At 48.0% G+C, this 127,466-nt stretch overlaps 1 protein-coding gene, 1 long non-coding RNA gene and 6 other non-coding genes across 8 annotated transcripts; 5 read left to right on the top strand and 3 right to left on the bottom strand.

The window, feature by feature from the left end:
- The first annotated feature begins 2,029 nt into the window (after positions 1-2,029).
- Positions 2,030-2,112, top strand: trnal-caa (transfer RNA leucine (anticodon CAA)). Its single transcript has one exon. It is a non-coding gene; the product is annotated as a tRNA-Leu (tRNA).
- Positions 2,113-12,804: 10,692 nt separating this feature from the next.
- On the bottom strand, positions 12,805-12,886 carry trnas-gcu (transfer RNA serine (anticodon GCU)). The gene has a single exon. It is a non-coding gene; the product is annotated as a tRNA-Ser (tRNA).
- A 7,343-nt stretch (positions 12,887-20,229) lies between these two features.
- Positions 20,230-20,302, top strand: trnak-cuu (transfer RNA lysine (anticodon CUU)). Its single transcript has one exon. It is a non-coding gene; the product is annotated as a tRNA-Lys (tRNA).
- An 8,861-nt stretch (positions 20,303-29,163) lies between these two features.
- On the top strand, positions 29,164-29,245 carry trnas-uga (transfer RNA serine (anticodon UGA)). The gene has a single exon. It is a non-coding gene; the product is annotated as a tRNA-Ser (tRNA).
- Positions 29,246-33,853: 4,608 nt separating this feature from the next.
- Positions 33,854-33,944, top strand: trnap-agg (transfer RNA proline (anticodon AGG)). The gene is given in 2 exon segments: positions 33,854-33,889; positions 33,909-33,944. It is a non-coding gene; the product is annotated as a tRNA-Pro (tRNA).
- A 5,961-nt stretch (positions 33,945-39,905) lies between these two features.
- trnag-ucc (transfer RNA glycine (anticodon UCC)) lies at positions 39,906-39,977 on the bottom strand. Its single transcript has one exon. It is a non-coding gene; the product is annotated as a tRNA-Gly (tRNA).
- A 3,272-nt stretch (positions 39,978-43,249) lies between these two features.
- LOC140400017 (histone H2B-like) lies at positions 43,250-103,804 on the bottom strand. Its single transcript, XM_072489510.1, has 4 exons — positions 103,738-103,804; positions 103,322-103,406; positions 65,067-65,141; positions 43,250-44,481 (listed from the first exon to the last, which is right to left on the bottom strand). The coding sequence occupies exon 4, from the start codon at positions 44,407-44,409 to the stop codon at positions 44,023-44,025; it is 387 nt and encodes a 128-aa protein (XP_072345611.1). The 5' UTR covers positions 44,410-44,481; positions 65,067-65,141; positions 103,322-103,406; positions 103,738-103,804; the 3' UTR covers positions 43,250-44,022.
- On the top strand, positions 44,680-65,111 carry LOC140400018 (uncharacterized). The gene is made up of 2 exons (XR_011937973.1): positions 44,680-44,753; positions 64,840-65,111. It is a non-coding gene; the product is annotated as an uncharacterized lncRNA (long non-coding RNA).
- Positions 103,805-127,466: the final 23,662 nt, after the last annotated feature.

Below are 127,466 nucleotides of genomic sequence, written 5' to 3'. Positions count from 1 at the left end.
CTGTCCCCCTCGAGGGCAGTGTATGGCCGGTCCGACTTCCAGGTGGGGAGCTGTAGGAAGCAGCCATCCGGTGAAATGGAAAACACCAGCCTCCTCCGCAGCTCCGCATCTCCGGCAACCTTGGCGCCAATTGGAAAATCTTCAAGCAAAAGTTCCTCCTGTACATCGAGGCATCCGACCTCGAAGCAGCATCGGATGCCAGGAAGATCACATTATTTGTCTCCACTGCGGGGGACCATGTCATCCACATCTACAACTCCCTTACGTTCGCTGCCGGCGAAGACAAAACAAAATTCAAAACAGTCCTGCTGAAGTTTGACAGCCACTGCGACACTGAGGTGAATGAGAGCTTTGAATGGTACTTTTTCCAGCAGAGGCTTCAGGGTAAGAATGAACCTTTTCAGTCCTTCGTGACCCATCTCTGCATCCTAGCGCAGTCATGTAACTATGACTCGACGGTTGATTCCATGATCCGGGATCAGATCGTTTTCGGGGTCCACTCCGATTCCATTCGGCAGCAGCTCCTGAAAGTCAAACAGTTGACCCTCTCAGTTGCTATCGAGACATGCGTTATCCATGAGCATGCTAAGAATCGTTACTCCCACATCAGGGCAGCAGAAACTGCAAAACTGGCCTCCCACGAGGCGGAACGGGTGCAGGCCATTGTTCAAATGCAGGGCCTGAGCATCGAGGAGAGTGGTCACTTTGTGCGCTTTTCCCAGGTCCCTGCGCAGGTGCGCCATGACCGAGTGGACGACGAGGCCGAAAACACGACTGCACAGGTGCGTACGTCGACCGACCGTACTGCGCATGCGCGATGGCGCACGGAATGCCCTGCCATCGGCGTCATGACATCTCCGAATTGTGGCTCCACCCACTTAAAGCGGAAATGTCCGGCAAAAGGACGCCGGTGTCTACAGTGTGGCAAGCTTGGCCACTATGCAGCCCTTTGCAGATCTGCTCCACCGCTCAGCAGCCAGCGATCCCAGCTGCGGCGCCGAAGTGTCCGCTGGATACAACAAGGCATGCCAGATTCCGATCCCGACAGCCCAACAGACCCTGATGCTGAGTGTGTCAGGTCCCCATACCGGGTGGGCATCATAACTACACATGCGCTGCCTTCCACCACAACGAGAAACGCCTCTCGATCCTCAGTGTGGATCGACGAGTGGTGTGCTGTCCACACAATTAATGAAATGAAAACGAAATGAAATGAAATGAGACAAGGCTTGCATCCGATTCAAACTTCACACCGGCGCATCAGCGAACCTCATCTCAAAATCCGGCCTCGACACCATGCGTGCCAGACCAAGCATTCTTCCACCGGCCTGCCAGTTCCTTGACTACAATAGCAATGGCATAGCTGCCACTGGTTCCTGTCAACTAGGGTATCCAACAAGGCGATCAAGGCAACACTGTGGTTTGAAATCGTCGGGCCTGAGAGAGCGTCCCTGCTCGGTGCTCGAGCTCCTGAACCTGGTTCAGCGAGTCCACGCCACGTCATCATCACCGGCGACGGCCTCGCCAGCAAGTTACAAGCCTATTTATATTCTCACTCACACCAAACGGAAACAAGTCGCTATTTGTCAGCAGCACACCTGCCTTCTTCTTTATTAGTAGCAAAGTTTTGCTTTCTGTCTGATCCGCTCCTTGTTTTTCAGCTAACCACAGTACAGTCAGTGAACTTGTCTGTGAAAGCAGCACGGGAAGCAACTGTGGAGAGAGATTGCAGTCGCCAGAATGCAACTCTCCAAATGGACACATCACGCCGTTCAGATCTTAGACTTTCAATACCTTCGTCTGAGGAACAGGTGGAGCGGGAAATCGGACCTTGTTGATTAGAGCAAACTGATCAATGCAGCAATGAGAAGCTCCTGAACCACCAGCGGTTTGGACAAAGATGGCACTCAGATACAGGACTCTGGCTGGGTTTCAAAAGTAGGAAGAGCATATCTTGTTTGAAATGAAATAACGATGAAGATAGACTTTAAGTCGATTTGTGCACGGATCTTAGATTCGACGACGACGCATCAGGATGGCCGAGCGGTCTAAGGCGCTGCGTTCAAAACGCAGTCTTTTCTGGAGGCGTGGGTTCGAATCTCACTCCTGATGTTGCCTTTTACTCCACGAGGTTAAATTTCTCCAGCCAGATTTTCAACCTCAGGAAGATCCAATACCTCCCTATCAATGGAAAAGCGTTGGTCTCAGGACATGAGATTTCTGCTTAAATATGCACAGCAAGACCCCACCGGCAAAAGCCCAGTTCATGACTCGATAATCTGCTTCAGTGACTCTGGTTGAGGAATTAATATTGATGCCAAGAGAAGGGTAAAATTCAACAAAGAACAAAGAAATGTACAGCACAGGAACAGGCCTTTCGGCCCTCCAAGCCCGTGCCGACCATGCTGCCCGACTAAACTACAATCTTCTACACTTCCTGGGTCCGTATCCTTCTATTCCCATCCTATTCATATATTTGTCAAGATGCTCCGTAAATGTCCCTATCGTCCCTGCTTCCACCACCTCCTCCGGTAGCGAGTTCCAGGCACCCACTACCCTCTGCGTAAAAAACTTGCCTCGTACATCTACTCTAAACCTTGCCCCTCTCACCGTAAACCTATGCCCCCTAGTAATTGACCCCTCTACCCTGGAGAAAAGCCTCTGACTATCCACTCTGTCTATGCCCCTCATAATTTTGTATACCTCTATCAGGTCGCCCCTCAACCTCCTTCGTTCCAGTGAGAACAAACCAAGTTTATTCAATCGCTCCTCATAGCTAATGCCCTCCATACCAGGCAACATTCTGGTAAACCTCTTCTGCACCCTCTCTAAAGCCTCCACATCCTTCTGGTAGTGTGGCGACCAGAATTGAACACTATACTCCAAGTGTGGCCTAACTAAGGTTCTATACAGCTGCAACATGACTTGCCAATTCTTATACTCAATGCACCGGCCAATGAAGGCAAGCATGCCGTATGCCTTCTTGACTACCTTCTCCACCTGTGTTGCCCCTTTCAATGACCTGTGGACCTGTACTCCTAGATCTCTTTGACTTTCAATACTCTTGAGGGTTCTACCATTCACTGTATATTCCCTACCTGCATTAGACCTTCCAAAATGCATTACCTCACATTTGTCCGGATTAAACTCCATCTGCCATCTCTCCGCCCAAGTCTCCAGACAATCTAAATCCTGCTGTATCCTCAGACAGTCCTCATCGCTATCCGCAATTCCACCAACCTTTGTGTCGTCTGCAAACTTACTAATCAGACCAGTCACATTTTCCTCCAAATCATTTATATATACTACAAAGAGCAAAGGTACCAGCAGTGATCCCTGTGGAACACCACTGGTCACAGCCCTCCAATTAGAAAAGAATCCCTCCATTGCTACTCTCTGCCTTCTATGGCCTAGCCAGTTCTGTGTCCACCTTGCCAGCTCACCCCTGATCCTGTGTGACTTCACCTTTTGTACTAGTCTACCATGAGGGACCTTGTCAAAGGCCTTACTGAAGTCCATATAGACAACATCTACTGCCCTACCTGCATCAATCATCTTAGTGACCTCCTCGAAAACCTCTATCAAGTTAGTGAGACACGACCTCCCCTTCACAAAACCGTGCTGCCTCTCACTAATACGTCCATTTGCTTCCAAATGGGAGTAGATCCTGTCTCGAAGAATTCTCTCCAGTAATTTCCCTACCACTGAAGTAAGGCTCACCGGCCTGTAGTTCCCGGGATTATCCTTGCTACCCTTCTTAAACAGAGGAACAACATTGGCTATTCTCCAGTCCTCCGGGACATCCCCTGAAGACAGCGAGGATCCAAAGATTTCTGTCAAGGCCTCAGCAATTTCCTCTCCAGCCTCCTTCAGCATTCTGGGGTAGATCCCATCTAGCCCTGGGGACTTATCTACCTTAATATTTTTTAAGACACCCAACACCTCGTCTTTTTGGATCACAATGTGACCCAGGCTATCTACACCCCCTTCTCCAGACTCAACATCTACCAATTCCTTCTCTTTGGTGAATACTGATGCAAAGTATTCATTTAGTAGCTCGCCCATTTCCTCTGGCTCCACAGATAGATTCCCTTGCCTATCCTTCAGTGGGCCAACCCTTTCCCTGGCTACCCTCTTGCTTTTTATGTACGTGTAAAAAGCCTTGGGATTTTCCTTAACCCTATTTGCCAATGACTTTTCGTGGCCCCTTCTAGCCCTCCTGACTCCTTGCTTAAGTTCCTTCCTACTTTCCTTATATGCCACATAGAAGATAATTCGTCTTCTCTTGTAAATAGTCTGGCAGGTTGGATTGTTCACATCCGTCCAAGTGGGGAAGTTGGGGACTCGGTTTCTATTGTGATTCATTGCTCGATAAAGCTTTATTTCCTTATTGGCCCCCTGTGAGTTATTACTGGATATCGTTCTATATCTATATTGCCCCTCTATGGGGTACTGCTGGATAACGTTTCCCGAGCAGCTTTGACTAAGGGTCATCTGGACTCGAAACGTTAGCTCATTTCTCTCCCTCCAGGTGCTGTCAGATATGCTGAGACTTTAAAGCATTTTCTCTATGGTTCCTATGTGTGAGCTTTACAATGTTGTAATGTGTCATGCTGTCTCTTTCATTCTTGGGACTAATGTCGGGATGAGACTGCAAGAAGGTTTCTGATAGGTATTTGCTGCAAAGCAAACAGGAACGTGTGTTATGTTTATTTTTGGCGTGAGGGAGAATGTAAATAGCAGAGAATACCCTCGATTCCTCGACCTCGGTCTAATGGCCCAGCAGGCTCCCGCTGCGGCACTCTGCTCCTTAAACCAGGAGCTACAACATTACTGCCCTGCGGTAACCACACAACTATTCACTGCCTCATTTTTTTCTTTCAACAAGAACACACGTTTGAGCACACTGATTCTGGTCAGCATAGTTCAGATAATTCAGTTTCGTGCTGAATGGTTGTTCTGTGAAGGTGATGTGATTTCTTCTGTGACGTAGTTCTGATGGGAAAGTGGGGAGTGACTGGAATCACCTTTATAAAATGAAGTTCGGGGCGGCAGTTTCATCTCTCTGGGAACATTGATCACGCAGTTACAGACTTCCTCAAACTTTGCCTCAAATCCGACCACAAAAATGATGAGCACCGAGCAGAGTGGCGCAGCGGAAGCGTGCTGGGCCGAGAACGCAGATGTCGATGGATCGAAACCATTCTCTGCTATTCATATTCTCAATCACAACAAACGGAAACAAGTTGCTATTTGGCAGCAGCACATCTGCCTTTTTCTTTATTGGTACCAAAGTTTTGCTTTCAGTCTGATCCGCTCTTTGACACCTGTTCTTCAGCTAACCACAGTACAGTCGAGGTGACTGAGTTGAATTCTCCCAGAACACTCTTCTGCCGCCTCGACTGGATGAACGTTCACCTGATTGGACACTGGAGGGGTTCTTCGGCTCCTTGTCTGTGAAAGCAGCACCGGAAGCAGCTGTGGAAAGAGATTACAGTTTCCAGAACGCAACTCTCCAATTGGGTACTTCACGTCCTCAGATCTTAGACTTTCAATACCTTCGTCTGAGGAACAGGGAGAGCGGAAAATCGGACCTTGTTGATTAGAGAAAACTGATCAATGCAGCAATGAGAAGCTCCTTAAACACCAGCGGTTTGGACAAGAATGGCACTCAGATACAGGACTCTGGCTGGGGTTCAAAAGTAGGAAAAGCATATCTTGTTTGAAATGAAATAAAGATGAAGACAGACTTTATTCGATTTGTGCACGGATCTTAATTCCTGCGTCAATGCATCTGGATGGCCGAGCGGTCTGTGGCGCTGCGTTCAGGTCGCAGTCTCTTCTGGAAGCGTGGGTTTAAATCCCACTCCTGATATTGCCTTTTACTCCACGAGGTTAAATTTCTCCAGCAAGATTTTCAACCTCAGGAAGATCCAATACCTCCCTTTCAATGGAAAAGCGTTGGTCTCAGGACATGAGGTTCCCGCTTAAATACGCACAGCAAGACCCCACCGGCAATTTCATGTCTCGATAATCTGCTTCAGTGACTCAGGTTGAGGAATTAATATTGATCCCAAGAGAAGGGTAAAATTCGTCTTCTCTTCTAAATAGTCTGGCAGGTTGGATTGTTCACATCCGTCCAAGAGGGGAAGTTGGGGACTCGGTTTCTATTGTGATTCATTGCTCGATAAAGCTTTATTTCCTTATTGGCCCCCTGTGAGTTATTACTGGATATCGTTCTATATCTATATTGCCCCTCTGTGGGGTACTACTGGATAACGTTTCCCGAGCAACTTTGACTAAAGGTCACCTGGACACGAAACGTTAGCTCATTTCTCTCCCTCCAGATGCTGTCAGATCTGCTGAGACTTTAAAGCATTTTCTCTGTGGTTCCCTATGTGTGAGCTTTACAATGTTGTAATGTGTCATGCTGTCTCTTTCATTCTTGGGACTAATGTCGGGATGAGACTGCAAGAAATTTTCTGATAGCTATTTGCTGCAAAGCAAACAGGAACGTGTGTTATGTTTACTTTTGGCGTGAGGGAGAATGTAAATAGCAGAGAATACCCTCGATTCCTCGACCTCGGGCGAATGGTCCAGCACGCTTCCGCTGCGGCCCTCTGCTCCTTAAACCAGGAGCTACAACATTACTGCCCCGCGGTAGCCACACAACTATTCACTTCCTCATTTTTTTGTTTCAACAAGAACACACGTTTGAGCACACTGATACTGGTCAGCATCGTTCAGATAATTTACTTTCGTGCTGAATGGTTGTTCTGTGAAGGTGATGTGATTTCTTCTGTGCCGTTGTTCTGTTGGGAAAGTGGGGAGTGACTGGGATCACCTTTATAAAATGAAGTTCGGGGCGGCAGTTTCATCTCTCTGGGAACATTGATCACGCAGTTACAGACTTCCTCAAACTTTGCCTCAATACCGACCACAAGAATAACGAGCACCGAGCAGAGTGGCGCAGCGGAAGCGTGCTGGGCCCATAACCCAGAGGTCGATGGATCGAAAACATCCTCTGTTTTTCATGTTCTCCTTCCTCAGGTGAATGCAGAGGTCTGTTCCAGAAACACAGATATAGACAAATTCAAAGATACCAAACTTTTGTCTATATATGTGTTTCTGGAACAGACCTCTTCATTCACCCGAGGAAGGAGCAGCGCTCCGAAAGCTAGTGACATCGAAACAAACCCGTTGGACTTTAACCTGGAGTTGTAAGACTTCGTACTGTGCTCACCCCAGTCCAACGCCGGCATCTCCACATCATTCATATTCTCAATCACACCAAACGGAAACAAGTTGCTATTTGTCAGCAGCACATCTGCCTTTTTCTTTATTGGTACCAAAGTATTGCTTTCAATCTGATCCACTCTTTGACACCTGTTCTTCAGCTAACCACAGTACAGTCGAGGTGACTGAGTTGAATTCTCCCAGAACACTCTTCTGCCGCCTCCACTGGATGAACGTTCACCTGATTGGACACTGGAGGGGTTCTTCGGCTACTTGTCTGTGAAAGCAGCACCGGAAGCAGCTGTGGAAAGAGATTGCAGTTTCCAGAACGCAACTCTCCAATTGGGTACTTCACGTCCTCAGATCTTAGACTTTCAATACCTTCGTCTGAGGAACAGGGAGAGCGGAAAATCGGACCTTGTTGATTAGAGAAAACTGATCAATGCAGCAATGAGAAGCTCCTTAAACACCAGCGGTTTGGACAAGAATGGCACTCAGATACAGGACTCTGGCTGGGGTTCAAAAGTAGGAAAAGCATATCTTGTTTGAAATGAAATAAAGATGAAGACAGACTTTATTCGATTTGTGCACGGATCTTAATTCCTGCGTCAATGCATCTGGATGGCCGAGCGGTCTGTGGCGCTGCGTTCAGGTCGCAGTCTCTTCTGGAGGCGTGGGTTCGAATCCCACTCCTGATATTGCCTTTTCCTCCACGAGGTTAAATTTCTCCAGCAAGATTTTCAAACTCAGGAAGATCCAATACCTCCCTTTCAGTGGAAAAGCGTTGGTCTCAGGACATGAGATTCCCGCTTAAATACGCACAGCAAGACCCCACCGGCAATTTCATGTCTCGATAATCTGCTTCAGTGACTCAGGTTGAGGAATTAATATTGATCCCAAGAGAAGGGTAAAATTCGTCTTCTCTTCTAAATAGTCTGGCAGGTTGGATTGTTCACATCCGTCCAAGAGGGGAAGTTGGGGACTCGGTTTCTATTGTGATTCATTGCTCGATAAAGCTTTATTTCCTTATTGGCCCCCTGTGAGTTATTACTGGATATCGTTCTATATCTATATTGCCCCTCTGTGGGGTACTACTGGATAACGTTTCCCGAGCAGCTTTGACTAAAGGTCATCTGGATACGAAACGTTAGCTCATTTCTCTCCCTCCAGATGCTGTCAGATCTGCTGAGACTTTAAAGCATTTTCTCTGTGGTTCCCTATGTGTGAGCTTTACAATGTTGTAATGTCTCATGCTGTCTCCTTCATTCTTGGGACTAATGTCGGGATGAGACTGCAAGAAAGTTTCTGATAGGTATTTGCTGCAAAGCAAACAGGAACGTGTGTTATGTTTACTTTTGGTGTGAGGGAGAATGCAAATAGCAGAGAATACCCTCGATTCCTCGACCTCTGGCTAATAGCCCAGCACGCTTCCGCTGCGGCACTCTGCTCCTGAAACCAGGAGCTACAACATTACTGCCCTGCGGTAGCCACTCAACTATTCACTGCCTCATTTTTTTCTTTCAACAAGAACACACGTTTGAGCACACTGATTCTGGTCAGCATCGTTCAGATACTTTACTTTCGTGCGGAATGGTTGTTCTGTGAAGGTGATGTGATTTCTTCTGCGACGTTGTTCTGATGGGGCAGTGGGGAGTGACTGGAATCATCTTCATAAAATGAAGTTCGGGGCGGCAGTTTCATCTCTCTGGAAACATTGATCACGCTGTTACAGACTTCTTCATACTTTGCCTCAAATCCGACCACGGAACTAATGAGCACCGAGCAGAGTGGCGCAGCGGAAGCGTGCTGGGCCCATAACACAGAGGTCGATGGATCGAAACCATCCTCTGCTATTCATATTCTCAATCACACCAAACGGAAACAAGTTGCTGTTTGTCAGCAGCACATCTGCCTTTTTCTTTATTAGTATCAAAGTTTTGCTTTCAGTCTGATCCGCTCTTTCACACCTGTTCTTCAGCTAACCACAGTACAGTCGCGGTGACTAAGTTGACTTCTCCCAGAACACTCTTCTGCCGCCTCTACTGGATTAACGTTCACCTGATTGGACACAGGAGGGATTCTTCGGCTGCCTGTCTGTGAGAGCAGCACCGGAAGCAGCTGTGGAGAGTTATTGCAGTCGCCAGAATGCAACTCTCCAATTAGATACTTCACGTCGCTCAGATCGTAGACTTTCAATACCTTCGTGTGAGGAACAGGTAGAGCGGGAATTCGGACCATGTTGATTAGAGCAAACTGATCAATGCAGCAATGAGAAGCTCCTTAAACACCAGCGGTTTGGACAAGGATGGCACTCAGACACAGGACTCTGGAAGGGGTTCAAAAGTAGGAAAAGCATATCTTGTTTGAAATGAAATAACGATGAAGATAGTCTTTAAGTCGATTTGTGCACGGATCTTAGTTTCGGCGACAACGCATCAGGATGGCCGAGCGGCCTGAGGCGCTGCGTTCAGGTCGCAGTTTCTTCTGGAGGCGATGGTTCGAATCCGACTCCTGATATTGCCTTTTCCTCCACGAGGTTAAATTTCTCCAGCAAGATTTTCAACCTCAGGAAGATCCATTACCTCCCTTTCAATAGAAAAGCGTTGGTCTCAGGACATGAAATTCCAGCTTAAATACGCACAGCAAGACCCCACCGGCAAACGCCCAGCTCATGACTCGATAATCTGCTTCGGTGAGTCTGGTTGAGGAATTAATATTGATCCCAAGAGAAGGGTAAAATTCGTCTTCTCTTGTAAATAGTCTGGCAGGTTGGATTGTTCACATCCGTCCAAGAGGGGAAATTGGGGACTCGGTTTCTATTGTGATTCATTGCTCGATAAAGCTTTATTTCCTTATTGGCCCCCTGTGAGTCGATTCCTCGACCTCGACCGCGAATAGCTCAACCACGTGCGGAGTGGCGCAGCAGAAGCGTGGTGGGCCCATAGCCCAGCAGTCGATGGACCAAAACCATCGTCTGCTATTTGTATTCTCACTCACACCAAAAGCAAACAAGTCGCTATCACCCAGCAGCACATCTGCCTTTTTCTTTATTAGTATCAACATTTTCCTTTCAGTATGATCTGCTCCTTGACACCTGTTCTTCAGCTACCCACAGTATAGTCGAGGTGACGAAGTTGCCTTCTCCCAGAACTCCCTTCTGCCGCCTCTACTGGATGAACTTTCACCTGTTTGGACACTGGAGGGGTTCGTCGGCTGTGAAAGCAGCACCGGAAGCAGCTGTGGAAAGAGATTCCAGTCGCCATGATGCATCTCTCCAATTGGATACTTCACGTCGCTCAGATCTTCGTCTCTCAATACCTTCGTGTGAGGAACAGGTTATAATGAAAAAATATATCATTTGAACCATGAATGTGAACCTGGAAAAGACAGAGATTTTAAATGAAAGGGAAAGGTCCCACAAAGGGTTAACAGCCGCAGGTTGTTTAAAATACAGATAGCTTCGCAGGCGTTAAAGAAAACAGATATGGACAACTCAACATGGTTTTAAAGTTAAAAAGACATTCAATCAATTTAAAATCTTAAGTTATATAAACGGGAACAGTATTTCACACTTCCCGAGAAGTGCATTATTTTACTGAACAATTAAAAAAGGAACAACCAGGATCTTAGGTTTAAATTGGGGGAGAAGGTTAAGCGGGAAACCTTGCTGACGCCACTTAAATATGAGACAACTGCTTTCCAGCTAAGAAACACATGAGGTGGCACGTTTATCCCATAATTTACACATTTTTGACGTTAAAAATCTTTTAGCAAATAATCAGGTCATAGGGTATAGGTCCAAGCCAGATAAGGTTAGAAATATAGGGGGCGACCTGCCGTTGACACCAGCTGACCAGTGGAAGTGCAGAGGCGAACTGCTTCGTTGGACACGAGTTCATATCCAGTATTTAGACTGAGAAAAAACATCACTAAAGACAGATATCAGGAAAGTTGCTGACGAAGCAACAAATAAATGTATTACCTGCCAAACAAAAGTATTACATGTCAAGCAGAATAAGCTAGTTCAACGACAGGGAGCTTGCATTAGCTACAGTCGGCAAGCAACAGTTACATTTCAATAAATGCCATGTAGAAACTAAGGCTGCGCAAAGGGCTATATAATACCTAATAATTCAGCAGCCAGCTCTCATAGCTGCCCTCGGTCATGGGAAGGACTGAACACGGAAGCCGAGCAGAACAGCGAATCCATCAGGAAAAAACCAAAAGTTACAGGAGATAATTGTCAAGGCAGACTTGAAGGTCGAACAACTGACCAGGAAGATGCAAAGAAAAGATCTTATTACTTTTCTGTAAAAACAGTGATTACATCTTTTAATTTGAAATTAAAACGAACTTAAATTGATAACCTGAAAGAGTGTTTATTAGAAAGTTTACTTTACTCTACTTAGAAAAGCCGGACCCGTGAGTGAAGCACCTGAGTGGAAAGTAAACAGAATCTTCTCTGAAGACATGGGTTATGCCGTGGGATAACATGAAACACTGGTTTGACCCGAATAGCGCCCACCTAAGTCTGCATAGGAGTCAGGGAGTGAGAATCCCTGTTCATCATTTAGAATATCTTGACCCTTTTCTGGTACAGGGGGAATTCTAAGAATAGTGGTGAGGTTTTAACTTCATGGCGCGCAACGTGGAGGGCTAGAATATTAGAAGTTTCTGGGTAAAGCGATGCTAGAATATTAGAAGTTTCTAGTTAAGCAGGTGGAGGTTTGAATATTAGAAGTTTCTAACCTACACAGGGAATGGAATATTAGACGATTCTAGTTCCCAAATAATTGTTAGAATATTAGAAGTTTCTAACTGGCACAATCAACCGCGATAGAATGGCGGGGCAGACTCGATGGGTCTAATGGCTTAATTCTGCTCCTATATTTTATGAACTTACGTTTTGCGCGACTTCGCGAGTTTCAAACTGAGGGGAAGGAACAGTTTCCAACTCAGAATTTATGCGCAATTAGGGCAGGGAGTGAAAAGTAACTTTCTCAGCTTTTTATTATTTGGTTTCACCATGGACAGCGTTCGTCTATTCACCGCCCGCCAAGCCCTTAATCAAAAGCTAAAACTCACAGCCTTTTTTCTATATCCTCATGAAGTGGACAAAACAGAGACACAACAGACACGTTACAGACAAGAATGGGATTTGAATCAACGTGTGCAGAGTACAATGGATTATTGTGCATCACCTTAACCATGTGGAACAACCCCTTTAGTTCATGGAACTTTAATATCTGATCTTGTCACAGACAAGTAGCCGAAGCACCCCACCAATGTACAATCAGGAGGACGTTCATCCACGAGAGGTGGCAGAAGGTAATAATGGAAGAAGTGAACCCGGTAACCTCGACTGCACAGTTGGTAGCCGAAGAAGAATTGTGGCAATGTGGAGTTAAGCCCCAAACACGTCTGCCGCCGTTCGTGCCTCCGTTCGTCCCTCCTCTAACGCAACTCGATGCAAGTGGCCTGACAACTTGGAATAGTTTGTCACATCAGTGATTGCAGATCCATCGTGTAAAAATGAATTCCACTTCCGAGAAACAATGGGCGAAAAATCGACGAACATGGGATTCGAACCCACGTGTGCAGAGCACAATGGATTAGCAGTCCATCGCCTTAACCACTCGGCCACCTCGTCGCACAACTTGGCGCGTCAATACGTCTTAATTCGTTTTGCATCCATGAACTGATGGCAATTATTTGCCTCTTTCTATTCAACCAGGTATTCGACGGGGGAAATGCAGTGGTGGTGGTATAGTGGTGAGCATCGCTGCTTTTGAAACCATTGACTCCGGTTCGATTCCTGGCCATCGCAGTAATAGTTGAATCGAATGTTTTTGCGCGACATCCTGAGTTTCAAACTGAGGAAGACTGGTCAACTGTTTCTCATTCAGAATTCATGCGGATTATCTAAGTGAGGTGTTTAAGATGCGAAAAGGTGTAGATATTGTAGACGTGGAGTTGATGTTACCTGTTGTGCGGTAGTCTAAAACGACAGGTCATCATCTTAGAATATGAGGCTGCAAATTTACAAAAGAAAAACTACTTCTCCCAAAGGGTTGTAATTCTGTGGAATTCACTTCCTCAGAGTGTGGTGGATGCAGGGACAGTGAGAAAGTTAAGGAGGACTTACAGAGACTTTTATTGGTAATGAGTTGAAGGGTTCTGGAGAACGGGCAGGACGGTGGTGTTGAGGCCATTATGTTTGATCAGGCAAGATCACATGGAAGGTTTTACGCCCAAGAGGCTAAATTGCATATCCCAGCTCCAATGTTATGTGTTCTCGGGAGGAGGTGTTCTGGCTGATATCTCAATCCATCTCTTGTTCCGTAACATTTCAGGTAGCAGATGATGAACATTTCAGTCATGATCGAATGGCGGGCAGACTCGATGGGTCGAATGGCGTAATACTGCTCATCTATCTGATGAATCTATCGTTTGCGCCGCTTCATGACTTTCAAACTGAGGGAAAGAAATAGTTTCCAACTCAGAATGTGTGCGCAATTATGGGGGGGGGGGGGTGAATTAAGTAACTTTCTCGTCATTTTCTAAAGTGGTTTCAATATGGAAAGTGTTCGATTATTCACAACTCCAAGCCCCAAACACTAAAAATCACAGCATTTTTCCATCACCCTCATGAAGTGGATCAAACAGAGACACAACAGATACGTTACAGACGAGGATTGGATTCGAACGCAAGTGCGCAGAGCACAAAGGTTTCTTGTGCATCCTCTTAACCACGTGGTACAACTCCTTTACTTCATGGAACTTTAATATCTGACCTTCTCACAGGCAAGTGACCGAAGCAACCCTCCAGTGCACGAACAGGAGGATGTTCATCCAGGAGAGGTGGCAGAAGGTAATTATGGGAGAAGTCAACCCGGTATCCTCGACTGTACTGTGGGTAGCCGAAGAAGAACTGGTGTCAAAGAGCGGTTAAGCCCCAAACACGTCTGCCTCCGTTCCACCGTCCTCTAACCCAACTCGATGCAATCTGGCCTGATAACTTGCAATAGATTGTCACATCAGTGATTGCATATCCATCTTGGAAAAAGGAGGCCTACTTCCGAGAAAAGTGGATTTAAAATCAACGAGCATGGAACTCGAACACACGTGTGTAGGGCACAATGGATTGTAGTCCATCGCCTTAACCACTCGGCCACTTCGTCCCACAAGTACGCACGGCAATATGCCTTAATTCGTTTTGCATCCATGAACTGATTGAATGTATCTGCCTCCTTCTATTCCACCTGGTGTTCAAAATTGGAAATGCAGCGACGGTGGGAGAGTGGTGAGCAAAGTTTTCTTCCAAGCAGTTGTCCCTGTTCGATTCCCGGCCATTGAATCGGATGTTATCGTGCAACATCGTGAGTTTCAAACTGAGGAAGACTGGCCAACAGTTTCACACTCAGAATGTATGCGTCATTATCTAATTGAGGTGTATCAGATGCCAAAAGGTATGGAAAAAGTTGACGTGGAGCTGTTGCTTCCTCTTGTGGGGCATTCTAAAAGAGGAGGTCATGATCTTAGAATAAGAGATTGCAATGTGAAAAAAGATTTGAGGGAAAAATACTTATTCCAAAGGGTTTATGATTCTGTGGAATTCGGTACCCCAGATTGCGTTGGATGCAGGGAGAGTGAGTAAATTTAAGGAGGTTGTAGAGAGAGTTTTATTGGTAAGGAGTTGAAGGGATACGGAGAACGGGAAGACGGTGGAGTTGAGGCCAGGATGGGATCAGCCAACATCACAAGGAAGGTGTTAGGCTCAGGAGGCTAAATTGCCTACTCCCGCTCCGAGATCATGCGTTCTAGGGAGAAGGTGTTCCTGCTGATATCGCAATCGACCTCTTCATCTGTAACATTGTAGGTCGCAGATGGGGAAGATATCAGCCACGATAGAATGGCTGGGCAGACTCGATGGGTCTAATGGCTGAAGTCTGCTTCTTTATTTTATGAACTTACCTTTTGCGCGACTTTGTGAGTTTCAAACTGAGATGAAGAAACAGTTTCCAACTCAGAATGTATGCGCAATTAAGTCAGGGAGTGAAATAAGTAACTTTCTCACCTTTTTATAATGTGCTTTCAACACAGACAGTGTTCGCCGAATTCACCACCCGCCAAGCCCGTGAACCAAAGCAAAAAATCACAGCATTTGTACTTCATGCTCATGAAGTGGACCAGAGACACAACAGACACATGACAGACGAGGATGGGATTTGAACCCACGTGTGCAGAGTACAATGGGTTATTGTGCGTCTCCTTAACCACATGATACAACTCATTTACTTCAATGGAATTTTTATATGCGATCTTATTACAGGCAAGTAGCCAAAGAACCCCTCCAGTCTACAAACAGGAGGAGGTTCATCCTGGAGAGGTGGCTGAAGAGAATTATGGGAGACGTCATCCCGGTAACCTCAACTGTACTGTGGGTAGCCGAAGAACTTGTGTCACGGTGCGGTTCCACTGACAACGTATCCAGAGGCACATATAGTGACGAAGACTGACAGGTTCAGAATGTCTCTTACACTCTCACACATTACCCGAGAGTGACAGGAATCCCCCATTTACAAACGGGACCAGAGAAGTGCAGAGAGAATGCACCTCACTCCCACATACAACATGTTGACGGCTTCAACACAACCAAAATATAAGGATAGATCATCACCACATATTATCTTCTTCGAAATCCCGCCGTCCCAACTTTAATATAATAAAACAATTTTTATCAGTTGTGTCTCACTCTAACCTGTGAACTACGCTCTACCAGAGTGTGTTGACATCTACTGGCCACGACACAGAACCGCAACAGAGCGCGGGAGATTCACATGAACTGTCGGTGATAGAATGTGACCGGGTGGACGGAGAGGTGTTAGAAGTATGTAAAATTTAAACAATCGATATTCATGCATTTCCCAATGGAATTGGTGGAATTTGGAAGTGTTTATCTTGAGGATCAATTGAGCAGAGACTTTAAAGCATTTTATCTGTGCTTCCCTCTGTGTGAGCTTTGCAACGTTGTACTGTGTCATGCTGTCTCCTTCATTCCTGGGACGAGACTGCAAGAAGGATTCTGAAAGGTATTTGCTGCAAAACAAACAGGAACGTGAGTTATGTTTTCTTTTCGTGTCAGGGAGAATGTAAATAGCAGAGAATAGCCAGGATTCCCTGACGTCGGGCTAATGGCCCAGCACGCTTCCGCTGCGACACTCTGCTCCTTAAACCAGGAGCTACGATTTTACTGCCCTGCGGCAGCCACACAGCTATTCACTTCCTCATTTTTTTGTTTCAACTAGAACAAACGTTTGAGCTCACTGATTCTGGTCAGCAAATTTCAGATAATTTACTTTCGTGCTGAATGGTTGTTCTGTGAAGGGGATGTGATTTATTATGTGACGTTGTTCTGATGAGAAAGTGGGGAATGACTGGAATCACCTTCATAGAATGAAGTTCGGGACGGCAGTTTCACCTCTCTGGGAAGATTGATCACGCTCTTACTGATTTCTTCAAGCTTTGCTTCAAGTCCGACCCCAGAGAAAATCAACTACGAGCAAAGTGGCGCAGCGGACGTATGCTGGACCCCTAACACAGAAGTCGATGGATCGAAACCATTCTCTGCTATTAATATTCTCACTCACACCAAACGGAAACAAGTCGCTGTTTGTCAGCAGCACATCTACCTTTTTCTTTATCAGTATCAACGTTTAGCTTACAATCTGATCCGCTCTTTGACACCTGTTCTTCAGCTACCCACAGTATAGTCGAGGTGACTAAGTTGACTTCTCCCAGAACACTCTTCTGGCGCCTCTCCTGGACGAACGTTCTCCTGTTTGGACACAGGAGGCATTCTTCGGCTACTTGTCGGCGAAAACAGCACCGGAAGCAGCTGTGGAGAGAGATTCCATTCGCCGGAATGCAACTCTCCAATTGGATACTTCACGTCGCTCAGGACTTAGGCTCTCAATATCTTCGAGTGAGGAACAGGTAGAGCGGGAATTCGGTCCTGGTTGATTGGAGCAAACTGATCAGTGCAGCAATGAGAAGCTCCTTAACCCCCAGCGGCTTGGACAAGGATGGCACTCAGATACAGGATTATGGCTGGTGTTCAAAAGTAGGATAAGCATATCTTGTTTGAAATGAAATGATGATGAACATAGAATTTGAGTCGATTTGTGCACGGATCTTAGTTTCGGCGACAACGCATCAGGGTGACCGAGCGGTCAAAGGCGCTGAAGTTCAGGTCGCAGTCTCTTATGGAAGCGTGGATACGAATCCCACTCCTGATATTGACCTTTCCCCCACGAGGTTAAATTTCTCCAAGGAGATTTTCAACCTCACGATTGTCCAATACCTTCCTTTCAATGGAAAAGCGTTGGTCTCAGGACATGAGATTCCTGCTCAGATACGCACAGCGAGACCACACAGGCAAAAGCGCAGTTAATGACTCGATAATCTGCTTCAGTGACTTTGGTTGAGGAATTAATATTGATCCCAGGACTCCGGGTAAAATTCGTCTTCTCTTGTAAATAGTCCGGCAGGTTCGATTGTTCACATCCGTCCGAGAGGGGAAGATGGGAACTTGGTTTCTATTGTGATTTGTTGCTCGATAAAGCTTTATTTCCTTAGATGCCCCCTGTGAGTTATTACTGGATATCGTTATATATCTATATTGCCCCTTTGTGGGGTACTACTGGATAACGTGTCCGGTCCAGCTTTGACAAAGTGTCATCTGGACTCGAAACGTTAGCTCTTTCTCTCCCTACAGATCTGGTCAGACCTGCTGAGACTTTAAAGCATTTTCTCTGTGGTTCCCTCTGTGTGAGCTTTACAATGTTGTAATGTGTCATGCTGTCTGCTTCATTCCTGGATTTAATGTCGGGATGAGACTGCAAGAAATTTTCTGATAGGTATTTGCTGCAAAGCAAACAGGAACGTGCGTTATGTTTACTTTTCGTGTCAGGGAGGATGTAAATAGCAGAGAATAGCCTCGATTCCTCGACCTCGGGCTAATGGCCCAGCACGCTTCCGCTGCGGCACTCTGCTCCTTAAACCAGGAGCTACAACATTACTGCCCTGCGGTAGCCACACAGCTATTCACTTCCTCATTTTTTCTTTCAACAAGAACACATGTTTGAGCACACTGATTCTGGTCAGCATAGTTCAGATAATTTACTTTCGTGCTGAATGATTGTTCTGTGAAGCTGGTGTGATTTCTTCTGTGACGTAGTTCTGATGGGAAAGTGGGGAGTGACTGGAATCACCTTTATAGAAGGAAGTTCGGGGCGGCAGTTTCACCTCTCCGGGTACATTGATCAACCTGTTACTGAGTTCTTCAGACTTTGCCTCCATATATAAAACGAATACACAAACAATGAAGCGAGAGAATGTATTAAATCAGAGATTGGATATTCTTGTAACCAATATGGCTGGAATGGGAATCCTTCATTTTCCGATAAATCGGGATGAACTGGTCGCTCAGTCAAAAATCAGATATCTGGGGATTTAAATGTGATTACTACAATGATAATATTTAACCATGTTAATGTTATTTTGCTCCAATTGAAACGTGTCACGAATACATCGTTACCTTGTTGCACAACTTGCTTTCAGCCAGGAGATGGCAGCCGTGCGCAATAGTTTGGATCTCCTGATTGTGTCCACAGATCTGGATAGGAATGGAGCTGCTGCTTCCTGGGGAGCTGCCAAGCAAGAGGCACAGATACTGACCAACTGCACCCGCTCCAAATAGATTTCCAAATTACTGAACAAAACAAAAACAAGCACAAATCATATTTTAAGAAACTATGACAGTGACTCTGAAAACAACACACCAACACCTCTGAAAGAATCGATTTGCTGTAACTAATTAAAGATGAACTGTCTCAATGTCAGCCGTAATTCCTTACCAGTTCTCAGACAGGCACCGACTGGTTAGAAGTTTGCTTCACTTTTCAAGGTCCGGCTCAATAAAATCAATCACAGACCCATGATCTGCTTTCCTCCTGTTCTCAGACACATCCACTTTCTACAAGGGCGCTGTACAAAGCTGGTTTTCAGAGTAAGAGCCAGACTGCAGTCACCTCGTTCTCTCTCGATCCCTTTATCTCAGAGCCACCTCACAACCAGGGGTGGAACTTCTCACAGAGCCAAGAATGGAATAGTTTGTCGATTCTTCCACTGATTCAGGACCGTCCATCACCAGGACGTATTCGTCCAAAAGAGTTGGGGTGAGATGGGGCTGAGTTTCACTGTGAATCCAATCAGTCCCCGGAGAAGCACAAAAACAGTGAGTGAGGGAGAGAGAAATAAACAAAGAAACAGATAGAGAGATAAAATATGTTCCATTTCTGCCACGATCTTTTTACACAGAAATACATTCAGCTGTCATTCATTAGTAATTTGGTCGATGGAATACATTCTAAAACCAGCCTGGAATCACTCCAGGAAGTTATTGCATTCAAACGATCAACGGGGCCCCGGTGTTTATGTGAGGAGGGGTTGAATCTTCGTGGAAAATGACCATTGGATTTGGAGAGAGGCCTTGAGAGACTCGAAAACCTCAGCTCCCTAAACGCACAATTCCACCGATTAAATAGATTGTGGAACAACATCAGTTACATTGGAAATATATTAGAAATTCAAATGGAACAGGACCACACTTTACAGTCTGGAGGAAAATTTAAATGATGAAATTTAGAAATTACAGCACAGAGGGAGACCTGTGCAGGCCGAACGGTCACCTGATGACGCAACTAAAATGGTCACGTGTCGGGATTCCGGCAGTTCCCCGGATCGCGGTCAGAGCACAAGCCAGGAGGAGCTGCTCAATTATTCAGTCAGTTATTTTTTATTACATGTCATTGGTCGCCAGCCATTGAGAGACGAGCATTTCTACATGGTGTCAGGAGTGGGAAGTATGGCAGAAGGACTTCACCGCATCAGCTCTCTTCAAGAAGACGCTTAATAAATAGTGCACCAGCAGCCCGGCTAGCTCAGTCGGTAGAGCATTGGACTCTTAATCCCAGGGTCGTGGGTTCGAGCCCCACGTTGGGCGCTTCTGTGTTATTATCTGAAAATATTGATGCAGAATGAACTTTCTTCGTAACAAGAACGCAAGGTTATGACTGGGAATCCAGAGGTCTAAACGAACATTTCGTGACAAAATTTAATAAATATGGAATTAAAATGTCGTCTCAGTAACGGTTCCGCTTCCGATGGATCTTATTTCCACAACTGGACCACATTACACAACAAGTAATGATTTGGCACAAACACAGTACAGATCTGTCACCGGCAGTGTCACGGTTACAGAGAGCTCAGTTACACAGCAAGATATAATTTTACAAACAGGGCCCCTCTGTGTGCAGCAGAAAACAACATTTTCCGAAAAAAACAGTTTCTCCATCTCGGCACCTTTTCTGTGTGTCATTGTGTGTGTCCTGATCGTCTCTTTCTGATTTTTTGTGTCTCTTTCTCTGTCTGTTACAGCAGTGCTGCTGTTGTGTATTAATCTCACTTTTCCCAAACGGTAATTGTGATTGATAGATACAGGAAGATTCCACACTGACATTCAGTACCAATGTCTGATAGAGACTGAAACCCACCCTCACATACAGTCCCAGACATTGACTCATAATGAAGAAATCCTGCTCTCACAAACTGTTCCAGAGACTGAGGTGCAGAGTGTTCCCTCCACTCGCGAATACTACCTGTGATTTACAGATACAGAACAAATCTCAGTCAGGTGAGTAGCAGAGTTTGATGGGTACGACATGTATTCCACAATCACCGCGCCAGATAATCAGATGCAGACGACATGCGGCGCCTGTGTTGGTTTAACAAGAGTTTTGCCCAAGAACAGGAACAGATTTACACAATATCAGGGTATAAGACGTAGGAGCAGAAGCAGGCCATTCAGCCCATCGAATATGCTCCGTATTGCAATGAGATCATGCTTGATCTGATATTTGACGTGTTATGACCTCATACGGTGGCACGTTGTCACAGTGGCTACCTCACAGCGCCAGCGATCCGGGTTCATTTCCAGCCTTTAGCCACGGACTGTGTGGAGTTTGCACTTTCTCTCCGTGTCTGTGTGGGTTCCCTCCGGATGCTGCGATTTCCTCGCACAGTCCAAATGTGTGCGGGTTAGGTGGACTGTCCATGCTAAATTGCCCCTTAGTGTTCAGAAAGTTGGGTGGTGTTACAGGGATGTGGTGGGGACACAGAAACTCTTTCAGAATATCGTTGCAGAGTCCATTGGCAGAATGGCCTCCTTTTACATTTTAATGATCTCATGATAATCCTCATGTCCACTTTCCCGGCTTTTTATCTCTAGATTTCATGATGAACCTTTAAAACCAGCAATCCCACCAAGCCTCAGGTAGCGGTAACTCCTCAATGGTCGTTAATGTCCCGGCTGTCAGTCATTTGGCCAGTCTTGAGTGAAGTCACATCCTGGAAATGTCATACATTGATCCAGTTCTAAAGTAAATTAAGTCACTCTAGTCCCTGATGACCATAGGCCCTTTGAGGGTAAGATCTGACTGGTGGTGATTTAACCTGAGGATCACCATACCTCAGGCGAGGAGCAATAATAATAATAATAATAATCGCTTATTGTCACAAGTAGGCTTCAATCGAGGTTCTGTGAAAAGCCCCGAGTCGCCACATCCCGGCTCCGGTTCGGGGAGGCTGGAACGGGAATTGTGAGATGGCGGGGTTTTCATGTTTCAGGTCGAGTATAACCGTGTGATCTGAATCTAATTAATTTGGTTTTCCTTCTGCTAATCTTGTCTCACAGTGAGGCAAACCTCACTGATTGGATAGACGAGTGATCGTTCTTCAGTCTTATCATGGACGGACCCGCTGAATATGGAGGCATATCCTGTGTGGCAGGATTTAGCTCCAACTCAATCTATAAGTTTGTGGATGATACCACTGCGGTAGGTCGTATCGCAAACAATGACGAATCAGATACAGGACGTAGATAAATCACATGGTTGCATAGTGCACTGTCATGTGATTGTACCTTTAAGACCTAGCTGTTTAAGCAATGTACATTTAAGAAAACAGTGAGGTCAGAGAGTGGGTGGAGCTCGGCTTTAGGTCAGCCATTTTGCAGATTTTTACTTTCAGTTTAAAAAGCACCTTGTGTGTGTCTGTGTGTTTCCAGAGAGCTGCAAGTTTGAAAAGAGATTGGGAGTGTCTTCGTTTGCAGGGAGCTGGATCTCTGGCATAAAAGACCAGCTCTGGATCATTTGGGTGATTTAAACTGATAATTATAAAACCTTTAACCTGATGTGATTCTGTTTAAAGGTGTTAAGTCTCTTGGAAGTTTGAAGGAACATTTTAAGGAATTATTTACTGTTGCAATATTTTCTGAGTTATCTTTGAAGTAAGGGGTGTTAAGAGATCCTATGTTTATTTAAGATGTGAAGTTGAGTTCATGGAATAAACAGTGTTTTGTGTTTAAAAGCCCACGTGTCCATAATTGTACAATAACAATACACCGAGGGAAAAAGCCGTGTGCTAGGAAAAGCAACAAATCCATTAAAGGGAGAGGTTGGTTGAACTCCATGATACATTTTGGGGTTCTGAAAACGCCTCACCCATAAAAATTGGGGGCTCATCCGGGATAAAAGTCTATCTATTGGATTGGCTTTTGTGAACTTAAAGACAGTGAAGGATTGTTGCTTTTCCGGTGTGGTATTTTAGTTTACGTGGGGAGAGTGTTGTGAACAATGTCTCTTTCAGAGGCTCAGAAGTTTTTGGTGGTGGAGAATGTCACACGTAGTACTTTACGGGCAGAAACGAAAAGCAGACTGTTAGATTTGGCAAGAACATTGCAGTTAACCTTACCTGACAAAATGCGAAAAGATAAAGTAATTATGGCGGTGGTTAAGCATTTAAAGTTGCATGCGATAGAGTTTGACTCATTGGAAATGGCAAAAATTCAGTTGCAAATTAAACAAATGGAACATGAGAAAGAATGAAAGCGGCTTGAATACGAGAGGGAGAGAGAGGAAAAAGAAAGAGAAAGAGAGAGAGAGGAAAAAGAAAAGGAGAGAGCAGAAAGGAGAAAAGAAAGAATAGTCCTAGGAGAAAAAAAGAAAAAGAAAGGGAAACACAGATTAGGGAAAAAGATAAAGAGAGCGAGTTTGAACTTCAGAAAATGGCCATGAAACATGACAATCAGTTAAAATTGGCAGACGTAAAGGGAAATGTACAGTTGGATGATAGTGACGAGGATAGTGAGAAAGCGCGTCCTAGTCGAAGGCTTGGTGGGAATCTATTTAAATATGTCCAAGCATTGCCACGGTTTGACGAGAAGGAAGTGGAAGCCTTTTTCATTTCATTTCAGAAGGTAGCTAAACAAATGAAATGGCCACAGGACTTGTGGGCGTTACTGATTCAAACAAAGCTGGTAGGTAGAGCTAGTGAAGTGTTTGCATCACGACCGGAGGTGGTATCTGGAACGTATGAGCAGGTGAAGAAACCCATCTTAAGTGCATCTGAGCGAGTGCCTGAAGCTTACAGACTAAGGTTTAGACATTTAAGGAAAGAATTTGGTCAAATATACATGGAGTTTGAAAGGCTGAAACAGAGTAATTTTGATCGGTGGATAAGGGCTTTGAAAATAGACCAAATGTATTAAGTTCTCAGAAAATTATACTTTTGGAGGAGTTTAAAAATTCATTTCCTGATGTAGTGTGAACTCATAGAATCATAGAATCATAGAAGTTTACAGCATGGAAACAGGCCCTTCGGCCCAACCAGTCCATGCCGCCCAGTTTTTACCATTAAGCTAGTCCCAGTTGCCCGCACTTGGCCCATAACCCTCTATACCCATCTTACCCATGTAACTATCAAAATGCTTTTTAAAAGACACAATTGTACCCGCCTCTACTACTACCTCTGGCAGCCCATTCCAGACATTCACTACCCTCTGAGTGAAGAAATTGCCCCTCTGGGCCCTTCTGAATCTCTCCCCTCTCTCCTTAAACCTATGCCCTCTAGTTTTAGACTCCCCTACCTTTGGGAAAAGATGTTGACTATCTACCTTATCTATGCCCCTCATTATTTTATATACCTCTATAAGATCACCCCTAAGCCTCCTACGCTCCAGGGAAAAAAGTCCCAGTCTATCCAGCCTCTCCTTATAACTCAAACCATCAAGTCCCGGCAACATCCTCGTAAATCTTTTCTGCACTCTTTCTAGTTTAATAATATCCTTTCTATAATTTGGTGACCAGAACTGCACACAGTATTCCAAGTGTGGCCGTACCAATGTCTTGTACAACTTCAACAAGGCGTCCCAACTCCTGTATTCAATGTTCTGACCAATGAAACCAAGCATGCCGAATGCCTTCTTCACCACCCTGTCCACCTGCGACTCCACCTTCAAGGAGCTATGAACCTGTACTCCTAGATCTCTTTGTTCTATAACTCTCCCCAACGCCATACCATTAACTGAGTAGGTCCTGGCCTGATTCGATCTGCCAAAAGGCCATTCGTCGGCCCACTGGCCTAATTGATCAAGATCCCGTTGCAATCCTAGATAACCTTCTTCACTATCCACTGTGCCACCAATCTTGGTGTCATCTGCAAACTTGCTAACCATGCCTCCTAAATTCTCATCCAAATCATTAATATAAATCACAAATAACAGTGGACCCAGCACCGATCCCTGAGGCACACCACTGGTCACAGGCCTCCAGTTTGAAAAACAACCCTCTACAACCACCCTCTGCCTTCTGTCGTCCAGCCAATTTTGAATCCAATTGGCAACCTTACCCTGGATCCCGTGAGCTTTAACCTTCTGCAACAACCTACCATGCGGTACCTTGTCAAAGGCTTTGCTAAAGTCCATGTAGACAACGTCTACTGCACTGCCCTCATCTACCTTCTTGGTCACCCCCTCAAAAAACTCAATCAAATTTGTGAGACATGATTTTCCACCCATAAAGCCATGCTGACTGCCCCGAATCAGTCCTTGCCTCTCTAAATGCGTGTAGATCCTGTCTCTCAGAATACCTTCTAGCAACTTCCCTACTACAGACGTTAGGCTCACCGGTCTGCAGTTCCCAGGCTTTTCCCTGCTGCCCTTCTTAAACAAGGGCACAACATTCGCCACTCTCCAGTCTTCAGGCACCTCACCTGTGGCTGCCGATGATTCAAATATCTCTGTTAGGGGACCCGCAATTTCCTCCCTAGCCTCCCACAACATCCTGGGATACATTTCATCAGGTCCCGGGGATTTATCTACCTTGATGTGCTTTAAGACGTCCAGCACCTCCTCCTCTGTAATATGCACACTTCTCAAGACATCACTATTTATTTCCCTTAGTTTCCTAACATCCATGCCTTTCTCCACCGTGAATACCGATGAGAAATATTCATTCAAGATCTCACCCAACTCTTGTGGCTCTGCACATAGATGTCCTTGTTGATCCTTAAGATGTCCTTGTTGATCCTTAAGAGGCCCTAGTCTGTCCCTAGTTACTCTTTTCCCCTTTATGTATCTGTAGAATCTCTTTGGATTCTCCCTTGCATTATTTGCCAAAGCAATTTCATGTCCCCTTTTTGCCCTCCTGATTTCCCTCTTAACTCTATTTCGACAATCTCTATACTCTTCAAGGGATCCACTTGATCCCAGTTGCTTATGTACGTCATATGCCTCCTTCTTCTTTTTGACCAGAGACTCAATATCTCGAGTCATCCAGGGTTCCCTACTTCTACCAGCGTTGCACTTCACTCTAAAGGGAATGTGCTTACCCTGCACCCTGGTTAACACATTTTTAAAAGCCTCCCATTTACCAGCCGTCCCTTTGCCTGCCAACAGTCTCCCCCAATCTACCTCTGCAAGTTCCTGTCTGATACCATCAAAATTGGCCTTGCCCCAATTAAGAATTTTAACTCTTGGGCCAGACCTATCATTCTCCATAGCTATCTTAAAACTAATGGAGTTATGGTCACTTGTCCCAAAGTGATCCCTCACTAGCACTTCTGTCACTTGCCCTTCCTTATTTCCCAAGACGAGCTCAAGTTTTGCCCCCTCTCTAGTCGGTCCATCCACATACTGAATGAGAAATTCCTCCTGAATACACTCAACAAATTTCCCTCCATCCAAGCCCCTAATGCTATGGCTGTCCCAGTCAATGTTGGGAAAGTTAAAGTCCCCTACTACTACCACCCTATTATTCTTGCAGATATCTGTAATCTCCTTACATATTTGCTCCTCAATTTCCCGCTGACTATTTGGGGGCCTGTAGTACAGTCCTACCAAGGTGATCTCTCCCTTCTTATTTTTCAGTTCCACCCATATAGACTCAGTGGGCAAACCCTCGGATATATCCCCTCTAAGTACTGCCGTGATGTTCTCCCTAATCAAAAACGCCACTCCCCCTCCTCTCTTACCTCCTGTTCTATCCTTGCTATAGCATCTGTACCCCGGAACATTGAGCTGCCAGTCCTGCCCCTCCCTTAGCCATGTTTCAGTCATAGCTATAATATCCCAGTCCCATGTGCCCGTCCATGCCCTGAGTTCATCTGCTTTGCCCATCAGGCCCGTTGCATTGAAATAAATGCAGTTTAATGTAAACCTTCCTTGCTCTCTGCCCTGCTTTCTCTGGTCATGCTTGACACACTCTCCCTTCCTGCCTTTTGTTTCTGTCCCCACTGACTTCCTACATCGGTTCCCATCCCCCTGCCACATTAGCTTAAACCCTCCCCAACCGCACTAGCAAACACACCCCCGAGAACATTGGTTCCAGTCCCACCCAGATGCAGACCGTCCGATTTGTACAGGTCCCACCTCCCCCAGAACCGGTCCCAATGTCCCAGGAATTTGAAACCCTCCCTCTTGCACCATCTCTCAAGCCACGTATTCATCCTAGCTATCCTGTCATTCCTACTCTGACTACCACGTGGCACTGGTAGCAATCCTGAGATTACTACCTTTGAGGTCCTACTTTTTAGTTTAACTCCTAACTCCCTAAATTCAGCTTGTAGGACCTCATCCCGTTTTGTACCTATATCGTTGGTGCCTATATACACCACGACAGCTGGCTGTTCACCCTCCCCCTCCAGAATGCCCTGCAGCCGCTCCGAGACATCCTTGACCCTTGCACCAGGGAGGCAACATACCAACCTGGATTCTTGTTTACGTCCACAGAAACGCCTGTCTATTCCCCTTACAATTGAATCCCCTATCACTATAGCTCTGCCACTCTTTTTACCGCCCTTCTGTGCAGCAGAGCCAGCCACGGTGCCATGAACCTGGCTGCTGCCACCTTCCCCTGGTGAGCCATCTCCCCCAACAGTTTCCAAAACGGTAAATCTGTTTTGGAGGGAGATGACCGCAGGGGATCCCTGCACTGCCTTCCTACTCTTCCTCTGTCTGTTGGTCACCCATTCCCTATCTGCCTCAGTAATTTTAATCTGCGGTGTGACCAACTCACTGAATGTGCTATCCACAACTTCCTCAGCATCACGGTTGCTCCAAAGTGAGTCCATCCGCAGCTCCAGAGCCGTCAAGCGGTCTAACAGGAGCTGCAGTTGGACACACTTCTTGCAGATGAAGGAGTCAGGGACACCAGAAGGGTCCCTGACTTGCCACATCTCACAAGAGGAGCATGACACGGGTCTGAGCTCTCCTGCCATGACTTAAACCTGAAGTTAAATTTGAACTACACTACACAGCTAAGAGAAAGTCAAAGAGAGAGAAATCACTTACCAGCTACAAGCCATCACACCTGCTGGCTGTGATGTAATTGCTCCCGAGACTCCCTCACAGGTCTGCTTCTCTGCACCTCCTTAAGATGAGCACCAAATTCCCTTAACTAGTTAATTAATTTACTTAATTAATTGGATTTTTTTTTTGGGGGGGGGGGGGGAAAACTCAACCCCAAACACCAAACTCCAAAAATAAAACACAGCCCTCACTCACCTCTTACCCGAACTCAGTCTTACCCAAACTCAGATACACTCTGTTTGCCTCCAGCACTCTGTTTCTAAAGGCACTTCAGCCACACCCTTTGTATCCTTCCTGATATACAGTCGGCCAATAGGCCTGCTCCCGAAACTGATCTCCCGAAACTAACAGCTGACCTGCAAGGTCTGGAAGTTGTTAAGCAGTACTTACCTCACCCACGCCGCGACCTTTTAAACTCTCCGCTCTGACTCGCAGCTCCCGCGCTTTTTCAAACTCCCGCGCTGTTTCCAAGGTCCCGGCTCTCTCTCTCTCCCGAACAGCTGACCTGCAAGGTAAGGAAGTGGTTAAGCAGTCCACGTTGGGCCGAATGGCCTCCTTCTGCGCTGGATATTCTACGATTCTATGATCCAAGGAGGTTGATGCGGTGGAGACCTTCTGCCATACTGCCCACTCCTGACACCATGTAGAAATGCTGCTCTCTCAATGACTGGCGACCAAGGAGTTGGAATAAAAATAACTGATTTAATAGTTGAGCAGCGGCTCCTGGCTTGTGCTCTGACCGCGATCCGGGGAACTGCCGGAATCCCGACACGTGATCATGTTAGTTGCGTCATCACGTGACCTTTCGGTCTGCACAGGTCTCCCTCTGTAATTTCTTGATTCATCATTTTAATTTTCTTCCAGACTCGGAAGTGTAGTGCTGCTGCATTTGAATTTCTAATATATTTCCAATGTAACTGATGTTGTTCCACAAACTATTTAATCAGTGGAATTGTGCGTTTAGGGAGCTGAGGTTTTCGAGTCTCTCAAGGCTTCTCTCCAAATCCAATGGTCATTTTCCACGAAGATTCAACCCCTCCTCACATAAACCCCGGGGCCCCGTTGATCGTTTGAATGCAATAACTTCCTGGAGTTATTCCAGGCTGGTTTTAGAATGTATTCTATCGACCAAATTACTAATGAATGGCATACCAGACACAGCTGCGATGGCCAAGTGGTTAAGGCGTTGGGATTGAAATCCAATGGGCGTTCCCCGCGCAGGTTCGAGTTTTGTTCGCAGCGACTGTGATTCGAAATGTTTGTTCAACTCGGCGGACAAGCCGCTGACTCCGGAATGAATCGGAATTCTGATTGGCTGCAAATAAACGGTTGGAACCTTCATCGAGTTCAGTCCGATATTTAACATTTTTGGGGGGAAACTGAACGAAATATAAAGATGGAAACGTGGTTTGCTTTCATTCAGCTGCATGTATATCTCTGTAAAAAGATCGTGGCAGAAATAGAACATATTTTATCTCTCTATCTGTTTCGTTGTTTCTTTCTCTCTCCCTCACTCATTGTTTTTGTGCTTCTCCGGGGACTGATTGGATACACAGTGAAACTCAGCCCCATCTCATCCCAACTCTTTTGGACAAACACGTCCTGGTGATGGACGGTCCTGAATCAGTGGAAGAATCGACAAACTATTCCATTCTTGGCTCTGTGAGAAGTTCCATTCCTGGTTGTGAGGTGGCTCTGGGATAAAGGGATCGAGAGAGAACGAGGTGACTGCAGTCTGACTCTCACTCTGAAAACCAGTTAGTGCGCCCTTGTACAAAGTGGATGTGTCTGAGAACAGGAGGAAAGCAGATCATGGGCCTGTGATTGATTTTATTGAGCCGGACCTAGAAAAGTGAAGCAGACTTTTAACCAGTCAGCGCCTGTCTGAGAGCTGGGAAGGAATGACGGTTGACATTGAGACAGTTCAGAGTGAATTGTGACAGCAAATCAAATCTTCAAGAGGTGTTGGTATATTGTTTTCAGAGAAAATGTCATAATTTCTTAAAAGATCAGTTGCGCGTGTTTTTGTTTTGTTCGGTAATTTGGGGAATCTGTTTGCAGCGGGTGCAGTTTGGAAGGAAAAGCCCATCCCATCAGGGCAGGAAATGTTGGGAATGGACCGGAGTGAAACATTCCCAGACCATGTCCAACATGTTTCTCCTCAGCATGAAAACTCCCCGCGGAAAGACTGAAACAGACACACATTTGATCGCATCATGATTAACATCACTCACACCTTAACCATGAGGCCACTGATGAAGTCATGATGGCTTCGAATTTCTCCTAAAATGCCAACTGAACCCACTGACTGGCAGAATTACATTACCCACGTGATTGGCGAGGCGCATCCACAGGCCGACTTGTCGAGTGGTGAAATCTGACATCACTGCTTCTGATCAGCTCCAGAACAGAGAGATAAATGTCACATTGTTCATTCATATTTCTGATTTATAATTGTGGGGAAACTGATGGGCTTTGGGACGCAATTAAAAGTTGTTTTAAGTGAGATCAAATCAGCGGCTGGCTCGTTGGTCTGGGGAGACCTGAGCCACACACAACAGCAGAGACTGCAGACAGAGAATGACTCGAATATTCACATGTCACACCGGAGAACACATCGGAGAACACTTCAGCAGTCAAGGGCATCCAGCCTCTGATCTCGGGGAAAGCGTTCTCCAAGGCGGCCTTCGGGACGCGCGACAACAGAATCGCCGAGCAGAAACTTATAGCCAAGTTCCGCACACATGGGTACGGCCTCAACCGGGACCTTGGATTCATGTCGCATTACATTCGCCCCGCACCATCTGGCCTGGGATTGCAGAATCCTACCAACTGTCCCGACTTGAGACACTTCCCACCTCTTTAACCTGGGGTTACCCCTATCTACGGATCTGTAAAGATTTAATTACCTGCAAATGCTGGCATTCAAAGCATTCTCTTACATCTTTGACTTCGTCTATATACATGTTTCCGGAACATATCTCTTCATACACCTGAGGAAGGAGCAGCGCTCCGAAAGCTAGTGTTTGAAACACACCTGTTGGACTTTAACCTGGTGTTGTCAGACTTCTTACTGCGCACATCAGAGACTGACAGATAAAGATTCATTCACCACCCAAATGCCTATATGCCCCTCCCCCAACGGACACACAAGCGCAACGCCACTGAAAGTTTTGTCATGATTCTGATATGCAGACGTTTTAACGGAAACTGGCAAACAACAGAATGATTTTATCCACTCAATAACAATATCAGAGATTGATCATTACAGATTTAGTTCCACCTTCACACAGATTTTCAGAGAATGAAAGATACTGAATGAATGACAGACTCTCATACAGTCCCAGAGACACTCACAACGCGATTTAACTGAATCCCAAAGACAGAGTGTTACAGTAGATGTGCAACAATCCTAGGAATTACCGGAATATTACAAATATGGAATAAATCTGACTCTGTCATACAGTGTCAGAGACTGAAATATACATGAATTATATTTCAAAATTGATTGCATTTAGTAGGGTGGTAGTGTCAAATAACCCAATGGAGCGAATCCTCAATGTGAAGATGGGGCCTTGTCTCCACAAGGACTGTGCAATGGTCACTCTGAACATATAGTGTATGGGACACAGAGTTCCACAGACTGAATCCTACTTTCCACACAACACCACTGACTGGATTGGATTGGATTGGATTTGTTTATTGTCACGTGTACCGAGGTACAGTGAAAAGTATTTTTCTGCGAGCATCTCAACAGATCAAAATCGTGCATGAGAAGAAAAGGGAATTTTTAAAAATACATAATAGGGCAACACAACATATACAATGTAACTACAAAAGCACTGGCATCGGATGAAGCATACAGGGTGTAGTGTTAATGAGGTCAATCCATAAGAGGGTTATTTAGGAGTCTGGTGACAGTGGGGAAGAAGCTGTTTTTGTGTCTGTTCGTGCGTGTTCTCAGACTTCTGTATCTCCTGCTCGATGGAAGAAGTTGGAAGAGTGAGTAAGCTGGTGGGAGGGATCTTTGATTATGCTGCCTGCTTTCCCCAGGCAGCGGGAGGTGTAGATGGAGTCAATGGATGGGAGGCAGGTTTGTGTGATGGACTGGGCGGTGTTCACGACTCTCTGAAGTTTCTTGCGGTCCTGGGCCGAGCAGTTGCCATACCAGGCTGTGATGCAGCCCGATAGGATGCTTTCTTTGGTGCATCTGTAAAAGTTGGTAAGGGTTAATGTGGACATGCCGAATTTCCTTAGTTTCTGAGGAAGTATAGGGGCTGTTGTGCTTTCTTGGTAGTAGCATCGGAGTGGGTCGACCAGGACAGATTTTTGGAGATGTGCACCCCGAGGAATTTGAAACTGCTAACCATCTCCACCTCGGCCCCGTTGATGCTGACAGTGGTGTATACAGTACTTTCCTTCCTGAAGTCAATGACCAGCTCTTAAGTTTTGCTGGCATTGAGGGAGAGATTGTTGTCGCGACACCACTCCACTAGGTTCTCTATCTCCCTCCTGTATTCGGACTCATCGTTATTCGAGATCCGGCCCACTATGGTCGTATCGTCAGCAAACTTGTAGATGGTGTTGGAACCAAGTTTTGCCACACAGTCGTGTGTGTACAGGGTGTAGAGTAGGGGGCTAAGTACGCAGCCTTGCAGAGACCCGGTGTTGAGGACTATTGTGGAGGAGGTGTTGTTATTCTTTCTTACTGATTGTGGTCAGTTGATCAGAAAATTGTGAATCCAGTTGCAGAGTGGGGAGCCAAGTCCTAGGTTTTGGAGCTTTGATATGAGCTTGGCTGGGATTATGGTGTTGAAGGCGGAGCTGGAGTCAATAAATAGGAGTCTGATGTAGGAGTCCTTGTTTTCGAGATGCTCCAGGGATGAGTGTCGGGCCAGGGAAACAGTTAGGGTCAGCACGGTAGCATAGTGGTTAGCACAATTGCTTCACAGCTCCAGGGTCCCAGGTTCGATTCCTGGCTTGGGTCAACATCTGTGCGGAGTCTGCACATTCTCCCCTTGTTTGCGTGGGTTTCCTCCGGGTGCTCTGGTTTCCTCCCCCAGTCCAAAGATGTGCAGATTAGGTGGATTGGCCATGCTCAATTGCCCTCAGTGTCCAAAATTGCCATTAGTGTTTGGTGGGGTTACTGGGTTATGGGGATAGGGTGCATGTGTGGGCTTGGGTAGGGTGCTCTTTCAAAGAGCCGGTGCAAACTCGATGGGCCGAATGGCCTCCTTCTGCACTGTAAATTCTATGAAATGTCGTCTGATGTGGACCGGTTGCAGAGGTATGCGAATTGCAGTGGATCGAGGCGTTCTGGGAGTATGGAGGTGTTGCGCTTCGTGGTGAATCCTGGTGAATACCAAGAGCTGAATTATGTTGTGAACACTCACATAGAATGGCACACAGAATAAAATGGCGAGATCGTGGAAAATGGGGACCATTTTCCATGACCGGAAGCCACCACTGGAAAAAGGCAGATCCAGCAGACAGGATTCGCCCTCACCTCCAATGTGTCAGCTCAGCCTTCAGCAGATTGAGAAAGAGAATACTTGAAGAGCAGCTTCATGACAGAATCGTTCGGAGTGACCATTGCACAGTGCTTACTCGGCAACGGCAAAGACTGGTCCCCTATGTCTTTTATTCTGTTCGCAGTGGAGGCCAACTAACCAAAATTAACCAATTTACCCAATGATCCCAGTACGAAAAGCAAGGGACAAAAATTGTTTCTTTTGAATTTATTTTAACAACGAAACGAAATTGAACAGGAATTCAGAAGCGCATTGAGCTGATACAATAAGCTTCGGGAGGCAATGATAAGCTGGTTTGAGTAAGTCTTAACTGTGATTTGGCTCGTTGGTCTAGGGGTATGATTCTCGCTTAGGGGCTTCCATTTGCGATAAAATGCGAGAGGTCCCGGGTTCAAATCCCGGACGAGCCCTGTTTATTTTTATCACGACGATCATTGAAGTCGGGAGCAGGTTTGAGCCCCAGAGAACACGTGAAGAAACGAACACGTTATTTAAAGACCGTTTCACCATGGTGTTGGACGCTGAATGTATCCTCAAATTAGTAAAACAAACGAACGCCTGTGCATCCAGGTAGCTGGCTGAATGCACTGTTTGTACGTAACCCCGATAAACCTTTGATTTATTTGCTGAATGTCCGCCTTAAAAATAATCAATGTCCCGCTTCCGCCGCCTTCTGTGGCAGAGTTCCAAAGTCGCACAACTCTCTGAGAGGGAGAAATTTCCATATCTCCATCCGAAAAGGGCGACATCCTTGTTTTTAACTGCCCAGTAGTTCTGGTCTCACCCACAAGCAGTGACATCCTTTCCACGTCCACCTTGTCAAGACCATTCAAAATCTGATGCACTTCAATCAAATCAACTGTCGCTCTTCACATCTCCACTGGAAACAAGTGCAGTCTGTGTAACCTTTCCTCAATAGCAAACCCGCTCAAAGAACAACAAAGAACAAAGAAAAGTACAGCACAGGAACAGGCCCTTCGGCCCGTCAAGCCCGTGCCGACCATGCTGCCTGACCAATGACGAGTCTAAAATGTTTTCCACTTCCTGGGTCGGTATCCCTCGATTCCCATCATATTCATGTATCTGTCAAGATACCGCTTAAATGTCACTATCGTCGCTGCTTCCACCACCTTCTCCAGCAGCGAGTTCCAGGCACCCACTACCCTCTCTGTAAAAAACTTGCCTTGTACATCTCCTCTAAACCTTGCCCTCGCACCTTAAATCTATGTAATTGATTAGTAATTGACCCCTCTACCCTGGGGAAAAGCCTCTGTCTGTCCACTCTGTCTATGCCCCTCGTAGTTTTGTAGACCTCTATCAGGTCGCCCCTCAACGTCCGTCATTCCAGTGAGAACAAACAGAGTTTATTCAACCGATCCTCATAGCTAATTCCCTCCATAACAGGCAGCATCCTGGTAAATCTCTTCTGCACCCTCTCTAAAGCCTCCACATCCTTCTGGTAGTGTGGCGACCAGAATTGAACACGATACTCCAAGTGTGGCCTAACTAAGGTTCCAGACAGCTGCAACATGACTTGCCAATTTTGTACTCAATGCCCTGGCCAATGAAGGCAAGCATGCCGTATGTCTTGACTACCTTCTCCACCTGTGTTGCCCCTTTCAGTGACCTGTGGACCTGTAGACATAGATCTCTCTGACTTTCAATACTCTTGAGGGTTCTACCATTCACTGTATATTCCCTACGTGCATTAGACCTTCCAAAATGCATTAACTCACATTTGTCCGGATTAAACTCCATCTGCCATCTCTCCACCCAAATCTCCAAAAGATCTAAATCCTGCTGTATCCTCTGACAACCCTCATCGCTATCCGCAATTCCACCAACCTTTGTGTCATCTGCAAACTTACTAATCAGACCAGTTACATTTTCCTCCAAATCATTTGTATATACTACGAACTGCAAAGGTCCCAGCACTGATCACTGCAGAACACCTCTAGTCCCAGCCCTCCAATTAGAAAAGCACCCTTCCATTGCTACTCTCTGCCTTCTATGATCTAGCCAGTTCTGTATCCACCTTGCCAGCTCACCCCTGATCACGTGTGACTTCACCTTTTGTACCAGTCTACCATGAGGGACCTGGTCAAAAGCCTTACTGAAGTCCATATAGACAACATCCGCTGCCCTACCTGCATCAATCATCTTTGTGACCTCTTCGAAAAACTCTATCAAGTTAGTGAGAAACAAAACCATGCTGCCTCTCACTAATACGTCCATTTGCTTCCAAATGGGAGTAGATTCTGTCTCGAAGGATTCTCTCCAGTAATTTCCCTACCACTGACGAAAGGCTCATTCCTGGCACCAATCGAGGAAACCTTCTCTGAACCATCTCCAACATATTTACATCTTTCCCTAAATAAGGAAACCAAAACTGCACAGAATTAGCGGAATATGTAGCTCCTGGAATAAAAGGGACAGTAGCAATATGGATATAAATGTGGTTGAATAATCAGAAACAGAATATAATGGTCAATAGAGACTTTTCGGACTGGAAGAAGGTTTGTAGTGTTCCACATGGGATCCTACTGGAACATTTGCTGTCCCTGATATATAACAATGTGCTAGATCATGGTGTACAGGGAACAGTTTCAAAGTTTGGGGATGGTACAATCTTGGAAATTTTGGAAAGTGAGACGCGGACAGTCTAGAACTTCAAACGACAAAAGATGATTTTCAGTCTGGAGACGTGTGAGATGATGCATTTTGGTAGGGAAGTATAGAATCATAGAATTTACAGTGCAGAAGGTGGCCATTCGGACCATGGAATCTGCACCGGCTCTTCAAAGAGCACCCCCATGAAGCCAACACCTCCACCATTTCCCCGTATCCCAGCAACCCCATCTAACCTAAGGGCAATTTAGCCTGGCCAATCCACCTAACCTGCACATCTTTAGAGTGTGGGAGGAAACCGGAGCACCCGGACGAAACCCACGGAGAACACAGACAGTGATCCAAGCGGGAATCGAACCTGAGACACGGCGCTGTGAAGCCATAGTGCTCACCACTATGTTACCGTGCTGCCCCTCAACTATTTATGGGGTGAAGGAGCAGACAGAGCTGGGTGTATATGTGGATAGATCATTGAAGGTGGACGGGTGGAGAGAGCAGGCAATAAAGCATATCTTATTCTGGGCTTTATAACGAATGGAAAAGAGAACAAGAGGAAGGAGGTTATGCTGAATCTGTACAAGGCGCCAGTTAGACATCAGATGGAATATTTTGCACAGCTCTGGGAGCCACAATATTGGAAGGCTGTGGACGTATTGGGCACCGTGCAGAAGAGGTTTACAGGATTGATTCCATTTATGAGGCTAGATTGGAGATAGTGGGAACGTTCTCCTTGGAGAGGATAAGGCTGAGAGGAGATATGATCGAGATGTTCAAAATCATAATATCAACATATTAACTGACCCACCCTTTACAGCCCCTATTCGGTTCATACAAACATTTCTCCAGATACACTGTACTCCGAGAGAAGAAACTACTCATCATTTCTGTTTGAAATGGGCGGCCACTTATTCTGAGATTATTCCTTCTGGTCCAAGACTCTCCCACATGGTGAACCAGCTTCTCAGCATCTATTCTGTCAAGCCCCGCCCCCCGCCCCTGAAAATCTATTATATCAGTGAATTTGAATGGTGGGATTTATTCCGTGTTCCAAAGATTCGTTCTGGCCTCTGGATTCCCAATCCAGTAACATAATCTCACATCCCTCTGAACAAAAAAACAGTTGATTCAGCTCATTATTAAACATCTTGGGCCAGTGGGCCGATGAATGGCAAATAGAGTTTAATTTGGATAAGTGCGATGTTATGCATTTGGGTCGATCAAATCAGGGCAGGGCCTACTCAGTTAATGGTAGGGAGTTGGGGAGAGTTACAGAACAAAGAGATTTAGGAGTACAGGTTCACAGCTCCTTGAAGCTGGAGTCGCAAGTGGACAGGATGGTGAAGAAGCCATTCAGTATGCTCGGTTTTATTGGACAGAATATTGAATACAGGAGTTGGAACGTCTTGCTGGAGTTTATAGACCATATAATTTACAGTGCAGAAGGAGGCCATTCGGCCCACCGAGTCTGCACCGGCACTTGGAAAGAGCACCCGACCCAAGGTCAACCCATCCTCCCTTACCCCATAACCCAGTAACCCCACCCAACACTAAGTGCAATTTTGGACACTAAGGGCAATTTACCATGGCCAATCCACCTAACCTGCACATCTTTGGACTGTGGGAGGAAACCGGAGCACACGGAGAAAACCCACACACACACGGGGAGGATGTGCAGACTCCGCACAGACAGTGACCCAAGCTGGAATCGAACCTGGGACCCTGGAGCTGTGAAGCAATTGTGCTATCCACAATGCTACCGTGCTACCAAGTTGCACAATGCATTGGTAAGACCACACACGGTATGCTGTGTTCAGTTGTGCTCACCCTATTATAGGAAGCATATTGTTAAACTAGAAAGAGTGCAGAAGAGATTTACGAGGGTGTTCCCAGGACTTGATGGTGATTTATAAGGAGAGGCTAGTTAGGCTGGGACTTTCCCCCCTGGACCGTATGAGTCTTGGGGGTGAACTTACAGATGTCTATACAATAATGAAGAGCATAGCTAAGGTAGTCGGCATCTTTTCCCAAAGGTAGAGAAGTCTAGAAGGAGAGGGCATAGGTTTAAGGTGAGAATGGAGAGATACAAAAGAGACCAGAAGGGAAATTTCCTCACACAGAGGGTGATGGGCATCTGGAACGGGCTTCGTGAGGCAGTGGCAGTGGGGAGGAAGCGGGCACGATTTTATCTTTTGAAAACCAGTTGGACAGTTACATGGGCAGGGTGGGTAGAAAGGGATATGGGCGAAATGCGGGCAAGTGGGACTAGCTTAGTGATAGAAACCGGGCGGCATGGTCAAGCTGGGCCGAAGGGCCTGTTTCCATGCTGTCAACATCTATGACTCTATGACTCTAACCATCTTCCTGAGGACATTAGAATTCCCTCCACAGAATTGTATTGAACCGCTTGATACATAATCATTTCTTTATCCAAATCAAACAGATATTGTGGATTAATTAGGGGGTAAACGAAATACTGAGATGAGAGAGAATTGAATGAACTGAGCTGAGGAAGGAAAACTGGATTGTCAGCAAGTTATACCGGATTTCTGTATAAAACGACCGCGACAGGACCTCGAACCTGCAATCTTCTGATATCATCACTAGATTCCCCAAAGTCAGACTCCTTATCCATTAGGCCATGCGCACTGATGTTCAGCCCACGTAAATAAATACTGCGATTATATGTGTTTCATTTCTGTTTTTTGATGATCCGCTGTTTCCCAGATCCCAGAAAATACAAGGGAAAGCTCCAGCTGCCGGACATGGTCATTTTCAAAGTGGAAAAGCCCTTCACTCTGTGAGCTGTGAAGATTCATGGAGGCTCGGGGACTCTCAGGCCGGCCAGGGCTCTTTAACCGGCTCCATTCACAGGAAAAGTGACTTCAGTTTCCACAATAACATCCGCTCTCTCTGAAACCCCCAAACTGAAATTCAGACTCACCGTGAAGGTGAAGACTGCGGACTGCGGTTCCCGCTCCTGCTGTTTAATACAGATCACTATAACTGTGTACATTGAGCAGAAAGAAATTGCTGTTGTTTGTAAACATTTCTTACTGAACTCACTGTCATTCTGCTTCAACAGGACGAGATGAATTTCCTGCTATTTGACAAATTTGCTCAACCGGGTAAATATGAAATATATTATTTGCATCGTGGAATGGAGTCATTTCGAGAACATTTCTACAGACAGAAATTCCTGGAACCAGCTGCAGAAAAACTCCGCGCGCCTGACATGATTCCAACGCAACCTTCTGATCTGGAGTCAGGCGCGCTCCCGTTGCGCCACAAGCGCAAATTAACTCAGAGATTATTTTTATTTATTTACACTGTGACTGTGTTCTGTACATCAGCAACTGTGCGAAACAAACTCAAAGAAGTCAGATTGAGGGATACGAAAGGGCCATGAAGTAAAGCAGCTGTACCACGTGGTTAAGGCGATGCACAATAATCCATTGTGCTCTGTACACGTGGCTTCAAATCCCATCCTCGTCTGTAACGTGTCTGTTGTGTCTCTGTTTGGTCCACTTCATGAGGGTGAAGTGAAAAAGCTGCGGCTTTTAGCTGTTGTTTGACGGCTTGTGGGTGAATAGTGAAACACTGTCCATATTGAAACCATATTAAAAATGATGAGAAAGTTACTTATTTCACTCCCTAATTGCGCCCAAATTCTGAGTTCGGAACTGTTTCTCTTTCTCGGTTTGAAACTCACGAAGTGGCGCAAAAATATACAACCAGCTTTTTATTGCGATGGCCGGGAATCGAACCCGGGTCAACTGCTTGGAAGGCAGCTATGCTCACCACTATACCACCATCGCTCACTGAAAGAATCAGATTCCAATTGGTCCTTTAGATTAGCTTGTTAAACTGTTTTGGAACACTTTCATACTTTGCGTAAGTTATTTCACTCCAATTTAAAATGCTCCTGAATGAGAGTGTCCGTGTCGCACGGCTCCGGTTCTGCCAGGAGATGGCACCAGTCCACAATAAATGTATTTATCTCATTGATTTCTAATGTTGTGTGTATCATTACTTTGGACACTTGCTCTGGCCTGAGACCGTAACTTGTCCTTGTGTCCTGATGCTGCCGTTTTCACCCTATCGTAGAATGGCTCCAGTGCGGAAGGAGGCCATACGGCCCATCGAGTCGGTACTGACCCACGGAAAGACCACCCGACTTCGGCCCAATCGCACCTAACCTTTCGAATACGTCAGGATGGCTGAGCGCAGGTCGCAGTCTCCTTTGGAGGTCGCATCACACAACTGACATTGACCTTTACTCCGCGAGGCACCATCCAAACCTGGAACCCCTCCCTAACAGCACTGTGTGTGTACATACACCATGTGGACTTGCAGCGGTTCCAGAATCCCCTCACCGCCCATTCTCACGGTCAATTAATGATAGATTGTAAATGTTTGGCCGAATCAGCGACAATCACAGCCAGAGAGACCTGCAATAACCCTCAGGGCAGGAAAGGCAACTCATTGTCCTTTGGCCCAACAGCAAAATACTGCGGATGCTGCAAACTCGAGACAAAAACAGAAAATGCTGCAAATATTCAGCTGATCCGGCAGCTTCTGTGGAGAGAGGAACAGGTCGTTCCAATGAAAGGTCAGGTTGTGAAATGTTAACTATTTCGCTTTTCACAGATACTACAGATCCGTACAGTATTTCCAGCATTCCCTTGCGATTAGCTAAACATCCTCACGCTCTGTAGCTTAATCTGTTCAAGCGCCTGTTCCCCTGTTGAGTCCTGATCCCAGAGGATCTGTTCAGTATTTCCAATAATGTTTCATTCCGAATACTCTATTTCCACAGAATTGTGACGCTGAAATTGCTCACACTTCTCTCCATTGTGATGTACTCTGCAGGTATTGACTGCACCGTCTAATGGAGACACGCTCACAGGGCTGTGAGAGAGGCTTTCTTTCAGGTTTGAAGCCTCTTTTGGTCCATCAACAGCACCCGGGTGTATGCAGAGGAACTCGGAATACGGAGCCCCGCTTCCCAGGATGGACTTAATCAGGGACAAGATGTTGGTTTAAGAGAGAATCAATGGTCTGAGGATTTGGGTTGAGATTCCTGGCATTTTGTGAATAGAACAAGGTGGTGGAGCAATGTGACAATAGCAGGATACGAGTTTGGGATATTATCCAGTCTGTGCTGGGGGGCTGCGGGAAGGACGTTGTCTTGTCTGCCCACCCAAGCTGAATGTTGGGATTGAGGTGGTGATCAGATTCCGAGAGGAGGGTGAAATCCTTTCACTGAGTTTCAAGCTCAGAGTGCGGTTGAGTGTCTTGAGTTACAGGAAGATACAGACGGGATGGTCAAATGGGCAGAAAAGTGGCTGATGGAATTTAAAGCTGTAAAATGAGATGTGATCCACTTGGTAGGGGGGTTTCACAGTAACTTCATTGCAGTGTTAATATAAGCCTACTTGTGACAATAAAGAATATAATATTATTATTATTGGATTAATGTGAATGGCCTGACACTGGGAAGTCCTGAGGAACAAAGGGACCTTGGAGTGTTTGTCCAGAGATCTCTGAAGGCAGGTGGGCAGGTTAATAGGGTGCTGGAAAGGCATATGAAATACTTTATCAATCCGGGCACAGATTACAGAAACAGAGAGGTCATGGTGGAGTTGTATAGAATGTTGGGGAGGTCACAGCTGGAGTACCGTGTGCAATTCTGGTCACCACATTTTGGAAATACGTGACTGCACTGGATGGGTTGCAGAGGTGATTCGGCAGGATGTTGCTTGGGATGGAACATTTAAGGTATGAAGAGAGGTTGGACAGGCTTGTTTTTTTTCGCTGGAACAGAGAAGACTGAGGGGTGACCTGATCGAAGAGTACAAGTTTATAATGGGTATAGACAGGGCGGTTAGGGCGCACCTGTTCAACTCAGTAGAAGGGTATGTCACGAGGGGACACGGTGTTATTCTGTGAGTCTGAAACTGTTACAGATCAGGTCTTGGAGGTATGGCTGCTGTAACTTACTCTGAACATGTGTTTGAGAATAATCCTGTATCTGTCAGGCTCCGTGACTCACTGTGAGGATGGGATTGAGGATGTGACCTTCAATCTCTGGGACTGTTTATAAATTTGCATTCATTCCACGTAAATTTCCAGCACAGAAAGAGACAACTGATGTGGGAGGTTTTAAGCAAACAACGGGAGCATTTAATATCAGAACACAATAGTGAAAAATAATGTAACCTTCAATCTGATACTGGATTGCTCTGGAAGTTTAACTCAGGTTGTACACATTGATTTGATCTCTGACACTCCGTCTGATTCGGAGTCAGAATTTTGACATGAATGTAAAATGGACCACAGTCTGGAATCGCTAGTGTCTTCCATCTGGAACAGAGTGAGTGAGGATTTTGTAATAGTTTGCAAGTTACAGCTCAGTTCATAGGCATCGAAATCAGATTGTATCTTTTATTTTCATAAATTGGGTGAGTTTTAAACGAGAATCAGAGTTTGTATCTTTGTCGCTTTCAACATATCTCAATCTGAGAATGTAGCAGATATTTGGGTTTGCAGCTAATGTATTTGTGAGGACACACTCTGGGGATTTGTGCAGCCACTTCTAAACCCCCTATTGCGCGATGTGACTGGTATTTAACTCGAATCTCAGAGTACATTATTAAGGTTAATTGTGTAACTTTTAACCGGCAATCACGTGTCAGTTTTCTCTGATATTTATTATTTCACTAAGGCTGTGCTATTGTGGATCTGATACAGTAATGATGAGAGTGGGTGAGAATTTGGACTGGGATTTATGGTGCCCCGGTAGGGTGACATGGACACAGCGTCTGTCTCTCCTGCTCTGTTAGATTGATGGGTTGAAAATATGTCTCTGGAACTATTTCTGCTGCCTGAGACTGTGGAACTGATGACCTGTCTCTGTCTCTTTCCTCTGTCAGTGACAATGTATGGACTGTGTGTGGGAAGGAGCTGGCGACACTCTTCCCTGTAACTTGTGTGGAGGAAACACCACATTTATTCATCTTCAGAATATTCTGGTATTTGTCTGTGGAAACAAATTATATTTTAAATCTCAAGTACAGTCCGGAAGAAGTTACAGATTTCATCAGTTTAATCCCAATTAATAATCATTGAAACCGCTTTCAGTATCAACAGCAAGTCTCCAGCTTTGATTGGTTAACACTTGTCAATTCAATAACTAACCAATCACAGGGCCAAGGGAGACGACATAGTAGGATTTGATTGGCTGATGTTTTCAAATTCCAAAATCCCGCCAATTTCACTGCAGTGGAATGTTCAGGAAACGATTTGAATCTCACTTTGTGATCGGTTTATTATATTTTGCCGTCCCAGTTTCCAGGCGCTATATTAGGAACAGTTTGAATTTGTCAACCTCTTATCTGTAACCGGCGGTAATAACACCCCGTTCATCAATTTAAAACGGAGCAAATCTCAGCTCACAGGGAAAACAGGATTCATGTAGCGGCGCCCAGATCACCCCAGAGGAAACATAAAAAACAATTTGATTAATTTAACTCACCAGTTGCAAAATCTGAATATGGTTATTAAACTTAAATAATTCCCTCCTGAAATTGTATTTCTCCTCATTGTCCGTCACAAATGCCAGACTGGGTTTAAAATCCGCTCTCAATTCTGTTTGATTCTCTTCTGTGTGAAACTGTCTGTGACGGGCGGGTATGAAGCCACATTCACAACATTCTGGAACGGGACAAATCTCTATCCTCCACAAAGAGATTTCTCATCAAGTCAATGCGGGAAAAGATGGTGCAGCTTTTTCACAGAGATTGTGGGTGGCTCTTAAAAGAGCCGTTGTGTTTGGGGTGGTTTTCAGTCCATTGTGGAGTTTTACTTGGAGCTGGTGTACTTGGTCACCGCCTTTGTCCCTTCCGACACGGCGTGCTTGGCCAGTTCCCCGGGCAGCAGCAGGCGCACGGCGGTCTGGATCTCCCGGGAGCTGATGGTTCTGCGCTTGTTGTAATGGGCCAGGCGGGAAGCCTCACCCGCGATGCGCTCGAAAATATCGCTGACGAACGAGTTCATGATGCTCATGGCCTTGGAGGAGATGCCGGTGTCGGGGTGAACCTGCTTCATCACTTTGTAGATGTAGATGGAGTAACTCTCCTTCCTCGACCGTCGCCGCTTCTTGCCGCCCTTTACTGCCGGTTTCTTAATGACTTTCTTGGCTCCCTTCTTGGAAGCTGGTTTCGATGTTGGTTTCTTCTCATCAGCCATCGTCAATATCACCCAGAAATAAAGCAAACCCCTTCCGAGCGCTGATTAAATAGACAGAGCCTCACATCTATGCTAATGCGGAATGGGGAAAGGAATGATTGTGATTGGACATTGTGAAAACGAGGACAGCCAGTTATGTTCTGTTTATTTGATTGGATATAACAACAGACCAATCGGATTAAGGATTTTGCACCAATCAGAAACCTTCTTACTACAAACAGGAAATCCATTTCAGAAAGAATGTCTCCAGTCCCAGTTCGTCAATGTGTAAAGATCCAACGGGTAAAATCACCTAGCTGTCGGTGAGAGGGATTGTGCGGCAGTCTGGGATTCCTTCAGCAACTGTGAGTGTCTTGTAATATGTGAGAGTGTGGGATTTGCTCACAAGGCGCAATGGGGAAAGACCACTCTGATACAATGTGTGAGTGAGGGATTTACTCACTCTGATAGTGTGAGAGTGTGGGATTTACTCAACTTCTGATATAGTGTGGGATTTGCTCAACTTTTGATATAGTGTGTGAGTGTGGGATTTACTCACTATCTGATACTCTGTGTGAGTGGGATTTACTCACTATATGGTTACAGTGTGTGAGTGTGGGATTTACTCACTCTCTGATACAGTGTGTGAGTGTGGGATTTACTCACTCTCTGATACTCTGTGTGAGTGGGATTTACTCACTATATGGTACAGTGTGTGAGTGTGGGATTTACTCACTCTCTGATACAGTGTGTGAGTGTGAGATTTACTCACTCTCTGATACTCTGTGTGAGTGGGATTTACTCACTATATGGTACAGTGTGTGAGTGTGGGATTTACTCACTCTCTGATGCAGTGTGTGAGTGTGAGATTTACTCACTCTCCGATACAGTGTATGAGTGTGGGATTTACTCACTCTCCGATACAGTGTGTGAGTGTGGGATTTGATCAGTTTTTGATACAGTGTGTGAGTGTGGAATTTACTGACGCTCTGATACAGTGTGTGTGTGGGATTTACTCACTCTCAGATACAGTGCGTGAGTGTGGGATTTACTCACTCTCTGATACAGTGTGAGTGTGGGATTTGCTCACTTTCTGATACTGTGTGTGAGTGTGGAATTTACTCAGTCTCATATAAATCTGTTATCGTGTGGGGCGCAGTGGTTGCTGAGTGAGTGCTTGCTTAGGGGAGTAAATTTTTAAAAATTTACTGTTGGGGGTTTGCAGCTGAATTCGGTCGGAGTGAGGACAGAGTGACTGCTGGGTAAGGAGTAAAGATTTAAATTTTTTGTGCGGGCCCATAACAGCTGATTGCTGTTATCGTGCAGGGCGCAGTGGTTGCTGGCTAAATTTTTTATTTTTACCTGTATTGAAATTGGGCGGTTCACATCGGTACCAACGACAAAGGTAAGAGAAGGGTCGGGGATTTAAAACAGGAATTCCGGGAGCTAGGGTGGAAGCTGAGAGCCACGACAAACCATGTTGTCATCTCTGGTTTGTGCCGCTGCCACGTGCTAGCGAGTTGAGGAACAGGCAGAGAGTGCAGATAAACACGTGGCTGCAGGGATGGTGTAGGAGGGAGGGTATCAGTTACGTGGATAATTGGAGTACATTCTGGGGAAGGTGGGACCTGTACAGACAGGACGGTTTGCACCTGAACCAGAGGGGCACCAATATCCTGGGAGGGAAATTTGCTACGGCTCTTCAGGGGGGTTTAAACTAATTTGTCTGGGGGATCGGGAAACAAGCTGTAGTCCAGAAGCCAGAGTTGAGAGTAGTGAGGTACTGAGGAGGGTATCAAGGTCGCAGGCGTGTACCGGCAGACAAGAAGGTGGGTTGAAGTGAGTCTACTTCAATGCAAGGAGCATCCGGAATAAGATCGGTGAACTTGGAGCGTGGATTGGTACCTGGGACTACGATGTTGTGGGCATTACGGAGACATGGTTCGAACAGGGACAGGAATGGTTGTTGGGAGTTCCGGGGTTTAGATGTTTCAGTAAGAGCAGGGAAGGTGGTAAAAGAGGTGGAGGAGTAGCATTGTTAATCAAGGATAGTTAAACGGCTGCAGAAAGGCAGTTCGAGGGGGATCTACCTACTGAGGTAATATGGGCTGAAGTTAGAAATAGGAAAGGAGCGGTCACGTTGTTAGGAGTTTTCTATAGGCCCCCAAATAGTAATAGAGATGTGGAGGAAGAAATCGCAAAACAGATTATGGATAGGTGTGGAGGTCACAGGGTAGTTGTCATGGCTGACTTTAACTTTCCAAATATTGATTGGAACCTCTATAGGTTGGGGCAGTTTTTGTACAGTGTGTGCAGGAGAGTTTCCTGACACAATATGTGGATAGGCCGACAAAAGGTGGGGCCACATTGGATTTGGTACTGGGTAATGAACCGGGCCAAGTGTTAGATTTGTTTGTGGGAGAGCACTTTGGAGATAGTGAACACAATTCGGTGTCTTTCGCTATTGCAATGGAGAGGGATAGGGCCATACGGCAGGGCAAGGTTTATAATTGGGGGAGGGGTAATTGTGATGCGATTAGGCAAGAATTAGGGAGCATAAGATGGGAACAGAAACTGTCAGGGAAAGGCACAAATGAAAAGTGGAGCGTGTTCAAGGAACAAATACTGCGTGTCCTTGATAGATATGTCCCTGTCAGGCAGGGAGGAAATGGCTGTGTGAGGGAACCATGGTTCACAAAAGAGGTTGAATGGCTTGTCAAGAGGAAAAAGGAAGCGTATGTAAGGATGAGGAAACAAGGTTCAGTTGGGTCACTTGAGGGTTACAAGGTAGCAAGGAAAAACCTAAAGAAAGGGCCAAGGAGTGCTAGGAGGGTGCATGAGATGTCCTTGGCGGGTCGGATCAAGGAAAACCCCAAGGCTTTTTACTCTTATGTGAGAAATAAAAGAATGATCAGGGTGAGGTTAGCGCCGGTCAAGGACAGTAGTGGGAATCTGTGCATGGAGTCAGAAGAGATAGGAGAGGCGTTGAATGAATACTTTTCTTCAGTGTTCACCAAGGAGAGGGACCATGTTTTTGAGGATGAGAGTGTGATACAGGCGGGTAGGCTGGAGGAGGTAGATGTTCTAAGGAAGAATGTTTTAGCAATTTTGAAAAACCTTAGGGTCGACAAGTCCCTCGGGCCGGATGGGGTATATCCTAGGATACTTTGGGAGGCAAGGGATGAGATTGCAGAGCCTTTGGTCTTTGGGTCCCTATTGTCCACGTTGATAGTGTCCACTGAGATAGATTTTACAGTGCAGAAGGAGGCCATTCGGCCCATCGACTCTGCACTGGCCCTTGGAAAAAGCACCCTACCCAAGCCCACACCTCCACCGTCTCGCCATAACCCAGTAACCCCAATTTTGGACACTGAGGGCAATTTACCATGTCCAATCCACCTAACCTGAAAATGAAATGAAATGAAAATCACTTATTGTCACAAGTAGGCTTCAAATGAAGTTACTGTGAAAAGCCCCTAGTCGCCACATTTCGATGCCTGTTCAGGGAGGCTGGTACGGGAATTGAACCGTGCTGCTGGCCTGCCTGGGTCTGCTTTAAAAGGCTGCGATTTAGCGCTGTGCTAAACCAGCCCCTGCACATCTTTGGACTCGGGAGGAAACCGGAGCACCCGGAGGAAATCCACGCACACACGGGGAGAACGTGCCGACTCCGCACAGACAGTGACCCAAGCCGGGAATCGAACCTGGGACCCTGGAGCTGTGAAGCAATTGTGCTAACCACTATGCTACCGTGCTGCCCCTGCCCATGCCAGAGGACTGGAGAGCAGCGAATGTTGTTCCTCTGTTCAAGAAAGGGAATAGGAATGACCCTGGTAATTATAGGCCGGTTAGTCTTACTTCGGTGGTCGGTAAGGTAATGGAAAAGGTCCTGAAGGATAGGATTTATGACCATTTGGAAAGATGCAGATTAATCCGGGATAGTCAACACGGATTCGTGAAGGGTAAGTCTTGCCTCACAAATTTGATTGAATTCTTTGAGGAGGTTACTAGGTGTGTAGATGAAGGTAGAGCAGTTGATGTCGTATACATGGATTTTAGTAAGGCGTTTGATAAGGTTCCCCATGGTCGGCTCATGAAGAAAGTAAGGAGGTGTGGGAAAGAGGGAAATTTGGCCAATTGGATAAGTAACTGGCTATCACATAGAAGACGAGGGGTGGTGGATGGAAGATTTTCAGGATGGAGACCAGTTACCAGCCGTGTACCACAGAGATCAGTGCTGGGTCCTCTGCTATTTGTGATTTTTATCAATGACTTGGAGGAGGGGCCTGACGGGTGGGTCAGTCAATTTGCTGATGACACCAAGATTGGTGGAGTAGTGGATTAGGTGGAGGGCTGTTGTAGGCTGCAAAGAGAAATTGATACGATGTAGAGCTGTGCTGAAAAATGTCAGATGGAGTTTAACCCTGATAAGTGCGAGGTGATTCATTTTGAATGTGGATTACAGGGTCAACGGCAGGGTTCTGAGGGATGTGGAGGAACAGAGAAATCTTGGGGTACATGTCCATAGATCTCTGAAGGTTGCCACTCAAGTGGACAGAGCCGTGAAGAAGGCCTATAGTGTGTTAGTCGTTATTAACAGGGGGCTTGACTTTAAGAGCCGTGGGGTTATGCTGCAACTGTACAGGACCCTGATGAGACCACATTTGGAGTATTGTGTGCAGTTCTGGTCTCCTCACTACAGGAAGGGTGTGGAAGCATTGGAAAGGGTGCAAAGGAGATTGACCAGGATGATGCCTGGCTTGGAGGGTAGGTCTTATGAGGAAAGGTTGAGTGAGCGAGGGCTTTTCGCTTTGGAGTGGAGGAGGATGACTGGCGACTTAATAGAGGTTTATATGATGATGAATGGGATAGATAGAGCGGACGTTCAGAGACTATTTCCTTGGGTGGATGTAGATGTTACAAGGGGGCATACCTATAAGGTTCAGGGTGGGAGATATAGGAGGGATGTCCGAGGTAGGTTCTTTACTCAGAGAGTGGTTAGGATGTGGAATGGACTGCCTGCTGTGATAGTGGAGTCGGACACTTCAGGAACTTACAAGCGCTTATTGGATAGGCACATGGAGCACACCAGAATGACAGGGTGTGGGATAGCTTGATTTTGGTTATGAATAAGGCTCAGCACAACATTGAGGGCCGAAGGGCCTGTTCTGTGCTGTACTGTTCTATGTTCTAAAGTGTGTGAGTGTGGGATTTGCTCCCCCTCTGACAGTGTGAGAGTGTGGGATTTACTCACACTCTGATATAGTGTGTGAGTGTGGGATTTGCTCCCCCTCTGACAGTGTGAGAGTGTGGGATTTACTCACACACTGATATAGTGTGTGAGTGTGGGATTTACTCACTCTCTGATACAGTGTGTGAGTGTGGAACTTACTCACTCTGATACAGTGTGTGTGTGTGGGATTTACTCACTCTCTGATACAGTGTGTGAGTGTGGGATTCACTCACTCTCTGATACAGTGTGAGTGTGGGATTCACTCACTCTCTGATACAGTGTGAGTGTGGGATTCACTCACTCTCTGATACAGTGTGAGTGTGGGATTTACTCACTCTCTGATACAGTGTGTGAGTGTGGGATTTACTCACTCTCTGATACAGTGTGTGAGTGTGGGATTTACTCACTCTCTGATACAGTGTGTGAATGTGTGATTTACTCACTCTGATACAGTGTGTGAGTGTGGGATTCACTCACTCTCTGATACAGTGCGAGTGTGGGATTCACTCACTCTCTGATACAGTGTGAGTGTGGGATTTACTCACTCTCTGATACAGTGTGTGAGTGTGGGATTTACTCACTCTCTGATACATAGAACATAGAACATTGAACAATACAGCGCAGTACAGGCCCTTCGGCCCACGATGTTGCACCGAAACAAAAGCCATCTAACCTATACTATGCCATTATCATCCATATGTTTATCCAATAAACTTTTAAATGCCCTCAATGTTGGCGAGTTCACTACTGTAGCAGGTAGGGCATTCCACGGCCTCACTACTCTTTGCGTAAAGAACCTACCTCTGACCTCTGTCCTATATCTATTACCCCTCAGTTTAAAGTTATGTCCCCTCGTGCCAGCCATATCCATCCGCGGGAGAAGGCTCTCACTGTCCACCCTATCCAACCCCCTGATCATTTTGTATGCCTCTATTAAGTCTCCTCTTAACCTTCTTCTCTCCAACGAAAACAACCTCAAGTCCATCAGCCTTTCCTCATAAGATTTTCCCTCCATACCAGGCAACATCCTGGTAAATCGCCTCTGCACCCGCTCCAAAGCCTCCACGTCCTTCCTATAATGCGGTGACCAGAACTGTAAGCAATACTCCAAATGCGGCCGTACCAGAGTTCTGTACAGCTGCAACATGACCTCCCGACTCCGGAACTCAATCCCTCTACCAATAAAGGCCAACACTCCATAGGCCTTCTTCACAACCCTATCAACCTGGGTGGCAACTTTCAGGGATCTATGTACATGGACACCTAGATCCCTCTGCTCATCCACACTTTCAAGAACTTTACCATTAGCCAAATATTCCGCATTCCTGTTATTCCTTCCAAAGTGAATCACCTCACACTTCTCTACATTAAACTCCATTTGCCACCTCTCAGCCCAGATCTGCAGCTTATCTATATCCCTCTGTAACCTGCTACATCCTTCCACACGATCGACAACACCACCGACTTTAGCATCGTCTGCAAATTTACTCACCCACCCTTCTGCGCCTTCCTCTAGGTCATTGATAAAAATGACAAACAGCAACGGCCCCAGAACAGATCCTTGTGGTACTCCACTTGTGACTGTACTCCATTCTGAACATTTCCCATCAACCACCACCCTCTGTCTTTCAGCGAGCCAATTTCTGATCCACATCTCTAAATCACCCTCAATCCCCAGCCTCTGTATTTTTTGCAATAGCCTACCGTGGGGAACCTTATCAAACGCTTTGCTGAAATCCATATACACCACATCAACTGCTCTACCCTCGTCTACCTGTTCAGTCACCTTATCAAAGAACTCAATAAGGTTTGTGAGGCATGACCTACCCTTCACAAAGCCATGCTGACTATCCCTGATCATATTATTCCTATCTAGATGATTATAAATCTTGTCTCTTATAATCCCCTCCAAGACTTTACCCACTACAGACATGAGGCTCACCGGTCTATAGTTGCCGGGGTTGTCTCTGCTCCCCTTTTTGAACAAAGGGACCACATTTGCTGTCCTCCAGTCCTCTGGCACTATTCCTGTAGCCAATGATGACATAAAAATCAAAGCCAAAGGTCCAGCAATCTCTTCCCTGGCCTCCCAGAGAATCCTAGGATAAATCCCATCAGGTCCCGGGGACTTATCTATTTTCAGCCTGTCCAGAATTGCCAACACCTCTTCCCTACGTACCTCAATGCCATCTATTCTATTAGCCTGGGGCTCAGCATTCTCCTCCACAACATTATCTTTTTCCTGAGTGAATACTGACGAAAAATATTCATTTAGTATCTCGGCTATCTCTTCAGACTCCACACACAATTTCCCATCCCTGTCCTTGACTGGTCCTACTCTTTCCCTAGTCATTTGCTTATTCCTGACATACCTATAGAAAGCTTTTGGGTTTTCCTTGATCCTTCCTGCCAAATACTTCTCATGTCCCCTCCTTGCTCGTCTTAGCTCTCTCTTTAGATCCTTCCTCGCTACCTTGTAACTATCCATCGCCCCAACCGAAACTTCACACTTCATCTTCACATAGGCCTCCTTCTTCCTCTTAACAAGAGATTCCACTTCCTTGGTAAACCATGGTTCCCTCGCTCGACGCCTTCCTCCCTGTCTGACCGGTACATACTTATCAAGAACACGCAGTCGCTGATCCTTGAACAAGCCCCACTTGTCCAGTGTGCCCAACACTTGCAGCCTACTTCTCCACCTTATCCCCCCCAAGTCACGTCTAATGGCATCATAATTGCCCTTCCCCCAGCTATAACTCTTGCCCTGCGGTGTATACTTATCCCTTTCCATCATTAACGTAAACGTCACCGAATTGTGGTCACTGTCCCCAAAGTGCTCTCCTACCTCCAAATCCAACACCTGGCCTGGTTCATTACCCAAAACCAAATCCAACGTGGCCTCGCCTCTTGTTGGCCTGTCAACATATTGTTTCAGGAAACCCTCCTGCACACACTGTACAAAAAACGACCCATCTATTGTACTCGAACTATATCTTTTCCAGTCAATATTTGGAAAGTTAAAGTCTCCCATAATAACTACCCTGTTACTTTCGCTCATATGCAGAATCATCTTCGCCATCCTTTCCTCTACATCCCTAGAACTATTAGGAGGCCTATAAAAAACTCCCAACAGGGTGACCTCTCCTTTCCTGTTTCTAACTTCAGCCCATACTACCTCGGAAGAAGAGTCCCCATTTAGCATCCTCTCCGCCACCGTAATACTGCTCTTGACTAGCAGCGCCACACCTCCCCCTCTTTTGCCTCCTTCTCTGAGCTTACTAAAACACCTAAACCCCGGAACCTGCAACATCCATTCCTGTCCCTGCTCTATCCATGTCTCCGAAATGGCCACAACATCGAAGTCCCAGGTACCAACCCATGCTGCCAGTTCCCCTACCTTGTTTCGTATACTCCTGGCATTGAAGTAGACACACTTCAAACCACCTACCTGAACACTGGCCCCCTCCTGCGACGTCAAATCTGTGCTCCTGACCTCTATACTCTCATTCTCCCTTACCCTAAAACTACAATCCAGGTTCCCATGCCCCTGCTGCATTAGTTTAAACCCCCCCAAAGAGCACTAACAAATCTCCCCCCCAGGATATTTGTGCCCCTCAGGTTCAGATGTAGACCATCCTGTCTGTAGAGGTCCCACCTTCCCCAGAAAGAGCCCCAGTTATCCAGAAGTGTGTGTGTGGGATTCACTCACTCTCTGATACAGTGTGAGTGTGGGATTCACTCACTCTCTGATACAGTGTGTGAATGTGGGATTTACTCATTCTCTGATACAGGGTGTGAGTGTGGGATTTACTCACTCTCTGATACAGTGTGTGAGTGTGGGATTTACTCACTCTCTGATACAGTGTGTGAATGTGGGATTTACTCATTCTCTGATACAGGGTGTGTGTGGGATTTACTCACTCTCTGATACAGTGTGTGAGTGTGGGATTTTCTCACTCTCTGATACAGTGTGTGAGTGGGATTTACTCACTCTCTGATACAGTGTGAGTGTGTGGGATTTACTCACTCTCTGATACAGTGTGTGAATGTGGGATTTACTCACTCTCTGATACAGTGTGTGAATGTGGGATTTACTCACTCTCTGATACAGTGTGAGAGTGTGGGATTTACTCACTCTCTGATACAGTGTGTGAGTGTGGGATTTACTCACTCTCTGATACAGTGTGAGTGTGAGATTCATTCACTCTCTGATACAGTGTGAGTGTGGGATTTACTCACTCTCTGATACAGTGTGTGAGTGTGGGATTTACTCACTCTGATACAGTGTGTGGTTGTGGGATTTACTCATTCTCTGATACAGTGTGAGAGTGTGGGATTTACTCACTCTCTGATACAGTGTGTGAATGTGGGATTTACTCAGTCTCTGATACAGTGTGTGTGTGGGATTTACTCACTCTCTGACACAGTGTGTGAGTGTGGGATTTACTCACTCTCTGATACAGTGTGTGAGTGTGGGATTTACTGACTCGCTGATACAGTGTGTAAGTGTGGAATTTACTCTCTCTCTGATACATTGTGTGTGTGTGGGATTTACTCACTCTGTGATACAGTGTGAGTGTGCGTATTACTCAGCTGAGGCCTAACCAATGTTTTATACAGTTCCATCATAACCTGCCTGTTCTTAAACTCTATGCCTCGGCTAATAGAGACAAGGATAGCACAGGCCCGGGGTTTTCAAGCTCAGAGTTGTGACCTGTGGGTGGATCTCTGGCAGGTTTCAGGAGGGTGCTGGTGATGCAGATCGCGGGAGGAATGGCCAATGGTCACGTCTAGTGTTTACAAATGCCGACCGTGATGGCCGTTTGAGATTGTCGGCCATTCCGCGCATGCCTGCCTTGTCAAGTAGTGCGCAGGTCCGGAGCTCAGCAAGTTGGACTGGCTCCTCCTGATGTAAGTGCGTTGTCCCAGGCCAGTTTTTACCAGCAAACTCTGGAGTCCTCCCACCGGAAGCAGCGGCAGAGAGCAGGTCACACGCCCCGTACGCTGACATCACGTGTTCTGGGCCCGAGAGAGATTCCTCCATTTTGCAGCTGCCAGCAGTGCTGGAGTGAACTCCAGGGCCTCTGGTGAACAACCCATGAAGAAGCTGAAAACAGGAACAAAGCAGCACAATGATGATTATTTGAGGGGTGGGTTTATAAATTGTGCCACTGCAATCAGGAGTCAAATTTCATGGGTGTTACATGCAGGGAATTACTGGCAAATGAAAGTTTAAAACCCTCAAAATGTCAAAGACGTTTGAAGACTAAGCAGGGCGAGTTCGAGGACAAACCTCTGTAATTTTCTCAGTGGATGCAGTGAGATCTTAAATCATCAGCTGGAGTCATTATCAGAAATGTAACATTGAATAACAAAGCAAGTAAGATCGTGGGGACCAAGCAGGCCCACCTGTCACATTAAAGTCAAGTGAAAATGGTGGGTCGCGAAGATCAGCCGGAGATGGTCGCAAAGGCCGCCCAGCGTGGGTCCCGAAGGATGGGAGGTTGGTAAAAATGGGACCCCGGTTAAAAAGTTTGATACACACTGCCAAAGGCTTTCTTAACCATTGTATCCAACTGTTCTATGTTAAGGTACTGGTGTACATGCACACCAAGATTCCTCCGGTCCTTCGTGCCTCCCAGCGTCCTGCCATTTATCATGTATTCTCTTGTCTTGTTTGTCCTGCCCAACTGCATCTCTTCCAGATTGAATTCCATTTGCCACTGATCAGTCCATCTGTGTCCTCCTGTATTCGGAGGCTATCCTCCTCAACATTTACCACCCCACCAAATTTCATATCATCTGCAAACTTACTGATCAACCCTCCTATATTCATATCTAAAGCATTTGTATCAACCACAAACAGCCAGGGCCTCAACACTGATCCCTGTGGGAACCCACTGGACAGTCTTCCAGTCAGAAAAACACTCCTCCACCAACTGCCTCTGCTTCCTACCACTCAGCCAATTTTGGATCCAATTTGCCAAATTTCCTTATGTCCCATAGAAACTGACCTTCGCTATCAGTCTCCCATGTGGGACCTGATGAAAAGCCTTGCTGAAGTCCAAGTAGACTACGTCAAAATGCATTTCGCTCATCTACACACCTGTTCCCCTCTTTAAAAAAAATTCAATCAAGTTGGTCAGACATGTCCTCCCCTGAACAAAACCATGCTGACTCTTCCTGATTAATCCCTGCCACTACAAATGCAGATTAATTCTGTGTCTCAGAATTGCTTCCAATAGTTTCCACATTAAAGGTAAAATGATAATTCGGTACAGAGTAGGGCCCATGACAGAGCACAGTGGTAACTTGTGTGTGGAACCGGAGGATGTAGGTAGGGTTTAAAATGAGTATTTTGTGTCAGTGTTCACCCGTGAGAAGGACAGTGTGGGTATAGAAATCAGGGAGAAGGACTGTCATAAAGCTAAAGAGATTAATATAGACAGAGAGGAGGTTCTGAGTGGTAGGCTTCAAAGTAGACAAAGCTCCAGGGCCAGATGAAATGTATCCCAGGCTGCTGAGTGAGGAAATAGCAGGGACATTGGCAATAATTTTCAATTCCTCTCTGGCCACAGGAGAGGCGCTGGCGGACTGGAGGATTGCCAAGGTGGTACCATTATTGAAGAAGGGAGGAAAGGATAAACCAGGAAACTACAGACCAATCAGTCTAACCTGAGTGGTTACTTGTAAAACAACTTAATTTTACCTGCAAGTATCCTTTCACGTCTCCTTTTTCCTCTCCTAATTTCCGTTTTAAGTTCCCTCTTGCACATTCTGTACACCTGTGACGCTTCTGCTGTTTTGAGCCCTCGATATCTCCCACAGGCCCCCCCCTTTTCTACTTATCCAACGCTGTATATCCCTCAATATACATGGTTGACTGGATTTGTTGGTCTCACCCTTTTCTTGATTGGAACATGTTGGCCGTGTACTCTCCCTATTTCCTTGTTGAATGTGTCCCACTGTTCTGTCACAGATTTACCGAAAGGTGTCTGCTCCCGATCCACTCTGGCCAAATCATATCTGATCTTATTAAAATCAGCCTTCCTCCATTTGTGAACTTTGATCTGAGGTCCATCCATGTCCTTTTCCAGAACTATCTTGCACTTAATGAATTATGATCACGGTCTGCAAAATGCTCCCCCAACGATACTTCAACCACTTGTCCAGCTTTGTTACTGAAAATGAAGTCCAAGACCGCTCCTCTCTTGTCTGTCCTTCTACGTACTGGCTTAAAAAGTTCTCATGGATGCATTTTAAGAATTCCGCTCCCTCTAAACTTTCACACTATGACTACACCAGTTCATATTGGGGAAGTTGGAATCCCCCACTGATCCCACTATCACACTCCTATTACTTTGCCACTTCTCTGAAATTTGTCTACATATTTGCTCTTCTATATCTTTCGGATGGTTAGGGGACTATAGAACACTCCAGTAATGTGATTGCTCCTTTTTGGTTTTTAAGATATACCCATTTGGCTTCAGTTGAAGAGCCTTCTTAGATGCCGTCTCTCCTTACTGATGTCATTCATTCCCTGATCAAAATTGTGACACCCCCGCCCCTTTTACCTCCTGCCCGATCTCTCCTGGAGATCCTATATGCCGGAATATTGAGCTCCCAATCCTTCCCCTCTCCCAACCGTGATTCAGTGACAGCAAATACATCAAACCCCAGATTCTCACTTCATCTGCCTTGTTCGTCAGACTCCCAATCTCGCTGTGATATATAATGCATACTTACAGTTTAGTGCTCAGTTAGCGGTTTGTGTGTGTGTAAGTTTTATCCTCAATGTCCCTGTGATATATAATGCATATTTTACTGCTTCCTGCTCAGTTACTGGTGTGTCAGAGTGAGAGAATGTGAGTATGTGTGCGTGTGTTTTATTTTCAATGTCACTCTATGATATATAACACATATTCTACTGCTTACTGATCAGATATTGATGAGTAAGTGTGTGTTCGTGTGTGCGAGAGAGTCTGCATGAATGTGTGCGAAAGTGTGTATTACCCTCACTGTCTCTCATTGATACATAACACATATTTTACTGCTTACTTTCAGTGTGTGTGTGAGAGAGTGTGAGTGTGAGAGCGAACGTTTGTGTGTGTGTGTGTGTGTCAGTTTTCCCCTCATTGTCTCAGTGATATATAATGCATATATTAGTGTCTGCTGCTCATTACTGGTATGTGAGAGCATGTGTGTGAGAGAGAGAGAGACAGCGCATGTGTGTGAGAGAGCATGTGTGTGAGAATAAGCGTGCATGTGTGTGTGAAAGTGTGTATGTGTGAGAATGTGTGTGCGAGCATGTATGTGTGTTTGTGAGAGAGTGCACTTATGTGTATTTTATCCTCATTGTCTCTCTTTGATGTATGATGCATATTTTACTACTTATTACTCAGATATTGTTGTGTCAGAGAGTTTGTGAGTATCAGAAAGTGTGTGAATATGTGAGAGTCTGAGAGTGTGTGAGGGACTGTGTGCAAGAGTGTGTGTCAGTCCATATGACAGAGTGTGTGAGTGTGAGAAATAGTCTTCAGGAGTGTGAGGGGAGAGAGTATGTGTGTGCTTTACCGTCATTGTCTCTCTGTGATATATAACATATTTTACTGCTTACTGCTCAGTTACTGAAGTGTGAGAGTGGCGAGAGTGTGTTTTACCCTCACTGTCCCTCTGCGATACAAACGCATATTTAACTGCTTAATGCTCAGTGACTTGTGTGTGTGAGAGAGAGAGCCTGGATGTGCGTGAGAGAGCCTGAGCGTGCGTGAGAGAGCCTGGGCATGCGAGAGAGAGCCTGGGCGTGCGAGAGAGAGCCTGGGCGTGCGTGAGAGAGCCTGGGTGTGCGTGAGAGAGCCTGGGTGTGCGTGAGAGAGCCTGAGCGTGCGTGAGAGAGCCTGAGCGTGCGTGAGAGAGCCTGAGCGTGCGTGAGAGAGCCTGAGCGTGCGTGAGAGAGCCTGAGCGTGCGTGAGAGAGCCTGAGCGTGCGTGAGAGAGCCTGAGCGTGCGTGAGAGAGCCTGAGCGTGCGTGAGAGAGCCTGAGTGCGCGTGAGAGATAGTGTTTGTATGATCGAGTGAGAGTGTGAGGATGTGTTTTGCGTCATTGTTTCGCGGTGAGATACAACAAATATTTTACAACTTACTGCTCAGTTAATGGTGTGTAAGTGTGTGTGTGAGTGAGAGTGTGTGTGAGACTCTCAGTGAAGTATAACACATATTTTACAGCTTACTGTTCAGTTCCTGGAGTGCGGTGTGTGAGTGAGTGTGTGATAGAGAGTGTGAGCAGAAGTGTGTGCACGTGGGTGTCAGTTTTCTCCTCACTGCCTCTGTGATATATAATGCATATATTAGTGTCTGCCATTCAGTTACAGGTATGTTTGAGAGGGTGTGAGAGAGAGAGAGAGTGGGTGCGTGAGAGAGAGAGAGAGGGGGAGTGGGTGCGTGAGAGGGGGAGTGGGTGCGTGAGAGGGGGAGTGGGTGCGTGAGAGGGGGAGTGGGTGCGTGAGAGGGGGAGTGGGTGCGTGAGAGGGGGAGTGGGTGCGTGAGAGGGGGAGTGGGTGCGTGAGAGGGGGAGTGGGTGCGTGAGAGGGGGAGTGGGTGCGTGAGAGGGGGAGTGGGTGCGTGAGAGGGGGAGTGGGTGCGTGAGAGGGGGAGTGGGTGCGTGAGAGGGGGAGTGGGTGCGTGAGAGGGGGAGTGGGTGCGTGAGAGGGGGAGTGGGTGCGTGAGAGGGGGAGTGGGTGCGTGAGAGGGGGAGTGGGTGCGTGAGCGAGTGAGCCTATGTGTATTTGACATTGTCACTATTTGATATATATAACATATTTTGCTGTTGCTGCTCAGTTACCGGTGTGTGTGTGTGTGTGTGTGTGTGTGTGTGTGTGTGTGTGCGCGAGAGAGTGAGAGTGTGTTTTACCATCACGGTCTCTGTGATATATGATGCATATTTTACTGCTTACTGCTCAGTTACTCTTGTGTCAAAGTGTGTGTGAATATCAGAGTATGTGTGAGTGTGTGCGAGAGAATGTGTCACTGTGTGTGCAAGAGTGTATGAGTATGAGATATAGTCTGCTTGTGAGTGTGTGTGTTTTGCCTTCATTGTCTCTGATATTTCACATATTTTACTGCTCAGTTACTGGTGTGGGAGTGCGTGTTTATCCTCACTATCTGGCTATCATATATAATATATTTTACTGCTTACTGCTCAGTTACTTAAGTGTGAGAGTGGAGAGAGTGTGTTTTACCCTCACTGTCCCTCTGCGATATATAACACATATTTAACTGCTTACTGCTCAGTGACTGGTGTGTGTGAGAGTCTGTGAGAGAGGGAGCAAGAGTGTGAGTGTGTGTGAGAGTTAGTGTTTGCCAGAGAAATAGAGTGTGAGTGTATGTTTTACCCTCACCTCTGAATGTGTCACTGTGTGTGTGTGAGTGTATGAGTGTGAGAAATAATCTGTGTGTGTGTCTCTGGTGTGAGTACCTTCATTGTCTCTGTTGATATATAACACATATTTTACTGCTCAGTTACTGATGTGCGAGTGTGTGTTTTACCCTCACTGTCCCTCTGTGATATATAGCGCATATTTAACTGCTTACTGCTCAGTGACTGGTGTGTGTGTGTGAGAGAGAGAGTCAGTGAGAGAGAGAGCGAGAGAGTGAGAGAGAGCGTGAGTGTGTGTGAGAGTTAGTGTTTGCCAGAGAAATAGAGTGTGAGTGTGTGTTTTACCCTCACTGTCTCTCTGCGATATATAATTCATATTTTACCGCTTAGTTACTGGTGTGTGTGAATGAGATAGTGTACGAGTGTGTGAGAGAGAGAATGCGGGAGAGAGTGAAATATATGAGTTATAAAGCAGAGAGAGACAGTGAGGGTACACACATAATCACACACTCTCTCTCTCTCTCTCACACACACACACACACACACTCACACTCCCTCACACCAGTAACTGAGCAATAAGCAGTGGAATATTACATTATATATCACAGAGAGACAGTGAGGTTACTGCACGCACTCATGGGTCGATTGTCCCGAAAGGCATGCTGCTAGGTAATTTGGACATTCTGAATTCCCCCTCCGTGTACCCAAACAGGTGCCAGAATGTGGCGACTAGGGGATTTTCACAGGTACTTCATTGCAGTGTTAATGTAAGCCTACTTGTGACAAGAAAGTTTATGATAAGATTGATTCACAGAGGTACTGGTGTGTGAGAGTGTGTTTGACCCTCCATATCTCTCTGTGATATAGGACACATATTGTACTGCTTACTGTTCATTTACTGGTGAGTGAGAGTGGGTAAGTGAGAGAGTGTGAGTATTATCCTCATTGTTTCTATGATATATAACATTTTACTGCTTACTGCTCAGTTATTGTTGTGTGTGTGTGTGTGTGTGTGTGTGTGTGTGAGTGAGTTTGGCTGTCAGTTTTACCCTCACTGTCTTTGATATATAACACATATGTTAGTGATTGCTGCTCTGTTACTGGGGTGTGAGTTTGTATGAGATTGTGTGTGTGTGAGCCTGTGTGTATTTTCCCCCACTGTCTCTCTTTGATATATAACACATTATTTACTCTTACAGGTGTGTGTGAGTTTTAACCTCACTATGTATCTGTGATATATAACACATATTTTACTCTTACAGGTGTGTGTGTGTTTTACCCTCACTATGTATCTGTGATATATAACACATATTTTACTCTGACAAGTGTGTGTGTGTGTTTTACCCTCACTATGTATCTGTGATATATAACACATATTTTACTCTTACAGGTGTGTGTGTGTTTTACCCTCACTATATATCTGTGATATATAACACATATTTTACTCTTACAGGTGTGTGTGTGTTTTACCCTCACTATGTATCTGTGATATATAACACATATTTTACTCTTACAGGTGTGTGTGTTTTACCCTCACTATGTATCTGTGATATATAACACATATTTTACTCTTACAGGTGTGTGTGTGAGTTTTACCCTCACTATGTATCTGTGATTATATAACACATATTTTACTGTTACAGGTGTGTGTGTGTTTTACCCTCACTATGTATCTGTGATATATAACACATATTTTACTCTTACAGGTGTGTGTGTGTTTTACCCTCACTATGTATCTGTGATATATAACACAGTATTTACTCTTACAGGTGTGTGTGTGTTTTACCCTCACTATGTATCTGTGATATATAACACATATTTTACTCTTACAGGTGTGTGTGTGTGTTTTACCCTCACTATGTATCTGTGATATATAACACATATTTTACTCTTACAGGTGTGTGTGAGTTTTACCCTCACTATGTATCTGTGATATATAACACATATTTTACTCTTACAGGTGTGTGTGTGTTTTACCCTCACTATTTATCTGTGATATATAACACATATTTTACTCTTACAGGTGTGTGTGTGTGTTTTACCCTCACTATGTATTTGTGATATATAACACATATTTTACTCTTACAGGTGTGTGTGTGTGTTTTACCCTCACTATGTATCTGCGATATATATCACATATTTAACTGCTTACTGCTCAGTGACTGGTATGTGTGTGAGTGAGAGTGACTGAGTGTGTGTGAGAGAGAGAGTGTGTGAGAGAGAGAAGCAGCATCTTTGTGTGAGAGAGAGCGTAAGTGTGTGTGACAGTTGTGTGTGTGTTTTGCCCTCTTTGTTTCTCTGTGATACATCACAAATATTATACAGCTTATTGCTCAGTAAATAGCGTGTGTGTGCGTGAGATAGTATGTGTGAGAGGGAGTGAGATAATGTGCGAGATAGTGAGCATAAATGAGAGTGAGAGTGAGATGGTGTGTGTGTGAGAGGGAGTGGGTGTGTGTGTGAGAGGGAGTGAGTGTGTGTGAGAGGGAGTGAGTGTGTGTGAGAGGGAGTGAGTGTGTGTGAGAGGGAGTGAGTATGTGTGAGTGTGTGAGTGAGATAGTGTGCAAGAGAGAGTGTGTGTGTGAGAGGGAGTGTGTGAGTGAGATAGTGACTGTGAGCGAAAGTGTGTGAGTGAGATAGTGAGTGTCAGTCCGAGTGTGTGTGAGGGAGTGAGTGTGAGCGAGAGTGTGTGAGTGAGAGGGAAGGAGTGTGACAGAGCGTGTGAGTGAGATAGTGAGTGTGAGTGAAAGTGTGCGAGTAAGATAGTGAGTGTTAGTGACAGTGTGTGTGAGGGAGTGAGTGTGAGTGAGAGTGTGTGTGAGGTAGTGTGTGTGTGAGGGAGTGAGAGTGTGTGTGAGGGAGAGTCTGTATGTGTGAGGGATAGTGAGTGTTTGTGTATGTGCGTGAGAGAGCAACAGGGTGAAAAGTGGATGTGCTGCTGATGGGCAGCAGGGTAGCACAGTGGTAAGCACTGCTGCCTGACAGCTTCAGAGACCTGGGTTCGATTCCGACTTCGGGCGACTGTGTGGAGTTTGTACATTCTTCCGTGTCTGTTTGGGTTTCCTCCGGTTTCCTCCCACAGTCCAAAGATATGCAAGTTATGGGGTTTGGATATGCTAAACTGACCCTCGGTGGGGTTACAAGGAGAGGGTGGGAGATTGGTCTTAGCGTGGCGTGCTCATTCAGAGGGTCAATGCAGACACGATGGGTTGAATGGTCTCCTTCTGCACTGTAGGGTTTCTATGAGAGAGAGAGTGTTTGTGAGTGTGTGTGACTATGTCTGAGAGTGTGTGCAAGAGACAGAGTGTGTGTGTGTGTGTTACCCTCACTGTTTCTCTCTGATATGTAACAAATATTTTACTGCTCAGTAAGCAGTGAAATGTGAGACAGTGTGTGAGAGACAGCGCGAGTGTGTGATTTACCCTCACTGTCTCTCTATGATGTATAACACATATTGTACAGCTTACTGCTCAGTTACTGCTGTGTGACTGTCTGAGTGAGCGCGTGTGAGTGAGAGAGTGAATGCATATTTTACCCTCACTGTATCTCTGTGGTATATATCGCATACTTTATTGCTTACTGCTCAGTGACTGGTGTGTTGGCGAGAGAGTGTGCATGTGAGAGAGAGTGTGAGTGCATGTTTTACCCTCACTGTATCTCTGTGATATATGTCACATATTTAATTGCTTCCTGCTCAGTGCCTGGTGTGTGAGAGAGAGAGAGAGAGTGAGTGAGTGCGTGTGTATTAACCTCACTGTCTCTCTGTGATATATAATTAATATTTTATTGATTACTACTATGTTCTGGATTTGTGAGTGTCTGTGGGAGAGACAGTGCATGGGTGTGTGCGTGAGAGAGAGAGAGTGTATGAGAGAAAGAGTGTGAGTGAGTGTGTATAAACCTCACTGTTACTCTGTGCTCTATATAACATATTTTACTGCTTAATGCTCAGTGATTGGTGTGTGTGTGTTTCACCCTCAGACTCTGCGATATATAATGCTTATGTAGTGCTTACTGCTAAGTTACTTGTGAGTGAACATGTGCATAAGAAAATATGAGTGTGTGTTTTACCCTCACTGTCTCTCTGTAATAGATAATGCATATTTTACTGCTTACTGTGGGAGAATGTGTGAGTGTGTTTTACCCTCACTGTCTGTGTATGATCTATGGCATATTTTACTGCTTTCTGCTCAGTTGTTGGTGTCTGAATGTGTGTGAGAGTGTGTGTTTTCCACTGTAGCTGTCTGTCTCTGTTATGGGTCATGTGTTAGTGAAAAATCAATTTGATTCTATAACTCTCTGCCTCTGTTCTGTGTGCTTGCATTTGTAGCTGTCTATCTCTGTTAGAGGATTCTGGGTTTAATCTCTATCTGTCCACCTCTCTGATGAGCATGATTTTATTGTGTTTTCTGTTCTTGTCAATATCTGTTCTGAGTTAATGGTGAACTTTTGGTTCAATATTGATCTTCCATTATTACTTTTAGTGATAATATTGATATAACAAATGATCTGTATCCACGTCTCATGAAAATGACACTGTACCGTTATATCGGAGATCGTTCGAGATAAACCAGGGACTGGTTTAGCACAGTGGGCTAAACAACTGGCTTGTAATGCAGAAGAAGGCCAGCAGCGCGGGTTCAATCCCGTAACTGCCACCCCGAACAGGTGCCAGAATGTGGCGACTAGGGGCTTTTCACAGTAACTTCATTGAAGCTTACTTGTGACAAGAAGCGATTATTATTATGTATTTTGCACTAAGGTGCAAAAAAAGTGCAAATGGATTACATCCACATTGATTGCTGAATCTATACCTAATTAATACTATACTGGTTACTTTACAGATGAAAAGCTGTTATCAGAACAAGTTGATCCAACGTTCCATGATATGGAGGGAGGGAGGACGAATTGTGGAAAATTATCCCACCTGCCCTCTCGTGTATCACTGTTGGATTGGACATGTTTATCTGGGACTTGAGGTCAATGTGAGTGTGACTGCTTCTGTTCTCTGTGATGGTGGAGTTGATGTTGTGTCTGTGTCTCTGCAATGTTGGATTAATATTGTACTTACTGTCAGTTAGAAGGAGATGGCGGCACATGAGGAATCATCATCTTGTTCTTGGAACTCATTTCTTCATCTGTTGAACTAGGGGGAAGAAAGCATATCTCTTGTAAATCAGGGTCAGATGAGGCCAATGATAGATCAGTCTATTCTTTCAACTGATAATCACAGAATTTATAGTGCAAAAGGAGGCCATTCGGTCCATCGAGCCCATCTTTGTAAAGAGCGTTCCACGCCTCCACCCTTACCCAGTAACCCCACCTAACCATCTGAAATGAAAAGAAAATCGCTTATTGTCACAAATTGGCTTTAAATGAAGTTACTGTGAAAAGCCCCTAGTCGCCACATTCCAGCGCCTGTTCGGGGAGGCTGGTACGGGAACTGAACCGTGCTGCTGGCCTGCACTTGGTCTGCTTTAAAAGCCAGCGATTTAGCCCAGTGTGCGAAACCAGCCCATGTGCGCTGTTGGACAGTGTTGGACACGAAGTGCAATTTATCATGGCCATTCCACCTAACCCGCACATCTGACTGTGGGAGGAAACTGGAGCACCCGGAGGAAACCCACGCAGATACGGGGAGAATGTGCAGACTCCGCACAGACAGTGACCAAGCCGGGATTCGAACCTGGGACCCTAGAGCTGTGAAGCAACCGTGCTAACCACGATGCCACCGTGCTGCCCCCAATCAGTAAAAGAAAGAAAATACTCTCCAAATTCTAACCCAGAATCAGACAATAAGCCAGGCCCAGAAAGAGCTCTCCCTCCACGCCCCCCCCCCCCCCCCCCGTTCACTCCAAGTCCCGGCACAAGATCGTGCTCCGCTGCGCCTCTTGCAAACAGCCCCCGATTCTCCCTGAACTCCCCCCGAGTCAGTAATGATCTCTGAGCCTCTTTGCTCACACTCCCAGATGGAGGTGCTGCTGCAATGAGAACGCTGTTTCCTCGCTGACCTGGGCGCTGACATTGACATTTCCCTCAGTTTCAACAAAGCGATTCCACTCACTGACCAAATGGAGAGTGTGGGGGAGGGGCTGCGCATGCGCTCCCAATCTCAGAATGACGACAAGCAGGGGCGGGGTTACAACGGGCATGCGCACATCCCCGCCGCAATTCAGCATTGAGAATCAATGGGAATATTCCCCTTTTCACTGTCATTACATATCGGGCAAAACCTCCTATAGAGCCCGTGTTGGGGGGACTGTGTGTGTGGCTGCAAGTGGCCCTGCGCCCTCGGGCTCAACCAATCACCTTTGTAGCTGTGTGTTTGTCCCAATGAGAGATTCAATTTGCAGTCATTGCCTGCAGCTTGTTTGTTATTACACTGTCACTCAGCCCCTCAAACTCACACTTTCTGCAAACTACCATTCCACTGAACCACAGAATTACTACAGTGTGAAGGAGGCAATTCGGCCCATCGAGTCTGCAGCGACCCTCTGAAAGAGCGCCCCAGCTCCGCCCACTCGCCGCCTTATCCCCATAAACCCGTAACCCCACTGAACCGACACACCCTTGGACACAGCGGGAATTCAGCATTGCCGACCCACCAAACCTGCACATCTATGGCCTGTGGGAGGATATCGGAGCACCCGGAGGAAACCCACCTACACACACGGGGAGAACATGCAAACGCCATACAGGCAGTCACCCAATGCTAGAATTGAACCCAGGTCCCTGGCACAGTGAGGCAGCAGTGCGAACCACTGTTCCACCTCTGGGTTCACTCACTCCCCTGGTTCACTCAATCCCCTGGTTCACTCACTCCGCTGGTTCACTCACTACCCTGGTTCACTCACTACCCTGGTTCACTCACTCCCCTGGTTCACTCACTTCCCTGGTTCACTCCCCTGGTTCTCTCACTTCCCTGGTTCACTCACTTCCCTGGTTCACTCATTCCTCTGGTTCACGCGCTCCCCTGGTTCACGCACTCCCCTGGTTCACGCGCTCCCCTGGTTCACGCGCTCCCCTGGTTCACGCGCTCCCCTGGTTCACTCGCTCCCCTGGTTCACTCGCTCCCCTGGTTCACTCGCTCCCCTGGTTCACTCGCTCTCCTGGTTCACTCGCTCTCCTGGTTCACTCACTCTCCTGGTTCACTCACTCTCCTGGTTCACTCACTCTCCTGGTTCACTCACTCTCCTGGTTCACTATATCCCCTGGTTCACTCACTCTCCTGGTTCACTCACTCCCCTGGTTCACTCACTCCCCTGGTTCACTCTCTCTCCTGGTTCACTCACTCTCCTGGTTCACTCACTCTCCTGGTTCACTCAACCCCCTGGTTCACTCAACCCCCTGGTTCACTCGCTCCCCTGGTTCACTCGCTCCCCTGGTTCACTCGCTCTCCTGGTTCACTCGCTCCCCTGGTTCACTCGCTCCCCTGGTTCACTCGCTCTCCTGGTTCACTCGCTCTCCTGGTTCACTCGCTCTCCTGGTTCACTCGCTCTCCTGGTTCACTCGCTCTCCTGGTTCACTCGCTCTCCTGGTTCACTCGCTCCCCTGGTTCACTCGCTCCCCTGGTTCACTCGCTCCCCTGGTTCACTCGCTCCCCTGGTTCACTCGCTCCCCTGGTTCACTCGCTCCCCTGGTTCACTCGCTCCCCTGGTTCACTCGCTCCCCTGGTTCACTCGCTCCCCTGGTTCACTCGCTCCCCTGGTTCACTCGCTCCCCTGGTTCACTCGCTCCCCTGGTTCACTCGCTCCCCTGGTTCACTCGCTCCCCTGGTTCACTCGCTCTCCTGGTTCACTCGCTCCCCTGGTTCACTCGCTCCCCTGGTTCACTCGCTCCCCTGGTTCACTCGCTCCCCTGGTTCACTCGCTCCCCTGGTTCACTCGCTCCCCTGGTTCACTCGCTCCCCTGGTTCACTCGCTCCCCTGGTTCACTCACTCCACTGGTTCACTCACTCTCCTGGTTCACTCACTCTCCTGGTTCACTCGCTATCCAAATGGACATATTAGTGGGAGGCAGCATGGTTTTGTGAAGGGGAGTTCATGTCTCACTAACTTGATAGAGTTTTCCGAAGAGGTCACAAAGATGATTGCTGCAGGTAGAGCAGTGGATGTTGTCTATAATGACTTCAGTAAGGCCTTGTCAAAGGTCCCTCATGGTAGACTGGTACAAAAGGTGAAGTCACATGGTATCAGGGGTGAGCTGGCAAAGTGGATACAGAACTGGCTAGGTCATAAAGGCAGAGAGTGGAAATGGAAGGATGCTTTTCTAATTGGAGTGCTGTGATTAGTGGTGTTCCGCAGGGATCAGTGCTGGGACCTTTGCTGTTCGTAGTATATATAAATGATTGGGAGGAAAATGTAACTGGTCTGATTAGTAAGTTTGCAGATGACACAAAGGTTGTTGGAATTGCGGTAGTGATGATGACTGTCAGAGGATACAGCAGGATTTAGATTGTTTGGAGACTTAGGCGGAGAGATGACAGATGGAGTTTAATCCGGACAAATGTGAGATAATGCATTTTGGACGGTCTAATGCAGGTAGGGAACAGACATTGAATAGTAGAACTCTCAAGAGTATTGAAAGTCAGAGAGATCTAGGAGTACAGGTCCACAGGTCACTGAAAGGGGCAACACAGGTGGAGAAGGTAGTTAAGAAAGCACACGGCATGCTTGCCTTCATTGGCCGGGGCATTGTGAATAAGAATTGGCAAGTCATGTTGCAGCTGTACAGAACCTTAGTTAGGCCACACTTGGAGTATCGTGTTCAATTCTGGTCACCACACTACTAGAAGGATGTGGAAGCTTTAGAGAGAGTGCAGAAGAGATTAACCAGGATGTTGCCTGGTATGGAGGGCGTTAGCTATGAGGAGCGGTTGAATAAACTTGGTTAGTTCTCACTGGAACGACGGAGGTTGAGGGGCGACCTGACAGAGATAGACAAAATTATGAGGGGCATAGACAGAGTGGATAGTCAGAGGCTTTTCCCCAGGGTAGAGGGGTCAATTACTAGGGGGCATAGGTTTAAGGTGCGAGGGGCAATGTTTAGAGTAGATGTACGAGGCAAGTCTTTTTTACACAGAGGGTAGTGGGTGCCTGGAACTAGCTGCCAGAGGACGTAGTGGAAGCAGGGACGATAGTGACATTTAAGGGCCATCTTGACAAATACATGAATAGGATGGGAATAGAGGGGTACGGACCCAGGAAGTGTAGAAGGTTGTAGTTTAGTCGGGCAGCATGGTCGGCACAGGCTTGGAGGGACGAAGGGCCTTTTCCTGTGCTGTACTTTTCTTTGTTCACCTTTAGATTTACACACTTCTCTGGTATTACAATTCTCATGATTCACACAATCATCTGGTGAATACACTCCCTGCTTTATACATTCCCCTGTTGTACACACTACCCTGGTTTACACACCTTTTATTGTGCACATTCTCATGGTTTTGCACACTCTCCTGGTTTACACTCACTAATTTTAAACACTCTCCTGGATGGAAACTCCCCTGGTTGTAAATATTCCTCTGATTTCCAGGTGCCCGGATTGTGGAAGTGTCTCCCCTCCACACAGAAAGTCCAGCTCTATGAGTTCATCCTTATCCTTGTTTCTCTGTCACTCTCTATTTTTCTCTGTCTCAAATTTTCAATATTTCATCAGGAGTGTTATGGACACAGTGACAACTGGTGTAACACTGACCCTCACTGTGAACACTGGATACAGTGATAACACGTGTAACACTGGCCCTCACTGTGCACACTGGACACGGTGATAACATGTGTAACACTGGCCCTCACTGTGAACACTTGACATGGTGATAACACGTGCAACACTGGCCCTCACTGTGAACACTGGGTACAGTGATAACACGTGTAACACTGGTCCTCACTGTGAACACTGGACACAGTGATAACACATGTAACACTGGTCCTCACTGTGAACACTGGATACAGTGATAACACGAGAAACACTGGCCCTCACTGTGAACACAGCTGCCGTGTTGTGGGTGAGACGGTCACTGTCCCTCCTCCACACAGAAAGTCCGGCTCTGCGAGTCCATCTTTATTTTTTAAATTTGCTATTGGGATCAGAATGGTCAGAATGTGTGTGTCACTGTGAAAAGCTCCACTCTCAGAGGGGGTGGGATTATTCTTTAACTGGGGGTCCCTGTTTGTTGAGTTTGGGGTTCAGTGTTACCGGGCAGTGCAGGAGGATCACATCAAATAGGAAAATCTCCACTGATAGAGAGATCAATTGTATTTTCACCTTTAAGGGAGGTGTGTCATCAATGAATTTAGATTTAAAAATATGACTGGCTGCTGCCGGGTATTTAGGTAAACAGAAAACTCAGAGAATTGATCAGTAAGTGAGATGAAAATCTATAATTAAGACACGGATTGGGAACAAGTGTTGAGAAGAGGGAGAATTCTGCCCTGGGAAATGTCATTTCCAGACCTTGTGTGTGGATGTGAATATTGTGGAAGAGAGAGTGTGTGAAAGGGGCGGGCCAAACAGGAGAAACCAACTGTGTTTGTGTGTCCGCTCTGACCAGGAGATCTCCCAATCCCTCTGGGACTAAATGGAAATATTTTTTATTCGAACAATCCCCCTGTTCCCCTCCTACTTTTCCAAGTTGGATTTCAGGGCAGTTTCGATGCTGCTTTCCAGATTTCTGTGGAAAGGTTGGGAAAATGAGAGCGATCGGGTGAGAGAGCGCGAACAGTGCATCAGTAAAACGGGTTTAAATGCAAAATGGAGCCTTCAAATCGCGTGAAACCTTTTCTACAGCAAACATGAGAGTGTGAGAGACAGGAAGGAATTATCCTGGGACACTGTGGAGCTGGAATTTGAGTGGAATTGGAGAGTTTGGGACGAGAGAAAAACACAGAGGCAGCAGCAGCCTGGAGCTGAGAGCAGGTTGTCTCCGCCCCGTCCGCTCGCTGCCTTTAAGTTGCTCAGTGCCGCCACCAGAGGCTTCATTTCTCACCCACATTGACGGAGAGATTTTGTGCAGAGTCTCGGACATGAGCGATAGTGCAGCCGCCGAAACGGCTCCTCCAGCCGCCGCCCCAGTCAAGGCTGTCAAGAAGCAGAAGGCGGTTCCCCGGAAGAAACAAGAAGGTCCCGGGCTGGGCGAGCTGATCCTCCAGATTGTGGCGGAAAGCGGCGATCGCAAGGGGATTTCCTTCCAGGCCATAAAGAAGGCGCTGCGCAGCAAAGGGGTCGATGTGGATAAACGGGGGGCCCAGATCAAGCAAAGTGTCAGGAGGAGTGTGGACAACGGCAGCTTGGCTCAGGTCAAGGGCACGGGCGCCTCCGGCTCCTTCAAGATCGTTAAGAAGACAACCGGGGGGAAAGTGAGAAAGACCGGAGCAGGCAAGAAACCTTCAGTGAAGAAACCAGCAGCCAAGAAATCGCCCAAGAAACCAGCAGCCAAGAAATCGCCCAAGAAACCAGCAGCCAAGAAATCGCCCAAGAAACCAGCAGCCAAGAAATCTCCCAAGAAACCAACAACCAAGAAATCTCCCAAGAAACCAGCAGCAAAGAAATCTCCCAAGAAACCAGCAGCCACGAAGGCGGCAACTCCCAAAAAGAGCGCGAAGAAAGCAGCCCCGAAGAAAAAGTCACTTGTGAAAAAGACCACGGGCAGAATAAATCCGACCCAATTGAAGGCCAAGCCCAAAGTGAAATCAGTAAAGGCTAAGAAACCAGCAAAGAAGTGAAAGAAGGCGAGCAAATTGTAAACCTCTGAACCCAAAGGCTCTTCTCAGAGCCACACACATCTCTCAGGAAAGAGCTGATCCCCCGACCAATGAATCGCTGTCCCGGTGCTGGGAGCAGATTTCAGACAGAAATGTCAATCCTGTATTGCCGCTCACTCGCTGACATGCTCTGCACCGGGCCTCTCCCCCCACTCTGCACTAAAACAGGGATGTTGCTGTCTCTTCCGAACCGGGGATGTGTCCGGGGGAACAGTCACAGTTTGTGTTAGTTTCATTATTCACAGATTCAGGGGAGAGTCTGTAAAAGAGTTAACATGGCGGAGAAATCCCGCCTGACAACTTAAACACTTTATATCAGCTGGAAGGGATGTTGGTAAAATTCCCAACCCGTCTGGGAGAGGAGTTGTGTGGGGATGGAATCGGAGCTGGGGTTGAAATAGGAGCAGATGGTTGGGCTGGTTCGAGAAAGGAGCGAACTGAGGCGGGAATATTACTGACAAGTCTGGATTTAATAGATCCGCGTTTCTAACTAGCTGCTGTCTGATGTTACAGTTTGTACGTGTTGTTCAGCGCCCTCTTTTCACTTCTGTTTGGAATATAAAATGTGGGTTGGAGCAGGCAGGAGGAGGAGCTGGATGATCAAAGACATTTCACTGCTCTGTCTGTCACTCGGTCTGCTCCCCGCCTCTCTCTCTCGGTCAGGTCGGGGCGGGCTGTATAATAAAGGAAAGAGCAGCAGCTCGTCTCTCATTCAGCAGCGATTTGACTGAACAAGCATCATGTCTGGCAGAGGGAAAGGAGGCAAAGGACTGGGCAAAGGCGGAGCAAAGCGGCACCGCAAAGTGCTTCGTGATAACATCCAGGGCATCACCAAACCAGCAATCCGCCGCCTGGCTCGCCGTGGCGGCGTCAAGCGCATCTCGGGTTTGATCTATGAGGAGACTCGCGGGGTGCTGAAGGTTTTCCTGGAGAATGTGATCAGGGACGCCGTCACCTACACTGAACACGCCAAGCGCAAGACCGTCACCGCCATGGATGTGGTTTACGCTCTCAAACGCCAGGGCCGCACTCTCTATGGATTCGGCGGCTGAGAAAATCCATTTGACAATTTAATAAAACACAAAGGCTCTTTTAAGAGCCGCCCAAATCCTCACATTGAGAGACCTGACCTTAGAATTGCAGCAGAATAACTCATCGAGCTGGTTTAGCGAGTCAGCTTGGAAACCGCGGTTTTCTGTTAAGACGGGTAGCGTTAGAGCAGGAAATCATTTCCCATCATTGATTTGTTTTCTCATTGCAAGGCGACATAGATGCGTTGTACAGTCTGAAACAACCATTCCCCAAAGTCAAACCTGTAACCGCACATAGTGAACACTGACATTGGAATGCGAGCGGGAATTAATTATGTACCTGCTCGATTTTATTCATCTTATCTCGGTTGCGTCCAATCCGAGACAAAAATTGGAGAAGGAATCATTGAGAAGTTTTTGATATTTACATCTTGAAATTGATTTTTTCGGTTTTGTTAAATATCCGTTCCTGGTCCCTGTGAAATTGGCTGGCTTTTTGAAATTGATGGTTTGTCAGTTGCAGGTCCACCAATCAGGGCCCTGATATCCTTGCCGCTCATCGCTCTTTTCAAACTTGTCCACGGGATCGGGCTGCATCCAATGAGGAGAAGTGGGCGGTCACTATAATGTCTTAAATAGGCAGCGAGAGAGCGGCGCCAGCATTCTCAGCGTGTGCGTTTCCCCCAGTTTCACATCATGGCCAGGACCAAGCAGACAGCGCGCAAATCGACCGGAGGCAAAGCTCCTCGCAAACAGCTGGCTACCAAAGCGGCCCGCAAGAGCGCTCCAGCCACGGGCGGAGTGAAGAAGCCCCATCGCTACAGACCCGGCACTGTGGCTCTGAGGGAGATCCGCCGCTACCAGAAATCCACCGAGCTGCTGATCCGCAAACTGCCCTTCCAGCGCCTGGTGCGAGAGATCGCTCAGGACTTCAAGACAGACCTGCGCTTCCAGAGCTCCGCCGTCATGGCCCTGCAGGAGGCCAGCGAGGCTTACCTGGTGGGGCTCTTTGAGGACACCAACCTGTGCGCCATCCACGCCAAGCGAGTCACCATCATGCCCAAAGACATCCAGCTGGCCCGCCGCATCCGCGGGGAACGCGCCTAAACCTCGGCTTCACCAATAACAACAACAAAGGCTCTTTTAAGAGCCACCAAGTCTGTCAGGAAGGGAGCTTCACCACCCAATACTAATTTGACGTGATTTCGAATATAAGCATCGGCTTCAGGAAGCTTTAGTGAAATTATCACATACCAGAATTAATAGGATGGAATTAATTTATGAAATGAACATCGCTTGTTGTCACAAGTAGGCTTCAAATAGTTGTGGGCCAGCCTGTATTTAATTACAGCCCAATTCACTAGACTTGCGGTGATTGCTGATACAAACATCAACAATATCTCGTAATCATCGAGACTGCACCGACCCTTCGAAAGAGTAACTTAGATAGATTAATGGGTAGAAAGACCGACAGATATGGAGGGATAAATACGAAAGAGATAATGCTGGAAAATCTCAGCAGGTTTGAACAAAAATGTACAGCACAGGAACAGGCCCTTCGGCCCTCCAAGCCCGTGCCGACCATGCTGCCCGGCTAAACTACAATCTTCTACACTTCCTGGGTCCGTATCCCTCTATTCCCATCCTATTCATGTATTTGTCAAGATGCCCCTTAAATGTCACTATCGTCCCTGCTTCCAACACCTCCTCCGGTAGCGAGTTCCAGGCACCCACTACCCTCTGCGTAAAAAACTTGCCTCGTACATCTACTCTAAACCTTGCACCTCTCACCTTAAACCTATGCCCCCTAGTAATTGACCCCTCTCCCCTGGGGAAAAGCCTCTGACTATCCACTCTGTCTATGCCCCTCATAATTTTATAGACCTCTATCAGGTCTCCCCTCAACCTCCTTCGTTCCAGTGAGAACAAACCGAGTTTATTCAACTGCTCCTCCTAGCTAATGCCCTCCATACCAGGCAACATTCTGGTAAATCTCTTCTGCACCCTCCCTAAAGCCTCCACATCCTTCTGGTAGTGTGGCAACCAGAATTGAACACTATACTCCAAGTGTGGCCTAACTAAGGTTCTATACAGCTGCAACATGACTTGCCAATTCTTATACTCAATGCCCCGGCCAATGAAGGCAATCATGCCGTATGCCTTCTAGACTACCTTCTCCACCTGTGTTGCCCCTTTCAATGACCTGTGTACCTGTACTCCTAGATCTCTTTGACTTTCAATACTCTTGAGGGCTCTACCATTCACTGTATATTCCCTGCCTGCATTAGACCTTCCAAAATGCATTACCTCACATTTGTCCTGATTAAACTCCATCTGCCATCTCTCTGCCCAAGTCTCCAAACAATCTAAATCCTGCTGTATCCTCCGACAGTCCTCATCGCTATCCGCAATTCCACCAACCTTTGTGTCGTCTGCAAACTTACTAATCAGACCAGTTACATTTTCCTCCAAATCATTTATATATATATACTACAAAGAGCAAAGGTCCCAGCACTGATCCCTGTGGAACACCACTGGTCACAGCCCTCCAATGAGAAAAGCATCCTTCCATTGCTACTCTCTGCCTTCTATGGCCTAGCCAGTTCTGTATCCACCTTGCCAGTTCACCCCTGATCCCGTGTGACTTCACCTTTTGTACTAGTCTACCATGAGGGACCTTGTCAAAGGCCTTACTGAAGTCCATATAGACAACATCTACTGCCCTACCTGCATCAATCATCTTAGTGACCTCCTCGAAAAACTCTATCAAGTTAGTGAGACACGACCTCCCCTTCACAAAACCGTGCTGCCTCTCACTAATACGTCCATTTGCTTCCAAATGGGAGTAGATCCTGTCTCGAAGAATTCTCTCCAGTAGTTTCCCTACCACTGAAGTAAGGCTCACCGGCCTGTAGTTCCCGGGATTATCCTTGCTACCCTTCTTAAACAGAGGAACAACATTGGCTATTCTCCAGTCCTCCGGGTCAACCCCTGAAGACAGTGAGGATCCAAAGATTTCTGTCAAGGCCTCAGCAATTTCCTCTCCAGCCTCCTTCAGTATTCTGGGGTAGATTCCATCAGGCCCTGGGGACTTATCTACCTTAATATTTTTTAAGACACCCAACACCTCGTCTTTTTGGATCTCAATGTGACCCAGGCTATCTACACGCCCTTTTCCAGACTCAACATCTACCAATTTCTTCTCTTTGGTGAATACTGATGCAAAGTATTCATTTAGTACCTCGCCCATTTCCTCTGGCTCCACACATAGATTCCCTTGCCTATCCTTCAGTGGGCCAACCCTTTCCCTGGCTACCCTCTTGCTTTTTATGTACGTGTAAAAAGCCTTGGGATTTTCCTTAACCCTATTTGCCAATGACTTTTCGTGACCCCTTCTAGCCCTCCTGACTCCTTGCTTAAGTTCCTTCCTACTTTCCTTATATTCCACGCAGGCTTCGTCTGTTCCCAGCCTTTTAGCCCTGACAAATGCCTCCTTTTTCTTTTTGACGAGGCCTACAATATCTCTCGTCATCCATGGTTCCCGAAAATTGCCGTATTTATCCTTCTTCCTCACAGGAACATGCCGGTCCTGAATTTCTTTCAACTGCCACTTGAAAGCCTCCCACATGTCAGATGTTGATTTGCCCTCAAACATCCGCCCCCAATCTATGTTCTTCAGTTCCCGCCTAATATTGTTATAATTAGCCTTCCCCCAATTTAGCACATTCATACTAGGACCACTCTTACTCTTGTCGACCAGTACTTTAAAACTTACTGAATTGTGGTCACTGTTACCGAAATGCTCCCCTACTGAAACATCTTCCACCTGGCCGGGCTCATTCCCCAATACCAGGTCCAGTACCGCCCCTTCCCTAGTTGGACTGTCTACATATTGTTTTAAGAAGCCCTCCTGGATGCTCCTTACAAACTCCGCCCCGTCTAAGCCCCTGGCACTAAGTGAGTCCCAGTCAATATTGGGGAAGTTGAAGTCTCCATTCACCACAACCCTGTTGTTTTTACTCTTTTCCAAAATCTGTCTACCTATCTGCTCCTCTATCTCCCGCTGGCTGTTGGGAGGCCTGTCGTAAACCCCCAACATTGTGACTGCACCCTTCTTATTCCTGATCTCTACCCATATAGCCTCGCTGCCCTCTGAGGTGTCCTCCCGGAGTACAGCTGTGATGTTCTCCCGAACCAGTAGCGCAACTCCGCATCCCTTTTACATCCCCCTCTATCCCGCGTGAAACATCTAAATCCTGGAACGTTTAGCTGCCAATCCTGCCCTTCCCTCAACCAGGTCTCTGTAATGGCAACTCGTCGTTTGGCAGCATGTGTAGGGAGAGAAGAGCTAACGTTTCGAGTCCAACGATTGATATGTAGATAGTGAGGTAGAAACTTGCATAGATAAATGGATGGATCGATAGATAGGTAGAAAGACCGTAAAGGCCAACTCACTCACAGAAAAGTTGACATCACAGCAGGAGGAGGTTTGAGGGGAATTCTCACAATTTACTCTGCATCATAATGACGTTTCTCGTCTCCATATCTCAAAGAAAATTCATAGTTTATAAACGATGGTGTTGTCAGTTTTGCCGCACAGTATGTAATATCAAAACATTTTTATTGGATCTACAATTTCAGTTACCCAGGATTTCTTACCCCAATAAACTGCTTCCATAAAAACTTTCCTGCAAATTGTGAGCCAGGGGTTGAGGTTAATCTGAGGCTCCGAGTATGAAGCGAGTCACACAGTAACCCACTTACAGATATAGTCATTGCAGAAACATCTACACATTAAATAGAGCGGAATCACTTGCGGATAGATTACAAGTAACAGACTTACTTATTTGAGGAATATTATTGAAACTAAGATCAATTCAGTTCAGACTTTTATCCCCAATAAACACCGTCAATTCACATGTATCATAAATACTGAACATGTAAATAATCTGCACAGAATGCGCTGCGGATTGATGTCATAAAGCGTGAAACATTTGCACATTAAGTAGCCGAGCAGAATCTGAGGGACAGACAATAGTTGGCCCTTTTTCAGATAAAGTGAGTGGCTCTGAAAAGAGCCTTTGGGTTATTAGATTAAAGAATGGTCGCTTCACTTCTTGCCGGAGCCAGCGCTGCTTTTCTTGGGCAGCAGCACGGCCTGGATATTGGGCAGCACCCCGCCCTGAGCGATGGTCACCCCTCCCATCAACTTGTTGAGCTCTTCGTCGTTGCGGACGGCCAGCTGCAGGTGCCTGGGGATGATGCGGGACTTCTTGTTGTCCCGGGCCGCGTTGCCGGCCAGCTCGAGGATTTCAGCGGTCAGATACTCGAGCACAGCAGCCAGATAGACCGGGGCTCCGGCCCCCACACGCTGGGCATAGTTGCCCTTTCTCAGGAGCCTGTGAACACGGCCCACCGGGAACTGCAGTCCAGCCCGGGAGGAGCGAGACTTGGCCTTGGCCCGAGCTTTACCGCCGGTCTTTCCTCTTCCAGACATTGTCACAATCTCACAAACACTTTCACAGAATGAACAATTTCTGCAGCATTCACTCTTTTATAAACTGACGGCTCCTCTGATTGGTCGCTGCTCAGTTCACCTCATTTGCCTATATTCTGCACCAATCAGCTCACTGGAAACAGAAGACGGCGGGATTTACCCACAACAACCGGCAGAAGCTGAGAATTTGTCCATTTCAAAAAGCCGCCAATTTCATTGTGGCAAAGGAGCGAATTCAAATAAATGTCGTCCGAAGTCAGACATTTCAAATCCCTTCTATTTATTTGGTTTAATTCAGCGCTTCCCGTCACCAATCACAGGCGCGGGTTTAACATTTAGTTTAAATGTGATTCATTCTCCTCTCGCTTTCTAACTGTCCCGGGCGGGAATCAATCCCTGTTCACAGCATTCCCGGAAGGAAAACGCTCCGTTTAGTCTTCAGTCAGGACCGAGTGTCCTTCACTGAAAACAGGGAGTGGGATTGAGTCCTCAGACTCTCCTTATTCCGCTCTGGAGTCACCCCACTCCGGACTGTTACCCTGCGGAGAATTACTGGGAATAAAATGATGGATCAATGAACATTTCAGGAATTGGGAGAAGGCTCCGTTCCCGCTAAAAACAGCTGCTAATGAGGTGATTTGGGGGCTGTGAAAATAACAGAATAATAACAGCTTTCAGCACAAAGCCAAGGCGGCGGAGTGAATTCTGCCTGAACCAATCGGAGAGCTGGAGAGAAGGAGCTACAGGTTTTGATTGGCTGACATTTTCAAATTCCAAACTCCCGCCAATTCCAGTGCAGGAAAATCCCAAATAACGGACCGGCTCAATGTTCAGGAAACTATTTGAATCTCACACTTTGTTATCTGTTTATTGATTTTTCCATCCCAGAATCCGGGCGCTATTTTAGTAACAGATTGAATTTGTCAATCTCTTCTCTGTAACCGGCGGTAATAAGACCCCGTTCAGCAATTTAAAACGGAGCAAATCTCAGCTCACTGCAAAAGCAGAAACATCGAGATTACCAACCAACTCCTTCACACAGGCTTCACAGGGACAGAGAGAAAGGGCTGATTTCGGAGCCTCTCTCCTGAAAGCGGCCGGGAATGTTACTGGGAAGTGTGGAGAGAATCCCCGACTCTATCCAGCCGGTGGAACAGGCAGCTTTGTCTCCGGAGAATAGCGAGGGCCGGGGAGAGGCAGATCTTAAAGCGCTGCAATGGACTCAGGTCCTGTGTGTGCTCAAATCTCGCTGGTTCCGTCCCCTGGGAAAACTGCGGAATAAACAGATCAGCCCGAAAATAACCTCTTCATTCCCGCCTTTACTGTGTCCCGAGAGCGGGAAATACATCACCCGAGAGAAAAAAAAAATTCCTTATGAATTTAACTCACCAGTTGTTAAACTCTGAATATAGTTATCATTAAATTTAAATAATTCCCTCCTGAAATTGTGTTTCTCCTCATTGTCCGTCACAAATGCCAGACTGCGTTTAAAATCCGCTCTCAATTCAGTTTGATTCTCTTCTGTGTGAAAGTGTCTGTGACGGGCGGGTATGAAGCCACATTCACAACATTCTGGAACGGGACAAATCTCGATCCTCCACAAAGAGATTTCTCATCAAGTCAATGCGGGAAAAGATGGTGCAGCTTTTTCACAGAGATTGTGGGTGGCTCTTAAAAGAGCCGTTGGGTTTGATGAGTTTGAGAACAGTTTTATTTGGAGCTGGTGTACTTGGTCACCGCCTTTGTCCCTTCCGACACGGCGTGCTTGGCCAGTTCCCCGGGCAGCAGCAGGCGCACGGCGGTCTGGATCTCCCGGGAGCTGATGGTGCTGCGCTTGTTGTAATGGGCCAGGCGGGAAGCCTCAACCGCGATGCGCTCGAAAATATCGTTGACGAACGAGTTCATGATGCTCATGGCCTTGGAGGAGATGCCGGTGTCGGGGTGAACCTGCTTCATCACTTTGTAGATGTAGATAGAGTAACTCTCCTTCCTCGACCTTCGCCGCTTCCTGCCGCCCTTTACTGCCGGTTTCTTAATGACTTTCTTGGCTCCCTTCTTGGAAGCTGGTTTCGATGTTGGTTTCTTCTCGTCAGCCATCGTCAATATCACCCAGAAATAAAGCAAACCCCTTCCGAGAGCTGATTAAATAGACAGAGCCTCACATCTATGCTAATGAGGAATGGGGAAAGGAATGATTATGATTGGACATTGTGAGAATGAGGACAGACAGTTATGTTCTGCTTAATTGACTGGATATAAAAACAGACCAATCAGAATTAGGATTTTCCACCAATCATAAACCTCAGATTACAATCATATTACAAACAGGAAGTACATTTCAGAAAGAATGTCTCCAGTCCCAGTTTGTCAGTGTGTAAAGATCCACCGGGAAAAGTCACCTGGCTGTCGGTGAGAGGTACCCTTCACCACAGAGAGACTGTGCGGGAGTGTGGGATTCCTTCAGGAACTGTGAGCCTCTTGGAATGTGCGAGTGCGGGATTAACTCATGGATAGTGTGAGAATGTGGGATTTACTCACTCTCTGATACAGTGTGTGAGTGTGGGATTTACTCACTCTCTGATACAGTGTGTGAGTGTGGGATTTACTCACTCTCTGATACAGTGTGTGAGTGTGGGATTAACTCACTCCCTGATACATTGTGTGACTGTGGGATTTACTCACTCTCTGATACAGTGTGTGACTGTGGGATTTACTCACTCTCTGATACAGTGTGTGAGTGAGAGATTTACTCACTCTCTGATAGTGTGTGTGGGATTTACTCACTCTCTGATACAGTGTGTGTGGGATTTACTCACTCTCTGATACAGTGTGTGTGGGATTTACTCACTCTCGGATACTGTGTGTGAGTGTGGGATTTACTCACTCTCTGATACAGTGTGTGTGTGGGATTTACTCACTCTCTGATACAGTGTGTGAGTGTGGGATTTACTCACTCTGATACAGTGTGTGAGTGTGGGATTTACTCTCTCTGATACAGCGTGTGAGTGTGGGATTTACTCACTCTCTGATAGTGTGTGTGGGATTTACTCACTCTCTGATACAGTGTGTGTGGGATTTACTCACTCTCGGATACTGTGTGTGAGTGTGGGATTTACTCACTCTCTGATACAGTGTGTGTGTGGGATTTACTCACTCTCTGATACAGTGTGTGAGTGTGGGATTTACTCACTCTGATACAGTGTGTGAGTGTGGGATTTACTCACTCTCTGATACAGTGTGTGAGTGAGAGATTTACTCACTCTCTGATAGTGTGTGTGGGATTTACTCACTCTCTGATACAGTGTGTGTGGGATTTACTCACTCTCGGATACTGTGTGTGAGTGTGGGATTTACTCACTCTCTGATACAGTGTGTGTGTGGGATTTACTCACTCTCTGATACAGTGTGTGAGTGTGGGATTTACTCACTCTGATACAGTGTGTGAGTGTGGGATTTACTCTCTCTGATACAGCGTGTGAGTGTGGGATTTACTCACTCTCTGATACAGTGTGTGACTGTGGGAATTACTCTCTCTGATTCAGTGAGAGTGTGGGATTTACTCACTCTCAGATACAGTGTGAGAGTGCGGGATTTTCTCACTCTCTGATACAGTGTGTGAGTGTGGGATTTACTCACTCTCTGATACAGTGTGAGTGTGGGATTTCCTCACTTTCTGATAGTGTGTGAGTGTGGGATTTACTCACTCACTGACATAGTGTGTGGAATTTACTCACTGATAGTGTGTGTGGGGGATTTACTCACTCTCTGATACAGTGTGTGAGTGTGGGATTTCTTCACTCTCTGATACAGTGTGTGTGTGTGTGTGTGTGTGTGTGTGGGGGGGATTTACTCACTCTCTGAAAGTGTGTGAGTGTGGGATTTACTCACTCTCTGATACAGTGTGTGAGTGTGGGATTAACTCACTCTCTGATACAGTGTGTGAGTGTGGGATTTATTCACTCTCTGATACAGTGTGTGAGTGTGGGATTTACTCACTCTCTGATACATTGTGTGACTGTGAGATTTTCTCTCTCTGATAGTGTGTGAGTGTGGGATTTACTCACTCTCTGATAGTGTGAGAGTGTGGGATTTACTGACTCTCTGATACAGTGTGTGTGGGATTTACTCACTCTCTGATACAGTGTGTGAGTGTGGGATTTACTCACTCTCTGATAGTGTGAGAGTGTGGGATTTACTCACTCTCTGATACAGTGTGTGAGTGTGGGATTTACTCACTCTGATACAGTGTGTGTGTGGGGGATTTACTCACTCTCTGATACAGCGTGAGAGTGTGTGATTTACTCACTCTCTGATACAGTGTGTGTGTGTGGGATTTACTCACTCTCTGATACATTGTGTGACTGGGATTTACTCTCTCTGATACAGTGTGAGTGTGGGATTTACTCTCTCTCTGATACATTGTGTGACTGTGGGATTTACTCACTCTCTGATACAGTGTATGTGTGGGATTATCTCTCTCTGTGATACAGTGTGAGTGTGGGATTTACTCACTCTTTGATACAGTGTGTGAGTGTGGGATTTACTCACTCTCTGATAGTGTGTGAGTGTGGGATTTACTCACTCTCTGATACAGTGTGTGTGGGATTTACTCACTCTCTGATAGTGTGTGAGTGTGGGATTTACTCACTCAATGATACAGTGTGTGTGTGGGGCTTTACTCACTCTCTGATACAGTGTGTGAGTGTGGGATTTACTCACTCTGATACAGTGTGTGAGTGTGGGATTTACTCACTCTGATACAGTGTGAGAGTGTGGGATTTACTCACTCTCTGATTCAGTGTGTGAGTGTGGGATTTACTCACTCTCTGATACAGTGTGAGTGTGTGGGATTTGCTCACTCTCTGATACAGCGTGTGAGTGTGGGATTTATTCACTCTTTGATACAGTGAGAGTGTGTGGCATTTACTCACTCTCTGATACAGTGTGTGAGTGTGGGATTTACTCACTCTCTGATACAGTGTGTGTGGGGGATTTACTCACTCTCTGATACAGTGTGTGAGTGTGGGATTTACTCACTCTCTGATAGTGTGTGAGTGTGGGGTTTACTCAATCTCTGATACAGTGTGTAAGTGTGGGATTTACTCACTCTTTGATACAGTGTGTGAGTGTGGGATTTACTCACTCCCTGATACAGTGTGTGAGTGTGGCATTTACTCACTCTCTGATACAGTGTGTGTGTGTGGGATTTACTCACTCTCTGATACATTGTGTGACTGTGGGATTTACTCTCTCTGATACAGTGTGAGAGTGTGGGATTTACTCACTCTCTGATACTGTGTGAGAGTGTGGGATTTACTCACTCTCTGATACTGTGTGAGAGTGTGGGATTTACTCACTCTCTGATACAGTGTGTGAGTGTGGGTTTTACTCACTCTCTGATACTGTGTGAGAGTGTGGGATTTACTCACTCTCTGATACAGTGTGTGTGTGTGATTTACTCTCTCTGATACAGTGTGGGATTTACTCACTCACTGACATAGTGTGTGAGTGTGGGATTTACTCTCTCTCTGATACATTGTGTGACTGTGGGATTTACTCACTCTCTGATACAGTGTATGTGTGGGATTTACTCACTCTCTGATACAGTGTGTGAGTGTGGGATTTACTCACTCTGATACAGTGTGAGTGTGTGGGAATTACTCACTCTCTGATACTGTGTGAGTGTGGGATTTACTCACTCTCTGATAGTGTGTGTGGGGGATTTACTGACTCTCTGATACAGTGTGTGAGTGTGGGATTTACTCACTCTCTGATACAGTGTGAGTGTGGGATTTACTCACTCTCTGATACAGTGTGTGAGTGTGGGATTTACTCACTCTCTGATACATTGTGAGTGTGGTTGTATTACTCCAGCTGAGGCCTAACTAACGTTTTTATAGTTCCAGCAGAACCTGCCTGTTCTTAAACTCTGTGCATCGGCTATTAGAGACAAGGGTACCATAGGCCTTGCATTTTAAAGCTCACGGTCGTGACCTGTGGGTGGATCTCGGGAAGGTGACAGGAGGGTGGCGATAATCCAGATTGCAGGAGGAATGGCCAATGGTCACGACCAGCTTTTAAAAGTGCCGGCCGTGAGGCCGTTTTAAGATTAACGGCCATCCCGCGCATGCCTGCCTTATCAAGTAGTGCGCAAGGTGGACCGGCTCCTCCTGATGTCAGTGCACAGTCCCAGGCCAGTTATTTTCAGCAAATTCTGGAATCCTCCCACCGGAGGCGGCGCCAGAGAGCAGGTCACACGCCCCGTACGCTGACATCACGTGTTCTGGGCCCGAGAGAGATTCCTCCATTTTGCAGCTGCCAGCAGTGCTGGAGTGAACTCCAGGGCCTCTGGTGAACAACCCATGAAGAAGCTGAAAACAGGAACAAAGCAGCACAATGATGATTATTTGAGGGGTGGGTTTATAAATTGTGCCACTGCAATCAGGAGTCAAATTTCATGGGTGTTACATGCAGGGAATTACTGGCAAATGAATGTTTAAAACCTCAAATTATCAAAGACATTTGACGACTAAGTATGGTGAGTTCGAGGACAAACCTCTGTAATTTCTGTCAATGGATGCAGTGAGATCTTAAATCATCAGCTGGAGTCATTATCAGAAATGTAACATTGAATAACAAAGCAAGTGAGATCGTGGGGACCAAGCAGGCTCACCTGTCACATTAAAGTCAAGTGAAAATGGTGAGTCGCGAAGATCAGCCGGCGATGGTCGCAAAGGCCGCCCAGCGTGGGTCCCGAAGGATGGCCGGTTGGTAAAAATGGGACCCCGGTTAAAAAGTTTGATCCACACTGCCATAGGCTTCCTTACCCATTGTATCCAGCTGCTCTGCTACCTTAAGGTACTGGTGTACATGCACACCAAGATCCCTCCGGTCCTTCGTGCCTCCCAGCGTCCTGCCATTTATCATGTATTCTCTGGTCTTGTTTGTCCTGCCCAACTGCATCTCTTCCAAATTGAATTCCGTTTGCCACTGATCAGTCCATCTGTGTCCTCCTGTATTCGGAGGCTATCCTCCTCAACATTTACCACCCCACCAAATTTCATATTTGCAGCAAACTTACTGATCAACCCTCCTATATTCATATCTAAAGCATTTGTATCAACCACAAACAGCAAGGGCCTCAACACTGATCCCTGTGGGAAACCACTGGATATGATCTTCCAATCAGAGGCTCGGGGCTGGTTTAGCACAGTGGACTAAACAGCAGAACAATGCCAGCAGCGCGGGTTCAATTCCCGTACCGGCCTCCCCGAACTGGTGCCGCAATGTGGCGACTTGGTGCTTTTCACAGTAACTTCATTGAAGCCGACTTGTGACAATAAGCGATTATTATTATTATTAGAAAGACACTCCTCCACCAACAGCCTCTGCTTCCTGCCACTCAGCAATTTTGGATCCAATTTGCCAAATTTCCTTCAGTCCCTGGGGCATGTGTCTTCACATCAGTCTCCCATGTGGGACCTGATGAAAAGCCTTGCTGAAGTCCAAGTAGATTACGTCAAATGCATTTCACTCATCTACACACCTGTTCACCTCTTCATAAAATTCAATCAAGTTGGTCAGACATCTCCTCCCCTTAACCAAACCACGCTGACCTTTTAATATCTGCCTCTACAAATGCAGATTAATTCTGTGTCTCAGATTTGCTTCCAATAGTTTCCCCACCACACAGGTTAGACTGACTGGCCTGTAGTTTCCTGGTTTATCCTTTCCTCTCTTCTTCAATAATGGTACCACATTGGCGATCCTCCAGTCCGCCAGCACCTCTCCTGTGGCCAGACAGGAATTAAAAATTATTGCCAGTGTCCCTGCTATTTCCTCGCTTGCCTCACTCATCAGCCTGGGATACATTTCATCTGGCCCTGGAGCTTTGTCTACTTTGAAGCCTCCCACTCAGAACCTCCTCTCTGTCTATATTAATCTCTTTAGTTTTATTACATTCCTTCTCCCTGCTTTCTATACCCACACTGTCCTTCTCACGGGTGAACACTGACACAAAGTACCCATTTCGAACCCCACCTACATCCCCCGGCTCCACACTCATGTTACCACTGTGATCCATCATGGGCCTTACTCTGCCCCAAGTTATCATTTTACCCTTAATGTACTTTTAGAACAACTTAACAACTTTATTTTACCTGCCAGTATCCTTTCAGTATCTGGTGCGACCGCATTTGGAGTATTGCGTGCAATTTTAGTCGCCGCATTATCGGAAGGATGTGGAAGCATTGGAAAGGGTGCAGAGGAGATTCACCGGCATGTTGCCTGGTATGGAGGGAAGATCTTATGAGGAAAGGCTGAGGGACTGAGGCTGTTTTCGTTAGAGACAAGAAGGTTAAGAGGTGACTTAATTGAGGCATACAATAGGGCAGCACAGTGGCGCAGTGGGTTAGCCCTGCTGCCTCACGGCGCTGAGGTCCCAGGTTCGATCCTGGCTCTGGGTCACTGTCCGTGTGGAGTTTGCACATTCTCCCCATGTTTGCATGGGTTTCGCACCCACAACCCAAAGATGTGCAGGGTAGGTGGATTGGCCACACCAAATTACCCCTTAATTGGAAAAAATGAATAGGGTACACAAAAATTTTATTTATTTTTTATTTTTTTTTAAATTGAGGCATACAGGATGATCAGAGGATTGGATAGGGTGGACAGTGAGAGCCTTTTTCCTTGGATGGTGATGTCTAGCACGAGGGGACTTAGATTTAAATTGAGGGGAGATAGATATAGGACAGAGGTAGGTTCTTTGCTAAGAGAGTAGTAAGGGCATGGAATGCCCTGCCTGCAACAGTAGTGGATTCGCCAACACTAAGGGCATTCAAATGGTCATTGGATAGACATATGGACAATAAGGGAATAGTGTAGATGGGCTTTAGAGTGGTTTCACAGGTCGGCACAACATCGAGGGCCAAAGGGCCTGTACTGCGCCGTAATGTTCTATCTTCATGTCTCCTTTTTGCTCTCCTCATTTCCGTTTTAAGTCCCCTCTTGCACATTCTGTACACCTCTGGCACGTCTGCTGTTTTGAGCCCTTGATATCTGCCACAAGCCTCCCCTTTTCTACTTATCCAACGCTGTATATCCCTCAATATACATGGTTGACTGGATTTGTTGGTCCCACCCTTTTCTTGATTGGAACATGTTGGCCGTGTACTCACCCTATTTCCTTGTTGAATGTGTCCCACTGTTCTGTCACAGATTTACCTAATGGTGTCTGTTCCCTATCAACTCTGGCTAAATCATATCTGATCTTATTAAAATCAGCCTTCCTCCATTTGTGAACTTTGATCTCAGGTCCATCCATCTCCTTTTCCAGAACTATCTTGAATCTAATGAAGTTATGATCACTGTCTGCAAAATGCTCCCCCAACAATACTTCAACCACTTGTCCAGCTTCGTTACTGAAAATGAAGTCCAAGACCGCTCCTCTCTTGTCTGTCCTTCTACGTACTGGCTTAAAAAGTTCTCATGGATGCATTTTAAGAATTACGCTCCCTCTAAACCGTTCACACTATGACTACCCCAGTTCATATTGAGGAAGTTGCGATCCCCCACTGTTCCCACTATGACAACCCTATTACTTTTCCACTTCTCTGAAATTTGCCTCCATATTCACTCTTCTATTTCTCTCGGATGGTTAGGGGGCCAATGGAACACTCCAGCAATGTGATTGCTCCTTTTTGGTTTTTAAGTTCTTCCCATTTGGCTTCAGTATAGTTCTAATATCTGGGCCCCGCAAGGCTGCCTACTTAGCCCCTTACTATCCTCCTTGTACACACATGATTGCGTGGCAAAATTTGTTTCCAACCCCATCCACAAGTTTGCTGATGATACGATCATAGTGGGCCGAATCGCAAATAATGACGAGTCAGAATACAGGATGGAGATCGAGAACCTAGTGGAGTGGTGTAGCGACAACAACCTCTCCCTCAATGCCAGCAAATCTAAAGAGCCGGTCATTGACTTCAGAAAGCTAAGAACTGGACACACCACGGTCAGCATCTATGAGGCCGAGGTGGAGATGGTTAGCAGTTTCAAATTCCTAGTGGTTCACATCTCCAAAAATCTGTCCTGGTCCACCCACATCGACGTTACCACCAAGAAATCTCAACAGGGCCTTTACTTCCTCAGCAAACGAAGGAAATTCAGCATGTCCACATTAACTCGTACCAACTTTTACAGATGCACCATAGAAAGCATCCTAGCTGCTGCATCACGGCCTGGTATGGCAACCGCTCGGCCCAAACCCGCAAGACACTTCAGAGAGTCGTGAACACAGCCCAGTCCATCACACAAACCTGCCTCCCATCCATTGACTCCATCTACACCTCCCACTGCCTGGGGAAAGCGGCAAGCACAATCAAAGACCCCTCCCACCCGGCTTACTCACTCTTCCAACTTCTTCCATCGGGCAGGAGATACAAAAGTCTGGGAACACGCACAAACAAACTCAAAAACAGCTTCTTCCCCACTGTTACCAGACTCCTAAACGACCCTCTTATGGACTGACCTCATTAACACTACACCCCTGTATGCTTCACCCGATGCCGGTGTCTATGTAGTTACATTGTGTACCTTGTGTTGCCCTATTATGTATTTTCTTTTATTTCCTTTTCTTTTCATGTACTTGATGATCTGTTGAGCTGCTCGCAGAAAAATATTTTTCACTGTACCTCGGTACACGTGACAATGAACAAAATCCAATCCAGTTGAAGAGCTTTCTAAGATGTCATCTCTCCTTACTGCTGTAATTCATTCTCTGATGAAAATTGTGACACTCCCTCCTCTTTTACCTCCTGCCCTATCTCTCCTGGAGATCCTGTATCCTGGAATATTGAGCTTCCAATCCTTCCCCTCTCCCAACCGTGATTCAGTGACAGCAAATACATCATAACCCCATGTTCTCACTTCATCTGCCTTGTTCGTCAGACTCGCAATCTCGCTGTGATATAGAACGCATACTTACTGTTTACTGCTAAGTTAGTGTGTGTGAGTTTTATCCTCAATGTCTCTGTGATATATAATGCATATTTTACTGCTCCCTGCTCAGTTACTGGTGTGTCAGAGTGAGAGAATGTGAGTGTGTGTGTGTGTGTTTTATTTTCAATATCACTCTATGATATATAACACGTATTTTACTGCTTACTGATCAGTTATTGATGAGTGAGTGTGTGTTTATGTGTGTGAGAGATTGTGAGTGATCGCATTAATGTGTGTGAGAGCGAGCGCGCGTGAGAGCAAGCGCGTGTGTGAGATTGAGCGCGTGTGTGAGAGCGAGTTCGTCTGTGAGAGCGAGCGCGCGTGTGAGAGCGAACGCGCGCGTGAGAGCGAGCGCGCGCGAGAGCGAGCGCGTGTGAGAGCGCGAGTGCGTGTGAGAGCGCGAGTGCGCGTGTGAGAGCGAGCGCGTGTGAGAGCGTGAGAGTGTATGTGTGTGTGTGAGCATGAGTGTGTGTGAGCATGAGTGTGTGTGAGCATGAGTGTGTGTGAGCATGAGTGTGTGTGAGCATGAGTGAGTGAGCATGAGTGAGTGTGAGCATGAGTGAGTGTGAGCATGTGTGAGTGTGAGCATGTGTGAGTGTGTGAGCATGTGTGTGTGTGTGAGCATGTGTGTGTGTGTGAGCATGTGTGTGTGTGAGAGCATGTGTGTGTGTGAGAGCATGTGTGTGTGTGAGAGCATGTGTGTGTGTGAGCATGTGTGTGTGTGAGCATGTTTGCATTTTACCCTCTATCTCTCTTTGATATATTGCACATATTTTCCTGTTCCTGCCCAGTTACTGGTGTGTGTGAGAGAGAGAGTGAGCGTGTGTTTTACCATCATTGTCTCTCTATGATAGATGATGCATATTTTACTGCTTTTTACTCAGTAACTGTTGTGTCAGAGAGTGAGAGTATCAGAAAGTGTGAATATGAAAGAGTGTGTGTGTGAGGGAGCGTGTGCAAGTGAGTGTGTCAGTCTGTGTGAGGGAGTGTGTGAGTGTGAGAAATAGTCTGCAGGAGTGTGTGTGTGGAGGGAGAGAGTGTGTGTTTTACCTTCATTGTCTCTCTGTGATATATAACATATTTTACTGCTCAGTCACAGGTGTGTGAGTGTTTTATCCTCACTGTCGATCAAAAATAACATATTTCACTGCTCAGTAACTGGCGTGTATGTGAGAGAGAGTGTGTGTGTGGGGAGAGCGCGTGTGAGCATGTGTTGTACCCTCACTGTCCCTCTGTGAAAACAGCAAGAAGTCTTGCTGGAGAGGGATAGGGCCATACGGCAGGGCAAGGTTTATAATTGGGGGAGGGGGGAACTTCCGGTTGCGGCTATGCGGAGCTAAGTCGCACATTCGGCGGCTCCCACAAAAACGGACTTTTGGGCTCTTTTCAATGCCCCCAACGGCACTTTTTCAACGTTTCCCAGTGTGGGAAGGAGTCTACAACAGCTCCCCGTCAGTATATGGCTTCAACTAGGAGCGGGGTGAAACAAAAGGTGGTGGTGGACCCGAAGAAGGTGCGAGGGAAGAAGGACAAAATGGCGGCGGGCGGAGACCAGGCAGCGTGGATGCAGTGGGCGGAAGAGCAGCAGGAGGGTATCCAGCGCTGCTTCAGAGAGAATAAGATGGACCTGCTAGAGACGATGAAGGCTTCTATTGATAAGCTGCTGGAGACACAGGCGGCCCAGGGAGTGGCGATCCGCGAGGCTCGACAAAAGATCTCTGACAATGAGGACGAGAGCTTAGGCCTGGCAGGAAAGGTGGAGGCGCACGAGGCGCTCCACAAGAAATGGCAGGAGCGGTTCGAGGAGATGGAGAATTGGTCGAGGTGGAAGAATCTGCGGATTCTGGGCCTCCCGGAGGGGCCGGACGTGGGGGCCTATGTGGTCACCATGTTGAACTCGCTGATGGGAGCGGGGTCCTTCCAGGAGCCCCTGGAGCTGGAAGGGGCCCATCGAGTGCAGGTGAGGAGGCCCAAGGCTAATGAGCCTCCGCGGGCGGTGCTGGTGAGGTTCCATCGGTTCGTCGATCGGGAGTGTGTGTTCAGGTGGGCCAAGAAGGAGAGGAGCAGCAGGTGGGAGAACGGGGAGGTTCAGATATATCAGGACTGGAGTGCGGAGGTGGCGAAGAGGAGGGCCGGGTACAATCGAGCAAAGGCGGTGCTGCACAGGAAGGGGGTGAAGTTTGGCATGTTACAGCCGGCGCGACTGTGGGTTACCTACAAGGACCGGCACCACTATTTTGAGTCTCTGGAGGAGGTGTGGGCCTTTATTCAGGCCGAGAAGTTGGACACAGATTGAGGGTCGGGACGGGCGATTGGGGACTATGGTTGATATGCTATGTTTCTTTTTGTTTCGAGGGGGGGGCTTTTGTACTGCTCCAGGTTTCTTTTTCTTTGTGTTTTTTCTCTTTTGGGTCGGTGAAGGTGGCTGGGGCGGGTTGGGCACTGTTTTGGTTGGGTTGCTCGGGGGGGGGCTCTTGAAAGTGAGATGGGGCCCCGCGGGGGAGGGGGAGGCCCGAGTCAGGGGTGAGGGGACAGGGCCTGTAAAAGGAGCTGCGTCAGAGGTGGCGGGGCCTGGTAGGTGGAAAGCGCGGGCTTTTTCCCACGCTGAAGACTGGAGGGGGCGGGGAAGCGAGGGTTGTTTCCCGCGCTTAGAACAGAAGGGGGAGGGGGAGAGCCTATGGATGGGGACGGGAGAGGAGGGTGTGCCACACAATGGGAGGAGTCGAAGGAGAGGCGGGAGTGGCCGGGGTCAGCAGGAGACAGCTGACTTGCAGAAGTGCAATGGGGGGAGTAAATCAGCTAGGATGGGTCCTAACCGGGGGAGGGGGGTTGAGTGGGGGGAAATCGAGCTGCTGCTATGGTCAAGGAGGAGCTGGAGAGAGTGGGGGTGGGGGGGGACTAGACGGGGGTATGCCGCTGTGGGGAACGGGCCGGGTGTGGGGTGTGGGCACGTGGCTGGCCAAGGAGGGGTCATGGCTAGTCGGCGGGAGAGGGGGGTGGGTAGCCCCCTGATCCGGCTGATAACCTGGAATGTAAGGGGACTGAATGGGCCGATTAAGCGGGCCCGCGTGTTCGCTCACCTGAAGGGGCTCAAGGCGGATGTGGTTATGCTTCAGGAGACACACCTGAAGGTGGCAGACCAAGTAAGATTGAGGAAAGGGTGGGTAGGTCAGGTGTTTCACTCGGGGCTGCATGCCAAAAATCGAGGGGTGGCGATCTTGGTGGGAAGGAAGGTGTCGTTTGAGGCGTCGAGCATTGTGGCAGATAATGGCGGCAGGTACATAATGGTAAGTGGTAAGTTGCAGGGAGAGAGGGTGGTACTGGTCAATGTGTATGCCCCAAACTGGGACGATGCGGGTTTTATGCGGCGTATGTTGGGTCGGATCCCAGACTTGGAAGTGGGGGGCCTGATAATGGGGGGAGACTTTAACACAGTGCTGGACCCGACACTGGATCGCTCCAGGTCTAGGACGGGTAGGAAGCCGGCGGCGGCTAGAGTGCTGAGGGGGGTTTATGGACCAGATGGGAGGGGTGGACCCTTGGGGATTTGCAAGGCCAGGGGCTAGGGAATTTTCATTCTTCTCACATGTCCATAAGGGTTATTCCCGAATCGACTTTTTCATCTCGAGTTGGGCGTTGATAGCGAGAGTAGAGGATACTCAGTATTCGGCAATAGCCATTTCGGACCACGCCCCGAATTGGGTGGACTTGGAGATGGGGGAGGAGAGGGACCAGCGCCCGCTGTGGCGCTCGGAGGTGGGGCTGTTGGCGGACGAGGAGGTGAGCGAGTGGGTCCGAGGAAGTATAGAGAGGTACCTGGAGACCTACGCCAACGGGGAGGTCCGAGTGGGGATGCTATGGGAGGCACTGAAGGCGGTGGTGAGGGGAGAGCTGAACTCCATTAGGGCCCACAAGGAGCGGAGGGAGTGGGGGAAGAGGCTGGTGGGGGAGATGGTGAGGGTAGACAGGAGGTATGCGGAGGAGCCCGAGGAAGGATTGTTGAGGAAGAGGCGCAGCCTCCAGGCCAAATTCGACCTGGTGACCACCAGGAAGGGGGAGGTGCAGTGGAGGAAGGCCCAGGGGGCGATTTACGAGTATGGGGAAAAGGCAAGCCGGATGCTGGCGCATCAGCTTCAGAAGCAGGATCCGAGCCCACGGGAGGAGGGAGGGATGGGCCGCTTCCTGGACCAATTGAGGTTTCCAAAGGTGGAAGAGGGACTGGTGGCGGGATTTGGGGCCCCAATTGGGCTGGAGGAGCTGATCAAAGGGATAGGAAGCTTGCAGGCAAGGTAGGAACCGGGGACGGACGGTTTCCCGGTCCAATTCTTGAAAACATATCTGGACCTGTTGGGCCCACTGTTAGTTAGGACCTTCAATGAGGCAAGGGAGGAGGGGGCTTTGCCCCCGACGATGTCCCGGGCACTGATCTCCTTGATCCTGAAGCGGGACAAGGATCCCCTGCAGTGTGGGTCTTACAGACCGATTTCCTTGCTAAATGTAGATGCCAAGGTGCTGGCGTAGGTCTTAGCCTTGAGGATTGTGTGTCGCAGATCATCCATGAAGACCAGACGGGGTTTGTGAAGGGGAGGCAGTTGAACGCGAATGTGCGGAGGCTTTTGAACGTTATCATGATGCCGGCGAGGGAGTGGGAGGCGGAAATAGTGGTAGCGATGGACGCTGAGAAAGCCTTCGATAGGGTAGAGTGGGGGTATCTGTGGGAGGTGCTGAAGAGGTTTGGGGTTGGGGAGGGGTTTGTCAGGTGGGTTAGGCTGTTGTATGAGGTCCCGATGGCGAGTGTGGCCACAAACAGGAAGAGGTCAGAGTACTTTCGGTTGCACCGAGGGATGAGACAGGGGTGTCCCCTATCCCCCCTGCTCTTCGCACTGGCGATTGAACCCCTGGCTATGGCACTGAGGGAGTCAAGGAACTGGAGGGAGTTGGTGCGGGGTGGGGAGGAGCATAGGGTGTCACTTTATGCGGACGACCTGCTGCTGTCTGTGATGGACCCGGTGGGAGGAATGCCAGAAGTAATGAGGATTCTGAGGGAATTAAGGGACTTTTCGGGGTACATCCTCAACATGGGGAAGAGCGAGCTGTTCGTAGTTCATCCAGGGGACCAGGAGAGGGGGATTGGCGAGCTCCCACTAAAAAAGGCGGAGAGGAGCTTCATGTATCTGGGAGTCCAGGTGGCCAGGAGCTGGGGGGCCCTGCATAGGCTTAACTTTACAAGGCTGGTGGAGCAAATGGAGGAGGAGTTCAAGAGGTGGGACGCGTTGCCGCTGTCCTTGGCGGGTAGGGTGCAGTCAATCAAAATGACGGTGCTCCCAAGGTTTTTATTCCTGTTCCAGTGCCTCCCCGTGTTTATCCCGAAGGCTTTTTCAGGCGGGTTAACAGGAGTATAATGGGGTTTGTGTGGGCGCGACGGACCCCGAGGGTGAGAAGGGTGTTCCTGGAGCGGAGGAGAGATAGGGGGGCACTGGTGATGCCCAACCTCTGTGGATACTACTGGGCCGCCAATGCGACGATGGTGCGCAAGTCGGTGATGGAGGGGGAGGGGACCGCATGGAAGAGGCTGGAGACGGCATCTTGTGTGGGTACGAGACTGGGGGCGCTGGCAACGGCACCGCTGCCGCTCCCTCCAAGGAGGTATACCACGAGCCCGGTGGTGGTGGCTGCCCTCAAAATTTGGGGGCAGAGGAGGCGAAAGAGGCCGGAATTCTGGCCTTTGCATCCCTGGTAGCCCGGCGAAGGATTCTTCTTCAGTGGAAGGATGCGAGACGGCCAAGCGTGGAATCCTGGATCAACGATATAGCGGGGTTTATTAAGTTGGAGAGGGTGAAATTCGCCTTGAGAGGGTCGGTACAAGGGTTCTTTAGGCAGTGGCAACCGTTCTTAGACTTCCTGGCAGAGCGGTAGACATTGGTTAATGGCAGCAGCAACTCGGGCGGGGGGGGGGGGGGGGGGGGGGGGGGTTCACTTTATTTTTTTTGTTTTTGTTATTTGCACTGGAGGGTGTGAGGGGTTGGATATACTTGTTGTATTAAGTCAGGGTGTCAATGTTAATTTATTATTTCTGTACAGGGCGGGAGGGGGATATGGAGGGTTGTTTTTCTGGACTGTGTTTTGTACTTAACCCTGTTGGGTTTCTTTTTCATTTTGTTATTGATATTTTATGAAAACCTTTAATAAAAATTATTTTAAAAAAAATAATAATAATTGTGGGAGGGGTAATGATGATGCGATTAGGCAAGAATTCGGAAGCATTAGATGGGAACAGAAACTGTCAGGGAAAAGCACAAATGAAAAGTGGAGCTTGGTCAAGGAACAAATACTGCGTGTCCTTGATAGGTATGTTGCTGTCTGGCAGGGAGCAAATGCCTGTGTGAGGGGACCATGGTTCACAAAAGAGGTTGAATGTCTTGTCAAGAGGAAAAAGGAAGCGTATGTAAGGATGAGAAAACAAGGTTCAGTAGGGTCGCTTGAGGGTTAGAAAGTAGCAAGGAATGAGCTTAAAAAAGGGCTTAGGAGAGCTAGGAGGGGGCATGAGAAGTCCTTGGCGGGTCGGATCAATGAAAACCCCAAGGCTTTTTCCTCTTATGTGAGAAATAAAAGAATGACCAGGGTGAGGTTAGGGCCGGTCAAGGACAGTAGTGGGAACTTCTGTGTGGCATCAGAAGAGACAGGAGAGGCGTTGAATGAATACTTTTCTTCAGTGTTCACCAAAGAGAGGGGCTATGTTTTTGAGGATGTGTGTGTGAGACAGGCGGGTAGGCTGGAGGAGGTAGATGTTCTGAGGGAAGATTTATGAGGAATTTTGAAAAATCTGAGGGGCAACATGTCCCCTGAGCCAGATGGGAAATATCCTCGGTTTCTTTGGGAGGCATGGGATGAGATTGCAGAGCCTTTGGCTTTGATCTTTGGGTCCTCACTGTCCACGGGGATAGTGCCAGAGGACCGGAGAGTGGCGAATGTTGTTCCTCTGTTCAAAAAAGGCAATAGGAATGACCCTAGTAATTATAGGCCGGTTAGTCTTACTTCGGTGGTCGGTAGGTTAGTAGAAAAGGGTCCTGAGGGATAGGTTTAATGACCATTTGGAAAGATTGCCCAATTAAGGGGCAATTTAGCTTGTCCAATCCACCTAACTTGCACATCTTTGGGTTGTGGGGGTGAAACCCCCGCAGACACTGGGAGAATGCGCAAACTCCACACGGACAGTGACCCAGGGCCAGGATTCGAACCCGGGTCCTCAGCGCCGTAGGCAGCAATGCTAACCACTGTGCCACCGTGCTGCCCTCGGTGGTCGATAAGTTCATGGAAAGTGTCCTGAGGGATAGGATTAATGACCATGTGGAAAGATGCAGCTTAATCCGGGATTGTCAACAAGGATTCGTGAAGGGTCTTGCCTCACAAATGTGATTGAATTCTTTGAGGAGCGAAGTGTGCAGATGAAAGTAGAGCAGTTGATGTACTATACATGGATTTCAGTAAGGTTTTGGATGAGGTTCCCCATGGTCAGCTCATGAAGAAAGTAAGGAGGTATGGGATCGAGGGAAATTTGGCCAATTCGATAAGTAACTGGCTATCACATAGAAGACAGAGGGTGGTGGTGGATGGAAAATTTTCAGACTGGAGACCAGTTACCAGCGGTGTACCACAGGGAGCAGTGCTCGGTCCTCTGCTATTTGTGATTTTTATCAATGACTTGGAGGAGGGGGCTGAAGGGTGGGTCAGTAAATTTGCTGATGACACCAAGATTGATGGAGTAGTGGATGAGGTGGAGGGCTGTTGTAGGCTGCAAAGAGACATTGATAAGATGCAGAGCTGGGCCGAAAAATGGCAGATGGAGTTTAACCCCTGATAAGTGCGAGGTGATTCATTTTGGTCGGACAAATTTGAATGCGGATTACAGGGTCAACGGCAGGGTTCAGAGGAATGTGGAGGAACAGAGAGATCTTGGGGTTCACGTCCACAGATCTCTGAAGGTTGCCACTCAAGTGGACAGAGCCGTGAAGAAGATCTATAGCGTGTTAGTGTTTATTAACAGGGGCTTGTGTTTAAGAGCCGTGGGGTTATGCTGCAACTGTACAGGACCCTGATGAGACCACATTTGGAGTATTGTATGCAGTTCTGGTCACCTTATTATAGGAAGGATGGGGAAGCATTGGAAAGGGTGCAGAGGAGATTTACCAGGATACTGCCTGGATTGGAGGGTAGGTCTTATGAGGAAAGGTTGATGGATCTAGAGCTTTTCTCATAGGAGTGAAGGAGGATGAGAGGCGACTTAATAGAGGTTTATAAGATGATGAGGGAGATAGATAGAGCGGACGTTCTGAGACTATTTCCTCGGGTGGATGTAGCTGTTACAAGGGGGCATAACTATAAGGTTTGGGGTGGGAGATATAGGAGGGATGTCCGAGGTAGTTTCTTTACTCAGAGAGTGGTTAGAATGTGGAATGGACTGCCTGCTGTGATAGTGGAGTCGGACATTTAGGAACTTTCAAGCGGTTATTGGATAGGCACGTGGAGCACACCAGAATGACAGGGAGTGGGATAGTTTGATCTTGGTTTCGGACAAAGCCCGGCACAACAGAGGGCCGAAGGGCCTGTTCTGTGCTGTACTGTTCTATGTTCTAACAACACCAGGTTCAAGTCCCACAGGTGGTGCTTCGAAACAAACCTTTTGGACTTTAACCTGGTGTTGTAAGACTTCTTACTGTGCTCACCGTAGTCCAACGGCAGCATCTCCACATCATCTCTGTGATATATAACATATTTTACTGCTTAGTAACAGGTGTTGGAGAGTGTGTGAGTGTGTGTTTTACCCTGACTGTCTGTCTATCATATACAACATATTTTGCTGCTCCCTGCTCAGTTGCTGGAGTGTGTGAGTATGTGAGAGTGGCGAGAGTGTGTTTTACCCTCACTATCCCCCTGAGACATACAATGCATATTTAACTGCTTACTGCTCAGTGACTGGTGTGTGAGAGAGCATGAGTGTGTGTGAGAGATAGTGTCTGTATGGAGAGTGTGAAGGTGTGATTTGCCCTCATTGTTTCTCCGTGATATATGATGCTCACTGGTGTGTGTGTGAGAGTGTGTGTGTATGAGTGGGTGCTTTATCCTCACTGTCACTCTATGGTACATAACATATATTTTACTGCTTACTGCTCAGTTAATGGTTTATGAGTGTGTGCGTGAGTGAGAGAGTGTGTGTGAGATTCTCAGTGATGTCTAAAACCTTGTAATATTCAGTTAACGGTGTGTGTGTGTGAGAGAGAGAGTGTGAGCAGAAGAGTGTGTGTGGGCGTCAGTTTTAAGACCATAAGACATAGGAGCGGAAGTAAGGCCATTCGGCCCATCGAGTCCACTCCACCATTCAATCATGGCTGATTTCAACTCCATTTACCCGCTCTCTCTCCTTAGCCCTTAATTCCTCGAGAAATCAAGAATTGATCAACTTCTGTCTTAAAGACACTCAACGTCCCAGCCTCCACCGCCCTCTGTGGCAATGAATTCCACAGACCCACCACTCTCTGACTGAAGACATTTCTCCTCACCTCTGTTCTAAAGTGACTCCCTTTTATTCTAAGGCTGTGCCCCCGGGTCCTAGTCTCCCCTGCTAATGGAAACAACTTCCTTACATCCACCCTATCTAAGCCATTCATTATCTTGTAAGTTTCTATTAGATCTCCCCTCAACCTCCTAAACTCCAATGCAAATAATCCCAGGATCCTCAGACGTTCATCGTATGTTAGGCCTACCATTCCTGGGATCATCCGTGTGAATCTCCGCTGGACCCGCTCCAGCGCCAGTATGTCCTTCCTGAGGTGTGGGGCCCAAAATTGCTCACAGTATTCTAAATGGGGCCTAACTAATGCTTTATAAAGCTTCAGAAGTACATCCCTGCTTTTATATTCCAAGCCTCTTGATGTGAAAGTGTACAAACTCAGCAATAGCATGATGGGAAAAATAGCCAATTTATGTAACCAAGTGTAGGACAGCTGTGTCAGCTAAGTGCCAAGATCAGACCCTGACAAACTAGACAAAGCTAAGAATCCACATAATTGTATCATACAAGGCCAGAAGAGGGAAAATAGTGCCTGACCTTATTAAAACCTGATAACAAAGCCACGATCTAGGAATGTCCTAATAACACAACCTCCTCATGTCCTAGGTTCATCTGCGTCAAGGCATCATGAGGGCAGAGGTAAAAACAAAATAGGACCACGTCTTAAACCCTCTAAAGACAAAATACTGCAAATAAGCCGAGTCAGGGTCTTTCCATGACAACATGTTTGATCAGAAGTTATGACTGTATTGACATTTTTGAACAAGGTCTGTTTTTGTAAAATGATACAGCTTTTGTATAAATATTGAACGTTTTCTCCATGTCTTTGCGAGCTTGAGAAAGAATGAGGTTTACCTTAACAGCTCTCTCTCTCTCTCTAACCTGTAGCCATCTGCATGCAGACTTTGGTCAATAAAGACAAAGTTAGTTTTATCGAAACCAAGGTGTAAAGTTGTTTTTGTCACAGTCTTGAAGTAGGAAAGATTTTAAAAGACGACATTGCATTTGCATGAATGACAACATTGCATTTGCTTTCTTAATTACGGACTCAACCTGCAAGTTTACCTTTAGTGAATCCTGGACCAGGACTCCCAAGTCCCTTTGCACTTCAGCATTATGAATTTTGTCACCGTTTAGAAAATAGTCCATGCCTCTATTCTTTTTTCCAAAGTGCAAGACCTCGCACTTGCCACATTGAATTTCATCAGCCATTTCTTGGACCACTCTCCTAAACTGTCTAAATCTTTCTGCAGCCTCCCCACCTCCTCCATACTACCTCCCCTCCACCTATCTTTGTATCATCGGCAAACTTAGCCAGAATGCCCCCAGTCCCGTCATCTAGATCGTTAATATATAAAGAAAACAGCTGTGGCCCCAACACTGAACCCTGCGGGACACCACTCGTCACTGGTTGCCATTCCGAAAAAGAACCTTTTATCTCAACTCTCTGCCTTCTGCCTGACAGCCAATCGTCAATCCATGTTAGCACCTTGCCTCGAATACCATGGGCCTTTATTTTACTCAGCAGTCTCCCGTGAGGCACCTTATCTAAGGCCTTTTGGAAGTCAAGATAGATAACATCCATTGGCTCTCCTTGGTCTAACCTATTTGTTATCTCTTCAAAGAACTCTAACAGGTTTGCGAGGCACGACCTCCCCTTACTAAATCCATGCTGACTTGTCCTAATCCGACCCTGCACTTCCAAGAATTTTTCTCCTCATTGTCTCTGTTGATATATTAGTTTATGCTGCTCAGTTACTGATATGTTTGAGAGTGGGTGTGCGTGAGAGAGAGTTGGTGTGTGTGAAAGAGGGGAGTGGGCGTGCGTGTGTGAGAGAGAGTGGGCGTGCGTGTGTGAGAGAGAGTGGGCGTGCGTGTGTGAGAGAGAGTGGGCGTGCGTGCGCGAGAGAGAGCGGGCGTGCGTGCGCGAGAGAGAGCGGGTGTGCGTGCGCGAGAGAGAGCGGGTGTGCGCGAGAGAGAGCGGGTGTGCGCGAGAGAGAGCGGGTGTGCGCGAGAGAGAGCGGGTGTGCGCGAGAGAGAGCGGGTGTGCGCGAGAGAGAGCGGGTGTGCGCGAGAGAGAGCGGGTGTGCGCGAGAGAGAGCGGGTGTGCGCGAGAGAGAGCGGGTGTGCGCGAGAGAGAGCGGGTGTGCGCGAGAGAGAGCGGGTGTGCGCGAGAGAGAGCGGGTGTGCGCGAGAGAGAGCGGGTGTGCGCGAGAGAGAGCGGGTGTGCGCGAGAGAGAGCGGGTGTGCGCGAGAGAGAGCGGGTGTGCGTGAGAGAGAGCGGGTGTGTGTGTGTGAGAGAGTGGGTGTGCGTGAGAGAGAGTGGGCGAGCGTGAGAGTGGGTGTGCGAGCGAGTGAGCCTATGTGTATTTAACCCTCATTGTCTCTTTTTGATATATAACACATATTTTGCTGTTGCTGCTCAGTTACTGGGGTGTGTGGTGAGTGTGTGAGAGAGAGAGTGAGAATCTATTTGACCATCACTGTCTCTGTGATATATGATGCATATTTTACTGCTCACTGCTCAGTTACTGTTGTGAGAGTATGTGAATATGAGAGTATGTGAATATGAGAGTGTGTGTGTGAGAGAATGTGCCACTGTGTGTTTGGGAGTGTCTGAGTGTGAGAAATAGTCTGCGTGAGTGTGTGTGTTTTACCTTCATTGTCTCGGTGATAAAAAACACATATTTTACTGCTCAGTTACTGGTGTGCGAATGTGTGTTTTACCCCCACTGTCCCTCTGCGATATAAAACGCATATTTAACTGCTTACTGCTCAATGACTGGTGTGTATGTGTGTGTGTGTGTGAGAGAGAGTCTGTGAGAGAAGGAACAAGAGTGTGAGAGAGAGAGCGTGAGTGTGTGTGAGAGTTAAAATATGTGAGTGTGTGCGCTTTACCCTCACTGTCCATGATGCATAACACATATTTTACAGCTTACTGCTCAGTTACTGCTGTCTGACTGAGTGAGAGTGTGTGAGTGAGAGAGTGAGTGCATGTTTTACCCTCACTGTATCTCTGTGGTATATATCACATATTTAATTGATTACTGCTCAGTGACTGGTGTGTGTATCAGAGGGAGAGTGTGTGTGTGTGTGAGAGAGTGTGTGTGAGTGAGTGTGTATTAACCTCACAGTCTCTCTGTGATATACAATTAATATATTCTTGATTACTGCTCAGTTATTGATTTGTGAGTGTGTGGGAGAGACAGTGCGTGGGTGTGTGAGAGTGTGTGAGAGACAGAGTGTGAGTGAGTGTGTATAAACCTCTCTGTTTATGTGTGCGATATGACATATTTTACTGCTTAATGCTCAGTTAATGATGTGAGAGTCCCTGTGATATGCACTGCATATATAGTGCTTCCTGCTGAGTTACTTGTCAGTGAGCATGTGCATAAGAAAACGCGCGTGTGTGTTTTACCCTCACTGTCTATTTATGATATATGGCATATTTTACTGCTTCTTGCTCAGTTGTTGGTGTCTGAATGTGTGAGAGTGTGTTTTCCACGGTAGCTGTCTGTCTCTGTTATAAGTGAGGGGAAAAATTAATTTGATTCTCTAACTCCTGTCTCTGTGCTTGCATTTGTAGCTGTCTGTCTCTGTTATGGGATTCTGGGTTTCATCTCCATCTGTAATATTATTTACAGATACACGAGAGGACAGGTAATCTCAGTCTGTCCACCTCTCTGATGTGCAAGATTTTATTGTGTTTTCTGTACTTGTCAATATCTGTTTTGTGAGTTAAGGGTGAACATTCTGTTCAGTATTGATCCTCCATTATTACTTTTAGTGATAACATTGATATGTTAAATGATCTATTTCCATGTCTGTTTCATGAGAATGACACTGTACCATTATATCTGAGATTGTGTGAGATATTTGGATGGGAATTTAATATTTTGTTTTGGGAGGTGTCTGGGTAGAAGTTTATGTTTAATTCGGCCCTTTTCAATAAGCTGTACTATCCGACCTTTCACTTGTATCAAAGGTTCACAACTTGTGAGAATGAAGGATGGCCTACAATTTGATAAGTGTCCCTTTGGAGAACTATTTCAACGTATCATTTTTCTGTTAATGCCTTATTCAAGTGTTTTGCTTCTGATATATTTTAAACTAAGAAAGTTACAAAAAAGTGCCAATGGATACTTGCACATTGATTGCTGAATCTATAGCCTAATTAATACTATACTGATTACTTTACAGATGAAACGCTGTTGTCAAAAGTTGATCCAACATTCCATGAGAGAGTAGGGGTGAATTGTGAAAAATTATGCTACCTGTCCTCTCGTGTATCTGTAAATAATATTTACATTTTCTCCAGAAGTCCAGATTTACTTGAATTTCTTCAATTGGATAAAGGGGACTGTTGGATTGGACATGTTCATCTGGGACTTGAGGCCTCTGCGAATCTGACTGCTTCTGCTCTGTGACGGTGGAGCTGTCTGTGTCTCTGCAATGTTGCATTAATATTGTACTTACAGACAGTTAGAAGGAGACGGCTGCACATTCACGTTGCTGAGGAATCATCAGAATCATCTTGGAACTCATCTTTTCATCTGTTGAACTGGGAAGAAGAAAACAAATTTCATGTAAGTTAGGGTCAGATGAGACCAATGATAGATAAATCCATTCTTTCAACTGATAATCAGTAAAAGAAAGAAAATACTCCACGAATCCTAACCCAGAATCAGACAAATAAGCCAGGCCCAAAAAGAGCTCTCCCTCCCCCCCGCTCACTCCAAGTCCCGGAACAAGATCGTGCTCCGCTGCGCCTCTTGCAAACAGCCCCCGATTCTCCCTGAACTCCCCCCGAGTCAGTAATGATCTCTGAGCCTCTTTGCTCACACTCTCAGATGGAGGTGCTGCTGCAATGAGAACGCTGTTTCCTCGCTGACCTGGGCCCTGATATTGACATTTAACTCAGTTTCAACAAAGCGATTCCACTCAGTGCCAAATGGAGAGTGTGTGGTGGAGGGATGCGCATGCGCTTAATCTCAGAGTGACGTCTCTGGGGCGTGGTTCACCGGGCATGCGCAGATCCTCGCAGCAATTCCGCATTGAGAATCAATGGGAGTATTCCCCATTTCACTGTCATCACATGTGGAGCAAAACCTCCTATAGAGCCCGTGTTGGGGGGACTGTGTGTGTGGCTGCAAGTGGCCCTGCGCCCTCGGGCTCAACCAATCACCTTTGTAGCTGTGTGTTTGTCCCAATGAGAGATTCAATTTGCAGTCATTGCCTGCAGCTTGTTTGTTATTACACTGTCACTCAGCCCCTCAAACTCTCACTTTCTGCAAACTACCTTTCCACTGAACCACAGAATTACTACAGTGTGAAGGAGGCAATTCGGCCCATCGAGTCTGCAGCGACCCTCTGAAAGAGCGCCCCAGCTCCGCCCACTCGCCGCCTTATCCCCATAAACCCGTAACCCCACTGAACCGACACACCCTTGGACACAGCGGGAATTCAGCATTGCCGACCCACCAAACCTGCACATCTCTGGCCTGTGGGAGGAAATCGGAGCACCCGGAGGGAACCCACCCACGCACAGGGGGAGAACATGCAAACGCGAGACAGGCAGTCACTCAACGCGGGTCCCTGCCACAGTGAGGCAGCAGTGGAAATCACTGTTCCACCTCCGGGCTTACTCACTCCCCTGGTTTACACACTCACCTGGTTTACTCACTGTTGTGGTTTACACACTCACCTGGTTTATTCACTTCCCAGGTTCACTCACTCCCCCGATTCACTCACTCTCCCGGTTTACTCACTCTCCCGGTTCACTCACTCCCCCGGTTCACTCACTCCCCCGGTTCACTCACTCCCCCGGTTCACTCACTCCCCCGGTTCACTCACTCTCCCGGTTCACTCACTCCCCTGGTTCACTCACTCTCCTGGTTCACTCACTCCCCTGGTTTAATCCAGTTCACTCGCTCCCTCGGTTCACTCGCTCCCCCGGTCCCCTCGCTCCCCCGGTCCCCTCGCTCCCCCGGTCCCCTCACTCCCCCGGGTTCACTCACTCCCCCGCTTCACTCACTCCCCGGCTTCACTCACTCCCCCGATTCACTCACTCCCCCGATTCACTCACTCTCCCGGTTCACTCACTCCCCCGGTTCACTCACACCCCTGGTTCATTCACTCTCCTGGTTTACTCACTCCCCTGGTTCACTCACTCTCCCGGTTCACTCACTCCCCTGATTTACTCACTCTCCCGGTTCACTCACTCCACTGGTTCACTCACTCTCCTGGTTCACTCACTCTCCCGGTTCACTCACTCTCCCGGTTCACTCTCTCCCCTGATATACTCACTCCCCTGGTTTACTCCCTCTCCTGGTTCACTCACTCCCCTGGTTCACTCACTCCCCTGGTTCACTCACTCCCCTGGTTCACTCACTCCCCTGGTTCACTCACTCCCCTGGTTTACTCACTCCCCGGGTTTACTCATTCCCCGGGTTCACTCACTCTCCTGGTTCACTCACTCTCCTGGATCATTCGCTCCCCTTGTTCACTCACTCTCCTGGTTCACTCACTCTCCTGGTTCACTCACTCCCCTGGTTCACTCTCTCTCCTGGTTCACTCTCTCTCCTGGTTCACTCACTCTCCTGGTTCACTCACTCCCCTGGTTCACTCACTCCCCTGGTTCACTCACTCTCCTGGTTCACTCATTCCCCTGGTTCACTCTCTCTCCTGGTTCACTCACTCTCCTGGTTCACTCACTCCCCTGGTTCACTCACTCCCCTGGTTCACTCACTCCCCTGGTTCACTCACTCCCCTGGTTCACTCACTCCCCTGGTTCACTCGCTCTTGTGGTTTACTCACTCCCCTGGTTCACTCACTCTCCTGGTTTACTCACTCGCTCTGCTGGTTCACTCACTCTCCTGGTTTACTCGCGCCCCTGGTTTACTCGCGCCCCTGGTTCACTCACCCTCCTGGTTCACTCGCTCCCCTGGTTCACTCACTCTCCTGGTTCACTCACTCTCCTGGTTCACTCACTCCCCAGGTTTACTCACTCTCCTGGTTCATTCGCTCCCCTGGTTTGCTCACTCCGCTGGTTCACTCACTCTCCTGGTTCACTCACTCTCCTGGTTTGCTCACTCACTCCTGGTTCACTCACTCACTCTCCTGGTTCACTCACTCTCCTGGTTCACTCACTCTCCTGGTTCACTCACTCTCCTGGTTCACTCACTCTCCTGGTTTGCTCACTCCCCTGGTTCACTCACTCTCCTGGTTCACTCACTCCACTGGTTCACTCACTCACTCTCCTGGTTCACTCACTCTCCTGGTTCACTCGCTCTCCTGGTTCACTCACTCTCCTGGTTTACTCACTCTCCTGGTTTGCTCACTCCGCTGGTTCACTCACTCACTCCCCTGGTTCACTCACTCTCCTGGTTCATCACTCTCCTGGTTCACTCACTCTCCTGGTTTACTCACTCTCCTGGTGTAATCACTCGCGCTGCTGGTTCACTCACTCTCCTGGTTTACTCGCGCCCCTGGTTCACTCACTCTCCTGGTTCACTCACTCTCCTGGTTCACTCACTCTCCTGGTTTACACACGCTCCTGGTTTGCTCACTCCGCTGGTTCACTCACTCACTCCCCTGGTTCACTCACTCCCCCGGTTCACTCACTCCCCTGGTTCATTCACTCGCCTGGTTCACTCACTCCCCTGGTTCACTCACTCTCCTGGTTCACTCACTCCCCTGGTTCACTCACTCCCCTGGTTCACTCACTCCCCTGATTTACTCACTCTCCTGGTTCACTCACTCTCCTGGTTCACTCACTCCCCTGGTTCACTCACTCCCCTGGTTCACTCACTCCCCTGGTTCACTCACTCCCCTGGTTCACTCACTCCCCTGGTTCACTCACTCCCCTGGTTCACTCACTCTCCTGGTTCACTCACTCCCGTGGTTCATTCGCTCTCGTGATTTATTCACTCCCCTGGTTCACTCACTCCCCTGGTTCACTCACTCCCCTGGTTCACTCACTCCCCTGGTTCACTCACTCCCCTGGTTCACTCGCTCTTGTGGTTTACTCACTCCCCTGGTTCACTCGCTCTGCTGGTTCACTCACTCTCCTGGTTTACTCGCGCCCCTGGTTTACTCGCGCCCCTGGTTCACTCACCCTCCTGGTTCACTCGCTCCCCTGGTTCACTCACTCTCCTGGTTCACTCACTCCCCAGGTTTACTCACTCTCCTGGTTCATTCGCTCCCCTGGTTTGCTCACTCCGCTGGTTCACTCACTCCGCTGGTTCACTCACTCTCCTGGTTCACTCACTCTCCTGGTTTGCTCACTCACTCCTGGTTCACTCACTCACTCTCCTGGTTCACTCACTCTCCTGGTTCACTCACTCTCCTGGTTCACTCACTCTCCTGGTTTGCTCACTCCCCTGGTTCACTCACTCTCCTGGTTCACTCACTCCACTGGTTCACTCACTCACTCTCCTGGTTCACTCACTCTCCTTGTTCACTCACTCTCCTGGTTCACTCGCTCTCCTGGTTCACTCACTCTCCTGGTTTACTCACTCTCCTGGTTTGCTCACTCCGCTGGTTCACTCACTCACTCCCCTGGTTCACTCACTCTCCTGGTTCATCACTCTCCTGGTTCACTCACTCTCCTGGTTTACTCACTCTCCTGGTGTAATCACTCGCTCTGCTGGTTCACTCACTCTCCTGGTTTACTCGCGCCCCTGGTTCACTCACTCTATTGGTTCACTCACTCTCCTGGTTCACTCACTCTCCTGGTTCACTCACTCTCCTGGTTCACTCACTCCCCTGGTTCACTCACTCCCCTGGTTCACTCACTCTCCTGGTTCACTCACTCCCCCGGTTCACTCACTCCCCTGATTTACTCACTCTCCTGGTTCACTCACTCTCCTGGTTCACTCACTCCCCTGGTTCACTCACTCCCCTGGTTCACTCACTCCCCTGGTTCACTCACTCCCCTGGTTCACTCACTCTCCTGGTTCACTCACTCTCCTGGTTCACTCACTCTCCTGGTTCACTCACTCTCCTGGTTTACACACGCTCCTGGTTTGCTCACTCCGCTGGTTCACTCACTCACTCCCCTGGTTCACTCACTCCCCTGGTTCACTCACTCTCCTGGTTCACTCACTCTCCTGGTTCACTCACTCCCCTGGTTCACTCACTCCCCTGGTTCACTCACTCCCCTGATTTACTCACTCTCCTGGTTCACTCACTCTCCTGGTTCTCTCACTCCCCTGGTTCACTCACTCCCCTGGTTCACTCACTCCCCTGGTTCACTCACTCCCCTGGTTCACTCACTCCCCTGGTTCACTCACTCTCCTGGTTCACTCACTCCCCTGGTTCATTCGCTCTCGTGATTTATTCACTCCCCTGGTTCACTCACTCTCCTGGTTTACTCACTCTCCTGGTGTAATCACTCGCTCTGCTGGTTCACTCACTCTCCTGGTTTACTCACTCTCTTGGTTCACTCACTCCCCTGGTTCACTCACTCCCCTGGTTCACTCACTCTCCTGGTTCACTCACTCTCCTGGTTCACTCACTCCCCAGGTTTACTCACTCTCCTGGTTTATTCCCTCCCCTGGTTTGCTCACTCCGCTGGTTCACTCACTCTCCTGGTTTGCTCACTCCCCTGGTTCACTCACTCTCCTGGTTCACTCACTCACTCTCCTGGTTCGCTCACTCTCCTGGTTTGCTCACTCCCCTGGTTCACTCACTCTCCTGGTTCACTCACTCTCCTGGTTTGCTCACTCCGCTGGTTCACTCACTCACTCTCCTGGTTCACTCACTCTCCTGGTTCACTCGCTCTCCTGGTTCACTCGCTCTCCTGGTTCACTCGCTCTCCTGGTTCACTCACTCTCCTGGTTTACTCACTCTCCTGGTTTGCTCACTCCGCTGGTTCACTCACTAACTCCCCTGGTTCACTCACTCCCCTGGTTCACTCACTCTCCTGGTTCACTCACTCTCCTGGTTCACTCACTCCCCTGGTTCACTCACTCCCCTGGTTCACTCAATCTCCTGGTTCACTCACTCCCCTGGATTACTCGCATCCTGGTTTACTCACTCCCCTGGTTCACTCACTCTCCAGGTTCACTCACTCCCCTGGTTCACTCACTCACTCTCCTGGTTTACTCACTCCCCTGGTTCACTCACTCTCCTGGTTCACTCACTCTCCTGGTTTACTCATTCTCCTGGTTTACTCACTCCCCTGGTTCACTCACTCTACTGGTTTACTCACTCTCCTGGTTTACTCACTCTCCTGGTTCACTCACTCTCCTGGTTCACTCACTCTCCTGGTTTACTCACTCTCCTGGTTTGCTCACTCCGCTGGGTCACTCACTCACTCCCCTGGTTCACTCACTCCCCTGGTTCACTCACTCCCCTGGTTCACTCACTCTCCTGGTTCACTCACTCTCCTGTTTCACTCACTCCCCTGGTTCACTCACTCTCCTGGTCCACTCACTCCCCTGGATTACTCGCATCCTTGTTTACTCACTCCCCTGGTTCACTCACTCTCCAGGTTTACTCACTCCCCTGGTTCACTCACTCACTCTCCTGGTTTACTCACTCCCCTGGTTCACTCACTCTCCTGGTTTACTCATTCTCCTGGTTTACTCACTCCCCTGGTTCACTCACTCTCCAGGTTTACTCACTCTCCTGGTTTACTCACTCTCCTGGTTTACTCACTGCCCTTGTTTACTCACTCCCCTGGTTCAACCACTGCCCTGGTTCACTCACTCCCCTGATTCACTCACTCTCCTGGTTCACTCACTCTCCTGGTTCACTCGCTCCCGAGGTTCACTCACTCTCCTGGTTCACTCACTCTCCTGGTTCACTCACTCTCCTGGTTCACTCACTCTCCTGGTTCACTCACTCCCCTGGTTCACTCACTCCCCTGGTTCACTCACTCCCCTGGTTCACTCACTCCCCTGGTTCACTCACTCCCCTGGTTCACTCGCTCTTGTGGTTTACTCACTCCCCTGGTTCACTCACTCTCCTGGTTTACTCACTCACTCCCCTGGTTCACTCACTCCCCTGGTTCACTCACTCCCCTGGTTCACTCACTCCCCTGGTTCACTCACTCCCCTGGTTCACTCACTCTCCTGGTTCACTCACTCCCCTGGTTCATTCGCTCTCGTGATTTATTCACTCCCCTGGTTCACTCACTCTCCTGGTTTACTCACTCTCCTGGTGTAATCACTCGCTCTGCTGGTTCACTCACTCTCCTGGTTTACTCGCACCCCTGGTTCACTCACTCTCCTGGTTCACTCACTCTCCTGGTTCACTCACTCCCCTGGTTCACTCACTCCCCTGGTTTACTCACCCTCCTGGTTCAGTCGCTCCCCTGGTTCACTCGCTCCCCTGGTTCACTCACTCTCCTGGTTCACTCACTCTCCTGGTTCACTCACTCCCCTGGTTCACTCACTCCCCTGGTTCACTCACTCTCCTGGTTTATTCCCTCCCCTGGTTTGCTCACTCCGCTGGTTAACTCACTCTCCTGGTTCACTCACTCTCCTGGTTCACTCACTCTCCTGGTTCACTCACTCCCCTGGTTCACTCACTCCCCTGGTTCACTCAATCTCCTGGTTCACTCACTCCCCTGGATTACTCGCATCCTGGTTTACTCACTCCCCTGGTTCACTCACTCTCCAGGTTCACTCACTCCCCTGGTTCACTCACTCACTCTCCTGGTTTACTCACTCCCCTGGTTCACTCACTCTCCTGGTTCACTCACTCTCCTGGTTTACTCATTCTCCTGGTTTACTCACTCCCCTGGTTCACTCACTCTACTGGTTTACTCACTCTCCTGGTTTACTCACTCTCCTGGTTCACTCACTCTCCTGGTTCACTCACTCTCCTGGTTTACTCACTCTCCTGGTTTGCTCACTCCGCTGGGTCACTCACTCACTCCCCTGGTTCACTCACTCCCCTGGTTCACTCACTCCCCTGGTTCACTCACTCTCCTGGTTCACTCACTCTCCTGTTTCACTCACTCCCCTGGTTCACTCACTCTCCTGGTCCACTCACTCCCCTGGTTCACTCACTCCCCTGGTTCACTCACTCTCCTGGTTTATTCCCTCCCCTGGTTTGCTCACTCCGCTGGTTAACTCACTCTCCTGGTTCACTCACTCTCCTGGTTCACTCACTCTCCTGGTTCACTCACTCCCCTGGTTCACTCACTCCCCTGGTTTACTCACCCTCCTGGTTCAGTCGCTCCCCTGGTTCACTCGCTCCCCTGGTTCACTCACTCTCCTGGTTCACTCACTCCCCTGGTTCACTCACTCTCCTGGTTCACTCACTCTCCTGTTTCACTCACTCCCCTGGTTCACTCACTCTCCTGGTCCACTCACTCCCCTGGTTCACTCACTCCCCTGGTTCACTCACTCTCCTGGTTTATTCCCTCCCCTGGTTTGCTCACTCCGCTGGTTAACTCACTCTCCTGGTTCACTCACTCTCCTGGTTCACTCACTCTCCTGGTTCACTCACTCCCCTGGTTCACTCACTCCCCTGGTTTACTCACCCTCCTGGTTCAGTCGCTCCCCTGGTTCACTCGCTCCCCTGGTTCACTCACTCTCCTGGTTCACTCACTCTCCTGGTTCACTCACTCCCCTGGTTCACTCACTCCCCTGGTTCACTCACTCTCCTGGTTTATTCCCTCCCCTGGTTTGCTCACTCCGCTGGTTAACTCACTCTCCTGGTTCACTCACTCTCCTGGTTCACTCACTCTCCTGGTTCACTCACTCCCCTGGTTCACTCACTCCCCTGGTTCACTCAATCTCCTGGTTCACTCACTCCCCTGGATTACTCGCATCCTGGTTTACTCACTCCCCTGGTTCACTCACTCTCCAGGTTCACTCACTCCCCTGGTTCACTCACTCACTCTCCTGGTTTACTCACTCCCCTGGTTCACTCACTCTCCTGGTTCACTCACTCTCCTGGTTTACTCATTCTCCTGGTTTACTCACTCCCCTGGTTCACTCACTCTACTGGTTTACTCACTCTCCTGGTTTACTCACTCTCCTGGTTCACTCACTCTCCTGGTTCACTCACTCTCCTGGTTTACTCACTCTCCTGGTTTGCTCACTCCGCTGGGTCACTCACTCACTCCCCTGGTTCACTCACTCCCCTGGTTCACTCACTCCCCTGGTTCACTCACTCTCCTGGTTCACTCACTCTCCTGTTTCACTCACTCCCCTGGTTCACTCACTCTCCTGGTCCACTCACTCCCCTGGATTACTCGCATCCTTGTTTACTCACTCCCCTGGTTCACTCACTCTCCAGGTTTACTCACTCCCCTGGTTCACTCACTCACTCTCCTGGTTTACTCACTCCCCTGGTTCACTCACTCTCCTGGTTTACTCATTCTCCTGGTTTACTCACTCCCCTGGTTCACTCACTCTCCAGGTTTACTCACTCTCCTGGTTTACTCACTCTCCTGGTTTACTCACTGCCCTTGTTTACTCACTCCCCTGGTTCAACCACTGCCCTGGTTCACTCACTCCCCTGATTCACTCACTCTCCTGGTTCACTCACTCTCCTGGTTCACTCGCTCCCGAGGTTCACTCACTCTCCTGGTTCACTCACTCTCCTGGTTCACTCACTCTCCTGGTTCACTCACTCTCCTGGTTCACTCACTCCCCTGGTTCACTCACTCCCCTGGTTCACTCACTCCCCTGGTTCACTCACTCCCCTGGTTCACTCACTCCCCTGGTTCACTCACTCCCCTGGTTCACTCGCTCTTGTGGTTTACTCACTCCCCTGGTTCACTCACTCTCCTGGTTTACTCACTCACTCCCCTGGTTCACTCACTCCCCTGGTTCACTCACTCCCCTGGTTCACTCACTCCCCTGGTTCACTCACTCCCCTGGTTCACTCACTCTCCTGGTTCACTCACTCCCCTGGTTCATTCGCTCTCGTGATTTATTCACTCCCCTGGTTCACTCACTCTCCTGGTTTACTCACTCTCCTGGTGTAATCACTCGCTCTGCTGGTTCACTCACTCTCCTGGTTTACTCGCACCCCTGGTTCACTCACTCTCCTGGTTCACTCACTCTCCTGGTTCACTCACTCCCCTGGTTCACTCACTCCCCTGGTTTACTCACCCTCCTGGTTCAGTCGCTCCCCTGGTTCACTCGCTCCCCTGGTTCACTCACTCTCCTGGTTCACTCACTCTCCTGGTTCACTCACTCCCCTTAGTTCACTCACTCCCCTGGTTCACTCACTCTCCTGGTTTATTCCCTCCCCTGGTTTGCTCACTCCGCTGGTTAACTCACTCTCCTGGTTCACTCACTCTCCTGGTTCACTCACTCTCCTGGTTCACTCACTCCCCTGGTTCACTCACTCCCCTGGTTCACTCAATCTCCTGGTTCACTCACTCCCCTGGATTACTCGCATCCTGGTTTACTCACTCCCCTGGTTCACTCACTCTCCAGGTTCACTCACTCCCCTGGTTCACTCACTCACTCTCCTGGTTTACTCACTCCCCTGGTTCACTCACTCTCCTGGTTCACTCACTCTCCTGGTTTACTCATTCTCCTGGTTTACTCACTCCCCTGGTTCACTCACTCTACTGGTTTACTCACTCTCCTGGTTTACTCACTCTCCTGGTTCACTCACTCTCCTGGTTCACTCACTCTCCTGGTTTACTCACTCTCCTGGTTTGCTCACTCCGCTGGGTCACTCACTCACTCCCCTGGTTCACTCACTCCCCTGGTTCACTCACTCCCCTGGTTCACTCACTCTCCTGGTTCACTCACTCTCCTGTTTCACTCACTCCCCTGGTTCACTCACTCTCCTGGTCCACTCACTCCCCTGGATTACTCGCATCCTTGTTTACTCACTCCCCTGGTTCACTCACTCTCCAGGTTTACTCACTCCCCTGGTTCACTCACTCACTCTCCTGGTTTACTCACTCCCCTGGTTCACTCACTCTCCTGGTTTACTCATTCTCCTGGTTTACTCACTCCCCTGGTTCACTCACTCTCCAGGTTTACTCACTCTCCTGGTTTACTCACTCTCCTGGTTTACTCACTGCCCTTGTTTACTCACTCCCCTGGTTCAACCACTGCCCTGGTTCACTCACTCCCCTGATTCACTCACTCTCCTGGTTCACTCACTCTCCTGGTTCACTCGCTCCCGAGGTTCACTCACTCTCCTGGTTCACTCACTCTCCTGGTTCACTCACTCTCCTGGTTCACTCACTCTCCTGGTTCACTCACTCCCCTGGTTCACTCACTCCCCTGGTTCACTCACTCCCCTGGTTCACTCACTCCCCTGGTTCACTCACTCCCCTGGTTCACTCGCTCTTGTGGTTTACTCACTCCCCTGGTTCACTCACTCTCCTGGTTTACTCACTCACTCCCCTGGTTCACTCACTCCCCTGGTTCACTCACTCCCCTGGTTCACTCACTCCCCTGGTTCACTCACTCCCCTGGTTCACTCACTCTCCTGGTTCACTCACTCCCCTGGTTCATTCGCTCTCGTGATTTATTCACTCCCCTGGTTCACTCACTCTCCTGGTTTACTCACTCTCCTGGTGTAATCACTCGCTCTGCTGGTTCACTCACTCTCCTGGTTTACTCGCACCCCTGGTTCACTCACTCTCCTGGTTCACTCACTCTCCTGGTTCACTCACTCCCCTGGTTCACTCACTCCCCTGGTTTACTCACCCTCCTGGTTCAGTCGCTCCCCTGGTTCACTCGCTCCCCTGGTTCACTCACTCTCCTGGTTCACTCACTCTCCTGGTTCACTCACTCCCCTGGTTCACTCACTCCCCTGGTTCACTCACTCTCCTGGTTTATTCCCTCCCCTGGTTTGCTCACTCCGCTGGTTAACTCACTCTCCTGGTTCACTCACTCTCCTGGTTTGCTCACTCCCCTGGTTCACTCACTCTCCTGGTTCACTCGCTCACTCTCCTGGTTCGCTCACTCTCCTGGTTTGCTCACTCCCCTGGTTCACTCACTCTCCTGGTTCACTCACTCTCCTGGTTTGCTCACTCCGCTGGTTCACTCACTCACTCTCCTGGTTCACTCACTCTCCTGGTTCACTCACTCTCCTGGTTCACTCGCTCTCCTGGTTCACTCGCTCTCCTGGTTCACTCACTCCCCTGGTTCACTCAATCTCCTGGTTCACTCACTCCCCTGGATTACTTGCATCCTGGTTTACTCACTCCCCTTGTTCACTCACTCTCCAGGTTCACTCACTCCCCTGGTTCACTCACTCACTCTCCTGGTTTACTCACTCCCCTGGTTCACTCACTCTCCTGGTTCACTCACTCTCCTGGTTTACTCATTCTCCTGGTTTACTCACTCCCCTGGTTCACTCACTCTCCAGGTTTAATCACTCTCCTGGTTTACTCACTCTCCTGGTTCACTCACTCTCCTGGTTCACTCACTCTCCTGGTTCACTCACTCTCCTGGTTTACTCACTCTCCTGGTTTGCTCACTCCGCTGGGTCACTCACTCACTCCCCTGGTTCACTCACTCCCCTGGTTCACTCACTCTCCTGGTTCACTCACTCCCCTGGTTCACTCACTCTCCTGGTTCACTCACTCTCCTGGTTCACTCACTCCCCTGGTTCACTCACTCCCCTGGTTCACTCACTCTCCTGGTTCACTCACTCCCCTGGATTACTCGCATCCTGGTTTACTCACTCCCCTGGTTCACTCACTCTCCAGGTTCACTCACTCCCCTGGTTCACTCACTCACTCTCCTGGTTCACTCATTCTCCTGGTTTACTCATTCTCCTGGTTTACTCACTCCCCTGGTTCACTCACTCTCCAGGTTTACTCACTCTCCTGGTTTACTCACTCTCCTGGTTTACTCACTCTCCTGGTTTACTCACTGCCCTTGTTTACTCACTCCCCTGGTTCAACCACTGCCCTGGTTTACTCACTCTCCTGGTTTACTCACTCTCCTGGTTTTCTCACTCTCCTGGTTTGCTCACTCCCCTGGTTCACTCACTCTCCTGGTTCACTCACTCCCCTGATTCACTCACTCCCCTGGTTCGCTCAATCTCCTGTTTCACTCAATCTCCTGGTTCACTCACTCCCCTGATTCACTCACTCTCCTGGTTTACTCACTCCCCTGGTTCACTCACTCTCCTGGTTCACTCACTCTCCTGGTTTGCTCACTCACTCCTGGTTCACTCACTCACTCTCCTGGTTCACTCACTCTCCTGGTTCACTCACTCTCCTGGTTCACTCACTCTCCTGGTTCACTCACTCTCCTGGTTTGCTCACTCCCCTGGTTCACTCACTCTCCTGGTTCACTCACTCCACTGGTTCACTCACTCACTCTCCTGGTTCACTCACTCTCCTGGTTCACTCACTCTCCTGGTTCACTCGCTCTCCTGGTTCACTCACTCTCCTGGTTTACTCACTCTCCTGGTTTGCTCACTCCGCTGGTTCACTCACTCACTCCCCTGGTTCACTCACTCTCCTGGTTCATCACTCTCCTGGTTCACTCACTCTCCTGGTTTACTCACTCTCCTGGTGTAATCACTCGCGCTGCTGGTTCACTCACTCTCCTGGTTTACTCGCGCCCCTGGTTCACTCACTCTCCTGGTTCACTCACTCTCCTGGTTCACTCACTCTCCTGGTTTACACACGCTCCTGGTTTGCTCACTCCGCTGGTTCACTCACTCACTCCCCTGGTTCACTCACTCCCCCGGTTCACTCACTCCCCTGGTTCATTCACTCTCCTGGTTCACTCACTCCCCTGGTTCACTCACTCTCCTGGTTCACTCACTCCCCTGGTTCACTCACTCCCCTGGTTCACTCACTCCCCTGATTTACTCACTCTCCTGGTTCACTCACTCTCCTGGTTCACTCACTCCCCTGGTTCACTCACTCCCCTGGTTCACTCACTCCCCTGGTTCACTCACTCCCCTGGTTCACTCACTCTCCTGGTTCACTCACTCCCGTGGTTCATTCGCTCTCGTGATTTATTCACTCCCCTGGTTCACTCACTCCCCTGGTTCACTCACTCCCCTGGTTCACTCACTCCCCTGGTTCACTCACTCCCCTGGTTCACTCGCTCTTGTGGTTTACTCACTCCCCTGGTTCACTCGCTCTGCTGGTTCACTCACTCTCCTGGTTTACTCGCGCCCCTGGTTTACTCGCGCCCCTGGTTCACTCACCCTCCTGGTTCACTCGCTCCCCTGGTTCACTCACTCTCCTGGTTCACTCACTCCCCAGGTTTACTCACTCTCCTGGTTCATTCGCTCCCCTGGTTTGCTCACTCCGCTGGTTCACTCACTCCGCTGGTTCACTCACTCCGCTGGTTCACTCACTCTCCTGGTTCACTCACTCTCCTGGTTTGCTCACTCACTCCTGGTTCACTCACTCACTCTCCTGGTTCACTCACTCTCCTGGTTCACTCACTCTCCTGGTTCACTCACTCTCCTGGTTTGCTCACTCCCCTGGTTCACTCACTCTCCTGGTTCACTCACTCCACTGGTTCACTCACTCACTCTCCTGGTTCACTCACTCTCCTTGTTCACTCACTCTCCTGGTTCACTCGCTCTCCTGGTTCACTCACTCTCCTGGTTTACTCACTCTCCTGGTTTGCTCACTCCGCTGGTTCACTCACTCACTCCCCTGGTTCACTCACTCTCCTGGTTCATCACTCTCCTGGTTCACTCACTCTCCTGGTTTACTCACTCTCCTGGTGTAATCACTCGCTCTGCTGGTTCACTCACTCTCCTGGTTTACTCGCGCCCCTGGTTCACTCACTCTATTGGTTCACTCACTCTCCTGGTTCACTCACTCTCCTGGTTCACTCACTCTCCTGGTTCACTCACTCCCCTGGTTCACTCACTCCCCTGGTTCACTCACTCTCCTGGTTCACTCACTCCCCCGGTTCACTCACTCCCCTGATTTACTCACTCTCCTGGTTCACTCACTCTCCTGGTTCACTCACTCCCCTGGTTCACTCACTCCCCTGGTTCACTCACTCCCCTGGTTCACTCACTCCCCTGGTTCACTCACTCTCCTGGTTCACTCACTCTCCTGGTTCACTCACTCTCCTGGTTCACTCACTCTCCTGGTTTACACACGCTCCTGGTTTGCTCACTCCGCTGGTTCACTCACTCACTCCCCTGGTTCACTCACTCCCCTGGTTCACTCACTCTCCTGGTTCACTCACTCTCCTGGTTCACTCACTCCCCTGGTTCACTCACTCCCCTGGTTCACTCACTCCCCTGATTTACTCACTCTCCTGGTTCACTCACTCTCCTGGTTCTCTCACTCCCCTGGTTCACTCACTCCCCTGGTTCACTCACTCCCCTGGTTCACTCACTCCCCTGGTTCACTCACTCCCCTGGTTCACTCACTCTCCTGGTTCACTCACTCCCCTGGTTCATTCGCTCTCGTGATTTATTCACTCCCCTGGTTCACTCACTCTCCTGGTTTACTCACTCTCCTGGTGTAATCACTCGCTCTGCTGGTTCACTCACTCTCCTGGTTTACTCACTCTCCTGGTTCACTCACTCCCCTGGTTCACTCACTCCCCTGGTTCACTCACTCTCCTGGTTCACTCACTCTCCTGGTTCACTCACTCCCCAGGTTTACTCACTCTCCTGGTTTATTCCCTCCCCTGGTTTGCTCACTCCGCTGGTTCACTCACTCTCCTGGTTTGCTCACTCCCCTGGTTCACTCACTCTCCTGGTTCACTCACTCACTCTCCTGGTTCGCTCACTCTCCTGGTTTGCTCACTCCCCTGGTTCACTCACTCTCCTGGTTCACTCACTCTCCTGGTTTGCTCACTCCGCTGGTTCACTCACTCACTCTCCTGGTTCACTCACTCTCCTGGTTCACTCACTCTCCTGGTTCACTCGCTCTCCTGGTTCACTCGCTCTCCTGGTTCACTCACTCTCCTGGTTTACTCACTCTCCTGGTTTGCTCACTCCGCTGGTTCACTCACTAACTCCCCTGGTTCACTCACTCCCCTGGTTCACTCACTCTCCTGGTTCACTCACTCTCCTGGTTCACTCACTCTCCTGGTTCACTCACTCCCCTGGTTCACTCACTCCCCTGGTTCACTCAATCTCCTGGTTCACTCACTCCCCTGGATTACTCGCATCCTGGTTTACTCACTCCCCTGGTTCACTCACTCTCCAGGTTCACTCACTCCCCTGGTTCACTCACTCACTCTCCTGGTTTACTCACTCCCCTGGTTCACTCACTCTCCTGGTTCACTCACTCTCCTGGTTTACTCATTCTCCTGGTTTACTCACTCCCCTGGTTCACTCACTCTACTGGTTTACTCACTCTCCTGGTTTACTCACTCTCCTGGTTCACTCACTCTCCTGGTTCACTCACTCTCCTGGTTTACTCACTCTCCTGGTTTGCTCACTCCGCTGGGTCACTCACTCACTCCCCTGGTTCACTCACTCCCCTGGTTCACTCACTCCCCTGGTTCACTCACTCTCCTGGTTCACTCACTCTCCTGTTTCACTCACTCCCCTGGTTCACTCACTCCCCTGGTTCACTCACTCTCCTGGTCCACTCACTCCCCTGGATTACTCGCATCCTTGTTTACTCACTCCCCTGGTTCACTCACTCTCCAGGTTTACTCACTCCCCTGGTTCACTCACTCACTCTCCTGGTTTACTCACTCCCCTGGTTCACTCACTCTCCTGGTTTACTCATTCTCCTGGTTTACTCACTCCCCTGGTTCACTCACTCTCCAGGTTTACTCACTCTCCTGGTTTACTCACTCTCCTGGTTTACTCACTGCCCTTGTTTACTCACTCCCCTGGTTCAACCACTGCCCTGGTTCACTCACTCCCCTGATTCACTCACTCTCCTGGTTCACTCACTCTCCTGGTTCACTCGCTCCCGAGGTTCACTCACTCTCCTGGTTCACTCACTCTCCTGGTTCACTCACTCTCCTGGTTCACTCACTCTCCTGGTTCACTCACTCCCCTGGTTCACTCACTCCCCTGGTTCACTCACTCCCCTGGTTCACTCACTCCCCTGGTTCACTCACTCCCCTGGTTCACTCGCTCTTGTGGTTTACTCACTCCCCTGGTTCACTCACTCTCCTGGTTTACTCACTCACTCCCCTGGTTCACTCACTCCCCTGGTTCACTCACTCCCCTGGTTCACTCACTCCCCTGGTTCACTCACTCCCCTGGTTCACTCACTCTCCTGGTTCACTCACTCCCCTGGTTCATTCGCTCTCGTGATTTATTCACTCCCCTGGTTCACTCACTCTCCTGGTTTACTCACTCTCCTGGTGTAATCACTCGCTCTGCTGGTTCACTCACTCTCCTGGTTTACTCGCACCCCTGGTTCACTCACTCTCCTGGTTCACTCACTCTCCTGGTTCACTCACTCCCCTGGTTCACTCACTCCCCTGGTTTACTCACCCTCCTGGTTCAGTCGCTCCCCTGGTTCACTCGCTCCCCTGGTTCACTCACTCTCCTGGTTCACTCACTCTCCTGGTTCACTCACTCCCCTGGTTCACTCACTCCCCTGGTTCACTCACTCTCCTGGTTTATTCCCTCCCCTGGTTTGCTCACTCCGCTGGTTAACTCACTCTCCTGGTTCACTCACTCTCCTGGTTTGCTCACTCCCCTGGTTCACTCACTCTCCTGGTTCACTCGCTCACTCTCCTGGTTCGCTCACTCTCCTGGTTTGCTCACTCCCCTGGTTCACTCACTCTCCTGGTTCACTCACTCTCCTGGTTTGCTCACTCCGCTGGTTCACTCACTCACTCTCCTGGTTCACTCACTCTCCTGGTTCACTCACTCTCCTGGTTCACTCGCTCTCCTGGTTCACTCGCTCTCCTGGTTCACTCACTCCCCAGGTTCACTCAATCTCCTGGTTCACTCACTCCCCTGGATTACTTGCATCCTGGTTTACTCACTCCCCTTGTTCACTCACTCTCCAGGTTCACTCACTCCCCTGGTTCACTCACTCACTCTCCTGGTTTACTCACTCCCCTGGTTCACTCACTCTCCTGGTTCACTCACTCTCCTGGTTTACTCATTCTCCTGGTTTACTCACTCCCCTGGTTCACTCACTCTCCAGGTTTAATCACTCTCCTGGTTTACTCACTCCCCTGGTTCACTCACTCTCCTGGTTCACTCACTCTCCTGGTTCACTCACTCTCCTGGTTTACTCACTCTCCTGGTTTGCTCACTCCGCTGGGTCACTCACTCACTCCCCTGGTTCACTCACTCCCCTGGTTCACTCACTCTCCTGGTTCACTCACTCCCCTGGTTCACTCACTCTCCTGGTTCACTCACTCTCCTGGTTCACTCACTCCCCTGGTTCACTCACTCCCCTGGTTCACTCACTCTCCTGGTTCACTCACTCCCCTGGATTACTCGCATCCTGGTTTACTCACTCCCCTGGTTCACTCACTCTCCAGGTTCACTCACTCCCCTGGTTCACTCACTCACTCTCCTGGTTCACTCATTCTCCTGGTTTACTCATTCTCCTGGTTTACTCACTCACCTGGTTCACTCACTCTCCAGGTTTACTCACTCTCCTGGTTTACTCACTCTCCTGGTTTACTCACTCTCCTGGTTTACTCACTGCCCTTGTTTACTCACTCCCCTGGTTCAACCACTGCCCTGGTTTACTCACTCTCCTGGTTTACTCACTCTCCTGGTTTTCTCACTCTCCTGGTTTGCTCACTCCCCTGGTTCACTCACTCTCCTGGTTCACTCACTCTCCTGGTTCACTCACTCCCCTGATTCACTCACTCCCCTGGTTCGCTCAATCTCCTGTTTCACTCAATCTCCTGGTTCACTCACTCCCCTGATTCACTCACTCTCCTGGTTTACTCACTCCCCTGGTTCACTCACTCCCCTGGTTCACTCACTCCCCTGGTTCACTCACTCCCCTGGTTTACTCACTCCCCTGGTTCACTCACTCTCCTGGTTCACTCACTCCCCTGATTCACTCACTCTCCTGGTTTACTCACTCCCCTCGTTCACTCACTCTCCTGCTTCACTCACTCCCCTGGTTCACTCACTCCCCTGGTTCACTCACTCCCCTGGTTTACTCACTCTCCTGGTTCAACCACTGCCCTGGTTTACTCACTCTCCTGGTTTACTCACTCTCCTGGTTTTCTCACTCTCCTGGTTTACTCACTCCCCTGGTTCACTCACTCTCCTGCTTCAGTCACTCTCCTGGTTCACTCACTCCCCTGATTCACTCACTCTCCTGGTTTACTCACTCCCCTGGTTCACTCACTCCCCTGGTTCACTCACTCTCCTGCTTCACTCACTCTCCTGCTTCAGTCACTCTCCTGGTTCACTCAATCTCCTGTTTCACTCAATCTCCTGGTTCACTCACTCCCCTGATTCACTCACTCTCCTGGTTTACTCACTCCCCTGGTTCACTCACTCCCCTGGTTCACTCACTCCCCTGGTTCACTCACTCCCCTGGTTTACTCACTCCCCTGGTTCACTCACTCTCCTGGTTCACTCACTCCCCTGATTCACTCACTCTCCTGGTTTACTCACTCCCCTGGTTCACTCACTCTCCTGCTTCACTCACTCCCCTGGTTCACTCACTCCCCTGGTTCACTCACTCCCCTGGTTCACTCACTCCCCTGGTTTACTCACTCTCCTGGTTCAACCACTGCCCTGGTTTACTCACTCTCCTGGTTTACTCACTCTCCTGGTTTTCTCACTCTCCTGGTTTACTCACTCCCCTGGTTCACTCACTCCCCTGATTCACTCACTCTCCTGGTTTACTCACTCCCCTGGTTCACTCACTCCCCTGGTTCACTCACTCTCCTGCTTCACTCACTCCCCTGGTTTACTCACTCCCCTGGTTCACTCACTCCCCTGGTTTACTCACTCTCCTTGTTCACTCACTCCTCTGGTTCACTCTCTCTTCTGGTTCACTCTCTCTCCTGGTTTACTCACTCTCGTGATTTACTCAATCTCCAGGTTTACTTCCTCTCCTGGTTTACTCACTCTCGTGATTTACTCACCCCCCCTGGTTTACTCAATATCGAAATGGACATATTAGTGAGAGGCAACATGGTTTTGTGAAGGGGAGGTCATGTCTCACTAACTTGATCGAATTTTTCGAAGAGTTCACAAAGATGATTGATGCAGGTAGAGCAGTGAATGTTGTCTATATGGACTTCAGTAAGGCCTTTGACAAGGTCTCTCCTGGAAGACTGACACAATAGTTGAAGTCACACGGGATCAGGGGTGAGCTGGCAAGGTGGATACAGAACTGGCAAGGTCATAGAAGGGAGAGAGTAGCAATGGAAGGGTGCTTTTCTAATTGGAGGACTGTGACTAGTGGTCTTCCACAGGGATCTGTGCTGGAACCTTTGCTGTTCATCGTATATATAAATGATTTGGAGGAAAATGTAACTGGTCTGATTAGTAAGTTTGCAGATGACACAATGGTTGGTGGAATTGCAGATAGTGATGAGGACTGTCAGAGGATACAGAAGGAGTTAGATCGTTTGGAGACTTGGGCGGAGAGATGACAGTTGGAGTTTAATCCAGACAAATGTGAGGTAATGCATTTTGGAAGGTCTAATGCAGGTAGGGAATATACAGTGAATGGTAGAACCCTCAAGAGTATTGAAAGTCAAAGAGATCCAGCAGTACAGGTCCACAGTTCATTGAAAGGGGCAACACAGGTGGAGAGTTGTCAAGAAGGCATACGGCATGCTTGCCTTCATTGGCCGGGGCATTGAGTACAAGAATTGGTAAGTCATGTTGCAACTGTATAGAACCTTAGGCCACACTTGGAGTTCAGTGTTCAATTCTGGTCGCCACACTACCAGAAGTATGTGGAGGCTTTAGAGAGGGTGCAGTAGAGATTTACCAGGATGGTGCCTGGTATGGAGGACATTTGCAATGAGGAGCGGTTGAATAAACTCGGTTTGTTCTCACTGGAATGACGGAGGTTGAGGGGCGACCTGTTAGAGGTCTATAAAATTATGAGGGGCATAGTCAGAGGCTTTTCCCCAGGGTAGAGGGGTCCATTACTAGAGGGCATAGGTTTAAGGTGCGAGGGGCAAAGTTTAGAGTAGATGTACGAGGCAATTTTTACACAGCACAGTGGGTGCCTGGAACTCGCTGTCGGAGGACGTGGTGGAAGCAGGGACGATAGTGACATTGAAGGGGCATCTTGACAAATACATGAATAGGATGGGAATAGAGGTATACGGACCCAGGAAGTGTAGAAGGTTGTAGTTTAGTCGGGCAGCATGGTTGGCACGGGCTTGGAGGGCCGAAGGGCCTGTTCCTGTGCTGTACTTTTCTTTGTTCTCCTTTAGATTTACACACTTCTCTGGTATCACCATTCTCATGATTCACACAATCTTCTGGTGAATACACTCCCTGCTTTATACATTCCCCTGTTGTACACACTGCCCTGGTTTACACACTCTCTGGTTTACAAACTCTCAGGTTTACATAATTTTTAGTGTGCACATTCTCATGGTTTTGCACACTCTCCTGGTTTACACTCACTAATTTTAAACACTCTCCTGGATGGAAACTCCCCTGGTTGTAAACATTCCTCTGATTTCCAGGTGCCCGGATTGTGGAAGTGCCTCCCCTCCACACACAAAGTCCAGCTCTATGAGTTCATCCTTATCCTTGTTTCTCTGTCACACTCTCTATTTTTCTTGTCTTTCTCTCTCATTTTCAATATGTCATCAGGAGTGTTGTGGACACAGTGATAACACGTGTAACACTGGCCCTCACTGTGAACACTGGACACAGTGATAGCACGTCTAACACTGGTCCTCACTGTGAACACTGGACACAGTGATAACACGTGTAACACTGGCCCTCACTGTGAACACTGGACACAGTGATAACACGTGTAACACTGGCACTCACTGTGAACACTGGACACAGTGATAACACGTGTAACACTGGTCCTCACTGTGAACACTGGACACAGTGATAACACGTGTAACACTGGCCCTCACTGTGAACACAGCTGCCGTGTTGTGGGGGAGACGGTCACTGTCCCTCCTCCACACAGAAAGTCCGGCTCTGTGAGTCCATCTTTATTTTTTAAATTTGCTATTGGGATCAGAATGGTCAGAATGTGTGTCACTGTGAAAATCTCCACTCTCAGAGGGGGTGGGATTATTCTTCAACTGTGTGTCCCTGTTTGTTGAGTTTGGGGTTCAGTGTTACCGGGCAGTGCAGGAGGATCACATCAAGCAGGAAAATCTCCACTGATAGAGAGGAGATAAATTGTATTTTCACCTTCACGAAAGGTGGGTCATCAATGAATTTAGATTTAAAAATATGACTGGCGGCTGCCGGGTATTTATGTGAACAGAAAACTCAGAGAATTGATCAGTGAGATGAAAATCTATAATTAAGACACAGATTGGGAACAAGTGTTGAGAAGAGGGAGAATTCTGCCCTGGGAAATGTCATTTCCAAACCTTGTGTGTGGATGTGAATATTGTGGAAGAGAGAATGTGTGAAAGGGGCGGGCCAAACAGGAGAAACCAACTGTGTTTGTGTGTCCGCTCTGACCAGGAGATCTCCCAATCCCTCTGGGACTAAATGGAAATATTTTTTATTCGAACAATCCCCCTTGTTCCCCTCCTACTTTTCCAAGTTGGATTTCAGGGCAGTTTCGATGCTGCTTTCCAGATTTCTGTGGAAAGGTTGGGAAAATGAGAGCGATCGGGTGAGAGAGCGCGAACAGTGCATCAGTAAAACGGGTTTAAATACAAAATGGAGCCTTCAAATCGCGTGAAACCTTTTCTACAGCAAACATTAGGGTGTGAGAGACAGGAAGGAATTATCCTGGGACACTGTGGAGCTGGAATTTGAGTGGAATTGGAGAGTTTGGGACGAGAGAAAAACACAGAGAGGCAGCAGCAGCCTGGAGCTGAGAGCAGGTTGTCTCCGCCCCGTCCGCTCGCTGCCTTTAAGTTGCTCAGTGCCGCCACCAGAGGCTTCATTTCTCACCCACATTGACGGAGAGATTTTGTGCAGAGTTCCGGACATGAGCGATAGTGCAGCCGCCGAAACGGCTCCTCCAGCCGCCGCCCCAGTCAAGGCTGTCAAGAAGCAGAAGGCGGTTCCCCGGAAGAAACAAGAAGGTCCCGGGCTGGGCGAGCTGATCCTCCAGATTGTGGCGGAAAGCGGCGATCGCAAGGGGATTTCCTTACAGGCCATAAAGAAGGCGCTGCGGAGCAAAGGGGTCGATGTGGATAAACGGGGGCCCCAGATCAAGCAAAGTGTCAGGAGGGAATTGGCTAAAGGCGCCTTGGCTCAGGTCAAGGGCACGGGCGCCTCCGGCTCTTTCAAGATCGTTAAGAAGACAACCGGGGGGATAGTGATGAAGAGCGGGGCAGGCAAGAAACCTTCAGTGAAGAAACCAGCAGCCAAGAAATCTCCAAAGAAACCAGCAGCCAAGAAATCTCCCAAAAAACCAGCAGCCAAGAAATCTCCCAAGAAATCTCCCAAGAAACCAGCAGCCAAGAAGGCGGCAACTCCCAAAATGAGCGCGAAGAAAGCAGCCCCGAAGAAAAGGTCTCCTGTGAAAAAGACCACGGGCGTAAAAAATCCGACCCAATCGAGGGCCAAGCCCAAAGTGAAATCAGTAACGGCTAAGACACGAGCAAAGAAGTGAAAGAAGGCGAGCAAATTGTAAACCTGAACCCAAAGGCTCTTATCAGAGCCACCCACATCTCTCCGGAAAGAGCTGACCCCCCGACCAATGAATCGCTGTCCCGGTGCTGGGAGCAGATTTCAGACAGAAATGTCAATCCAGTATTGCCGCTCACTCGCTGACATGCTCTGCACCGGGCCTCTCCCCCCACTCTGCACTAAAACACAGGGATGTTGCTGCCTCTTCTAACCGGGGATGTGTCCGGGGGAACAGTCACAGTTTGTGTTAGTTTCATTATTCACAGATTCAGGGGAGAGTCTGTAAAAGAGTTACATGGCGAAGAAATCCCACCTCATAACTTAAACACTTTATATCAGCTGGAAGGGATGCTAGTAAAATACCCAACCCGTCTGGGAGAGGAGTTGTGTGGGGATGGAATAGGAGCTGGGGTTGAAATAGGAGCAGATAGTTGGGCTGGTTCTCAAAAGGAGTGAACTGAGGCGGGAATATTACTGACAAGTCTGGATTTAATAGATCTGCGTTTCTAACTAGCTGCTATCTGATATTGCAGTTTGTACGTGTTGTTCAGCGCGCTCTTTTCACTTCTGTTTGGAATATAAAATGTGGGTTGGAGCAGGCAGGAGGAGGAGCTGGCTGATCAAAGACATTTCACTGCTCTGTCTGTCACTCAGTCTGTTCCCCGCCTCTCTCTCTCTCAGCCAGGTCGGGGCGGGCTGTATAATAAAGGAAAGAGCAGCAGCTCGTCTCTCATTCAGCAGCGATTTGACTGAACAAGCATCATGTCTGGCAGAGGGAAAGGAGGCAAAGGACTGGGCAAAGGCGGAGCAAAGCGGCACCGCAAAGTGCTTCGTGATAACATCCAGGGCATCACCAAACCAGCAATCCGCCGCCTGGCTCGCCGTGGAGGCGTCAAGCGCATCTCGGGTTTGATCTATGAGGAGACTCGCGGGGTGCTGAAGGTTTTCCTGGAGAATGTGATCAGGGATGCGGTCACCTACACTGAACACGCCAAGCGCAAGACCGTCACCGCCATGGATGTGG

Source organism: Scyliorhinus torazame, chromosome 24 (genome assembly GCF_047496885.1).
Source record: "Scyliorhinus torazame isolate Kashiwa2021f chromosome 24, sScyTor2.1, whole genome shotgun sequence".
Lineage (NCBI taxonomy): Eukaryota > Metazoa > Chordata > Chondrichthyes > Carcharhiniformes > Scyliorhinidae > Scyliorhinus > Scyliorhinus torazame.
This window is presented reverse-complemented; position numbering and strand designations above follow the sequence as displayed.

Coding starts and splice junctions, on each gene's coding strand:
- LOC140400017 (XM_072489510.1), bottom strand. CDS start 44,409: ATGGCTGATGAGAAGAAACCAACATCGAAACCAGCTTCCAAGAAGGGA.